Below are 121,896 nucleotides of genomic sequence, written 5' to 3'. Positions count from 1 at the left end.
TCTCACTCTGTGGCTTTTCTCCTTACTCCTTTCACTCGGGACTCAGTTTTTCTTCTGAATACATCCCGCCCTATTACCATTCTGTTTTTCCTACAACTACCAGCGCCCCAATATTCTCTGTAATTTTGTTGCCCCATTCTACCCAAAAGTGCAGTCTTGTTTCTAAACTCTTAAAACATTGTTATTTTCAATTATATTAACCCCTGCGAATTAATCTAAATCTGCACAAATATGATAGCCATTGGCCACATGTAGTTATTTAAAATAAAATAGAACTAAATATTCAGTTCCCCAGCCCACTAGTCACATTTCATGTGCTGGGTAGCTATATGTGGGTAGTGGTTACTATGTTGGACAGGGCAGAGAGAGTACATCTGCATCACGGCAGAAAATTCTATTGGATAGTAGCGCATGCTGTTTTAGACAATGATCAGTAAGGCCTACCAGACATCACAAAGAGGGACTCACATAACAAAGAAGGAGTACCAGACATTATGTGCTTCCTGATATGCTGCAATAAGAAGTGTATGAGGGGGGACACAAAAAACCTGGTATTTATAAAAAAACCTGTATTTATTTTTACATTTACATTTCAGTCACTTTCAAAGTACTCTCCATTTGATGAAATATTGAGACTTTTTTCCACTGCTCAAAAGATTTTGAACTGGTTGAATGTGATGCCTTTCAATGCTTCTGCTGTTTTTTGTCTCACGTCTTCCACATCTACACATGGGCAAAGCATTTCCCTTTGAGTTTTTTCATCCAGGGAAACAACAAAAATAGTTGCTCAGGGTGACATTGGGTGAACAGGAGGATGGGGCCCAGGGGTCATGCTGTTTTTGGTCAAAAATTCCTGATCACTGATCGTGGTGTGGTCAGTTGTGCTCATAAATCACCCATCATGAAATGCGAAAACGTGTTGTCTTAAAAAAAAAATCACTGAAGCCAAACACAGTCGCTCACACCACCAGCTGGTACACTGATACAGATGTGTTCCTAGAACATCCACCTAGAGGGGGAAGCCTACAGGGGGGCCTACAGAGGGGGGTACTACAAGGGGCCCGCCCTCCAGAAGATAATTCCGTGTTTTATGGGGTCTCCCCACTTACGACATAATTTTATAAAAAAAGAAAATTAAGCCTGAATCTGGTCAAGCCTCTAGACCTAACAACAAATTTTTAAGAAAAACAAGAGTAAGAGCAACTTGTTAACACCACAGTGATGCAAATGGCAAAACTAAAGCTGTAGGAAAGTCTACAGGACAAAGGAACTTGTGTTTCATAACAGATAAACTGCAAGGGAAAGAACAGATGGGAGAGGAACATACAGATGTAACAGATTCGAGACATCTAACAATAGTGTGTGGACCTGATTTGGATCTCAATTGAAATAAACTATATAAAAAGTTATGAGACAACCAGGAAAATTTGAGCAATGATTGGATGACATTAAGGAATTACCGTTATTTTTTAAGGTACATAAAATAGTATTTTGGTTGTTTTAAAAAAGTCCTTATTGAAGCTCTGGCTCGTGTAGCTCAGTGCATTGAGTGCCGGCCTGCGAAGCAAAGGGTTGCGGGTTCGATTCCCAGTCAGGGCACATGCCTGGGGTGCAGGCCAGGTCTCCAGTAGGGGTCAGGCGAGAGGCAACCAACCACACATCAATTTCTCTCCCTCTTTTTCTCCAAAATCCTTATTGAGATAGACATTGAAATAATAGATGTATGACTAGAATTTGCCTCAAAATATTCCAGATAGGGGAGAGGTAGTGTGAAGGTGGGAATTAAATGGGACTGGACTTAAGTTAATGGCTATTGGGGTTGGGCAACTGGTCTACAGAAGTTTGACTGTCCTATTCTACTTCTATGTTGTTTTCCATTGGAAACAAAAGTCCTGTTTTTTTCTTACTTGGCTTTTCAGTTTCTGGAGTTCTCTTACTTTTTGCATTTCCTACTATATCTTGGCACTAATCAATTTGGTAACTATTAGGTCAAAATGTGAGAAGGAGAAAAGAGCTCCATTCAGAATGATGACCGGTAGTTCTGGTGTGCCGGGAGACCCGAGGCTGGGCCAGGTTTGTAACCTTACCATCTTCCCCTTCACATTCTGCTAAGGAACTTCTGAGAAGTGCTGGGGTAGTGTCACAGAACAGGTGGAGAAATGCTGACAGTGAATAACCTGTTGATTGCCCTCAAGGCTGTGCTGGACCACAAGCCAAGTTCCGTTGTAGCAGTTGGCACATACCTGTCAGGACTGATGCTACCTGTCAGACAGGTCATACCCTAGGCAGGGTTGCGTTATGAGGCCAGGTCTCCAGCCTACACCTCTCATTTCTAATTATCGATGGCTGTTTGAAGACTTTCATCTTCAGTGTGACATTCCCAAGGATGCACAGGTGCTTCCCAGAGGCCACATCAGTGTGACTACTCCCCAACCATCCCCCTGACCCATGACCCAGACAAAGTCCAGAGCTCACAGTAATGTAAAACCATTTAATTCTAAATCAAATCACTTTCACAACAGTGAAAATTAGTGACTGGTCAAGGTGTGCCACTGTATATGGTGTAATTTTCTATCTATGGTTTGGACCTGGTCCTGATCCACAAAGGTGGCAGGAGTGGGGGTAGAGGCTAAGAACATAGAAAACACACACAAAATTAAGAAAAACTGCCTTGGCAGTGGGGCGAGATGGTGAGCCTGATGAGGGGTGGTGGAAAGGGGGCTACCTATCAGGGCTGGGCCAGAAGTCCCCAAGTCAGCTCTCTTGCCCCAGCTCCTGACGGAGGATGAGTGGGGACCTATAACGTTCCAAATCAAAGGGCTCTTGGCCAACGTGAGTTTGCTAACAGGTTCCTGGGATATCTTTGCTGGTAGAGCTCTCCTGGGATCACTCCATTTCATTAAGAGTCCAAGTGATTCATGTTCCCACACATACCCCTTCTCTAATCTTTCTTCTGGAATCCCGTTTCTATTGGGCCCATGTGATTGAAGTCCTCTCTCTCACCACTAGGTGGAACCACTGCACTGAGGGATCTCCCCCTGCTTCCCAAGTCCTCTCCAGCTGAGAAAATCCAGGGGCACCTTCCACTTTGGGGACTTCCAGGTGATAAAGAAAGCACTCCTGAGTGGGTGCCTCCAAGATGTTTAAAATCCATCAGGCACACTGTAAATCTGGTGGCTTATTTTTACCAAATGGATTCAGCAAATGAACCACCTATTCAATACTTGTATTTTGTCTTTTAACACTGAACTCTGGCATTGACAGGTCCGAGGGGAAGGAATAAGGGCTGTAGAGAAGGGTGGAGGGCTTCCTTCGTCTTGGATAAGGTCTTGGTTTCCACATGCTATGCAGAACCGTATCTGGGGGAAAAAAAAACACTAGGATGGGCCTTCTACAATTTGTTGGCTATTGCTGGAGGTGAGCCAGGAACATCGCCGACTGGTGATGAAGCAGAGGACCCAGAGGAAGACCATCTCCTCCCACCCTTGGGGTCTCCTGGAACAGACTGGATGTCTAGGAAGAGCAAGACAGGCAGAGCAAGAACCATTCCGCCTCGTGTCCTCCTGCCTGGCACCACACTCCCTCAATCAGGTTTGGAGGAAGCAGCTTGTGAAGTTGAAAAACAAATCAAGGGCTGGGGAAGCCTGATTCCCACAGAAAAACCACATCATGTCACCGTGCTCAGGCTCCCCAGGCCCACTGCCTGGTTTTAACAAATCACCAGGGGTTGCCTGCTCTGGAGTCACATGCTTCCCTGGTTTTAGCACATATACAAGGAGTTTTCTGGGGAGTCCTTCAAGCCATACCAAAATTAGGGTCTTCCCTCTTCCCTGCCTCTTCATTAAGGACAACTTTGCTTCTGAGGAGGGTGTTCTTCAACATGCAGCTGGACTGACTTGACAACGCCACAGGTTCTTTGGGGCAGGCAGGCATGGAAGATGCACGTGGAACTTCTGCAGCCTTGGGGACAGGGCTGCTTGTGCGGTTGTTCCTGCATCAGGGCTCTGAATCCCACTGGCGCCCCAACTGCAGGCCTTTCCTAACGCGCAGCAGTCAGTCCCAGCTTCAGCAGTAGCCTAGGTTATGTGCTCTCTGGCAGAGAGACACAAGTGTGTAGTTTTTCGGGAAAAGCTGATGGGAAATCTGTGGGTGAAGCCACATGTCTCCTTGGATAATCTATGCCAGGAGGTCATTCAAGCCACTCTCTGGTGCCAAAGACACTGAGCATGGCCCAGAGCCAATAAAAGATCATTGGGTCTCTGGTGAATTCATGATGTGACTCCAGCTTCAGCTGCTGCAATTATGATCTTTATAGGACAGTAATTTTTTGCATCTCTGCTGAGGAGGAGGAGGAGGAGGAAGAGAGGAGAGAGAGAGGAAGTAGGACAGAGCAGCATTGGGATCTGGAAGGGGAACCTCTTTGTGTAAGGACCCCCACTGACTTCAGAGGCCACTTACCAAGGGGTATTTAAAAGAGATGAAAGAAAGCTTCCATAAGTAACATTTGGTTCATCCCTTTGTTCTTATAATATTAAACTCAGGTGAAATCGTACTGACAGTCCTTCTCTTCTGCCTCTTCCCTGTGCAGATTCAGGAGCTGCTGAGCTGGCTGGAATAGGATTTCATGGTGTAACCCATGAGAGACAACTCAATGCCAAGGCCTGAGATTAGAGCAGAGTGTTTATGGTAGTGGCCATACTCCAGGGTTCTTGACAACTGGTGTTGAGTCCCAAAGCTCTGATGGAGAAGCAAAATTCCTTGATGTGTTACTGACCCCATCGATTCTAGGGATCAGGATTATCCAGGAAGTCAAACATCAAGAGTGGGGGTGGCGTGTCACCAGTCCAGAGGACTTGCCATGGATGTAGGCCAGGAACCTAGCATTAGGCGATTAGGAGCCAGAACATGATCACCAGGGCCACAAACAGGAAGAGGCGTGACAAGAACTGCTCATCCACGTACTGCGGCGTTCCGGGGACAGCTGGAGAGACAGGAGGGAGAAGAGAAGCTGTCAGAACACTGCAGCTGTGCCCACTACCCATATGGGACGGAGTCGAGAAGCACTGGCCTTCAACTCCTTACAACAAAATCCTGCACACTAAAGATTTCCAACCTCAAATAATATCATGCAAAACAAGATTGGTATTATGAAAACTGTGGAATAATATAACAATGAGGACAAGGTCTCCAAAGGGGTTTGACCTATTGGTGCAAATAAGACAGGGAACTCTTAGAGGAAATAAAGAAAAGCTACTGTTTGTTAAGCATCTTCTGCGTGCTAAGTGTTTTGCATACAAATTATTGCTTGGTGGGTACTAGTCCCATTTTCTGTAAGAAGAAATTGAAGATGGTGGTGAACACACAATACAGTATGATGCATTATAGAATTGTACACCTGAAACCTATGTATGTTTATTAAGCAATGTCACCCCAATAAAAAAAGGGAAGAAACTGAAGCACTGCCTCCTGAGTCACGGAGTCTCTAGGTTCTGGCACTGCTGAACCAGGAGGGGTCTCAGAGAGCCCCTCATGAAGTACCTTCCTGTTCCAGAGGGGAGAGCTGGAGCCCAGAAAGGCAAAATGACCCGTTTCCTTCATCTCATAGCAAACTAGGGGCAGAAGTGGGCTGAGAAATTCAGTCTCCCCTCCTCTCTGCTTTGAGAAAAGCTGCTACGTAGAGCTCACTGACCTGCCTATGGGGAAAGGAGAGTTAAGGGAACCTAAACCCTGATGGACAAACTGTACCAAACATGACAAGAAAAAACTGTCTGATTGTGGCAGAAGGATAAAGAGATCCAGAGTTCAGCCTGGCTGTGGGACTATGTTCACCTGGGGAACCCAAGGTGAACCTTGGACCTGGTAGGAAGGAAGCAAGCTACCAGGCCTTCCTGGGGCCCTGTCCTTTGGGTCTCCTTCCTCACAGAAAACATACAAACAGAGGAGAAACCTTTGAGGCAGATGGGGTAAGAAAGGGCAGTCTCAAGAACTCTTGGTGCTATACTATTCCCCAGTTAGGTACTCTGAGGGATTCATGCAGGCAAGTAGTCAACAAAGACTTACTGATTGCTTGTTATTTGATAAGCACCAGTGTGGGCACAGGGGACAACTGGGATGGCCCAGGAGCAGGTTACTGTTCCTAGAGCATACGTTCCTTGCCAGGAACTATGCACTGGTGGCTACAGTGCCCTGCACACGTGAGGTTCCAAGGACTGCAAGCAGAGCTCAGCTGACCTCAGCAGCTCTGCAGGTTCCATGGTAAGGATCCTGACCCGAGTGGCAGACTGTGATGGAGTATAGGACACCCACCTTGCTGCCCTGCTCTACACCGAATGCAGCTGGCATTCTCAAGCTCACTGGAGGGAGAAAGGTAGCAGCAGGTGGCAGAGTTCTCAAAAGGCTGGGGTTTGGGACCAGCCCCATGTGTGTGCCAAGAAAAACTGGACAGAGACGCCAGAGAAGAGAGAGGCCCTGATTCCTTGTGGGTCACCTTGCTCGTTCTGGCCCCTAAAGGTCAAAGTAAAGGGAAGGGGTACAGATGCAGAACTAGGCTTTTGCTCAGCTGTGAAAAGGTTTATGCTTTTCATTTTATGTGCATGGGGCATGTCTTGGAAGACATTACTGAGTATTTTCTAATTTGTAAAACAGAGCTAATCACATATCTGTTCCACAGGCTTATCATGAGGATCCTGAGTTTGTAAGAGAAAGCACTCTGAGCATGCCTAATACTTGGTAAGCATGCATTATCATTAGCATGACTACTAGTAATCTAGAAAGAGTTCAGCACATTTTGAAAAAGGTGAATATCCATGTAGTAACAATTATCTGTAACCTATATACTGCCGGACACTGAGAAACCTTCAAGCAGAATTACCAAGGAAATAAGGCCTTACCTGGAGGAGGCCGCCCATCATTTATGTTAAATGCCGTGGCAAATATCCCAAAGGGAAATGCCCCAATTCCAAAAGACATCTGAAAGCCACCATCTCCAAATCCAAATCCTTGAAATCCCTGTGTAGAAGAAATGCAATTCAGAAGCAGAACAAACAGGTTTCCCCTGCACCTGTTTAACATGTCAAGTTATATGTGGTACCCATCTTTCCTCCCTATTCTCTGCCTCCTGTTTCCAAGGGGGGACATCTTTTCCTCCCATCTAGACCCCAAGGCAGAGGAATCCTGGTGGCCCCTCTGCTCTTCTAGCCTACAAGGAGTCCCAGCTAAGGAGTTCTGAATACCAGAAAGAACTGGCTCTGATCCAAAGCAAAATACTTGGCTGAGGCAAGTCAGCGTACTTACAGCTCCAGGTTCTTTCCCAGAGTCCTATGTTAGCCACTAAAATTTTCTACATGCTTTACAACAGCAAAATTTGTGCTGACTCTTACACCCAATTACAAGGGAACATCAGTACAAGCTATGCATTATTGGTAATAGCAACACAATGGAGGTCATGATAAAAATCTTGATACGTGCTCTCAAAGAAGCATTACGCTATCTATGCAGCAACACAGGAAAACTGTGACTGAGTTATCAGATGAAAGTGGCTGGACACCACGGTCACAAGTACACGACAATAGGTAGGCATGTGGCCAAGATATGGATAAGTATTTCCCTTAAAAATTTCTATTAATATTGTTAGAAAAGTTCAAATATTCTGATATAAAAGGAATATATGCTTATCACGAGAAATTCACACATTACAGGAATAATCGACAGAAAGTCCAGGTCTCCTTGCTCATCTTCCATTTCACAGCCCCTCTGCTCTAACAGCCACTGTCGGCTGTGTGGCGTGTCAGCCCTACACGTTCTATGCTGCACCATCTTTCACATGAAAAGATTCAATAGGAATCATAATACTGTGAATAGTAACTCCCATTTTCTAAGTGCTAACTCTGTGTCAGGCACCATGTTAAGCACTAGAATACATAAATCACATTTAATTCTTACAATAGCATCACCCACATTTCACAAATGACCAAACTGAGGCTCGGAATGGTGAAATAACTTGACCAAGGTAGTAATGAGTTCAGATCTAAAATTAAGTCAGTATGATCAGAAAACCCGTGCTCTTAATTATTGTGCATATTCTACAAAAAATTTCTCTTCTTCCCTGCATCCCTGTGTAGATCTTTAGAACAAATGGTTACAAAAATAATAAAAAGGAGAAAAATGACTGGGCCAAATGCTCTCCACAAAGAACTTTCATTTGTGAGTATTTCACAAATCATGAAAGTGACTGCTCCCTATCCCATACTGAGTAGCCTCGCATTTCCAGTTCCAAACTTCTTGCTAGGTGGCATTATGTATAAAGCTTAACAGCCAATTTAATAGGAGGGCAAACAAGGAAAACAACCAGTTTCCATTTCAGTGCAAAAATGCCTCCTATTTAGACCTAGTATGGGTGAGAGCCCGAGGGTTCCTAGAACCAAGACTGCCTTACCAAGACAGGCACTGTTTCATCAGGAACCACCACTTCCTTCAGTGCAGTCCCCAGTATTAACTCCTGGACCCCTTCTAATAACATCGGTACAGTCCCACAAGTCCTTACATTTGGTGGGTTCATTTTTCTAGGGTAGCACAGGCAAAAAGTATCATTGGTGGCTGCAGGTGCTTGTAAATGCTGGAGGTGCACATTGCAGTCACCAGGGTCAGGACCTCTGATCCCTGGGTTAGGAGCTATACTCTACTGGGAACCAGAGCCTGCAAAGGTTAAAATGGCGTTTCCTGGTAGTCAAGAACACGGACTTCCATAGCAGCCACATCTGGATTTCAGCCCTTGTCTGTGAGATTTTGGACAACTCATTTCACCTACTGGACCTCACTTTGTTCTTCTGTTAAACAGGTTGATGTGAAGCTTAAATGAAATTGTGCACATAAAGCCCTTTACATAAAGTTGTTTGCATACTATAATCACTCAACAAGAGTTTGTTGCTGTTACTGTTGAGGGTAATCTGGAGAAGAGACTCTTAATTTCTATCAAGACCCCTGACTCAATAATCCACCCCTGGGAATCCTATGGAAATGTCATAATTCAAATAGGGGAAAAATAATGTGCCGAGATGGTCATTGTAACAAAATCTGGAAGAAAACTAAAGGATTCTTCAATGTGGAAACCTATATTATAACGCATCAATATTCAATGGAATAAATAGTACCTTTTAAAAATAATAAAGAGTGCCCTGGTGGGGTGGCTAAGTTGGTTGGAGTGTCATCCTGTACACCAAAAAGGTGCAGGTTCGATCGCTGTCAGAGCACACACCTGGGTTGTGCTCTGGGTTGTGGGCTGGTCCTCGGTTGGGGCACATGTGAGATGCAACCAATTGATGTTTCTCTCACACATCAATGCTTCTCTCCCTCTTTCCCTCTCTCTAAATAAATAAATAAAATCTTAAATAATAATAATAATAATAATAATAATAATAATAATAAAGAAGACGCTACAGATCATCATGGAAAATATTATCAAAATTAAAATTTAAATCAGCAAAGAGAATTATGACAACTACATAAGATACACACACAGCATACAGATGAAAAAAAATGGGTATATGAAAATATACTTGTGGGATCCTCAGAGTGTGGATATTTTGCTTTTAAAAATTTTTACATATTTTGACAAGAAATTTTTTAAAAAGACTAATACTTGACTTAAATGTGCAAGTTTTTGAGCCAATAATTCTACTTCTAAAAATTTATCCTAGTAAAATAATCATGAACCTGCTCAAATATCTATCTGTAAGTTCATCAAAATATTTTTAAAATAGAAAAAAGCAAACAGCTAAATGTCCAACAATAGATTAAATAAATTATGTAAAATCCAAACATGGGAACACTCTACATAAAATATTACTGACATGTAAAATCTGAAGATATATCTTCGAAAACCTCCCCCTTTCTAAGAATGTAAACTCTATAAGGGCAAGATCTTTGCTATGTTCACGGATATATTATGTATACCTAGAATGATGCTCAGCACACAGAAGGTACTTAATACAGAATAAATAAAATTTTAAAAGAGGATTACAAAACAGGAGCCAAATACTTCTAAAAAACATATGCATATATGCACATCTATAAATAAAATGTAGACATAAAAAGATCTATAAAACTTGTATATATACATAATTATAGAAAAGAAAATAGACCAAAATGTTTCCAGTGGTTATCTCTGGATAGTGTGATTATTAGTGATTTCCCTTCCTTTTCCTTTCTGTATTTTACAAACCTTCCTTTAGTTTTATAATCAAGAAGGACAAAGTACAAGGCCAAGAGAGAAACTTCTAAAGCCATGGTTTCAATACAAAAATCTTCTCCTAGAATTTTCCTTACCCCTCGGTTCTCCGGCTCTGGCCTCTGTCCTTGAGGACGGGGAGGGGTCTTCTCTCTGAAATGGAAACAGTGAAAATGTTTTGAGCTGCTCCTGAGTAAAGTCAGAGTTCTTCACCAGGACCACGCCCGTTTTCCTGCCCAGCACATGAACGGACCTATGCCAAAATAAACCAAATACTGAATGACTCTTTGTTCTACCTGGCAGTTGTTTTTCCCTACCTATGGAAAATCAAGGTAAAAATCATCTTGTTTATGAGATGCTCAGCTGATTGTACTCAGCCTACTCCTCCTCTCAGAGAGCCTGACCCAGAATGGTGAAGAATGCCAGCCAGACACCTGTCCCTGGACCTGTGTGATATAGAGGTCATGGAAATGAAAAATCCCAAACCTGAACTGAAACAGAGGGTACTCTGCCAGCAGAAAATGCTGAGATTCAGTGTCTCTCTGATCTGCCCCTATTTCCTTCAGCTTTACCTCCCACTACTCTTGGGCAAGTACTTTACACTATGCTTTTTACCTCTGGGTCCTAGCCTCTTCCATCACTCGTTCTACAAATACTAAACTGAGGACTTATTACCCATCAAGCTCAAAGTAGGTTACCAATACTAAAACTGATGACAAACTCTTCTCTTGAGGTGTTCATCGTTTAAAGGGGACTACAACTAATCACAATACAGCGTGGTAAGGGACTTCTTTAATATATGTATAAACTAAATGGGATGGGGAGCATGGGTAAAAGCAACTAATGTGGGGAAGAAAGGCCATTTCAAGGAGGAGGTAACTTTAGGGCTGCTCATTAAAGAGGGACAAAGTTGGAGGAGGAGGAGGAGGATTGAGCAGAACTGGGGAGGGCAGAAGGGGCAAAGGAAAAACAAATACAAAGGCTGCCTTGGCCGGTGTTGCTCAGTGGACTGAGCACTGGCCTGTGAAGCGTAAGGTCACCAGTTTGATTCCCAGTCAGGGCACACGCCTGGGTTGCACGCCACGTCCCCAGTTGGGGGCCTGTGAGAGGCAGCAGATTAGCAGCCGATCAATGTTTCTCTGACATATCCCTTTCTTTCTCCCTTCCTTCCTCTCTCTTTAAAAATAAATAAATAAATGTTGTTTTTTTTTTAAAAAAAAGATCCAAATACAAAGGCTCATGAATGTGAAACGGTAAGAACCTTTGAGAGAAGTCCAATGTGCCTGGGCACAGGGTGTGCTGGGGTGGGTGGGAGAAGGCAAGAGAACTGGAGAAGGGGAGTTCAGGGTGTGTGCCTCTACGCATGCACACCTGCACACACGCGCACCACATCACAGAGGGCTCTCAGTACTTGTGTCTAGAGAGTGCTAGACCTACCCATTCCTCCACATCCAGAAATTGCAACTCTCTAAGCCTCCCAGGCCACTGTACACTGCACCCCCCGCCTCCAATTTTATACATCACTGCTATGGCAGGCAACCTCCTTGTAGACTCCTGCTAGACACCCTGCCTCTCAGGCTGCTCCCTTACAATGCTCTACACACTTGCAACTGTGATGTCTTGTGCACTGAGCACATTACCAGCCCCTGGCAGACACCTGATGGTTATCTGTATTGTATATAGCTCAGTGAGCGGCAACCTGGCTCCCTTCCCCTCCTGGCTCACTCCCATCTGAATCACAACTGCCTCAGAACTGAGGGTCTGTCCACAAGCACTAAGAGTAAAGGGTGGGGTGAGCTGGTGCTGAATGGAAGTGAACTCATGTCCAAAGGGGAAGAGTGCGTGTGAGAGGTGCCCAAGGCCTCACCTGGGGTCCTGCTGCCCAGTGCTGCCCCTGCCATAGAGTGGGATGACTTTGTCTCGGCTGATCCCGGCTTTGCAAACTGGACACACCTGCCTGTTAGGTCTGGTCTCCAACCACTGCAAGCAGGAGAGAAAAATGCATTAATGATGCAAGTCCACCACACAGTGGTCATTCAGAGCCAGCAGGAGAACAACATGAATCAGAGGCCTCAAATCGGAAACACCAGCACCAACAGGGACACCAGGGACACCTCAAGGAACTTGACTCTGATTCCTACTCCTGTCACGTAATAAATATTTACTAGTGGTGAAATCAAAATTGCCTTTAAATACCATCATAATTAAACAAGCTTCTTCATGCTTTGTTCTCTCTAGGGGCTCCCAGCAATACAGCAGGAAGAAACTATAAGCCTGGAGCTATGTCAAGGTGTGTGACAGACACAGCCTCAGTTTAAGCTGTAGGTGTGGGTATAACAAATTTTCTATCTCGACTGCCCGTGAGGGATCCACTGTATTATCCTGGCAGTCAAATATTCCTTTCTGTGATTTCTCATTTTCACAGCATTTTCTAAACAACTCTGCATTCCACACATCAGCATCTGGATATAACTGATCATTTTCTGGAGATTTACTATGTGCTACAGGATAGATTTTGCTCATTATCTGAATTTGCTTAGTGGTTTTTATGATGTATTTTCACTGATTTTTGTATTCAACTATTTCTTTCAATATGAGGATCACCAGAATCCTGTTTTTGGATTTCCCAGGCCCTTTTGCTGATTACATTAAAGACATTCTGTTTATTTAACTTTTTTTTTCCAAATTATAACAGAAAGTTTATTTAGAAATTTACAAAGCTAGTAGAAGTGAGCCAGCTGGGCTGCGCAGACTCAGGAAATAAGTTGCAGAAACAGAAGGGCCCTTGGAGCTCAGGAGCAGGAAAGGCAAAGGTAACTTGCCTGGGGGTAGGGGGGGAAGAAAAGGGAGACAGGAAAGGCTCGGGAGTGGCCCATTTACCTTTCTTAAAAACAAAATAAAAAGATAAAGACATGTTACCTGTAGTGTTTTTGTAGACATTAAGTAATTTAATATATATTCCCAACATTTATCTTAGAATATACATTATAATATTAGACCTAATGATATAAAGTTCATTACAGAAATGTGAATCTAGGACTTCAGTGCCAAGGAGAGGGCAGTGTTCAATGACTTTGTATCTTATTTCCTTAATTTTATTGTCAAAAGCTCCAAAACTTATATATACTGTGCTCTTCATAAATTTACATCAGACATGTTTTACCAGGCTCCACTGGGATCAGAATGCACAGCCCTGAACTTAGAAGGAACCCCTCTCATTCCCCCCACTTTCTCCCATCCACATTCTGAGGCTCTAGTGGGTCACGAACTTCTGTCCTCCCTCTGCATTCCTAGGCCACCTACTAGTGCGGGGCTGTACTGCCAACAACCGTGGGGACAGCCAGCTCACAGTGTTTTCTCATAGCCAGCTGTGAGTGCCAGCCCTTATCTGTCTCACCAAGCAGGCACCTGGGTCTTCCTGGATACTTACCAACTGGTTTTCATAATCATCTAATGCTGGGAAGACAGATTTCTTTCCTCTCATAAAGGCTCTCTGTTCAGACCTAAAAAGTTTCCTCCTTCCTAACATTTTCAAGACCTTTAAGAGTAGAGGGGACTGTTGACATAACAGGAGGTACCTTCTAGAGGCACAATCTAAAAAATAAAAAACTAACACACTATTTGTAACCCGATTTACAAATGAGGAACTGAGACTCAGAGAGGTAGTGGCCTGAGAAGGCCACAAAGGCCACAGGTAGCAGAGTCAGGAGCATCCTGTGTACCCCAATGACCCCTTGTTTCATCAAGTGCCTGTTGGTGGGCAGGTATATAACAGGGGCTGGGGAAAAGACAAGCAAATGAGCCCCGCAGCAGGGGAGATTGCAGTTTCTGACAGTAGTCTCCTGAGACTAGGGGTATCTTGTGCAACCACAGCTGATGAAAGACAAAGTAAAATGAAATGCATCTTACCTGATGTAAACACGGCCAACTGTCAGAGTCCCCAGAGCAACCAGTCATCAAGGAGAAAGGGGGAAAGGGGGAAAAAAAAGCCTTCATTAGCAGAAACACTGAGACAGGAGCATAAAAGTGGGAAACATGGGAAAGCAGGATGGAACTGCAGAGCACTGCCACACTGAGGGGGTCACGGTGCCAAAGACTAGAAAAGACTGGGCTGAAGCCCTGACAGGTGTGGCTCGGTCGATTGGGTGCCCTCCTGCAAAATGAAGGGTCCCTGGATTCCCAGTCAGGGAACATGATGCAGGTTCAGTCCCCAGTTGAGGCAACCAATCGACGCTTCTCTCTCATATCGATGCTTCTCTTCCTCTCTTTCTCCTTCCCTTCCCCTCTCTCTAAAAAGAAATAATTAAAATCTTAAAAAAAAATAAATAAATAAAAGACTGGGCTAAAAACACTAGAAAAATGAAGGAATGGAGTCAGGACACTAATCCCTACCGCTGGGGTCGCACTATTTGTGAACACCCCCATGTACCAGGCCGTCCCAGATCTAACTTCTCTACAGGTCAAACTCTGAGGGGTCTTGGCCTCTAAAGGAATCCAATAAAAGCTAAGGACCCTCTGGCAGAAAAATTCATGGGGGCATTCTCACGCTCTCATCCATGCACGCACACACGTTAATATTTTGGACTCACTTTCAGTGGATTCAAAGCCTCCTCAGACTCAAAAGGAATGTGTAAATCTAGATCCAGTTTAACAAAATATTCAGGCTGTCCTCAGCCTTGACAACTTGGCTGGCAGTAAGTACCTTCAAAGTTCAGGCCTACTGTTAAAAACATCCTTAAAGTAAAAAAGAGGATGGGAGGCTGCCGCTCGGCAGAAGGGGCTACCTTCAGCTTAGTGAGGTGCTAAAACACTGCACAGGCTGCTACCCAATTCTCATTTTTCAAATGAGAAAACCAAGCTCAGAAACATGAAATGACTGCCTGTTGCACCAGGCCTAAAAAACAAGTTCCCTGACTTCCAGTTTACTGCCCTATCACCCAGCAGTGGGTACAAAAAAATGACATTTACAGAATTGAAGGAAAAGTCACTCTAACTCTGTATTTTTAACTTTCTCTCTCTCGATTCATTCATTCAAGTAGCAGATATCAACTGCAAGATGTACTGCATGCCAGTACAGTGGAAAATGTGGACATGGATTTTTGTCCCTCAAATATATTATTGTCACTGGATGGTCAAACTAACCTTTGAGAAAGTGCAATTATCTCTATTTTACAGATAAGAAAACTGAGGCACAGATAAGATTAGTAGATTTGCCCAGAGATGAACACTCCCATCAGAAGCATGTTTCATTTTAGAGTCTGTGTTCTTTCCATTGATACCCTAACTTAATTCTTAATTTTGTGACTCATTTCAAGTCTTGCTTTTATGTTACCCTAATCACAAAACTGGAGCATCACCAAATTCTAGGAGAGGGCTGATGACAACAGTTTCTGCACAGAACTTAATGATTAGGGAAAGAGACTCCAGAACAAAAGTCTCTGCCTCACCCTATTCACTCACCAATTAATTAATCATTTTCACTGCAGCCAATTTAACTCCCTTAAATATTGCTTAAATGGTCCTTTCTTCACACTACTTCCCTGCTCAAAAATATCCAATAGCTCTGTGTCCTACTCAGTCAAATCTGGGTTGGATAATCTGGCCAAACACTACCTTAACTCTTCTAACACTCCTCAGTCCATAGCACCCATCCAGGGTACTATTCGAGGTACAGAGTGGCCTCAGGGTCTCAGATGAATTCAATAGCACATATGTCTGTTCCTGTCTTGGGGTGACACTCTCTTTGCCTTACCTGACATTTTCACTCTTACTATAATCCAAATCACCCTTCAAGGTCCAGCTCAAAACCAAGAGGAAAAAAAATGAGATCTCCACATTCACCCAGATTCTCAGAGCCAAGGGAGGGGGGGTGTGCTGTAACCATCAAGGCTGGAATGGACACTGACTCTGCCACTTCATTTTGATATACTATATAAAATATGGCAACAATATTAGCATCATAACTAACATAATATTTTACTATGTGCTATGTGCCTTTTACATATTTCAAGTCATTTAATGCTTAGAGTCTTATAAAATGAGGCAGAATTTAAGTACCTTGCCTAAGGTCATCCCCTAGGAAAGTGGCAGTCAAGATTCACAGCAAGGCAGTCTGGCTACACAGTCCTTGCTCAGAACCACTATACTGCCTCTTGGCTAGCGCAACAAGTAGCACCTAGTAAGTGCTGACAAATCGTTAGTGTTATTACTTTAGAGATGGGGATACAAAGCCCAGGGTGGGGACAGGATTTGCCCTAAGTCACTCAGCTTATCAGCAGCAGAGCTGGAATGAGATCCCAAGTCACCTGCCTTTGGGCCTGAGTGTATCGGGACCAAAAGTGTGTAGGAAACTTTCTCCAAAGCTGCCCAGGGCTACAAGCTTTCCAACCTCAGCAGTCTGTCCTCTGGGGTGGTGGCAGGAGTACTGACCAGAAGAGGTGGCCGCATAGGCTGATGACGGCATCCTTGGCTGTGTCCAGGCAGATGTTGCACTCAAAGGTGCTGTCCTGCCCTCCACTTTCGCCAGCACCGTTGCTGCTGCCGCTGGGTCCCCCAGCACTGGAGTTCTCAGGGGATGCAGAGGCCGAGGGCCCCTTGCTTGCCATCCTTGGCTGTCAGCAAACTCTTGAGTGAAGATTCTCCTCAGGAAAATCCTAAAAGGCAGAGAGCCCTTGACTGCTCATCTCTGCAGCTCATTCCCCTGGCCTCCATGTCAATACCCCCATTTTCTCTCAGCTCCAGACGTTCAGATTATCACTGAAGCCCTGAGTAACTTCCCTGGAGCTGCAGAGGATAGCTGTGGAGCATTACCCAGAGAGCAATGACTCAGAAACTTCCAACAAACATGGCCCCGAATTTACCACACAGATACACAAACCGCACACATACAGAGCAGCCTTCAGATGATTCTCCATAGAAACTGGGTCTCATTGTCTTTACATGCTCCCTGGATAACCACCCCAAGTGATAAATACACTCAATCAAATTGAACATTCACAGGCTGTCCCCTAACTTTTGATAGCTTCTATGTTGGCAGGTGAATCTCTTCAGGACAGAATGTTTGTGACTGGTATACACCAGAATATAAAGAAAATCCTGTCACTCAGAAAGGTTAGAAAGCTGGGAAGGACCAGAAACGTCCTTCCTATATCTTCTAACCTTTATATCTGCCATCTGGTCCTATATCTTCTACAATGCAATCTTTGCATTCCCTTCTGCCAGGTCAGAATACCACCTACATTATGTTGTCTAAATTTATCAACTTTTTTAGTCTCAATACCTTTAAAAAGGAAGCTTATGACATTGCTGAAAATAGAAAACCAGCATTACTTAACCATAAGTGAAAAATAAATATAAATATAATGAAGGAACGCCCTGGCTGGTGTGGCTCAGTGGATTCAACACCGGCCTGCGAACAAAACGGCCGCCAGGGCACCTGATTGGGTTGCAGGCCAGGTCACCAGTTGAGAGTGTGCAAGAGGCAGCCACACATTGGTGTTTCTTTCCCTCCCTTCCCTACTGTCTAAAAATAAATAAATACAATCTTTAAAAATATATAATGAAGGAAAATCTTTTATCCTCATGCTACCTGAAACCATTTGGCATACTCATACTAAGCTTTGGGTAAAACTGGTCCAATCTCTTTAGGAAACTTAAGTCCTCTCAGCTAGGTGACTAATGTGGAGCTGAGGCTGGGACTCACTGCACCCAGTTCATATTCAAACCACTGTGCTACAACAGACAAGTGGCCACCAAATACCGGGAGAAAGAGACCGTTGTTCGCTGCCTCCTCCAAATCAAAGAACCTGCCAGTAGCCGAACAAGAGGGTAAGACCAGTACCAAAGGTCGCTCCAAAATTTTTGGTGCAGATTAAGAATCTGTGAAGAACCTGATCTGGGCACCCTCACCATCTCAGAAATTCCACGTAGGAAGTGCTAGCTGGCTAGCACAGAGCCGAAGGTTTGGATGCTGGTTCCAGTCAACAGGTAGTTTGGGGAACCTCCCTTCTCCTCCCTGGGCCACAGTTTTCTCTTCTGTAAACTGAGGCACTGGACTACATGGTCTCATAGGTGCCCCTTTCCAGCACTGAAACTGTGCCACTAAGGGTCATCTTACCCACTGTCTCCAAAGTAGATAGTCCCGCCGCAAGTTCGGAGCACTAGACGAGCACCCAGATTTCAGCTTCCAAAGGACGAGGAGAAAAGGACCAAAAATCCAGTCTTCTCAGACCAAGAAGCCTTCCTACGCACCACCAACTCAGAGTATCCCTCACCATGACAGCAGCTCAGTGACTTGAGCAGGGAGAGGAAACCGGCTCATGGCCACTTTTTCACTCAGTTACATCATTTTACATAATGTCCCAGAAGGGCAGCTAGTTGGCTGCTGGCAGCATCAGGGCCTTGCTGGCCTTGGCTCCAAGACCTTCTCCACAACCCAAGCTTCCTCCTTTCCATACACAGAATGAAGCCTGCTTGTGAGGACCACATTACTGCCTTTCTCTGTCATTCTAGCTCAAGTACCAGACACATATGTTTCTTTAAAAAAAAAAAAAAAATTAAAATGAAGGATTATGGGTGTACAGATGAGAAAGGCAACCATAAAGTCAGGTTCATGGATCAATCTTAATGACAGTCTTCTGATGTGATGCAACTGAAAGTACACAGCTCCAACAATGATGCATTCTTGTTTTAAAAATAAAACATAGACTCTAATCAAGTCTCTAAATGAATGCCCGTTTACAGAAAACACTTGGTGTAGATGCATGTGTCAAACAACTCCAGAAGGATACCCTTAGCAAATCCAGAATGGGGGATATTTTACAGGACAAATAACCTAAGTTCTCCAGAAAATAAATAGCATGGGAGGGATGTGAAGTTATAGACTGAAACTTAAGACATTCCAACCACTGGCAGTGTGAGGGTTTCACTAGAACCAAATCAAACAAACCAATTGTAAAATGACATCTGTGAGATGGCTGATAAAAATTAGATTTAACCTGAGTATTAGTTGATATTAGGAATTACTGCTAATTTTGAATATGATAATAATATTATGCAATGTTTTTGAAAAATTCTCAACTTCTAGAAATACATACTTAGGTATTAATGAAGGAATGATAAGATGTTTGGGAATTGCTTTAAAATACTCCAGGAGTGCCCTGCCTGGTGTGGCTCAGTGGATTGAGTGCTGGCCTACAAACCGAAGGGTCACTGGTTTGATTCCCAGTTCGGGTACATGCCTGATTTGCAGGCCAGGTCCCCAGTGAGGGGCATGAGAGGCAACCACACGTTGATATTTTTCTCTCTTTCTCCTTCCCTTCCTCCCTCTCTAAAAATAAATAAATAAAATCTTTAAAATACTCCAGGAGAAAAGTGAAAATACAGAAAAAAAAAATGAAGAACAGGAAAGGTGATGGTTGTTGGAGCGGGACAATGAATAGGAATTCACTGTATTAGTTTATTTTTGCATATGCATGTAAATTTCCATAATAAAAAGGATTTTTAAAAAGGTCAGGTTGCAAAAGTATTAATATGAATGGGTAAAAACAAAGTATATAAATGAGCATATACACACATATACACATAAAGAAAATGTCTGCAAGGCACACATTAAACTATCAACAATTACTTCTGAAATTATAAGAGCTCGGGAACTTTGAATTTTATATTCTTATCCCATTTTAATGTTTTATGACAAGTGGGTACTACTTTTACAATAACTTTTTTTTTGAAAACTTTATTTTCCGTCAATCTTATTTCCATTCTGTTAAGAGTTTGTGGAAGATCAGCTTAAGACCACTCAGTGGTTGTTGCTCCTATTCAGTGGCCTGAGCAGTGAGGGCTGCAGACCAGACTTCGGTGGGAAACTGTTGAATAGGCATAGAGGGCACCTGTACCTTCAGACCAGTCAGTGACCTCAGGCTGAGCAGCTGTGAACTTGGGAGCTGGAGAAGTCCATCCACCCTGAAATTCCTCCTTGGCCACACAGCCTTTTCAGCAGTGGCCTGCTCTTTCCTTTCAATCTCCTCAGGATCTCTGTAGAAGCAGAGATCAGGCATGACCTCCCACGAGTGTTCATAGGAGCTGGTGCCATGCATACGCTGGTGTCATGCATGCGCAGTACTTCCCAGGCCAGCATCCCCTACATCAGATCCACTGGATGAGCCCCCTTGTTGCTGCCAGGGGTGGCAATGTCCACATCATGCAGAGGAGTCTGTGCTACACAGAGCAATGGTGGGCAGACTACACAGAGCAGTGGTGAAAGGCTAGTGGTCAGCCCTGGGATCAGTAACCACCAGAAGTCTCAGGCCCACGGAAGGCTGCCTGGATCTGGCTAGTGAAGGTTCCAGGAGTGGAGCGGCCAGTAGCAACAGCAAACATCAGCATAGCTCGCTGGCCAGTGTTCCTGGATGATATGAGGTTGACACCAGTGGGATTTTCAATGGCAACAATGGCACAAGCTGTAAGCAGAAGCTTCTCTTAGGTTCTCTACACACTTATGATGCAGATGCCATCGCTTTTCTTTTCTTTCTTTTTTTTTAAGTTACTTATTTTTAGAGAGTGGGTATGGGAGGGGAGAAAAAGAGGGAGAGAAACACTGGTTGTCTTTCTCATGCCTCCACCCGAGGACCTGGCCCACAACCCAGGCATGTGCCCTGACCGGGAATTGAACCAGCGAGCTCTTGGTTCACAGGCTGGCACTCAATCCACTGAAGCACACCAGCCAGGGCTCACTTTTCCTTTTGCAGATGTACTGTTCCATTTGGAAGTCGAGGTTGGTGCCTGCTAAGTGGGTGTCTGCTCCAAGAAATTTGAGGACGTCCTCCTTCTTCATTTGTAGGACATCAAGGGCTCCAGACATTGTGCAAGTTTCCCTTTAAGTTACGTGGGAACCAAGCACAACACAGCATGGGCCCCTCTCTGGGTAGTGTGGAAAGTTACCCAACATTTAAAAAAAAGAAACTGACATATATGTATATTATATCTGTTACAATAATAATAAACATAAATATTAGTAATTGTCTTTAAAAATGTGGAAGAGCCCTGGCTGGTGTGGTTCAGTGGATTGAGTGTCAGACTGTAACCACAGGGTCGCTGGTTTGATTCCTGGTCAGAGCATGTTCCTGGGTTGTGGGCCAGGCCCCCAGTGGTGGGGGGTGGGGTGTGTGTGCGCATGAAAGACAACCAGACATTGAAGATTCTCTCCCTCTCTTTCTCCCTCCCTTCCTCTCTAATAAAAATAAATAAAAATTTTTAAAAAAATAAAAATGTGGAAGAACATACCAAACTGTTAATAGTGATTATCTTGGTAGTGGTGGGGGTTTAGAGGTAGCAACTTATACTTTATACATCCTCCCCATTTATAAAACTGACATTTTTATGTGTTTTAATTTTGAAATCAAACAAAAGAGTACGTTTTAAAAATTCCCCCAATGTGCTCTGGCTGGTGTGGCTTGGTCTCCCTCCCTCCTTTCTCTCTCTCTAAAAGCATTAAAAGAATGTCCTCAGGTGAGGATAAAAGGAAAGAAAAAAGGCCTGACTAGTGTGGTTGGATGTCATCCACCAAAGTGAAAACTCAGTTTTGATTCCCACTCAGGGCACACGCCTAGGTTGCGGGTTCAGTCCTGGTCAGAGTGTGTGTGAGAGACAACTGATCGCATCAATGTTTCCTTCCCTCCCTTCCCCTCTCTCTAAAAATAAATAAACTTAAAAAAAAAAGAAAAGAAAAGAAGAGAAAAAAATTTTCCCCAATGTTCCAGTTTTCCCCAATCATGAAAAGCTCTGACTTCAAGTTCTGGCTCCACCACTGACTGGCCATGTGGCTCAGGGTAGATACCTTGATGGCTTCAATAGTTTTTCTCACCTGAGAAGGGAGGGTGTCATGACTCATACGGGGCTGCTAAGGTAGCCCTCGGAGATAACACAGTAACTTGAAGAGCCCACCAAGGAGGGAGGGGGGTTGTTGCTGCTGGAGGGGGGTGCACATACACGCCACTTACCCTGATCCACTGCCCTCTCCACTCCCTGGACCCAACAAAGCTCTTCATGGTGTATACTCCTACAAATAGGCATAAGGGGACAGTCAGGGTTAAGGTAGGTATCAGGTGGGAATGGTAAGGGGACAGTAACAGGCCAGCTCAGAGTTTGCAGGAAGTAGCAGCACCACAGCAGGCCAGGCATTGGAACAGGCCTGCACATTCCAACTCTAGCCAGCTCACACACATCACTCTCATTCTCATTCTTAGTAGACTGACCACCTGGTCCCTACCTAGGTGGTAGATGTCATCCAGGTAGGCGCTCAAATATTTGGTGAGTGGGTGCAGGCATCCATGACTAGTCTTGGTCAACTCCCAGTCTACCTGCTCACCCATCCCTGGAGCTTCTCCTCAACTCCTCCCTACCCTCAAGCACAGGAACCTCACCACACCAGAGTGGCATGGGAGAAATAAGTAGCCTTCCCTGGAGAGTGTCCACTGAACACCTGTGCAACAAAATTTGGCTACAGCCTACTGGGCCCAGCAGGACTAGGACAGTGGCTCAGAGGACTGATGGCTCTGGTCTGCTTCGGAAGTAGACAAAGTAAAAGGGAAGCAGGCCCTGAGCACGCCTGAGCTGCTATCCTACTAAAATTTTTTCCTGGTCTCTGTAGAGATCCTACAGACTTGGACCTGAGCATGTAGAGACCTTGTTGTGGCTGGTTCTGTGCCCCTGTCCCAATCCTGACCATTCTTCACTCCTGATTTGAATCTATTCACATATATTACCACTTCTGACCTTCACTCAGTTTTACAGAGGAGGACATTAGCTCAGGGTGGTTAGAGGATTTGTCCAAGGCCGGGTCATCATACAGTGCCAAATTCAGACTTTTGAACACAGTATCAGCATCAGCACTCTTTTCATTCTAATATGTTACCTTTAATATGCAGCTTTACAAAATTAAATACCTGCTTTTTGTTTTCTCTCAAATTCATTGTGCAATGCTGTAATTTCTGTGTTCGTTGAAGTGAGTGCAAAGCAAATCACTCATCCATTTACACACTGTACCAACAGAACTCTACTACCAACTACGTTCAAGGCCAGGGTGGAGTGGCGGGGGGGTGGGTCACAAAGAAAAGCAAAGCCAAGTTGAAGCTCTGGAGTCCAGAACAGGAGCTAAGGAAGGAACGTGGATGATAACAAGAATTCTTAACAGGGGGCTCCATCAAATTTGCCTGATGTTCCTAAACAAGGCACCTTATCAGAGATCTGGTTCTTAGCTCCCCCCGAGGATTTAAACAGAATCTGGATCCACATAGGGGCAATAATCTGTATCTTTAAATAAGTGTCCCCCACTTTCCACTCCAGAGGATTCTCTGATGAAGAGTTTTGGAAATCCAGCTCTCAAACAGGATAACACTACCAAAAGCACAAAGCAATACAGTATAGAGTTTGAAAGACAGCAACCTCAGGGCCTGTCCTTCAGAATACATGACCCCTAACTACAGTCCTTAGGGACTACAAAGAGGTCAGATACACTTGGAACATGAGGGACAAGTCTGCTGAGGTCTCAGACCACCCAGCACCTTGGTCCATCAGGACAGATCTTACCGCCAAGTTCACACCTAGTTTTGAAAAACATTTCTAAATTTGAGATGTCCAGGGTGGCACATGTGGTGCCAGGACTAAGGCAGATTTGCAATGCTTAACGATCCTTTAGGAACGCAGAGCCTAGAAGCTAAAGCAGACCAGTGAACTGACATGACATTCTCATCTTATCACCTTCCCAGAGCTGACCAGGCCCACCTCACAGGAACTGGGCAGGGAGAGAATGTAAGAGATGTTCATCCCTGCAAGAACCACCAGGGGACTTGACCTCATGAAGAAATCTTCAGGTTTTAGTGTACTGCAGATGTTCATTCATAAGCTGCCTTCTCTGCCACTGTAAGAATTTCTGGGCCAGGATGTATAGAGGCATCTAGAAATGTTAATGTTAATGTTAAGAAAACTACAAATTTGGGTGATAAACAGCTGACATGATCTGAGAGGGGGCCCAGCAGAGGTCTTGTTCTGTTGGGCATAGGCTTGTTCATACATGCCAAGAACTGTGGTGTGCCTGAATGTGTCTCTGCTGCTCACTAGGCTGCTGCTGGACTGCATGCAGCAGAGATGGGACCTACTTTCTAAGAATGTCTACATCACACTCACAGAAGGTTAGGGTGGGAAAAAATCTGTGTAAGTTGATTGGAACTTGAAACACACAGAAATGAGGCGCTAAAGTTATTAAGACTAAATGGAGTTTAGGTCCCCAGGCTAGCTCAGAGAGGCTTGGCCCTCAAATATAAGACCAAGGGCATGAATGGCCTTTCAGGTCCAGAAGGACAGAGCAGGCTGAGAAGTCCGGCTTCTTTTCCTTGGGGCTACACTGGTCCTTTTCTCTGGTACTACCTAATCTCCCCTATCTGTTCGACCAAACTGTCCCTTACCTTCAGAGATTTATTAAAGACCCTATTAGCAAGGCATTCAAGATACAGAGATGAAGGATTCAGTCTAAAATGGGACGGGGGCGGGGGGGGGGGAGGAGCAATCAACAAAGCAGGCCGTGGGCTAGCCGCTGACGGAGGTGTACAGACAATGCGTGAAGGCTGGACATGCTGGGAGGATGGAGAGAGAGCAGAGGACAAGTGGACAATTCACTGTGCCAAGTTCAGTGTGGCTGGAGCCCAGGACACATAAGCGGGTGGGAGGACAGCAAGGGCTGGGACTGAGATGGGAAGAAAGGCCCTGTGCCCTTCATATTTGAATGGGGATTGCAGGGTCAGCTGTGCCTTCTTTTTCACATTTTCTTCCACCATTTCTGAATTGAAACGGTTTTTTGTTTGTTTTATTTTTAGTGTCAATGTTTTCTCTTAAAGCTTAACACGTTCCATAAGGTGAAGTAGGATTTGAATTGCCCTGGCACAAGCTTTATGGTCATTTGAGAGGCTGCTTTTCGTCAACCCTTGTATTGCTGTCTTACCATACTGTTCCTTAACTTTTTACTTTGTCCTTAAAAACTAGCACAGCACAGAAGAACTTGCCCTGGCTGGTGTGTCTCAGTGGACTGAGTGCCAGCCTATGAACCAAAGGGTTGCCGGTTTGATTCCCAGTCAGGGCACACGCCTGGGTCGCGGGCCAGGTCCCCAATGGGGAGTGCACAAGAAGCAACTGCACATTGATATTTCTCTCCCTCTTTCTCCCTCTCTTCCCCTCTGTCTAAAACTAAATAAATAAAATATTACCAAAAAAAAAAAAAAGAACTTGACGGCTTTGGTTTCAAATCAGTTCTGCCACTTTGTGGCTTCAGACATTATTTTCTCTCTGAGCCTTTGTTTTACTCACATCCCTTCTCCACTATAAGGTTTCTCACAGGGTACGCTGGAGTGTACTGTTTCTTTATATTCCCCACTGAGCCATGCAATCAGCAGGTACCTGGTTAATTTGCTGAGTGAATGAGTCACAACTTCCCTTTCTGAATGAGCACCGTTCCTTGAAGGCATAGTAGATGAGACATCAGAACTGTGTATGAGGAATCCAGAATGGGGCATACCTAATTTGAGCCAGGCCAACTCAGATTTTCCCCAATAAAATCAGGAGGCATCTGTTCTACTTATTATCACTATGAATAACATAAACTCACACTCTGCTCAACCCATTACATGAATTATTTCATTTAATCTTTACAGCATGCCTTTGAAGTAAACACAATACACCACTGTTAACATCCCCTGGCTCACATTAGGTAGGTCACTGGCCAGTCAGAGGCAAAGCTTCCCAACTCCCAAGCCAATGTGCTTAACAGACAGTACCTTAGTGATCTGTTCATGTGTCTGTCTCCTCAACTTGGACTCAGCTTCCAGGTGCTTTACTCAACACAGGGCCAGACACCTCAAGAGCGCCTCATAAATGCATGTGGGTTGACAGACCTGATGCCCAGGAGTACTTAGAACTATACAATTCAATATGATTAAATTTAGCCAATTAAATTGTGAAACATCAGTATCCTAAAAGAACAAGACATTCTTCAGTGATGTTTTTTCAGAATTGGAAATTCTGAATTTTAGGAAAATTTTTGGAAAAAAATTTTAGGAAAAAAAAATTTTAAGTAAGTATTGCCCCAAAGTTGAATAAAAAAAAAAGATCAGGGTTAAGGTTTTATTATCTGTCTATCTATTTATCTACTTATTTATTTTAGAGAGAGGGGAAGGGAGGGAGAAAGGAAGGGAGAGAGAAAAATTAATTGGTTGCCTCAAATGCGTCGTGACCTGGACATGTGCCCCAGCAGCAAGCTGAATTGGCAACCCTTTGCTTTGCAGGATGACATCTAACCAACTGAGCCTCACTGGTCACAGCATCACATAGAGTACTAATTATTCACTAAACTTTTTCTAGTTAGGTACCTCCTAGAGCCACAAGCACAGTGTCTGGCAAAGTAAATGTTCAATAATGTCTGTGAATGAATGATAGTGATTTGACAATTTCAACTCAAGCCAATATTACTGGGTAAAATATTGTATTAAAGAAAAGATCTTCAGACTGAAGAGATCCCAGTTAAGGGCTGTGGATTTCTAGTATAACACAGTTAAGGAACAATCTGGAACCAGAAGATCTAATCTGGTATTCCGCTTTGCTATTCACTAAACCAGGATCTTCACTTGGAAATGGGGTAATTTTGCCTGCCCTTCTTTTGTTATCAGAAAAATTGCAAAATGACTCATAGACAGCCGTATGGTGGTTACCAGAGGGAAGGGGGTGGGGAGGTAGGTAAGGGTAAAGGGGGCCAAATACATGGTGACTTTAGGTGGTGGGCACACAATGCAGTACACAGATCATTCATCACAGAAATGTACACTTCAAACTTATAAAACCCTATTAACCAATATCACCTCAATAAATTTTAAAAAGAAAAAAAAGTTTAAAAATGAGAGTTTTGCTTTTGTTTTCACAGTCAATAACTCCTTATTAATTCAGATTCTATAAAATCTCATTAATTCAGATTTTACCTGAGCCTGAACTAAAGGTCTCTAAAATACTCTGACAGTAGAGTATAAAAAGAAAATGAATAAGGTAGACAAGATTTAACCAATTCAGGAGAAAACTTTCTAAGAGTTTAATAATTTCCAGCATATACTTGACAAAACAATGACCTCACTTCTTCCAATACGAGGTCCTGAGGAGGATCGTGAGGAGAGCACATATAAGATAGACCAATCATGGTTAAAAATAGCAAAACTGCTCTGACTGGTGTCGCTCAGTTGGTTGGGTGTCATCCACAAAACAAAAGGTTGCAAGTTAGATTCACAGTCAGGACCCAGTCCCAGCTGAGGTGTGTGCGTGCAAGAGGCAACCAATCTGAATTTCTCTCACACATTGATGTTTTCCTCCCTCTGTCTCCTCCCTTCCCCTTTCTCTAAGAATAGATAAATAAAATCTCAAAATAGTAATAAAATCAAGCGCTGGCCAGGTGCTCAGCTGTCTGGAGCATCACCCTGTAGACCAAAAAGTTGAGGGTTCAATTTCTGGTCACGGCACATACGTAGGTTGCAGGTTTGATCCCCTGTTGGGGCACATATGGGAGGGAATTGATGTTTCTTTTTCACATGGATGTCTCTGTCTTCCTCTCTCTAAAATCAATTCTTAAAAAAATCCTCAGATAAGGATTAAAAAATAAAAATAAAACAACCAAAATGATACCATTTTAAATAATCTTTAGTGTTGACTTTTACAAATCAAAATCAGGCTTCTGTTCAGAGGCACCTGATATTGTTACTGCAGTTTGGAAAACATTTAAAGAATTCCAATGACAGAAATAAATCAGACAGGCTTCTCTGTCCTCAAGAAGTCTACTCAGAATTTAACTGCTATTTTTTAGGAAAGCGCCTCAAACAGTAATTTTCTTTGGCTTTTGCCCACAATCCACTCCCATACTCAGAGAGCTGTCCAACTTAAAACCCCCCTGCCATGCCTACATCACAAGGTGGTTCTGAGAAATAATTGGGAATGTGGATATTAAACAGTCAGAGACTACCACAGGGGTCCACATGGTGACTGATTCCAGGGTGGAATGGACAGCCCGTCCCCTAAGGCCATTTCCAAAGAAAGAGGGATGGCCTGCTGCTTCGGCTCTCTGCATGTCCTTAGGCCAGCTGGGGTAGAGGGCATCACCACCCTGGTGCTTTGCTCCCTCTGCTCAATGAAATGAAGAGATATACCAATGTCATCCCCACCTGATGTGAAGAGTACAGAGGTAGAGTCTATGACAGCCATATAGCAATTACAGCCACCTGAGAATTTTAAGCCTGTGAGTGGCTTCTTCCCTACTTTAAAAACTACACTTCTGGCAATGCTTTCTTAGATATGACACCAAAGGAACAGGCAACAAAAGAAAAAAAATAGACAAAGACTTCGTGAAAATTTAAAAATTTTGTGCACTAAGAGACTATCAACGAAGTAAAAAGGCAACTCACAGAATGGAAGAAAATATTTCCAAATCATATATCTCGTGGATCAATATCCAGAATATATAGAGAACTCCTAAAATTCAACAACAAAAAAATCTGATTCAAATCTGTTGAGCTGCTGCTCAACATTACTAATTATTAGGGAAATGGTAATCAAAACTACACCTCACATCCATTAGGATGGCTACTGAGAGGGTTCCCGGATCCAATTCCAATGTAGGGTGCCGGTCCCCCCACAGCAACAAAAAATTTTTGGACATCACCAGGGTGTCCACTAATTCAACTCAATCCTGACACTACCTGGAGACAAGCATCAGATTCCACAGGTTGAGGATTCAGCCCTACTGCTCTCCTGCCCTGACACTTCAGACACCTGCTGCAGGCCTAAGCTCTTAGCTGTGTTTCTGACTGACAACCTACAACTCAGAACGCCAATCACAAGTCCAGGTTGTTACCTGTACTTCTGACTGACTGGCTATAAACTAGAGGTCCCAATGACCACCTCCTTGGGTTCAATTAATCTGCTAGACAGACTGAAAGAACTCAGGAAAACCGTTTACTCACCAGATTACCACTTATTACAAAGGATATTAAAGGATACAAATCAACGGCCAGATGATGAAGAGATACATAGGGCAAGGTCCCAAACAAAGAAGTTCTGTCCCTGTGAACTGGGGCCTGGCTTGAAGCCCAGTACCATGGCACATGGAGGCATTATGGTTCCAAAATGTGGAAGCTTACAAAAAAGAAGGGCCAATAAGCTGTCCTCTGGGTTTTTATAGAGGCGTCATTAGCCATTGGCAATGACCTCAATCTTCAGCCCTTCTCCTGTCCCTGGAGGAGGCAGGTGTGTGGGACTGAAAGTTCCAATCCTGTAATCATTCGGTTGGCTCCGTTGGCAATCAGCTCACATCCTCAGCTTTCCGTAAGTCACCTCATTAATATAACAAAGACAATCCCTCTCCCGCTCATCCCCCTATTTAGGAAATCCCAAGGGTTTTTGGGAGTTGTGAGCCAGAAATTGTGTGAAGACCAAACACTGGGTTGGCAAAAAAAAGTTTGGTTTGTCCCATAAAATGGCTTTAGTAGCCCTTAATTGTCTTTAACTTTATTTGAAACAATTTTGTTAAGATTGTATTGTGACAGCTGTCGTATCGCTGTGCAATTAAAAAAAAGGTTATTAAAATTGGTGAATTTTTGTGTAGCCATTTTACTATTGAGGATAAAAGAAAATACGCAACATTTTCAGCATATTATGCCTTATTATTTCAAGAAAGGTAAAAACACAACTGAAATGCAAAAAAAGGATTTGTGCTGTGTACAGAGAAGGGGCTGTGACTGATCAAACCTGTCAAAAGTGATTTGCAAAGTTTCATGCTGGAGATTTCTCAATGAATGATGCTCTATGGTCAGGTAGACCAGTTGAAGTTCATAGCAATCAAATCGAGACATTAATTGAGAATAATCAACATTATACCACTCAGCAGATATACTCAACATATCCAAGTCAATAAAGTTATTGGTGAAAATGAAAAATGTCTTTTATTTTACAGAAAAAAACCCATATGGACTTTTTGGCCAACCCATATCTTCTAAATCACAGTATTGCAACTACTATTCATAAAAACAAAAAATACCAAGTGCTGGTACAGAGGTAGAGAAATGGGAACCCTTGTGCACTTTTGGTGGGAAGGTAAAATAGTACTGTTGCTGTGGGAAACAGTATGGTGCTTCCTCAAAAAATTAAAAATTGAATTACCATATGATTCAGCAATTTTGCTTCTGGATATATATCCAAAAGAACTGAAAGTGGGGTCTCAAAGAGATTATTTGTATACCCATGTTAATATGTGCCTTATTCACAGCAGCCAAAATGTGGAAGCAACCCAAGTATCCATCAATGAATCAATGGATAAGCAAAATGTGGTACATACATATACAATGGAGTATTATTCAGCCTTAAAAAGGTAATTCTGACATATGGTACAATATGAATAAACCTTGAGGACACTATGCTAAGTGAAATAAGCCACTCACAAAAAGGCAAATACTGTAGGATTCCACTTACGTGAGGTACTTAGAGCAGTCAAAATCATAGAGACAAAAGCAGAATTGGGGGGGAGGGTGTGTGAGAAGAGAATGAGGAGCTACTATTTAATGGGTATAGAGTTTCAGTTTTGCAAAATAATAAGAGTTCTGGAGATAGAAGGTGGTGATATACTAAGTATCACTGAACTGTACACTTAGAAATGGTTAAGATAGTAAATTTTGTTATATGTATTTTATCACAGTAAGAAAAAGTGGAAAAAATCCCTACATTTTCACAAAAGGGTATTTATTATTTGATTTCCTTATAGAAAATACCTACAATAGGCAAATTCATAGAGATGAAAGTGGATTGGATGTTACTGGGATTTAAGGTGAGGGGAGAAGAGGGAGTTATTTATTAACGAGTACGGAGCTTCTGTTTGGGGTGATGAAAAAGTTTTGGAGACAGATAATGGCGATGGTTGCACAACATTGTGATTGTACTTAGTGCCACTGAACTGAACACTTAAAAAATGGTTAAATGGTAAATTCTATAATGTATATTTTATCACGTTTTTTTTTAAACAAAATCTGTGCTCCTATTAAAAAAGAAAAACTAGACTCTACCCACTAAGAATATGCTAAATGCTAGTTATATACATTATATCTACACAATAAAACTTACTAAATAAGTGAATGGTTAAGTAAATGTTTAAGAAGTAATGCTTACAAAAGAGGCTGGCAAAAATATGGAGACATTAACATTAAAATGTTACCAGAAAAAAGCAAGCTACAGAACTATGTAAAGTGAATGATTCCAACCATTAAACAGGTACCCAGGAGGGGAGAAACAAGAATGAAATAAAGCAATAGTTAATAAAGGCTCTCTTTAGACACTGGAGCTAGAGATGACTGGGGTGTGTGAAGAAGGGAGCTTTCCTGTATTTCCCAAAATGTCTAAAAAGAGCATATATTGCTCTCACAGTTAAAATTACTTCTTTATTTTTTTAAGTACATGTTCAAGATGGTCTGGTTAGTCACTTGCTGAGGCCAGGAGAGGCATGGGTGCACTGGCAGCTCTGACCCCATAAGCTCTATGCAAGGCTGTCACAGTCCAGAAGTTCCAAACCACCAAGACCCCTCTACTCCCTGCTCTGACCAAACGCCTGAATAGCTCCCAAATGGCAGGATCGCCTACTGGTCTTATCACATCTTGGATGATGCTGCAGCACCTTTTTCACTTGACCATGGCCACCCCAGCACTGCACGGTCAGCAGGGGTTGGAGCTGAGCCAAGCTCTATATGGTCAGCATTTTCAAACAAACGCCTTACTCTGTGCTTCAGCAAGTCCAAATACAACTCCAATCAGATCAGGGCAATCTGCAACTCTTTGAATATTTACATGCAAAACTGTACATGATGACAACTAATTCAATTACGAAATGGGCAAAGGGTGTGAGTAGGCATATCCCAAAGGAAGATCTACAGATGGCCAGTATGAGCATGAAAAGATGGTTAATATCATCAGTCATTAGGAAAATGCAAATAAAAACTACAATGAGATGCTGCTTCTCATGCACTAAAGTTGATATAAAAATAATTTTTAAAAGGACCATAACAAGTGTTGAAGAGGATGTAGAGAAAATGAAAAGAAACTCTCATATACCACTAATGGAGATGTAAATTGGTGCACCTGCTGTGGAAAACAGTTTAGTGATTCCTCAAAAAGTTAGACGTGGAATTGTTGTACGACTCAGCAATTCCACTCCTAGGTATACATACCAAGAGAAGTGAAAATATGCTCAAAAACTTGTACATGAATTACCATAGCAGCACTAATCACAATTGCCAAAAGATGTAAATAACCCAAATGTCCATCAAGTGATTGAACAGATAAACAAAATGTGGTATATCCACACAATAGCATATTATTTAGCCATAAAACAAAATGAAGTACTGATACATGCTCCAACATGTTGGTTGTTAGGGAATGGGAAGAAGGGAGAATAGGCAATGACTGCTAACGTGTACAGGGTTTCTTTCAGGGGTGATGAAAATGTTTTGGAATTAAGATAGTGGTGATGGTTGCACAACTTCGTGAACACACTAAAAATACTGAACTGTATGCTTTAAAATGGTGAATTTTATGATATGTAAATTCTATCTAAAATATTAAGAGACATTCTACAAAATAATTAGCCACTCTTCTTCAAAAGTTTACAGTCATGAAGAACAAAAAGACCGAGGAACAGTCTCAGATTAAAAGAAACTAAGGAGACTGGACAACTAAGTGCAATGTGGGAAACTGGATTAGATCCTGGAACAGAAAAAAGGACATTACTGGGACAAGTGACAAAACATGAATAAAATCTACAGATTAGTTATTATTATTGTATTAATGTTAAATTTCTTGTTTAATTTTGATATGATTATGTAAAATGTTAACATTAGAGAAAGTTGGGTGAAGAGTATACAGCAAGTCTGTGAATTCTTTTTGCGAGTCTAAAATTATTTCAAAATAAAAAAGTTTTAAAAAGTGTATATGATGCAGTGACAAGTTTTTCTGTAAAGCACCATATAGTAAAAACTTTAGACTTTGTGGGCTACATGGTCTTTCAGGCAATGACTCAATTTTGCTGCCCAAGACAATATGTAAATTAATGAGTGTAGCTATGTTTCAATAAAAACCTTACTTATGGACACTGGAATGTGACTGTCCTATAACACAAAATATTATCCTTTTCTTGATTTATTTCCCACTATTTAAAAATGCAAAAAACACTCCAGCTCCCCCACCATTCAAAAACAGGCAGTGAGGCCAAATTTGGACCATAGTCTATAGACGGCAGACTCCCGCTCTTGGTCAGAATTTGCCCATGTGTGCTTCAATTTTTTTTTTAAAGTGCTTCCAATCAATGAAGTTTGGCAACACTAGATTGAACTAGGTTAGGGATTTTTTTTTTATTGCAGAATGTCTCGGTGCCTTTAATGTGGTACTATACACTGAGAATTTCCAAAAGGGATAATACTATAAAGTTTTTTCCAAACTTATTATTACCATAGAACACTTTTTTCAGAGGCACCTCTTCAGAATAGTGGCTTGAAAAACACACTATATAAATGTCAACTTGGTACTTTTTTTAAAAAAGAAATTTTCAGATTAAGAAGTTTTAAAAACACCACCACCACGTTAAAATTATTTTACACAGCACCTGGATGATAGATGAATAGGCATTTCACAAAATGTTTCTTCTTTAATTCTAGGAAACACACATAAGGCAGGAAGACAAACACAGACAGGAAGCTTTTTAGGGGTGGGGCAGGTCTGGAAGCATGGATCATAATATGGAATCTTTGCTCCACAGGACAACGTTAAGTGTTCTAACAGGTTTTGGAAAAGCAATCTGCTTGGCGTTTTATAAATCACAAAATAAGGAGCTTTGATGTTTGACTAGAAAACTATTAAGATGCTCTAGAAGCACTCTCTGAAGATTACCCATGAAGATGAACTGGCTAGTCAAGTTCAAACAAGGACTGGTTTTAAATGTTGGATGTAATGTTAGCTGTTAGACTGCAAAATTCTCTCGGTAAACACACCCTCTATACAACACAATGCTGGAAAGAGGATTAAGGATTTATGTCTAAGGTAGAAAGGCTGGTCTGAAAACCCTCCTGACTGAGACTCCTCAATTTTGTGATCCAGAGTTCACTGGCTTCTTCTGATCAAACACAAAGTCTTCAGAGGCATTTCCAAGCTGTTCTATGAAAAGAAGCTACAAACCAGTGGGCTGGGGACCCTGCTCGGTTATTCATTCAACACTTTAAGGAACTCTTGTATAGGCCGTTCCAAAGTCCTTGAAAAGGACAATCCGCAGAACAACCAGGAAGAGACTACATAAGATACATTCAGATCCACTGGCCCTACTTCCACAAGATGTAGGCTGAAGTGTCAAGGAGAGGACAGAAAAAGTCAGTACGCGCCAGAAAGATTCAAAGTAACTCCTCAGAATCAGACGCTTTCAAGTTGGAAAGGGCTGCCATCTAACACCTGAATTCCTCCTTCAACAAGGAGTTCACTACCTTTTGGGGCAACTTCATTGCTGGTCACCTCTGACCGGCATTAAATTCTTCTATGAAATCCTAATTTTGCCTTCCTGTAGAATCCACCTATTTGAAAGAGTGGAAGCCCTCTTCACCATATCAACTTTTTCAATTTTTAAAGAGAGTTCCCTTCATTTGCTCTTTTCTAGAATAAACATCCCAATTCTTTAGAAGATTCTGAATGGGCTCCAGCTTCCTCAAAGCAAATCTAGTACTCAAAGCAGGAAAGCACTTCAGATCAACTGGCTTCAAACATCAGCATGTATAGGCGTACGTTCAAAGCGCCGTTTCCCAGGTTCCAACCCAGATTCTAAAAAACGAGGTCTTATTTGCGTTCCTACGGTAAAGCATGCATTTCCATGGCATTTCAAAGCAGATGGTGCGAGAACGGTAACTTGAGAAACACTGCCGTTTTACAAATGAGGAAACTGAGGCCCAGCACAGGAATAGGATTTGGCCCAGAATGCACAAATGGTGGCGAAGTCTCGAACCCGCGTCACTTACTCCCCAAGCCCAACTCTGTTTATCAAGCTTCCCGGCCTTGGCTTCTCCATTCAGGGTAAACTCATTAAAAGCATATGAGAGGCCGCCTCGAGCCAGGGACAGAAAGAGTTAGAGTGAGTCCTTGCCTGAAAAGGAGAGCTCGTGGGGAGCCTTTTCCCTTCTCAGGGCCTCAGTTTCCCCAAACTGTAGTCACGGGACAGGAGACTATACACCACCAGCCCGACCTCTCTTCTTAAGGGCCCGGGGCAGAACCAGGCGTGTTGTTTCTGCGACCCTGGAATCAAGTGTCGCAGCCTGTGGGCCCCGTGAAGGAGGAACCCGGTCCCTCGCCACTCAACCTCGATTGACCTACCTGCTCCCCCCATCCCCACCAACCCCTCACGTACCTGCAGCTGCTCAGCTAAGAAGGCCGAGGCCGACCCACCCTCTCGGTACGTCGACCGCTCCTCCGCCAGTCCGTCCGCCCCGTCAGTCTCTTCGGCCGGACCTCTGATCCCTCCTACGCGGACTCCGATCGCCTGACGCAACCCGCCCTCTCTGAGGTACTTCCGATCTCAACCGGAAAAGGTTGGTCCGCTGCGCCGTCCTCCGGACCACATCCTTGGCTCTAAGGTTCCGCCTGCGAGTAGGAATCTCAGGAACGTCGGGGCTTAGCTGTCAGCTTTTCAAAGATCCTTGATTAGGGCAGGGAAAATATCAGGTAAGCGTGGAAGATCCTGTTGCACCAGAATGTAAGGATGGGGATCCGAATGATGGTAATATGTCAGAAGACTCAGGAGCTAACTTGAAGGAGATCCCACTGGCCAAATCAGGGCAACGTGAGCATCAAAATAGGTCGTGATAGCAACAGTTTGACTAATTGAACAAAATGGTAACCCATGAGTCTTTAATGATATAAATAAAGAAGTGGGTAAATAAATGGGGAGAGTGACAACTAACATGATGGAGTAAACATGAAAATCAATAATAAGTGGTAAAACTAGAGGAACAGGATGTTTTACATATTAAAATTGTCTCCCATAAGTTACTTATAATTACAAAGGCAAAATAGTATTTCTGCAGAGGTATAACTTCACAGAACAAGTGAATCAAAGTAATCAAAGTTAACATCACCAGTTATAGGTCAAGTGGAGATCATGTGCCTCCTAATAAGGTGCACTGAGGATACACCATATCTTCTGTGACATTTATATCCAAAATGCATAAACCAAATCTCACGAGGAAGCATGAAGTAAACCGAAATCGAGGGACACTCTACAAAATAACTATCAGTATCATGAAAGACGTGTAAAGGCTGAGGAACTGTTCTAGTGTGTGATTCCAAATTGGATCCTGGAGTGGGGGAGGGGAGAGAGAATAGGTATAATGGACAATATTGGGACTTGTGATGAAATTTGAATATGGATTGTGGATTAGCATATTATATCAATGGTAAATTTTCTAAGATTGATCATTGTATTGTGGTTATGTTACGAAAATGTCCTTGTTCTTAGGAAATATTCACTGAAGTATTTAGGGGTAAAAGGGCACAATGTCTCCAACTTAATTTCAAATGGCTCAGAAAAAGATGTGCGCACGTGTGTGGGTGTGTGTGTAGAGAGAGAGAGAGAGAGAGGGAAAGAGGGAGAGAATGAGAGAGTACTCAAGGGAGAATGATTAAACAATGAGGCAAAATGTAAACAAGTGGTGAGTCTAGGTTAAGGGTATATGGGAGTTCCTTACATAATTTTTGCAACTTTTCTTTAAGTTTGAAATGATATAAAAATTCAAATTTACTCCCCAAATAGAGGAAGTGCCTAGGTCCTAGCCAATTCACTTGTATTCATTTATGTGCTAGGCACTGATGATGCAATGAGACAAAATCTTTGCTTTCATGCCTAGAGGGAAAAATATTAGACATGCAATCACAAAACTAATGGACTACTTATCTTTTTAAAAAAACTTCTCTTCTCTTGAAAATAATAATAACTCACCTTTACTGAGCTTAACTGAGCACACTCCACACAATGGTTCATTTGATCCTCATAGCATCCTTATGAAGGGTTTCGGTGATTATCTCCATTTTACAAATAGGTAAAGGAAAACTTGTAAAAGTTTACTCACTTTTAACACTTAATTAAATTTTCAAATCACACATTGATAGATGGTGAAGCTACAATTTGCCCCAAGTAAGGTGTTCTCTGGAATCCTTGACACCCACCTTTATTGTTTCATTAACCCAACAAACATTTATTAGGTACCTACGATTATCTCAGGGGTTGTATTAAGGGTTGGTTCTGAAGCTACTACATGAAATATACTTGTAGATAAAACTCCTCACCTGCTAGCTCCTCCTCAGGTTCCTGTGGCCAGGGAGTAACACAAGGTGTGTTTCCAGTCACACAAACGTTGATTTGAGTCCAGGCTCTGAGAAAAAGAAAAGTCATCTCTGATGTCCAGTCCAGGAGCTGGTCTGGCACTAGCAGGTAGGTCTTAGTGTTCTGAAAAATGTCACAGAACATCATCAGACAAGGCAACTCTGTGACTATAATGAATCAAGACAATAACAAGACCTTTCCATAATCATGTCTGAACCAGACAAAATGTGAACATTGTGCAAACTGCAAAAATGACCAAATAGTTACCTATCCTGGCTTATGTGGAGATTGCTGCTTATTTACCAATGTAGCTTTAGTCTCAGCCTAATCTTCCCTCCTTCTAGATAAGATTTATCAAGATACCCAATCATAGACAGTTCCAGTCCAGATCAAAACTCTGCTTCCTAACCCTCCCCCAAATTAAATCATAAATGTTTTTTCTAACTCTCTGTTACTGAGATGCTTCATCATTCCTCGTGGTTTTCATCCTCTCCACCCGCCACTGTAACAAGTAACAAACCCAATTTGTTCAACCACGGGTGTGTTCCTGGAGGTCTTTAATTGGAGGGCCTTGTAAGTGGCCATGCTCACTAGCTATGCTACTTTAGACAGCAGCTTCTCTTACAAAAGTCTCTGTTACCCCATCTGGTAAAAGGAAGAGATTTATTCCTAACTGAGATGGTTGAGAAGGTTTAGCACTGAGTTAGCGCTCAGTATGCTTTAAAAAATTATTGCTTGATACTCCCCTGGCAGGGGAGATACCGTGATCACAGAGGTGGTTTTTGCAGGGCGAGGCTTACCCACTGCGCTCTAGATGTGCTGACCCCTGCGATTTCCCCAAATGTGGGAAACTCGACTGCAGAATTTGTGGTGGTGAGGTTGGGGGTGAACTGCGTTCGCGCTCTCCCTGGGGAAAATAAATTCACTCCTTGAGCTATTACCTCCTTCAAGTCAGAGAGTGCTATCATTATGAAAAGACACTGAAGCCATAAGCTTCAGTTAAGACAAACTTGCTGATTGTACTCCCCTTTGCTCCTTTTGTTGGGTTTATAAGGCAGACTAAAGGCAAGAGTTCAACTTTTCCTTCATCAGAAATAAGATCATTCTCATGCTCTCTTCTAGAAAGAGAGAACCATGTTCCTGAAGCTTTAACGTTAGGGAACTAGCACTGTTTATTTCTTCACGTTCTTGTTATTAAAAACGTTCCCAGGAAATAACAGAACTGGAACTAAGAAACTTGAAGAACTTCAGCTTCCAAAGTATATCAAGTAATATCTTCTCTGCCTTAGCACACTAAGGCACTTACAGATGTCAGGAGCCCTATTGGTGGTGTTCGCACATATCCTGCTAGAACCCAGCATGGATTTCATTTTATTTAATGTCTGCAACAAATTGTGCTGGGTTAAAAAATAAATTCCAGTGGGAAAGAATAAAATAACTAGACATGTTCTGATTTCTTTCTCTGATTACTCTGAGCATCTGAAGGATTTCCATTTAAACACCTTCCTCCTCCCTCACTCCCAATTACTCCTCTAATGCTAATACTAATAATGACAGCTAATATTTATTGAATGTTTATTAATGTGCCATGGAGCTTTATGCAATTTAACCCTCACCCCAAATTGTGAAGCAGATATTACATATGAGGAGTAAGAGGCCCAGAGAAGTTACGCAACATTCTCAGGGCCACACAGCTGGTAAGAATCAGTCTCAAGTTTCGAATCTGCCTGCAAAACCTGCTCCTGTTGAAATGCTGTTTGCCACCTGGCCCAGAGAGTGGGGTCTGTGAAGGGATGGAGGAAGGGATGGGGCTGGAAAGGAAGGAAAGGTCTGGGGAAGGAGGCTGTGAGAGTCCATGCAGAGGCATTCAGATCTTCTCCAGAGTGCAGAGAGTGGTAGAGATGAGAAGCACAAGACAGGTAGGAGGCCATTGCAGAGCGCCAGAGGGAACAGGGACCTGAGTCAAGGGTCTGGGGGGAGAGAAAGGTTAATAGCAGGAAAGGGCAAGTTACTGTGTGAGTGTGATTTAAAGACCTGACGCCTCAGGTGTATATCTGCCAAGTGAGGAGAGACAAGGAATCTGGGGGACCTTCTGGCCTATTTGCTCTGTTAAGACCCACAGGTTCCTGCCCTTCCCTGCACCTGTTTTCTCCCCTGTTCAATGAAGGGAGAAAAGATCCCAGGAACCAGCCCAGCTCTGGCAGGTGGTGAGGAGGTGGCATCAGTTTTTCCTCCAGTCTCCCCACCACACATGGGGTTGAAGCAGGTGTGGTGAGGTACCTCAGTAACAGAGTGTTAGAAAGGACATTTTGGATTTGGGCTCGTGTTAGGTAATTTGAGGGAATTTGATCTGGGCTCTTTCCACCTCCACCCCACCCCACGCTGGGGTAAGTTTGTCCTGTTGGGTAGAGGAAGCTAAGAGAAGAAGACCATGTTTGCAGACAGAGGGGAGAATAAGCCGGAGGAAGCACCCCCAGATCCTCCTCAATGCCAGCCCTTCCCTGGAAGAGGTGAGCCAGTGAGGGGCGTGGCCTCATTGGTTACCCAACCTGGGGCAAATGTGAAAATCCTTGCTGTGCACCTTCAGGCATGTTACCTAACCCCTGGACCTCAGGTTCCTCTCCTTCTTTGTGCGTGGGTCCTAAGGTTAGGCTGAAGCCCACTGCCATCAAGCTTCCCGCCCCAGGACAGCTCAGGGTCCATTGATTCTACTCTGACTGGGACCTAGCCCAGGGCACTGTTCACATGGTGGCCCTGCTGACCAAGGACAGGGTCTCACTTGAGTCAGGAGCAGAGTGAAGCCACCAATGAATGCATAAATAACTGGAACAAGTTATTTCCATGGTATGTGACTTCCTAGATTTGGGTCTGGATAGTATTATTTGTTTAGAGACATGGCCACTAGGTGATATCAGGGCCATATTCTGTAATTTTCTAAGAGCTGGGCCTGCTCTTAGGCTTTTCCCAGAGGATTCTCGGATATTCCCAACACAGATAGGGCATGGAGAAAAATCTGGGAAACCAGAGAAGGGGAAAACTAGTGAAGGAGAGGAAAATCTGGAAGGCGCTAAACATTTATGGGGCCCAACCCCTGGGTAATGTGAGGAGGGAGGCAGGGCGTTCCTTGAGGAGCCTGTCTCTGCCCTGCACCTATGGGGGCCCAGGAAGGAAGGAATGTTTGCTTAGGGCCTACCACGTGCCAGGAATTACGGGCAGATCTTTTTCTTATATTTTTCTCAGTGAGTCCTTTTAATAGGTCATTGAGGAAAGAATTATTGGCTACATTACAGAGGAGGAAGGTGAAGCTCAGAGAGGTGAAGATACATGGTCACCGTTACACACCAAGGAACTAGAGCTGGATTTCATGCTTCTGAGTACTGGAGGATGAGCTAGAAGTTGGGTGGCCAAATAAAATACAGGATGCCTGGTGAAATCTGAATTTCACAGAAACAACAAATGTGACATGCTTATACTAAAATAAAATATTGTTTATCTGAAATTCAAACATAACTCAGTGACTTATTTTTGCTCATCTAGATAGAGGGGATACCTGAGGCCCCCGCAGCCAGGATGGGCAGAACTTAGGACTGTGGGGTCCAGAAAAGAAGTTTGAATGACACAGCAATGCCCTCTAAGGTCTTGGAGAAAAGGCCTAGATACCAAGGCCAACTGATGCCTGCCACCTGCTGTCTGGCCACCAGAGGGCAGCCAAGGTCTGCACAGCTTCTGATCTGATGCCTGGAAACTTTCCCAGGGCCCTGTGACAACAAAGATCTAAGACCTAAGGGACAAAGGGACCCTCAGACTTTCCCCACTCTGCACCTCATCTATTCATCTTCAGCCTCCCTCATACCAGCAAATTCCCCCACCTATTGTGTATCCATGTTCAGGCCAGAAACCTGGGAATTACTCTTTTTCTCAAGACTTACAATTTGCATACAAAAAGGTCAGTCTTCCGTGTTCAGCTCCATGAATTTTTACATATGTACCCGTGTAACAACCACCACACAGATAAAGATACAGAACTGTACTGTCCAATACAGTGGACTTTATCCACAGGGGGATGCTGAGTGCTTGAAATGTGGAATACAAATTGAGATGTGCAGTTAAGTATGAAATACTCTTCAGATTTCAAAGACTTGATACAAACAGAATATAAAGTAGCTCATTAGTCATTTTAAAATATTTATTAAATGTTGAAATAATATTTTACACATGGATTATATATAATGTCATTAAAATATATTTTACCTGTTTCTTTTTTAGAGAGAAGAGGAGAAGCATCGATTTTTTTCTTGTTCCAGTTATTTATGCATTCATTGGTGGCTTCCTGTATGTGCCCTGGCCAGAGATCAAACCTGCAATCTTGGCATATTGGAATGATGCTCTAACTGACTGAGCGACCCAGCCAGGGTTCACCTGTTTCTTTTGCCTTTTTTTTTTTTTTTTAAGATTTTATTTATTTTTTAGAGAGAGAAGAAGGGAGGGAGAAAGAGAGGAAGAGAAACATTGATGTGCAAGAGAAACATTGATCAGTGGCCTCTTGCATGCCCACAGCTGGGGACCTGGCCCACAACCCAGGCACATGCCCTGACTGGGAATCAAACCAGTGACCTTTTGGTTTGCAGGCTGGCGCTCAATCCACTGAGCCACATCAGCCAGGATGGTTTCTTTTACTTTTTAATCTGTGGCTAGAAAATTTAAAATTACCTTCGTGGCCCACATTAAAGTAATATTTTGTTTAGCGCTGGGGCAGACAGATTCTGATAAATTCACCTATAAAATAGGGACTCTGAGAGCTGGAGTAATTGACTGATGTTTACATTGCCCAACTATGGTAGAGTTTGGTGGGAAATCAGGTCAGTTTAAACTCTGAGTCCATGGCTTCCCCACAATGTTCCCCCCACCCCCCAGCCCCCTGGCCTGAATGAACTGCTGTTTGACCTCTTCCAGGGTCATATCCCATTTGAGACTTCAGTCAATCCTGGGTGGGAACCTAAAGTACATCTGGCCATTCTGGATCGGGGGTATCAGGAAAGGGCTTCCTGTAAGAGGTGATTAAACTGACATTTGAAGAATGAGTAGAAACAAACCAGGTGAAGGAGAGGAAAAAGTTTTAGGTGAAGGGAGCAAAGTGTGCAAAGGCCTTAAGAGGACCTGGTGATTGAGGAACTAAGAGTAGCTTTGTGTGGCTGCAGCAGAGAAGTGGGGAGCTGGTGAGGTCTGCCAGGCTCAGATCTTGCAAGTCATGACGGGAGGGACGGGCAGACCTGGCTGGGCTTGGGATTTGGAAAGATCAGGACTGCTGCTATTTGGAGAACCCTTGTAAGACAGCAAACTGAGGGCCAGAGAGGAAAAGGGCTTGTCAGGATCATACAGTGAGTCAGAAGGTAGAGCCCAGACCAGAAAGACCAGGCAATAGCAAGGAGGAACCAGGAAGGGAGCAAAGAGTCTTCCTTCTTCAGGAGTTTCTCTAGAAGGCACTGGCTTTGGGTGCCCACTAGGTGGCAGCAGAGGCTAGACTCAATTCTGAGACCGCCCCCCACCCCGCCAGGGCCCACCCTGCTGTCCCACAGCCGTTTCTGCTTTCATCAGCCTGGTCTGGGCGTAAGGGGCAGCTCCCTGGACCTGAATAGACACTTCTCCAAACAGTTCATACGGGTGGCCAATAGATGTATGACAATATGCTCATCGTTACTAATCATCAGAGAAATGCAAATTAAAACCACAGTGGCCCTGATCAGGTGGCTTAGTTGATTGGAATGTTGTCCCCTTCACCAAAAGGTTGCAGATTCTATTATTGATCAGGGCATGTACCTAGGCTACAGGTTCAATCCATGATTGGAGCACTAATTGGAGGCAACCAATTGGTATTCCTCTCTCTCTCTCTCTCTCCACCCCCCTCCTTCCTCTCTCTCTAAAAGCAATAAGCATATCCTCAGTGCAGCCACTTCAAAAACAGTCTGGCAGTTCCTCAAATGGTTAAAGATAAAGGTTCCACATGCCCCAGGAATTCCACTCCTAGGTATGTGCTTAAGACAAATGAAAACATATGTTCACACAAAAACTTTTACATGAATGTTTATAGCCCTAAAGTAGAAACAACCCAAATGGATAAATGTGGTTTATCCATACAATGGAGTGTTATCCAGTCATAAAATGGAACGGCGTGCACTGATACCTGCTACAACACAGATGAACCACAAAAACATTATGCTAAGTGAAAGAAGCTAGGCCAAAAGATCATATATTGTATGATTCCATTTATATGAAATATACAGAATTGGTAACTCTGTAGACACATGTAGTAGATTAGTGGGTACTTGGGGCTAGGAGTTGCGGTGAAGGTGGAATGGCTGTTACCGGTCGCAGGATTTCTTTTTGAAATGACAAAAATATTCTGGAATTAATGGTGATGGTGATGGCTGCACGACTATGAACATACTGAAACCACTAAGCGGTACACTTCATGTTATTTTTGACCACTCTGACACATATTTAAGAGCTGTATAAATGGTACACTGTGAAAGTGTGAATTGTGTGTAAAGTACGTGAATTATATCTCAATAAAGCATTTTAGAAAAAAATGGTCAGGTGGTACTGTACTCATTTGAAGACTTGATTGAGATCTGTGTCTGTCTTCCAAGTGTCTGTCTCGCAAGGCTGTTGACAGGAGGCTTCAGTTCCTCATCACGTGGGCCTCTTCACAGGGCTGCTCGAGTATCCTCAGGATGTGCCAACTGGTTTCCCAGAGTGAGTGATCCCAGAGAGAGAGCAAAGAGCAAGGCACAGTGCTTTTTTGACTTAGTCTCATAAGTTAACTCATTTCTGCCACATTTTATTTGTAAGAAGCAAAGGACTAAGTCACACTGAAGGGGAGAGGGAACACTCTCCCAATGACCCCTTGGTTTGCAGGCCAGCACTTAATCCATTGAGCCACACCAACCGGAGCCAACCTCCTCCATTAAAAGGGTCAAGTATCAAAGAACCTGTGCCCACCTTTAAACTGCCACAGCTTCTAATGCTGCTCAGTTATGTAGAAGGAGTTCTGTAGTGCCTCTGATTTCCCATCTCTCTCTCTCTCTCTCCCCCCCATTCCTAATTTATTTAAAAAATCTTTTTAACGTTTAATTGTTTATTATATAAAAGTTATGCTTTATATATAACTTATCATGTCTTTAAGTGCAAACATAAAAACTAACACAAAGGGTAGTTAAGTAATTAAATATAAAGTATTTTATAATCAATATCATTAAACATGTAACCTTCTAGCGTTGGATTTTTCTTGTTCCAATTTATCTTTCCAAGATTCACATATATATGTAGCTGTTTTAGGTAGTAGGTGCAAGTTATTTTTTAAAAATTTTATTTATTTTTAGAGAGGGAAAGGGAGAAAGAAGGAAACATCAATGTGTAGTTGTCTCTTGCACGCCCCCTACTGGTGACCTGGCCGGCAACCCAGGCATGTGCCCTGGACTGGGAATCTACAGGCAAACTTTGCATCAGAATTCCCTTTTGGCACTGAGATTTTCTCGGAGAAGCACTGCAGTGTTACCCAGCCCTCCTTCTCTTCTCTCTCCTCATAGATGTCAGATCTGCAAGAGAGTTTGAAGGCTTTCCCTGCCCACTCCTGTCTTCTCCCTCTTTATCTTTCATAGACATTTCCCTCAATAAATCTCTTGCACTCTGAACTTAGCCTTGGTGGTGGCTTCCTGCAGGCCCCGGCTGACACCCAGCCCTGACTCCTCTGGGCTGCCAGATCCCAGGGAATGAGTTTTCCCTTTATCCAAATCTTGAGCATGCTCTGTCTCCCTTCCTCTCCTCTCTCTGTCCAGGGTCTTGCTCTGTGCCTGGCACATAGTAAACACTCAGTAACTATTTGTTTTTGAATGAGTACAGAATGTCCTGGAGCTGGGCACTGCCCGCACCATTCTCCTGGCACAGAGAGCTGCAGGCGGCCTTCTGGTGGGGCCGGGAGGGCCAGATCCAAGGGGCAGAGGGAGGGCACCGTTTAGGCAGTGGGGAGGAAAGCCCTTTGGTGGGGAGGCTGTGGGGGAGCCAAGAATCTTTTAGGACGGGGGGTGGGAGCCCTCCCCACACGCCAGGGCATGTTTGGCCTGGCTTCCCCCATCCACTCTGTGACTCCTGGCAAATCACTTTTCTTCTAGGGCCCATCCATACATCTCCACAGTGGGATGAGAGGGCCTGCCCTGTCCGTTTGCCCAGAGGGGCAGGGGTTGTGAGCACTAGATGAAGTCGGGGGTTGGGGGGGGAATGTGAATAGGAAAGGGCGGGGCATGCCCGGTCCTGGGCCTGGGGTCAGGGTAAGGAGGGGGAGAGCAGACAGAGAAAGAAGGAAGAGGGAAGGACTAGGAGAGGCAGGCACACACGGACACAGAAACAAAGAACAAAGAAACAAAGAGAAAAATATGAGAGAGAAGCAGAATGAATGAGAGAGAGAGAGCCAAAAGACACAAAGAAACAGGAAAACCGAGAGAGAGGGAGAGAAGACGAGAGAGGGCGGGAGAAAAATTAAGGAGGGAGAGAGGGAGAATAACATGGAGGGACAGTAGAAGAAGAGTGAAAGAAAGATAAGAAAGAAATGGTGAGAGAAAATAAGATGGAGAATTAAAGTCAGAGAGAGAAAGATGGAGAGAGGGAGGGATGAAGGAGATGGAAAATTATAAGAATCAGAATCAGAGAGGAAAAGATACTAAGGTCAGAGAGAGAGGAGAGAGAAGCCAAGAGGAGATAAAGAGTGATGGGGACTGATGGAGGGAGACAGGGATAAACAATCAGACAGGGAGGGAGGAGGGAACACCTTCTCCCAAGGACCCCTACCCATCCCTCCCTACTGGCACCCTGCCCCACCCCAGTTGGGGGGGACCCAGAGTCAAGCACTTCCCCCCCTGTGCCTGCAGGGCCCAGCCTGCTCGGTCCTGTCCTGCTGGTTTGGCTCCTAGCGTCCTCTGCTGCAAGGCCATTGAAGGGCGCCTGGTGGAAGGCAGGGCCCCAGAGCCTGTTCTGTAGGCTGACTGACATGGCCGCTGGGTGGGATCTGAAGGGAAAACCCAGTGACACCCTCCCGCCAGGTCTGGGACGGCCCCAGCCTGCCTCCTTTCGGAGCCCAGACAGGATGAAACCTCAAAGGTCAACCTCACTGTACCCCTCACTGTACAGGGGAGGAAACTGAGGTCCAGAGAGGTGCAGGGCCAAGCCTAAGTCACACAGCCAAGCAGGGGGCTAGCGGGGCTAGCTATCACGGAGGCAGTTGTGGCCCGAGAACTCTGGGACTTGCTTTCTCCTGGGTAAACTTCTTTCTGTGTAAGGGTGTCCTGAGGCTTTAATGACAGTGTTTTGGGTGATGGTCACTGTGCTGAGAGTCTTTCCCAACATCCATGAAGTGACTACTGCAATTGTGCCCATCATACATGTAAGGAAACTGAGGCTCAGGGAAGTGAAGACTTCTAACCTTAAGGTGCCATAAGCCAGGTTTGTCTGACCTTGAAAGTTGGGTTCCTGCCGTGGAACCTCCAAGCCTCCCTGTGTGATGTGCAGGGAAGGGCTCTGTAACATGGAAAAAAGGGACAGAGGTGGGTGGCACTTCCTACAACTGGGGAAAGTTACCAGAATGATAACTCTTCCTAGAGGTGCTCACCTTTGTTCTGTTCTGTCCCTGCCTTTGGGGACACCATGCCTCCCTACCCTTTCCAGTACCACTTGCTCTGTTCCAACCCCGTCTCTCAACGTCTGGAGATAAGGAGCTTGGCTCCTAGGCGACCCCCACCCTCTCTCACTTCTCCTTAAATCCAAGTAATGACCTCTTGGGCTACAGGTCCAGGCTGGCTCTGGAGCCACAGAGATGGGCCTGTTTGTCCTGCAGCCCCCTTCTCCCTCCTCTGTACAAGGAGCTCCCCTTCCCTAGCTCTGCCCCTGGCTCTGCCTCCCTGGGCTCATCGTTCTGGGAGGGATTTGGATGGAGATTGGTGGGGAGAATGTTGGGGGCACAGCAGACGGGGGGGCAAATGAACGGACAAGTCAGTGTCCCAGCCAACCCTGAAATCCCAGCAAAGCCCCTCAGGAGCTGCGCTCCCAGCCTCTCACCCTTCCCCAGCTGGGCCTGTCACCTGAGGTTTCTGTACCCTCCGTGAGCCCCAGTTTCTTCATCTGCACTAAGGGTGTACGCACCCCAGCTTCTCCGGATGGTTGGATGCTGAATGATACATTGGCTTTGGGACATAGAAACATGTGCAGGGTACAGCCCTTTCTTGACAGATGAACCACCCTTGTCTCTTGGGAGACACGATGCCTGCTGTGTCCCCGAAGTGGCCCCCAGGGATGGAAGTGGCTGCAGATTTAGCCTCCTGGGCCATCCTCTGTTCCTCGGGGGGCCATAGTCCCTTCAAGTCCAGAGCATCGGCCCTGCACCATGTTGCTCCCAAGGCCCGCTCTGGCCGTGTCTCCACCCGCTGTCTATCACGCCAGGAGCTAGGCCTGTGCTTGGACTCCCAGGAAGTGGGGAGCCCTGAGACACTGTCCCTTGGGGATGCCAAGAGCCTTTCTATGAACCAGCACTTGGAGTGAGCACTCTAGGTGGTCAGACCCAGCTGCCCTCTTTCCTAAAAGCCTCCCTTTCCCAGAAGTTGGGGATGGGGTGGCCACAGAGCTTCAGTAGTGCCCTCACCTGTTTCACCCAGTTGTGGCGAAGGACAATGGCCTCCTGCCAACTTCATGGAGGCAGGGTGCATGGCAGCCATTCCTGGAGAAGGGAGATAAGGATGATCTAGGAGCCTCCTTTTAGCCCCTGAACCATCTTCCTTCCCTGGGGAGATATAGAACTCTCCTGGCCCCGCCCCCGAGGCCCAGGGTTTTGGCTCCCACAGTCCCCATCCAGGCGGGGCTGGCAGCAGGTGACAGGATGGCAATGAGAAAGGCAGGGTGAGTGGGGGCGTGGGCCTCGGCAAGTGCGCTCCTCAGCCAATCAGCGTCCTGCCCAGCCGGTGGATTCAGTTACAAGCTTGTGATCACCCCATACTCCAGCCTCCTTCCTATTCCTCCCAAGGCTCCATTCATTGGCCCCGCTGCACCGGGTCTGCTGGGCATCGTTTCCGCTCAGCTCCTGAGCTGCTGCCTCGTGGGCTGTCAGAGATAGTCGTCCCATCTTGGGGGCTTTGTCTGACTGGGCCGGGCCACTGTGGAATGGGGGTTCTGGGAGTGCTGTTGGGGGTGCTGACCTGCCTGAGGTCTACTCTGGGGGACTCTCCTGCCTTCCGCTGGCACAGCACCTCCTGTCACTTGTCCAGGCCCATCCCTGGCAGCCCCATGGGGTCCCTAAGTTTCTTGGGCACGGATGCCCAGGGGCTGGCCCTGTTTCATGCCCTCTGGGATGGGCACGGGAGGCTGCAGACATGTAACTGGCAGGATGAGCCAGAGCTCACTGCAGCCTTCAGTGCTCTCTGTGCTGGCGAGATCACTCGGGGCTTCTTCATCCACGCTCCTGGACCTGAGCTGCAGAGAGCCCTGGCCACCCTCCAGAGTCAGTGGGAGGCCTGCCGGTCTGAGAAGAGTCAAGCAGGAGCCAGGGAGAAGCGAGCAACAGAGCAGAGTGAAGCACCTGGCGTAGCACACCAGCGGGGGAAGAGAGGCTGGACCATGCCTGGCACACTGTGGTGCGGAGTCGGGGACTCCGCCAGGAACTCCACGGAGCTGGGTGAGCCATGGGGGTGTGGGCTTGGGGCCTGGGGTAGGGGAAGTTCAGGCTTTTACCCGGGCCTCCACTTCCCCAGGCTGTGTGTCCTTGGGGGCGGTGGGGGGAAGTGACTTAAATATGTGAATGTCAATGTCCTTATCTGTAAAACAAGGGCCTCATCATGGGATGCTTAAATGAGGTCATAGGTGGAAAAGGTCCTAATCACACCAGGGAGTCCTCATTAATCACCATCTGAAGGTGGATCCGGTGTCAGCTGAGCTCAAAAGCCATTTCCTAAGAGCAGACTTTAGGAGCACAGAGTACCCAACGGAGTGGACAATGAGACCCAGAGGCCTGGGTTCAAATACCAGCTTAGCACATCCGAGAGCTCTGAGCCTCCGTTTCCTCACCTGGACAGTGGAAGTGGCACCTTTCTTGCAGGGCTACCGTGAGCTTGGGTGTGGGACGTGCCGGGCACTGGGGAAATGCTCAGGAAAAGGTGCTATCACTGCTCATATGGTGAAAAACACGAATGGCTTTTTCTGCAGCCTCAGCACAGCTGTCTGCGCGTGTGTGCGGAGGGCTGGGGGAGGACTTGGCACCTGAGCTGGAGCAGGTTGGCATCCTGACAATGCTTCACAAGCCAGCAAGCGAGGTTCCACCCTGCCTGTTTATCATTCCATTCCATACACATTCCTGGCCTCATAGTTGTATTTGGGTGTGAGCTTGGGTCTGCCTCCCGAGTCCTCTCGGGAAGATCTTCCTGTGGCTAAGGGCCCCTGGGTAGGCCCCTGGGAGAAGCTCTGCCTGGGTGCTCTCCTTCAGCTGTGAAACTGTGAGTCCCGCAGAAGGAGAGCGACTGGCCTGAGGCCACCCAGGGCTGGGCTGCGAACCAGGTCTCTGCTCTCGACATCAGATGGGCATAGCTGGTGTGGCACCCAAGACCCTGCTGAGCTGGTGCCCCCTCTGCTCCCCGCAGGGGTCTTCTGGGGCCCTGATCTCTGCTGCCGGGAACACGACCGCTGCCCACAGACCATCTCGCCTTTCCAGTACAACTACGGCATCCGAAACTACCGATTCCACACCATCTCTCACTGCGACTGTGATGCCAGGTTGGCAGGGGGCAGGGGACGCAGGGCTGAGGTGGAGTTACTCAGTTCCTGGGTTCAGAGACTCACGTTCATGTGAACCTTAAAGGATCAGACAGGCTGGAACCCACTGTGCAGGTGGGAAAGCTGAGGCCTGAGCGGAAACGGAATTCTTGGAACCCAAACCACGTGGTGGTAGTGGCTGCTTGGGCTTGGGGAGGAGCCAGGTGGCTCTGTGTGATCCAGGGACCTGAGTGCTGGCTCTGGGGCAGGTTCCAGCAATGCCTGCAGAAGCAGCGGGACTCCATCTCAGATATCGTGGGCGTGGCTTTCTTCAATGTGCTGGAGATCCCCTGCTTTGTGCTGGAGGAGCAGGAGGCCTGTGTGGCGTGGTACTGGTGGGGCGGGTACGTAGTTGCCTTCTTCAAGACCTTTCCCAGGGAGGGAGGCTGTATGTCTGTCCACTCGGGAATGATGCCTCATCCTCTCTTCCCCCTCCTCAGGGTGGGGCCAGGATACAAACCCTCCCTGGGTGCCCCACACCTCCCAGTGGGATGAGGGGTGGGGCTGACAGAGCCTTGGTCTCCATGGAGATGAACCCAGGAGGCTTCTTGAAGGGAGGATTCTAGGTTACCAATTGTCATCAATTGCTGCCTCCTAGGTGTAGAATGTATGGCTCCATACCCTTCGCCCGCCTCCAGCCTAAGACCATCTACAATGCCTCCTGGAGCTTCCCGGCCATCCCCGTGACTCCCGACCCCCAGAGTCCAGCCCCCAGCAAGTCACGACAGAACGAGTACCCTCAGCAGTGGCCATCACAGCAGGAAGGGCCCCAGCAGCCCAGCAAAGACAATGCCACCACCCTCCAGGCCACCATGGCCTCCCCTTGGCCTGATATGACCCCCACAGCCAGGCTGAAGATCACCCATCCAGGTCTTCAGGGGCCACAAGCTGCCCTAAAACCTGAGGGTGAGCTCAGAACATTTCATTGGGGGTCCCTGATGTGAGGGGGGTCCCTGATGTGAGGGGGGTCCCTGATGGGAGGAGTTGTCCCTGCCTCTGTACACGTGTGGGAGCCCTATGTTACTTCCTTCCCTGCTCCCAACTCTTCTTGGGGTCTCCGAACTTCTCCCATCAAATCATGCTGCAGCAGAGGGATTTTTGTAAGCTCCAAACTTGACGATGGCACTCTCCTCTGAGCCCCGACCGTGGCTCCTCTGACCTCAGTTGACAATGTCCCAACACCCTGGGGCCCCTGGGCACTGCTTCTGCAGACCCTACTCCCCTGTCTAAACTTTAGTTTCACAAACTTCATTTGTTTCCTCAAAAGCACCTTGCTCTCGCCCACCTGTGGGCCTTTGCACACACTGTTCCTTCTGCTGGAGCGCTCTCCCGCCTCTGCTTAGCAGCCCCTGCCTGCAGAAAACCTTTTCTGACCGCCTTCTGCACTTGGGACCCCCACCACTGCAGCACTGCTCTGTGTGTGTGTGTGTGTGTGTGTGTGTGTGTGTGTGTGTGTGTGTGTACGCGCACGGGCGCGCGTCCCCTATGTTTGGCACTATAAGGTCGGTAGGCATGAGATGGAAGGAGTCTGTGCGTGTGTGACTGAGTCCATGTGCTGGTGTTTCTTCTGGATGGCAGTGGGTATCATTGGGGCTTCCCTGGGGGACTGGGCCCTACCATCACCACCATGCCACCCCCAGCCACCCACCAGGCCTGCCGCGGCTTCCGCCACCTGGACCAGTGTGAACACCAGATCGGGCCCCAAGAAACCAAGTTCCAGTTGTTCAATAGTAACCAAGAGCCCCTCTTCCACTGCACCTGCACGCGCCGGTGAGGCTTCCTTGGACCCTTGGGGGTGGGCTGCCTGCTGCCAGGCACTGGGAAGGAGCACCTGGCAGGCAAGGCTTTGCCCCAGCCTAAGCCTGCCTCTGCCTTCAGACTAGCGCGGTTCCTGAGGCTCCACAGCCCACCCTCAGGTGCCTACATGCTTTTGGAGCCGCTGGGCACCACCTGCTTCAAGCTGGCCCTTCCACTGGACTGTGCTGAGAGCAAAGAGTAAGTGACAGCAGAGCCAAGAGGGATGGATGGTTTTCCCAAGGGGGTGGGTTGCCTCTACCCCTGCTTTGTTCACCTGGGCCAAGTTGATGGTGGCAGGGGGCAGGGACATCTGAACTCCATTGTCATGTCCCCTGGTGCCTGGGTTCAGCTCTGCAGTTGGTCCAGGTGGGTTGCATCTTGACTCCGTCATTTACTTCCTATGTGGCCTGGCAAGTTGAATCACCTCTATTTTCTTATTTGCAAAATGGTTGTGGAAGCGAAGGAAATGGTATGTGTGGTGCACACCGTCTAAGGCCTGCAGGCAGGTAGTAACATGCTTGTTCAACCCAGAATCTCATTTCAGTTCTGATTCTCAAAACCAGCCCCTTGTTACTTTTCTTATTTCACAGCTGAGGAAGCAGGCAGAGAGGGGCCCAGGTTTATGCAGCCAGGCAGTGGCAGAACCAGGCCTCCGGGCGCCAGCCCAGGTTGATCTGCCCCCTCCTAGTGGAACCATCCCTCCCTGGCTCTAGCCCTGCTCCTCTGCGCCTCCATTCCTGCATCTGCAGAGTAGGGTGGGATCCTTGGCAGCCATGATCGTCTGCCCCACCTTTCTCTCCCCACAGTTGTTCCAGGGGCCCGAGGGCCATCAAGGTGTCAGCTCGGCACTTGCAGCGACTTCAGCAGAGGAGACTCTGGGGTACAGGCAGAGATGATGGGCAGGCATGGCCTTCAAAGCACCCAAGGGTCCCAATGTCATTCTATGACCAGTGCCTGCAACTGACCCAGGCAGCCTGAGAACCCAAAGAGCGGCAGAAATCCTGGAACCAGTGACCTCAGCTCCAGCTTTCATGGGCACCAGACTGGACCTTGCCCCCGGCTTTGCTAGGCCCTCGGGGTCTCAGCCTTCTCTCCATGTGTTACGCCGAAGCATGGCACAGGCTCTTGGGACAGCCAGGAGGCTGGATTGGGAAGAGGGGCCCAGGGCCCAAATGCTGGACGACGTCTCCTGCTGTGCTGGTTGATCTTGAGCTGATGACACAACGCCTCTGTGCTTGGACTTTGCCAGGGAAGGAACTTCACTGCGGATGGGGAATGGGGAGAGGGTAACTAACTGCAGCAGCCTCAGTACACACTGGGAGGAGGTGCGCGCAATGTTGCAAAGTGAATACAGGTCTCAGAGTCCGGCCCGGGGGCGCCTGAGTGCCTGCCCCCTGAGGCCCGAGGCAGCACGTAGGGAATGAAGGACGCCACAGAGGTGCCCGTGTCAGAATCGAAGGTGGGGTGCACTAGAGAGGGACTTCCAACCCCTTCCCCCTGGGGGACCCCTTCTCTGAACAGCTGCTGTGCCCTCCCTGGCCTACTCTTTCTGCCCTAAACCTAAATTCAAATCTCCCCTGTGCCCTTGATCAAGGGATCTCCTTCCCCAATTCTGAGTCTTTTTGTTTCCTCCTTTAAAAAGACTAGTATAAACAGGACCTACTCATAGTGTTGCTAACACACAGCCAATGCTTAGGACCTAGTAAATATTTGCTCCCTCTGACATACACTGCCAGACCACGGTCATGTAACTTGCTGGAGGCCTGGGAAATGGGGCCAAGAACTGCTCTGAACTCAACACTACAACTCCGGGCTGAGGTGCAGATTAAAGGAGATGGCATGCGTAATGTAAACAGCTGGTGCCTGGTAATTGTCAGATCTGTCGTCCTCTATTTTGGTCCCTTTCTTCTACTACTTCCACCCCCAGACTGCTAACAAGAAGGAGTCAGAGGTGAGGCTACAGAATTTAATTCCTAATCAGTGACCTCTAGAATTGCCCCACCACCCCATCCCAGATGGGGGCCTAGAGAGGGCTTGGCTGATTGTCACAGTTGAGGCGCCAGGATTGATTTGAGGGAACCCCAGTTGGCCGCTCCTGGCCAGGACAGAGTGACAGGCGTGGATAAAGCTGGAGCAGCAGCAGGAGGGAGGCAGATGGGTTTGCAGAAGGTTGGGGCAGAGTGGGAGCCATCTGCACCCACCAGCCCACCCTGCCTTCAGGGCCCCAGGCCCCCTTCCTCCAACTTCTGCCGGCCCTGGGGGCTGGGAGACAGGCTGTCTGGGGTTGGGGACTCCTGATCAGGTCCCCAGGAGCCACCACCTCCAGGGTCTACAGTCTCCAGGCGCAAGGCAGGCAGCAAGCCTAGGCTTTGAGGCACAGATGGTGAGAAGGCCCAGGGGCCAGGCTGCCCAGAGGGCCCCTCCTCACTGCTGCCCTGGCTGCCTCCATCATTGCCCCTGTTGGGGGCCACACAGGGCAGGTGACGGCTCTGGGGTGAGGGGCTCCGGCTGGTGCCTCGGCGTTCACGGGAAGAGGGCCGTAAGGCCAGGCCAGGGAAGCGGGCCAAGCCTGGGCTGCGGCTACGGTGCCGCTTGGACTTGCCAGGGCTGGGGCTTCGGGACTTGGGTGCGAGCAGCTCCAGGGTGCTGTCGTCCTCATCCTCCGAGCTGGTACCTGAGCTGTCGGTGCTGCTACTGGCCACCTCCGAGGTAGGCAGCGAGATCTGTGCGAGAAGGTTGGTCGCTGGAGTGCTCCGATCCCCAGTTGGCCCCTGAGGCCTCTAGGAACCACTCCAAAGCTCCTTCTTGACAGACCCAGGGAGGTCAGCCTACTCGTCAAAGGCCACGGGGCAGAATGTAGAGGCTGTGGCATTCGAATGGGGTCTTTTGGCACCCCTGACCCTGCAGTCTGGCCTACTCACCTGGAAGGGCTCAGTGACTCCAATGAGGATGCTGTGGGTGTGGCTGTAATAGCCCAGGATGAAGTCTCCATGGCCCTTGGGCAGCGACTCCTCACTGAATGTCACCTGGTGGACCCAGGGAATAAGCCCAGGTTGGGGTCAGGGAGGCTGCCGCAGAACCCCCCACAGGCAGTGGGGACTTTCTCCCCTCCTCCTTTTCCCTTGAGTACCTGGTAGACATTCCTGTCCACATCCTCGTGTTTCGCCCAGACATAAGCCACGTAGTCCTTGCAGTGGCGGAAACCGACCTGGGGTGAGAAGAATCGGGGCTCTCACCCCTATGGCCTGACCCCAGCAGCCTCCCCGTGTGGCATCAAACTCTGAAGAAGCCATGATCCCACCTGGGTACCCAGCTGCTCCTCCAGGTCCTTCCTTCCCCAAGTCACTGACCACCCCGCCCTTCTCACCCGGTACAAGCCGATCCAGTCCCAGGAGCTACGGGCGAACACAGTTTCCATGCGGTACCTCACCACAGCCTGCTCTGGCCTCACCCACTCGTCTGCCACCTCCAGCCGCACCAGTGGTCTGTCGTCTCTGAAGGCAAACTGCCCAGGGACAGGAGGCAACAGTCAGCGGAGACCATCTAATATCCCACGTACCCTTGGGCCTGAGTCAGTACAAACAGACTGAGATAAGGGCCTCTGAAGCTATGGTAGAGATGGGGAAACTGAGGCAGAGCAGGTCTAGGATAAATGTCAGGTTTCCTGCCTCCTAAACTAGGGCTCTTTCTGTTCAGAGCCTCCTTAAGGATTGAATGAGAACACAGCTTTGAAGTTAGTGGACCATGGGTTTGGCCCTGGCTCTATCATTAACAGGCTGCATGACCCTTGGTTAATTTTTCAACCTCTTTGAATGCCAGAGCTTTTGTCTATAAACTTGGATGATCTTATTTAACTCTTAGGGTTGTTCAGCAGATCTAGTGAACTACTGTTTGTAAAGCATCCCATAAACTTCCCAGGACACAGTAGGTGTGCAGTTAATGATTTGCCTTTATGCTTATAAAGGAGACATGATGTACAGAATATTCCGGGGCAAACTGAATACCCCTGAGTGGGCAAGAAGAGCCCTGGGCGAAAGCCTGGAGACCTCAGTTCAGTTCTAGGTTCTGCTACTAACTTGCCCTGTGACCTCAGGTGAGCCCCTAGCCAACCCAACACTCAGCTTCCTCATCTGTTTAAAGAGGTAACTATGACTTTGTCATCAGTCCATAAAGACAGTTTATAACCATGAGTACTCCGCCCAGGGTCACTCACATGGGTGGGGTTGCTGGGAAGCAGGTGGCTGGGGGACTGGCTCCACCTCTGTCCCCCAGAGAAGGCTCAGGTGGTGCCAGCCTCAGGCTTTTGTCTGCTCCCTATTTATCCGGTGTCAGGTTTCCCTTCTCAGCTTCTGAACCAAACTGCTCCAGAAAAAAAATAGCCCAGCCTCTCACTGCCTCTAGGTTCTAGGTCCTTCCTTCCCCAAGTCACTGACCACCCCGCCCTTCTCACCCAGTACAAGCTGATCCAGTCCCAGGAGCTACGGGCGAACACAATTTCCATGCGGTACCTCACCACAGCCTGCTCTGGCCTCACCCACTCGTCTGCCACCTCCAGCCGCACCAGCGGTCTGTCATCTCTGAAGGCAAACTGCCCAGAGCCGGTTCCCAACAGCCGGCCTAGCCAGGGTGGCAGGTTCCCAACAGCTGGCCTAGCCAGGGTGGGCAATTTAAAATGCCCTCCAGGGCCTTGCAGGGTCAAAACTCCCACTAACTCCTCTTCAGATTTTGTTGCTTTGAGTAAGAGACTGAAGTTTTCTGAGCCTCAGTTTTCCTCACCAGTAAGACTGAGAGGAGAGTTTGGACATCTCAGAGCCTACGAAGGCATTCAAAGAGATAACGTGTGTAAAGTGCCCCACACAAGGCCTCACATAGGGCCTCACATGTAGTAGGTGCTCAACAGGTAATGTTTTACAAGGGACAGAGTCCTGGATGAGCAGGGAGGGTCAGGGAAGGGAATCCAAAAGGAGTGGTTCTCAAGGTGAGGGTTAAACCTCACATCCAAGCATTTTACCAAAGGTCACAAGAGGCCAGACATAGGAATATTTCCTTTCTCACGTGACAAAGTTACCAAGGAAAACATTCTCTGGCCTGCAGTGCTCCCTCTTATCAGATCAAGAGTCAGAGAGCCGAGCATTGGGTTTCAGGGCTGGAAAGATGGAATCTATCCTGCTCTGCCATTGAGCCTGTGTGCGACTTGGGTGCATGCCTACCACACTAGAGGCCTCGGTTTCTCTACAGAAAAACAGAGAGCTGGATTACATAGTCTCTCAGGTGCAGTTTTGACATTCTTGCATTTCCCCTTCTGTTGGGGCAAGTAGGGACCCCAATCCTAAACACAATGCTAAATAACTATGTAGAGTTTAGCTTTGTATTTTTTGTATCTCTCCTCCTTTTCCCCATCACTACCTTTTTCTTATAGTGACTGGCATATGGTATGATGGTAAAGAAATAATAAGTGAATATGAATGAATGCTGCATGGGATTTGAGTAAACATTTTGAGTTTTCTGGTCTTACAATAAATGTGAATTTTAACATAAGTTGCCCTAAACTTTTCTTGGAAGAAGAGAGTTAGAGATAGTGGAAAAGGCATGGGCTCTGGAATCAAATTAGCCTGGGTTCAATTCCTAACTTTCCCCTTTACCAGCTGTGTGACCCTGGGCAAGTGATGTTGTGTCTCTGAGCTTCAGTTTCTTCATCTGAAAACGGTGATCATAACCCATTCCCACTTTGCTACACAAATGGGTGCTGTTAAGGGCAGGTGAAAGGGGTGGGCTGCAGAATACTGAGCTGGGCTTGGGTGTGTCATGAGAAGAGGGTGAGGCCAGGACTCACGTGCAGGACAAACTGGGCAGCCACAGGCTTGTGGTCACTGACTGTGTATTCCATGTGGCTGCGGTAGCTGTGCTGGGTCACCTGGAGCCGGTAGCTCTCGTGCCCCGAGGGGCTGCGACCTCCACCTGGAGCCTTGACTTTCCAGAGGATGCGGTCTGTCCAGGCTGGCTTCCGCTTCTTGGCACTGCATTGGGCAGGCATAGCCTGAGTTTCAGGGGCAGTGGGTCAAGGCATAGCCCTCAGCCTCGCCTCCAGCCCCTCCCCCCTGTCTCCTTTATCTAGAAGACCTCAGCCCACATCCTCACCTCATCACAGTGCCAGGCTCACCTGGTATCGTATTTGTTAGTGCCCACATCAAACTTGAAGGTGGGTGCAAAGTTGAGGGGTCCCTCCTGGAAGCCCTTCAGGATGGGCCAGGTGTTCTTGGCCATGTTGAGCTGTGAGGGTCCAGAAAGGCAGAATTGGACAACAGCATGGGCAGGGCGGGTGAGGGCAAGGGGCAAGGGCCAGAGCCTAGAGGACAGGTGTGTCCTGAGGCACACTCTGTGTGCTTGGGGGTTTGGGGTGCAGCCTGGGGTTCCGCACCTGGTCCTTCTCCCAGAGCTGGTGGAGCTGGTTGTTGTCAATGGCAACCTTGACAAAATGCAGGTCGTAGCTCTCGATTCGGAAGTTTAGGTCCCCAAACCAGAACACAAGGCTGTTTGGGGGGGGAGATCAGTGGAGTCCATGGGGTGGAAGAACCCAACCCAGATTCTTCTCCAGCCTCCCCCCGGCCCCCGCCAACCCGACAACACTGAATGCCCCTAGTGGTGATGATGCAGTGGCTGGGTGGCCGCGGGGCATCCCGCACCCCAAGGAGCAGCAGTGGGGGGGCAGATCTAGAGGAGAGTTACCAAAGGTTCAGAACCTCAGTAAGGCCCTGCCCCTCAGCAAATCTCCACCCTCCAGGCTCTGCCCCCATCAAACTCACCCTACCTTCCCGTTCCTAGCTGTAGTTTGGGTGATGACCCACCTCCATAGGCCCCGCCTTTCCCCACAAGGCCCACCCGCAGGGTACTAGGTCTCTTCTTGCAAGGTAGCGGACGCTCGCGGCGGCAGCCCACCCCTCCTTCACTAGCCACGCCCAAGCTCCATTTGGCCCCGCCCCGGCCCGTACTCGTGATCCAGGATGCCTTGTGCCGCCGGCCCTTGGAACTGCTGCAGGCTGAGGATGGTCTGGAAGTTGTCCTTGCGCTGCTCCGCCTTGTCCATGTGTGCTGGCAGGTGGCAGTTGAGGAAGCAGAGCATGTGTCCGAAGGCTGCCAGTCTCACACTCACTCCACCTTTGTTGCCCTTGGGCGGCAAGATTGGGCGGGTCATGGGTAGGGTCCAGGCAAGGAGATGAGGCACTGGGCAGGGCACACAGCGGGGCGGGGACAGCCAGTCCTTGGAGGTGGCTTGGAGAGGAGAGGGATCTAGGGAAAGGGGCAGAGCACTGGGACCACCCCCTAAACCCCCGGCCCAGGCAGAGACTGGAAGGGGGCGGTGTCTAGCAAATAGAGGACGGCGGTGGGGAGAGACCCGCGTCAGAGTAACGGGCGGAGCGCGGGGAAGAGATCTTTCTCCAGTGCAAGGGGTCTGGGGACTAATACACAGGCCCCTTAGGACTGCAGCTGCTCCAACCTCTCCGTCGCTTACCCAGTAGCCACCCAGTCCAGTGCGCGTGCAATCGGTCTGCACGTCCCTCAGGAAGGGCAGGTGGTAGTACTTGGCGAACAGCAGCAGAATGACGCCCTGCATCCTCACAGTACTCACCTGCGGTGGGAGGCGACTTGGCTGAGGTACAGGGCACAACCTCAGCTTCTCCGCCCTTGCCCTTTCCCAGCAACAGAGGCCCAGCAGACCCCACAGTGAATCAAGGCAGATGTGAAGCCAGGAATCCAGGGGTCTCTGCCCATCCAGAGGGTGAGGGAGGCATTACCAGCACGAAGTTGAAAGGTGCCAGCGCATCCATGAAAAGCTCACTCCACTGATCTGTGAAGAGCGCATCCTTGAGCCTCTTGTTGATCATGGAGTTCACTTCCTGCAACCTGGGGTGTGGGGTGAGGTGGCTGTCGGGTTGGGGGACTCTCTAGAAGCCCCTCCCACAGGCGAGGGTCTGGAGACAGGAGAGGCTGGAGAGAGGGTCCACGCACCCTGCCCCCTCACCCTATGGCAATCATGTCTGCCTTGTCACCATCATCGCCGCCACTGCCCAGGTGGAGGAGGGATGTGACGTCGTCAGGGGGCATGGCAGTGCCCACATTCCACGTGACCACAGTGACCCTGGGGGTGCCAGTATAGGAGGGGTTACTGAAGGGCACCACTTCCTCATGCTTGAGCTCCCTCCCACAGGGCTCTTTCTAGGGAAGTAAACTGAGGCAGGTGTGGGTGTAAACCCTCAGAAGGACACACAGTGGGCCCACTATCCCCCCTTCCAGGCTCTCCCAGGGGAGATCAATCGAGTTAGGGGTGAGCAAGTCCCTCAGGAGGGGATGCTGTCTTCTGAGGGTCCCAGAGTGGGCCCTGCCCACCCAAGGACACTTCCTCAGGGAGGTAAACTAGGGCAGACTAGGGCAAGCCACCCTGGAAGGATGGCTAGTCTCAGACCGCAAGCCCCAACAATGTTTTTTGGGAGAGGGCGCCCTCACCAGAAGCCGGGGTCACTCTTGCAGGTAGGCTGAGCTGACCAAGAGGAGGGTGATGATGAGATGGATGTAGAAGGGGAAGTGGTGGCTGGGACTGGAATTTCTTGGGGCTGAAGGCTGGGGCTCAGGTGCCCACCAGACCCCACACCCTGGGTGCTAGGCCTGGGGATGGCCATCTCAGGGGCTGAGGGGACACAGGGGGAGCGGTTAGGGGAGCGGCTGGGGGAGCGGCTGGGAGACCGGGGTGGCTTGGGCAGAGGTGGGGGCACGGCTTGGGCTGAGGGGACCCCTGGCCGGAAGGTGGGAGACAGAAGTCCTGGGGAGCGGGTACCAGGCTCTGGAGGGCCCTGGCCTATATTTAGGGACAGCGTCTGGGGTGGCTGGGGCAGGACAGGATCCTCAGGGCTGCTGCGGGGGACCTCAGGCCTGGCTCGGAAGGAGGGAGAGATCCGGGGGTCTGGGGGAGCTTGGATCAAAGATGGGGAGCCCGCAGGACTGGAGGCCTGAGCCGGAGGCTGGAGATGCCCTTCAGAAGCGGGGAGAGGCCTAGGGGCTGGGGCACCCCTCTGTTTAGCTGGTGTCCGTCCCACAGAAGCCGGGGCTGATGCCATGGATGCTGGAGCCAGGGTCTGTTCCTGGGAGGGCGATAGAATCGGACTGGGCACTGGGGAAGAGTTGGAGGGGGGCTGTGGGCGCTGTTCCTCAGACGCCAGGGCCAGGCTGAGGCCCGAAGTGGCCAGTGCTGGCTTGGATCCCACGGAGACAGGTGGTACCTGCTTCTGGTCCCTAGACATTGGAGCCAGCCTGGGCTCTGGAGTGGCTGGAGGCAGCCTCGGCGCAGCTGAGACAGGCATCACCAGCTGCCCCAGGGATGTTGGAGCCAGGACCGAGCCTGAAGTTGCTGGAGGAGGCGTGGGCCCAGCAGAGGCAGGCATCACCAACTGGCCCACAGATGCTGAAGCCAGGCTGGAGCTGTGGCGGGCAGGAGCTGTTTTCTGCCCTCCAGGGTTAGTCAGTGGAGCCAGGAAGGGTGGAGGAGATGACAAAGCCAGCCTTGTCCCCTCTGAGGAAAGTGGCACAGTAGCATGTGGCCCCATAGGTGCCAGAGCCAGCCTTGGTTCCAAGGGTACTGGGGCTGCATTCTCCTTGGCTGGGAGCTGAAAACTTGAGTCCACCTTGTAGAGGACAAGTTAAAGACACAGGGTAACCCTAACCAGCGGCTTAGGCTCCAACTTCCATATAGACCCTAGAAGACTCCATCTAGCTAAAAAAAAAAAAAAAAGTACATCTTTCCAAGAAAGTTCTTCCTAATGTCTTACTTCAATCCATCCTGCTTCAAAACAGCTTCTCTTTGGGGAAACAGGACACAGAACCTTACCCACTCTCTCAGGTCTGACACCTCTTTCAGAGATGGGGAAACTAGGACCCATGACTCAAATGAGGCAGAGGGTGAGTCTGAAACTCCCTGGATGGCACCCACTCCCTGGCCACCCTGGAGTGTTGAGTGGCTGGAGCCAGCTTTCCTGGACAAACTTCCTGCAGTCCCATCTCAAGGGCTACTGGCTTGACACCCCAGATCTGCTCACTCTACACCCTAGGTCCAGCTTGTTGAGTATCCCCTCTTTCTGCCCCAGTTCCCAGGAACCCTCAGGTTCTCCCCACCAAACATTTCAAACCTTGGCCATAGCCCTCTCTGTCCTCTTCACCCATTCCCAGAACTCCATGCAGGAGCAAGAGCCTGGGGCTGAGGATGGCCATGTCAGTCCCCAGCCCGGCTTTGTGTGACCTTAGGCAAGCACCTCTCTGCCCAGGGCCTCAGTTTTCCTGTCTGTAAAACAAAGGAAGCTGGTGAAGTGTCCCTGGCCACACCTGGCTCCAGGAAACCTTAGCCTCATATTCTCTGCATTTATGAGCCTCACATTTGTTAGGATGCCACCTGAGCCCTGCGGAATCGTCCGTCTTCACCGGCTGTGAGTCTAACGTTCAGAGCAAGTCCAGGATTCTGTTCAGTGTGGTGTCACACCTCTCCGTGCCCAGCTTGTCCCCTCTTACCCTCTTCTCCCTCTCCCCCACCTGAGGACAGGTAAGCAGGTAGCCTCCTTTCGTCCAGCAGGCGGAGGAGGAGTCACCCAGCCCTGTAGGGACCTCCTTTTCCTTCCCCATCCATCTCCTGTTTCTGACGCCCCTGTCTCCAGACGACAGGATATTGTCCTTTGCAAGGGAGGGCAGAAGATTCACACTTGCCCTGGGGTGGCTGCATCCCTGCCTCCAGAGATGCAGTCTGTCCGCATCCCATGCCCTTCTCGGTTCAGAGAACCTGAAACTCTGCTTCCCCCTCCATCCCCAAACTCCCCTCTTTAAGGATGCATTGTGGGCATCCTCCTTGGCTCCAGGTATCCCACTGTGCACCCCCACCACCAACCACCACACCGCCTCCAGCACTAACAACTTAGACATCCCAGATGTCACAGTTTTAGTCTTCAGGGACAAGCCTCCTCATTTTGCATTGGCTCAGAGAGGACAAGCAACTTGCCCAAGGTCACACAGCAAAGCTGGAGCACAGCTGGTTCCCTTAACACTCAGTCCAGTGTGCTCCTGCAGGCTCCTGGAGATAGCTCACTCCATTTCTGTCTGGGTGTCCCATCACTGCCCCCTCAGGCCCCAAGGTGCCCTGTTCGCCCATGCCTGCTCAATGGACAGAGGAGAGTGCCAGTCCCTCAGCCAGGGTCACCAGGGTGCCTGCAGTGTGTGAGTGGGGGGGTGTGGGACTAAGGATCAGGAATGGAGAGGCTAGGTTTTAGGGGTCTTACCTTGGAGGGTGCTCCAGTTTGGAAAATCCCATGGGGCATGGGCAGGGGGCCCAGGCCAGCCAGTGTCCCTGGTCTCCTGCTGCCACTGCTGCTGTGGCCCTCCATGTCTGCAGCCCCTGGCAGCCTGGGCTCCCTCAGGCTCTAGCTCCAGCTCCTCCGCTTGCTCCCGGGAACCAGTGATGTCATCAGCCGTTTCAACCTGCTGAGAATTTAAAGGCACAGGCATCCACTTCCCAACCTAGAGGTGGCCAGGGCAAGGTGGCCTGTCCCCTGACGGCTGAAGTAGAATGAAGGGGAACTTGGCCTGAGTTCCAGCTGGCTGCATGGAGTAAGCTGTCTGTCTGTCCCTCTCCGCCTCTCCGCCACTCCACCAGCAGGCCTGGTTGGCCCTTGCTCAAGGGAGGGGCATTGACACACCTGAGGGAAAAGTCGAAACAAGTAGCTGAGAGGTCAGTACCCTCTTCAGAGCCCCAGGGACACCTGAGTCCCTACCCTGATCCTGTGGCCTTCCTGGTGCTCTGCCAGCTCAGGACTTGCCTTGGCCCCCACCCTTGCCCCATTTCCAGGCCTTGGTGCCTGCCGCCTGCCGGGCTCTGTCCTTCCCATCCCAGAGCCAGACTCCCGGGCTCCGGCTACTGGAGTCCTTTCCCATCTCAGCCTCAGCACAGGCCCCTTCTCCTCCGCAGACACCTCCCTGCCTGCCCTGGGACTCTCACAGCCAGGCCCAGCCCAGCCCATTTCCTCTCAGCTTTCCTCTCTCCTGTACTCAGCGGGCGTGGCTTTGGAGAGGCTACACATTCAAGGTCACCTAGTAGGCTGGGGAGGTTCCCTGCATTTCAATGAGGAAAGGCTGTATCCTCAGTGACCCAAGACCAATATGAACCCATTGGGGTATCTGGAGGAAGGGAATGGGGGTGGAGAAGGGCCAGCAGTGCAGGAATGAACTGGCCAGAGAGTCCTGGGAGCCCCTTTGGCCGGGACCTAGCACAGGGTTTGGTCTCCAACAGGTCCTTGGAAATGATTGTTGAACAAATGAACAAATGAATGAATGAGTGAATGAATGACGAGGTTCAGGGATGGCCATGGGCCTTCTGCTTCTTCCTTCTCCCTATTCTCATTCTTATCTGCTAAGAAGTCCCTGGAATTGCTCAGAGTGATCCTACTCAGTTTAAGCAGATAATGTTCAGTTTTTTGACGAGAGCTCCCTGGTGGGCAAGAGCCACCTCTGCATCCTCATAGGCCTGTGTGGTGCCCTACATGAAAGTCATGTGGACATATGACTTTCTGTCGCTGGATGGGCTTTTCACCTGTGCTTGACTGTCTCTGGGTCTAGCCTGTGTTTCTGGGCCAGCAACTCTGTGAAGCTGGAATTGCAGAGAGGGAGACCCAGAGCATATCAGGGCCCTGGGGCAGAAAAGTTTTTGGACCGTGACGGTGGAGGCGATGATGGTGGTGATGGGGGAGGTGACTGTGGCAGCGGAGACGATGAAGTGTGTCGTCATGATGATGATGGATGTAGTTACGATGATGGGAGTGCAGGGCTGTGAGGGAGCGAGGGAGGAGGTAGTGGAGCTGATGATGGTGGTAATAGAAGAGGCGTGATAACAAAGGTGCAGATGGTGGCGGTGGTGGAGGCAGTAGAATGAAGGGGCCGTAGCAATGGTGATAAGGGTGATAGTAAAAGCGGAGGAGGGGTGTTATATTGATGGAAGAAGGATTAGAGATGAAGGTGGAGGTGGTGGTGAGGAAGGAAGTGAGAGCAGGCATGGTAGAGGCATGCAGGCCACCAGAGAGGGAAGGAAAATTTGAACTTACCCTGCCCAGCCCTCTGACTCCTATTTTACAAATGAGATAACTGAGACACTCCTAACAGTACTGGGCTTCTGATGCAATCCAGGCCCCCTGGGACAAGCCCTCAGGCTTAGTCATGGAGGACTGGGACAAGGACATCAATGTCCTTTGGAAGCCAGGCAAATGTCATGCAAATGAGTGTGCAGAGCGCTACTTTGCCCTAGCTGGGCAGCCCAGGGTTTTCTGTCATCTCCTCCCTGAGCTCAGACCCTGCAGCAAACTTTGTTTCTGGCACTGCTACTGACTTACCTGGGAAGGTCATTCAGATTCCTGATTTGTGTAAGAGATAAAAACAGTTGATATCTCCAAAGGTTGCTGTGAAGATTCAACAAGATAGTCCATATGGAGTGTTTAGCACAGAACCTGGCACAAGTAAGTCCCCAGTAAGGGTAGCTGCTCTGGAGCTCTCGTCAACACCGTCACCGTTATCATCTCTAACATTCCCATTTGGTGGATGCTGAAACTGAGGCCCAGGGTCGTTGGATCCTTGCAGGGAAGGGTAGGGGACTCTGAGACCCAGACATGGCCTTACCAGGGGAAGGCGGTGGGGGGTGGACCGTGGTTGAGAAGGGAGCAGGGTGAGATCTATATTTGAGCTCCTGGTGTGATGACTAAGTTGGTTGATAACAGGCTCTGGGGCTCAGGGCGGCAGGCCGGGGGCAGCTGTCAGGGAGAACCGCCCCCTGCTGCACATAGCTGGCTCCCTCCCTTCCCTCACTGGAGGGGGTGGGGTGTGTACTGAGGCACAGGGTACAGCTTGTCCAGCCCCCTTCTGGAAACTCTTAGTGCTAACCTTCAGGCTGTTTGGGTTGGGAATAGGAAAGGACAGAGTTGGTGGTTGGCAGATTATCTTGGTTACTCTCCATAGTAACCCTGAAAGGTTGGTAATAAGATCCCCATTTGACAGAGGAAGAAACTGAGGCCAGTAGGGGAGAGAGAATGGGGCTCCTGGGGAGATAGTGGGTAATTCCTTCCCACATAGGTGACCATTGAACCCCTTTTTTGAAGGTGAGTCCACATTGCCTAATTGAAAAGAAGAGTAAGTTCCTGGGAAGCAGAGGAAGCAGCAGGTGCAAAGGGGTGGAGTGTGGAAGGTTCTGCCTATGAAAGGATGCAAAATTGGACATATGCCCTCATGGCCCTTTGGCTCAAAGGAAATACACCGTGGGCAGGTGTATTTCCTCCTGCTTCTCTCTTTTTCCTCTTCCTCTTCCTCTATCTGCATCCCAGGGACTCCTGTGAGTGGTAGTGGTACAGAAGGGTCTGTTCTTCCTTCTACACCCTGGTCACCCTGGCCCAGGGCCACCGTGAAGGAGGTCACACTGTGGTCACTGAGAAATGGCTGGAGATATAGAGGGTTCTCCATATGAGTATACTGGGGAAGGTGGGAAAAGCATTAGGGAGAGCTTCCTGGAGGAGAAGAATGTACAGGGCATGGGGGACCATTTCTCTGCCCAAGATTTCACTCCAGGCTTCCTTGTTGATACCAAGTGCCACATGTTATGTCGCTGTCCCCTTGTTCTCATCCTCTGGGGTAGGCGTCATCTTCACACCCCACTTAGCCCCCGGGAAATGGGCTCAAGGAGGAGGACTGACTTTTCCAAGGTCACACAGCTGGGGCTGAGCTCAGGCGTCCTGCCTCCCTCTCCTCCACTCCCCCTCCTCCTAGGCAGCCTGGCACCCGCTGTCAGCTGCTCTGAAGTGAGTGGCTATTTTTATTCTGGTGCGAGGGGATCTCGGGCAGCAGAGCCATGTAGGTTAGAAGGCTCTAGGACACCCAGCTTTAGCAGGCAAGGAGAACCTTATTGCAGGGACATAAGCTTGCCCGGGGGCTCTTATTTCATGCTTGCTGACCTGCCCCGGGCTCCCATGTCTTCAGAAACTTTTTTTACCAGAGCTTAGAACAGAGCATAGAGCCAGATTAAACCCTGACCCTGATTCCAGATCCAACCCGAGCCCCAACCTTGGTGTTCTCTGAGCCCTGATCTCGTGCCAAGACTGAGCCGCTACCTCAGCTCTAGACTGAGCTCTGACCATGGCCTTAGATAGAGCCCTGAATCTGGTCATATACATAGCCGGATCCAAGCCTGATTAAGGCTGATCCTGACTTAAACCTCTATTCTGGACCCAGATTGAGCCATGATCCTAGCCTTAGACTGAGTCACAGTCACAGACTGAACACTAACCCTAAGCCTAACCCTAACTCTAGTCTAGATTAACCCTTGATTTATAGTGAGCCCTCACCCCAAGCTTAGACTGAGCTCTGAGTCCAGTCATTACCTAAACCCTGAGCCTGGTGGAAGATTGAATCCTGATCCTGTTTACAGACTAAGCCCTGAGCCTAATCAACTGACTGAATCCTGAGCTCAAACTGAACTCTGACTCTGGGTCACACAACTCTGGTCACAGACTGGTCCCTAAACTCACTCTGTGCATTGAACTTGGTCAAAGGCTGAGCCCTGAGTAAGGTCGCAGACTAAGCCTTGATCCTGGCCACAGAGTGAGGTCCAAGCCTCATCATTGGCTGAGCAGGGACACCAGCCCCAGACTCAGTTCTAACCCTGGCCTTAGGCTAAGGGCTCACCGTGATCCTGTCTCAGCCTGACCCCATCACAGACTAAACCCCAAACCCAGCCCCACCTGAGGAAGGCTGCTGACCTAGATTACGAGGTGCTACATAAGGGAATGGATTACAATCAGAGATCATTCTGGGAGATTCTGGGCCTCCCGTGGCTGCTGGTGCAGAAAGTTCCCGGTACTGCTGTGGCCAGTGTCTCTACCTCTGGTTCCACTGGCTGGCTATTCAACCCTCAGCAGCCCAGGTTGTGGGCCCTCCAGGCCACAGCATCCAGATTAATGCAATGAGAGTGGTTTGGTGGCATCTATCCAGTGAACAACATGGGCCCATGGGGCATTGAGGCTTGGTTCTGTCTGCAGAAAAGCCACAGGCTCCATGTCCATGGGGCCTCAGTCTTTAGCCACTCTGAGGCCCTTGCTGAGGTATGGGGTTGTTAGGGGGAGCCCATGACGTGAGTCCCAGTGTATGGTTTGTTTTTTTTTTAATTCTTACCCAAGGATATTTTTAAAATTGATTTTAGAGAGGGAGGAAGAGAGAGAGAGAGAGAGAGAAACATCTATTGGCTGCCTCGCATATGTGCCCCAACCAGGGATCAAACTCGAAATCTAGGTATGTTCCCTGACTGGGAATCTAACCAGCAGCATTTTGATGTACAGGGTGATGCTCCCACCAACTGGGCAACCCGTAAAGGCCCATTGTTTTTTTTAAAGAAAATTTACTCTTTGTGTTTAGGTAATAGATATTTATTATAGAAAATACAGGAAAAGTGTAAGGAGAAAATTTTCACCTATAATTTCATCTACCAAGAAATGACCATTTTGACTTCTTGGGTTGTTTCCTTCTAGGTTTGGTTTTTGGTCTAGGCATACATAGGGTGAGGCAAAAGTAGGTTTACAGTGTGAGTACGTGAAACAATTCATTCTTGTATTATCATTTTAAAATGATTGGATAAGTTTCCATATGAACAATCGTAACTCTCTTATTGCCACATCCTGTATATTTACATATACACATTTTATAAAATTGGTTGGTTGCCCTGTTGCTGTCACAATGTCCATTACAGTCCATATCCTTGACAGGCTTCAGGAATGGGTCCCAATTTGTTAAGCCATTGAGTAATTCCCATTTTTCCAGCCACATGACTGGATCATGAATGGACTAGTGGATTATAAGGAGGACTTTTGGGAAAGAAAGTTTGCTTACTCTCCTGAGGAGATTACAAAAAAAAAAAAGCACCCCCCAAAAAAAAACAAAAAAGAGAAAACAACTTACCCCTCGATTGGATGTGAATGAAGAAGTCTACAGTCCTGGTTAGCCATCTTGAGGCCATGCAGGTAACTGGCCTAATGATCAGCTGAAAGAAGAATGGAGAGAGATCAAGCTTCGACAACTTTATCAAATGGATTAAACTTTGCCTAAAGCCCTCCATGCCATTCAACTATTTTGTTATTTGAGGCAAAATGTTTGTTTTTTAAGTCAGTTGGGGCTTCTGTGACTTGAAGCCCAGAGCATCACAATTCCGCAGTGATATTGCTGTTTGGTGGCAGGATTTTTTTAACAATGACCATTTTTCATGTCAATCAACACTATGCTACATCATTTGAAACAATTGCCTGGTTTTCAGTCATATGGAGGTATCATCATTTATTTAATTCATTCCCTGCTGTGACATACTTAGGTTGTATCTTCAGTTTTTTACCATGATAAACTGTTTTCTTTTTAAAGATTTTATTTATTTATTTTTAGAGAGAGGGAAAGGGAGGGAGAAAGGGAGGGAGAGAAACATTGATATGTGAGAGAAACATCAATGGGTTGCCTCTCACACACCCCTAACCTGGAACTCAGGCCACAACCCAGGCGTGTGCCCTGACTGAGACTCAAATGTACAACGCTTTGGTTTGCAGGACTGCGGTCAACCCACTGAGCCACACCAGTCAGGGCTAAACTGTGTTTTGATAAATAAGCTCTATCTAATGATTCGTCCTCTCTCTGATGATTACTTTGGGTCAAATTCTGAGAAGAAACGACTGGGTCAAGGAAATATATGTATGTTTCCATATATATTTCTACATATTTTAAAAAATATATATATTTATGTTTTTTAATATGTATAAATCCTCGACTGAGGACATGCTTATTGATTTTAGAGAGAAGGTAAGAAGGGAGAGAGGGAGAGAAACACTGATGTGAGGGAGAAACATTGATCGGTTGCCTCTCTCATGTGCCTCAACCTGAACAGAACTGCATCCTAGGTATGTGCCCTCACCAGGGAACAAACTTGTGACCTTTTGGTTTATAGGACAACATTCCAACCAACTCAGCCACACCGGCCAGGGCCGAAGAAATATTTTTAGGGTTTTGATTATTGAGTCAAATTGCCCTTCAGAAGCTTGGATGAATTCACACTTACACAGCAGTCAATGGAGCGTTAGACTTAGTCTATCATGTTAAAAGTCTGGACAGAGCCCTGGCTGGTGTGGCTCAGTGGATTAAGCGCTGGCCTTTCACCCATACTTTTCCCAATATAGGACCCATGCCTGGGTTGCTGACTGGGTCCCCAGTAGGGGGCGCATGAGATGCAACCACACATTGATGTTTCTCTTTCTCCCTTCCTTCCCTTCTTTAAAAATAAATAAATAATGTCTTTAAAAAAAAAAGTCTGGACAGAATCAATTATATTTATAGTGTCCTCATGTATTTATAAAGAATAGATATTAATTAATAGGTCTAAGGCTATCAGTATTACACCTTTATAATCAAGTCCATAAATGGGAGGTAACAGGGTGAGCAAAGGGCTTAGTGCAGACCTGACATCCATTAGACTCAGTGTCTAGGGTCCATGACACTTTTAGGGGTCCAGAAAATGTTTTTGTTCTAATTTCTTTTAAAATCAGAAGAAAAATGAATATATAATAATGAATCCAGCCTGGATTTTTTTTTATCAAAGCAGTTGTAAAATCCAATTTTTAATATATTTTCTTAATGGAGGAAGGGGTTCAGAGAGGCAAAAACGCCTAGAGTCCATGAAAATCATAATGCTGTTGATGTTGAGAATAATTTTGAGTCCCAGTCTAGATTCAGTGGAAAGAGCACTGTGTTCAATTTGCTGTATCTGCCTTGAGCTTGAAGAGGACAGGTAGCATCCCGGTCCACTTATCTTTGGTGAGATAAGCCCAGAGGCATTTCGGGTTCAAATCCCAGATCCACAATTTAATTACATTTTACCTATCTTTGCCTGTTTCCTAACCTGCAAAACGGAGTTCATAGGGCTTTTATGAGGTAAAGAATGAATAATGAAAACTAATACTGTGGCAGGTACTGTTCTAAAAGGCTTTATGGGTATTAATCTTTTTATCATCCCAGCTCCTATAGAGTACGTAATGTACCTATCATCTCAATACGTGCTCCGGGGAATTGAAACCGTAATCGAAATTTCGTCCAGAGAGATTAAAAGAAAAAAAAACATAAACAGGAATTCCCCAGGCCTCAGTCTCCCCATCTGGAAGTCCCGTGTATGGCCTAGAAACCCCTATCCGTCCGCATCCCACCCGCGCCCCCTACAGGCGTGAGACGGCGCTGTCTGTCCGCATCCTGCCGGAGCGTCCACTCTCTCTGTCGGCAGGGGGAGCGTGGACACCCTTGGAACCAAGAAAGTAAAGGCCTGAGGGCCGGAGGGGCCGGTCAGAACCCCACTGGAAGCAAGCTGGGGGACCCCCTGCAGGCCCTGGGACGAACACCCGGAGCTGGGGGCGTGATCTCTGGTGGGTGGGGCGGGGCCTCGAGCGGGGGCGGGGCCAGTTCGCAGGCCCAGACGTGGCGCAGCGGCCGAGCATTTTACCTCGTGCTTGCGGATTTTCTTCGTCCCGGTTCCGATGCGTCTCCCGCTGTCTACGCCGCCCCTGCTGCTGCTTCTCGCGGCACTCGCTGCCGCTGCCACCACCTTCCGACCCGACTGGAACCGTCTGCATGGCCTTGCCCGAGCCCGGGTAGAGGTGAGTGTGCCGGCCTCCAGCCCAGGGGCCACGGCTCCCATGCCTTGCGGTCCCTTAGCCTGGGAACCACCGCCCGCTCTGGCCCCAGGATCCTCCCGACCTCCGAGTCCCCGTCGGCTCTGGGAACATCCCTCCTACTTCCCAGCCTCTGGACGGACTCCCTAGCACCCACCGTGGAAGCCCGAGACATTGGATCTTGCGGCCTGGAAATCCGAACTCTTCCCTAGCTCCCCATCAGATCAGACAGCGGGGTCCCAGACACATTGACCCCGTCCCCTAACTCTTCTCCTGGCCTATGGCTCTTCGAAACCTGTCCCCTGGAGCCCAACTCCCTCCTCCTCTCTCCCCCCCTCCATCGCTCCACTTTTTCCTGGAATTCCTCCCCCACCCCAGTTCCAGATTGTCTCTTCTTTTGCCTGGGGGAGGGAAGATTTCTGGGTGCCTTCCCCCACCGTTCAGAAGCTAGGAAAGGGGGCTAGGAACTGCATTATCAATACTCTACAGTAACCCCCCAACTCCTACACGCTTCCGGGAGGAAATTCTCCACCAGAGTCCCTGTCTTGCTGTGTGACTTGGTTCATCACAGTCCCTCTCTGGGCCTTAGTTGTCTGACCAAAGTGGCTAGAGGAGGCTCTGACAGGCATGGCTCAGTGGGGTGAGCGTAGTCCTGCAAACGATAAGGTCCCCTGTTCAACTACTGGTTGCCAGGGCACATGCCTGCATTGCAGGCCAGGTCCCCCATTGGGGCATGTGAGAGGCAACCGATGGATGTTTCTCTCACACATCAATGTTTCTCTCCTTCCCTTTCTCCCTCCCTTTCTCTCTCTCTAAAAATAAATACATAAAACCCTTTTAAAAGGAGGGGAGGCAGGAGGAGGGAGGAATAGAATGAGTGGTCCTGGGGTCTGGAGTCCTGCTGGGAGGTGCTCCTCTTCCCTCAGGAAGTGCAGGAGCCCTCCCATCTTCCCATGTTGGGAAAGCAACCAGATGGTCTATGGGGCTGCATCTCAGGTGGCAGGGAGGGCCAGCTCTCCTTGGGGTGGGGTAGGGACAGATGGCAGGTGTCTCTAATGGGGGTGCCCAGGGCAGTTCTGAGCTGTTTCCTTCTGGTGTGCTCCACCCTCAGGCTCTAGGGGCCAAAGGTGAGGCCCAGGTCTCTACCCCCTGAGAGAAGTAGGATGACCATTTTTCTCGGGCATTTAGAGTCAGTTAACAGTCAGCAAGATGTACAGGCAAGAGTCCCAGGGCCTGTAAATGCCCTTAATGTCTCTGGCCTTGCCCTCTTTTCCGTTAGTATTCCTAGATCTTTTTCTCTGTCTGTACAGAGTCTCCCTTTCTGCCTACAAGAGGCCTCCATCTTCACACCTTGGGAGCTGCTGGAGTAATCCACAGCCTGACCCAAGTGGGAAATGACAGCGAAATGGCTTTGGGGGTGGTTGGGGCAGGTGTGAGGTTACCCTGACCTATCCCATTTTATTCCTCTCTAGACCTGTGGGGGATGACAGCTGAATCGCCTGAAGGAGGTGAGTTTGAAGGAAGGGGTCCCAGCTCTGTTCCCTGAGCCTCTTGAGGAGTGGGCCACATGGTCCCAAGGATTGGGTGGGGGAGGACCTCTGGGCTGGTATCTGGAGTTTGCACCTGATTGGCTGCACCTCGCTGGGCTTCGGCTTCCCATTGGCACCTTAAGGGGGTTAGGGTCTGATACTCTGGTTTCTCCCCAGGTGAAGGCCTTTGTCACCCAGGACATCCCACTCTAGTATCCTTCTTCCGTTCTGGGGGAGGGAGAAAGGGAGGGAATCTGGGAGAATGTCCTTCTACTTCATTTCAGATAGGATGACAAATGGTTTTCATCTGACAAGTAGGATTGATTGGTAGTGTCTGCTCAGAGGTCTCCAAGTTGGGTAGGCAAATAAAATTGACTAATGAGAACTGTCAGACACAGGAATGGAGAGGAGGGCACTTCTCTGGATCCTAATTTCTTCACGTGTAAATGGGGATCCCTGCCCTCCCTCGGCAAACAAGCCTGTGCTGTTCACATCAGCAAGGCCCTGGGAGCCCCTGCCTGGGCCCACCACTCCCCACCACTCCCCACCTTAACTCTCCAGCCACAACCTAGTAATGAAACACCTCCCGGGGGCCGACCCAGAGCTGGTGCTGCTGGGCCACCGCTACGAGGAGCTGGAGGTGAGGCCTTGGGAGGTGGAGGGGGCGGGGCGAAAAGCAGGCTAGCAGACTGACCCAGTCCCTCCACTTCAGCGAATCCCACTCAGCGAAATGACCCGCGAGGAGATCAATGCTCTGGTGCAGGAACTCGGCTTCTACCGCAAGGCAGCGCCCGACGACCCTGTGCCCCCTGAGTACGTGCGGGCGCCTGCTAGGCCCGCTGAAGACCCTTCGGACCGTGCTGACCTGTAGGTCCGGAGTGCGGCACCCCCCTGACTGAGCCCTGGGGACAGAATGAAGCGCTCAGCGTCCCGGGAGAACCTCCCTCGCTGAGAGCAGAAACCTCGTCCTGGAGGGAACCGGGAGGGATGGAGTTGGGGGTTCCTCTCAATTCTCCTTTATTTCCACCCACTATTCCCCTGTTTAGCTTCACTAAATTCTCTTGCATCTTAAAAGAGACTGGACTCCTCCTTTGCTGTGGGCAGGTGGGGAATAGGATTCCCCCTTCCCTCCATTCAACATTCCGAAGAGAGGCAGAGACAAGTCAGGGTCCTTGAAAACCAATAATTTATCAAAACGCTGCTTGTGTATGCAAGGGGGAGGGTGTCGCGACAGACAGGGCAGCTGTGGGCTGGCTCACAGGGAGGGGAGGGTGCCTGGATGGTGGGGGCAGCTCGCTGCTGCCGCTGCCGGCAGGCCGTGCAGGCTGGGAGGCTAGACATTCTTGCCACGCAGGCGCAGCTCGTGGCGCCGCAGGTGGTTGTAGAGCGACTGCACATAGGTGAAGACGCACTTGGGGTCGGGCTTCTTGCCCATGATCATCATGTCCTCCACATCCACCAGGGGCACGCAGTCCACCAGCATCCTGCGGGGAGCGGGCACAGGGGTGGTTGTCAGCCCCGGTCCCAGCTCTCGTGGTGACCCTCTACATGAAGGTCTTTTCACTGCCAAAGCCTGCTTGTTTCCCATAAACTCCATACTCTCGGTCGACTGAAGAGATGGGAGCCTTCCAGGAAGGTAGGAAGCCCCAAGCTCCACCCATCCAAGCCTGGAGGCACTTTTGCTGGGAACGAGGCCAGGCAGGTGGAGGTGAAGATGCAGGAAGAGGAGAGCTGTGTCTCATCCCAGACAGGGCAGGGCATTAGTCTCTACACCTACCCCTGGGGAGGCTCTGACTACAGACCCCAGCTGCTTCTCTCTGGAGGGCCACCATCTGCTCACCCTCAATGGCACACTCTAGCTAGCACAAGCCTCTCAGCTGGGCCATTGCACCTGAGGGGCCTTACCCCTGGCAAGTCTTTCCATGAGCCAGGACCTTCCCAGGGACACTCTGCGCCCAGTTATCTGCCAACTGCCTGACCTGGTACTCCTGCAGAGAGCCCCCAACCCTGAAGCCCTCCAATCCCTTTTGTTGCCCCAGACGACAACCCTTCTGTGTGAGATGGCCTCAGAGATGTGTGGGTGTGGGGGGAGGGGCAGTTATTTAACCCTTATTACCCTCCCTGGATAGAGCAGGGGAGGCAGATGAGGGTCCCAATCAATACAGATAGGACTATCTAAATCATGCTCAGGGGCGGGACCACCCTTCTGTCCATCCTCCAGAGTGCTAGATGTACTTTCCTGATAGGGAAACTGAGTCACAGAGCAGAGGAGTCATTTGTTTCAAGCCTCACAGCTTATTATGTGCAGGGCTGGGCCTGATGTGGTCCAGGCCCCCAGCCCAAAGTGTTGGCACCTGCCTGGAGCTCCCTTTCCTACTGCAAGAACCCTCTCCCCACTCTGGGGTGAATGGGCTACAGCTACTAAGCAACTGACAGCCCCAAACCTGTAAAGCTGGAGTTTGCTCCCTGTTTCCATTTCTCGTCTTCTTTCAGAGCAAGACCTCTTCTGCTTTTCTCCCTCCCACCTGCCATGACTGACATATAGTAAGCACTTAGTCAGTGCTGTTAAGTGAGTTTCCTTTGGCAGGGAAAGCAAAAGCGCAGGAATTGCTCTCCTGTTCCCAAGACACCCAAAGGCTCAGGACTACTTCCAATTTTGTGCCTTCAAGGTCAAACCTGGGACCATGGTAGGGCTGCGGCCTGCTCCCAGGCTCGCTGAACTCCTTCAGAGAAGAAACCTGGGAGGAGGGAGACCGCTTTCATTCCAGGCTCTATCCCTGACGAGCTGTGGCTGCTAGATAAAGCCCTGCTCTGTGACTCAATTTCCCCATCTTTGCAGGAACAGTATAGTCATTTTCTGGCTCATTTGAGACCTTAGAAGCACTTAGGAGGAGTGAGGGGTTCCCAGCTCTGTTGCTGATATGTTATGTGCCCTGGGGTCAGCCCTGCCTCAGAGTGGGCTTGTTTTCCCAGCTGTACTATGATGGAGAAGGAGCCTCTTTCTGCATCTTCTTCCAGCTGTGGCTATCTTCCCAGGGATCCCAGCTTCCCTCCCCCAACGTGGAACTCCCTCCCACCCCTGGTGTCTTCCCTGGAGACCTTATAAAGCCATTGTTTACACTGGGGCTCACGACTCAGGGCTCCAGCTGCCCCAGTGACAGGCCAAACACCAGGCAATTTGAGCAACAGCACGGCTGAGTCACACTTTCCAACTGGATCAGGGCCGGGTTGGGCATCCTTCCCTCCAGGCCAGCCTTCTGGGCAGCAGCTCCTAAGTCCATATATGACCTGGAGACAGCACCAAGCCCATCCTCCCTCACCTGCACAGCTTCTCTGAGTATATGTGTGTATATGTGGGCTGCCCCCAACAATGGCTCCAGGCCCCGAGGGGCATCTGAGTGCACCTCTAGCTCTGTCCCTGACTCACATTACTTTGGTCCATGCCTTTGCTTCCTCTGGGTCTCTGTCTTTTCTTCTCTTTACAAAAGGGGTAGGAAAAGTGATGGAGCAAGGTAAAGAGGCACCGTGGGGGGCGGGGGCGGTCAGAGGTTCTAGTTTCTGGCCCAGCTCTGACCTGAACCCCCTGGGACACTCTGAGCCCATCCCTCTCCTTCTCTGAGCTTGTCTGGAATGGACATTTAGCTCAGGGTCTGAATTCTCTACTGTGGCCCTGAGGTGACTAGAGAGGAAATGCCACAGCTGACTTGGGGGATCCAGGATCCCAACCAAAAATACCTCCCTGCTAAACTGGCCCTGCTCCTGAGCTCCCCAGTATGGAGCATGGCTCCACCAACTCCCCAGTGCCCAAACTTCAGGCCTGGGAGGCTCCCTTGACCCTCCTTCTGCCTGCCCATCTGGATGCATCAGAAAGCCTGTCCTTCTACTTCTTATTAAGCTTCTCCAGCTATCTAGTCTACCCCCTTGCTCCACATCCCTCATCCACGGATTGTTCTAGAATGCTAACAAGGCCACATACATCCCTTCTTTTTTTGGAAACGTTTTATGACTCTTCTCCTCAAGAGGAAGTTCAAACATCTGACCATGGCCCCCACCTCCATCTTACCCCCAAACTAAACTTCCTTCCCTCCCGAGGGGTGAAATGCTCTGCATCTCTTGTGCCCAGCCTTGGACAAAGGCGCATCCCTCTCTCTGGGACTCCCTTGCCCTCCTTCAGCCTGAATTTTGTCCTTCAGACCCCAGCCTAGTTTGCACTTTTTTCAGATAGCTGTCCTGGACATGCAGTCTGGGTCAGGCACCTCCCCTGGGGCCCCTCCTGGGCTCCCTCCATCTCAGTTCTGTTCGCCTGGCTCATTTAGGGGAGTGGCGTTGCCAGAAGACAGGCAAGGGCACGTCTGGCTCCTTCTGGCTCTTGTCAGGGTCCCCCTGCTTTCACCACCCACCTCCCAGGCCTCTCTCTGTGCCCCGCTGAGCGTGTCGGGCAGGCGGGCGAGGAGGCGTTTCTCACCGTGGGGCCCCGAGCAGGGGTTAGGACTTTTTGGTTTTTACCAGCCCCTTCTGGACCAGACAGCGGTAGAACTCCTGGATGTACGTGTACACGCACTTCCAGTCAGGCTCTCGAAGCCGCACCATGTCCTCTGTGTCCAGGAGCTGCGGGCAGTCCGCATGGGTCCTGGGGAGGGTAGGGGGCCGGGAAGGGGCAAGGAGGCGGGGCCCAGGTGGGGAAGAGGGGGAAGAGGCAGAGGAGAGAGAGGGAAGAAGAACGGAGAGACACACACATACACACACAGAGACATGAGTTCAGTTACATTCTCAGTGCTGCAGTCTGCCAGCCCCCCGCATGCCCCCTCCCCATCGTGGACGTGCCGCTCACTACCCATTACTAATGGTGTGCGATGCAGACAGGGGTGGGGGGCCAGACCAGTCACAGGTGCAGAGAACTCTTGGGGCAAGCGGGAACAAGGGGTGGGGGGCGAAGGCGTTGGCGCCCAGGTTGGAGAGGAGGGCTGTGCCCCAGGGAGGGGGGTGAGGGAGGCGTGAGAGGAGGTGGAGGGAGGAGGAAGAAGAAGATATCTGGGGGGAACCAGAAAGAGAAAGGCAGAGAAGAAGAACAGATGGAAAAGGGTGCTGAGGGTGAGGTGAGCAGATGGGGTAACGATTCCAAAGTGGAGGGCTTGCTGATGTCCTATATAAGCCTCTCGCAACACCTATATAGGCTGGGCGGGCAGGGTGCCCGGGCCAGGAGCCTCCTTTTGGAATCTCCAGCCGGGATCCCGTGGGAGCAGGAAGCTCTGGTGATAGTAGGAGGAGAGTAGGACAGAGAGAGGGAGAGAGGGAGAAGGGGGCAGAGGGAGGATGGAGGGGATATGGACAGGGCCACCTGGTGGGCCTTGGCCTGGGCTGGCAGGCGAGCCTGTGGCTCCTTCGTTCCGGCGGGCACCTGGCACACTCAGCGTCGGGTAGGCGGGATGGAGGAGGACGGGGCTTACTGGGGCGGGGAATCTCAGCCACTGTCTGACAGGGCAGCTGGCCAGCTTCAGGGGGCCTCGGGGCAGCTGGGCCTGGCCCAGGTGCCCAGCCCCAGATGCCCAGCCGACACCAGCAGGGCTGGGGCCCACACTTACTCAGCGGATGAGAAGGCCACCTCAAAGTTCTGGCGCCGGTTCTGCGGGCTGAGCTGCCCGTAGTCAAAGGCCTCAGGGAAGAAGTTGTGCACCAGGGCACAGAAGGCCATCCCGTCACTCCAACTCGAGGAGAAGTTCTGGATGTCCACGTGCTATGGGTGGTAGTAGGACTGGTCAACTCCCCCATGCCTCTACCCCCGAGTATTTTGGCAGTGCAGACCTAAGGTTACTGGGCTCAGAGAGGCCCTGTAGCTTGTCTAAGCCTGCAGAGCAGGTGAACAGTGGGAACATGAGCCTCCTCCAACTTAGTCTGTCAACTCCCATGTTTGCAACTTATAGGAACAGTGTGACCAAGAGGCCCAGCACCACCCAGCTAAGGCCACATCCCCATCACTCCTTCCCTTACTTATAGAAACTTATCCAGGGCCCCCCAGAGCAATGAGGAGGGGACTCCAAGGGTAGGGTCTGGCCCTGAACTGTGCCTACCATCCAAGGGGCCCTCATTAGGCCCTGCCATTTAATTACTTATTCTGGAACTTAGGGCATGTTATGTATCCTCTTTGAGCCTGCTTCCCATTACAGGGTTTCCCATTTTCCCAGCCAATCATGGTGGCTCTGAAGGGTACAGGTTGATGAGAAAGCGTTCTGCCAAGAGGGAGGTGTCGAGTGCTAGGGGACTGCCTACTGCCCGGTCCCACAGAGCTCACCTCGTAGCCACGCGTCTTAGCCCGGCACCAGTCTAGCAACATCTGCTTGATGCTGTTGGCGTTGGGGACCCCAAAGCTGGTGGAGCGCTGCACAGGTGCACGGGGTCCGCCAGGGCTGCTGTAGGGGTATCATCAGGAGCTGGGTCACGAGACTAGAGGGGCTTCTGTCAGCCCACCGAGTGGGCCTCAGCTCCGCATCCTTTGATCTTCAGGCTCCTCCATCCCAGCCCTTTCTGTTTATGGCCCCACTCACCACTTCCCATGCACCGCCCCAGCCTCCTCGCCCGCCCGCTGCAGCTCACCCCGCTGCGCCCTCCTTCTCCAGCTTCTCGATCATGGCCTTGCGTGCCTGGGAAGCTGAGGTCTTGGGGAGGCTCTGTGCCTTCATCAGCTCTTTCTTTTTCTCTGCCTGGCGTTTCTCCAGTGCTGCCACGCTGCCAGCTCGCGAGCTGGTCTCATCCTCGCGGTCGAAGATACTGAGGGACCGGGAATTGACAATTAGGGCGCTCCCAAGTCTCCAACGAGGGAGGGGTCTTGTTGCACTCCACACCCCACACTCTTTCAGAATCCCCTCTGGCAACGCCAGCCAGCAAGGGAGGCGTCCTCATCACACCATTTTACAGCGAGGCACACCGAGGCTCAAACAAAAAGGAGATGGGAGTTAAGCTCTTTTCAACAGATTTGGCCTCTGGGTAGTTCTCTGAGAAGGCTCATTGTATTGTCAAGTTACAGACAAGTTCAGATTTTGGACATTATCAATGAATAATGATTGGCATAATAATAGTAATGGTGGTAATAATAATAATATTTCATGTCTTTTGAGCCTTTGCTACATGCCATTTAAAACTTCACAGGAGGAGAGAGGGATTCTTATCATTCACACTAAAGATGAGGAAACTGAGAACCGTGTCCTCAGATTTCCGAGGGCATGGGGAGCAGCGCAGGAACTTGGGAACGCAGGTCTCTGTGCGTCAGAGTCCCTGGACCCCTCTGGTTCCTAGGCTGATTTCTCATCCTGTTCCTGCTTTCTATCAGCCCCGACATCTCTAACATAGATAGAGGGATACACCCCTCCCTCATGGGTGTAAGGTATAAAGGAGCTCTGTGACAGGGGATGGTGCCCACAGACACCGGGAAGTGACAGTGTCACCAGGCAGCTCAGTGTGGTAGACAGAGCTCTCCAAGGGTTCAATGCTATTGTTGCCATTCAGAGCCGTGTGACCCGGAGCAAAATCTCTGGCCTCCCCTGTGGTGTAGTTGAGGACTAGGTGAGATTACAAGGGCAGCAGAAGCGGTTTGACCCTTACTCCGCCCCTCCCTGGCTGTATGCCTATCACTTCTCAGCACCTCGGTCTACCCCTCTGCAGAATGGGTGTGCGGTGAGGTCCCCTGTGATGCCGAGTTTTCTGTGGCCTGGGGGTGGGTACCCGTGCTCACCTGCCCATCTTCTTGGATGATGAGGAGGAGAAGGTCTTGGTTTGCACCACGGTGCTGCCACCACCATCTGCAAGAAAACGGAAGAGGAGCATGGTGAGGCCGGGGTTGGGTATCAGCAGACGGGGTGAGGGTATGGGGAGGGATGCTGGTAGCCACAGGCAGAGTAGAGGAAGTGACAACTGGACAGAGAAACACACAGACAAAACTACGAAAAGAGAGTTCGAGGAAGAGCCTGAGGAGGCAGGCAGGCAGGTAGGCACAGGGCGTCGCCTGGTGGCCTTACTCTCCGAGCGCCTCACAAAACTCGATTCCACTGTGGTGGTACGGGCCGTCCGTGTGCCATCATCTGGAAGGGCAGGGGATGAGAGGACGGGTGTGAGAGGCACAAGGCCCAGTGGGGTAGATGTGTCCCCACCCTGAGCCCAGAGCCCTGTTCGGCCCCTTACTGGAGTGGACGAGCCGCTCAGTCTTGGTGACAGTGCTGACAGCTGAGCCATCGGCTGCCCGCTGGGTGTGCCTCGTGGTGGTCTCAGTGGCCATGTTGCCACGGCCCTCCCCTGGCCGGGCTCGTGCCTCTTGTAGCCTTCGTTCCCGTTCCTTGTCCCGCTGGTCTGGGCGGGGGATGCCCCATGCATGCCCAGGAGGGTCACCCATCACCCACACGGCACATATGCACGGGCACAGGGGCACACAAGATGGGGTGGAGGGCAACTTGTTAGAAATATGAAGATGCAGGGTACAAGGAGTGGCTGGGGGTGAGGGAATAGCCACAGCCTGGCAGGGAGTGGGGGGGTGTGGTGTGTGGTGATGGACTTGAGAAGAAACACAGGAACATGGGATAGCTGAACTCAAAAGGGGGAGTATTTGAATCAAAAAAGGGAGCTTCTATGGGACTGGGTAGCTGAATCTGGAGGGAGTGTCTAGATCTAGGGAGGATGTAGCAAAGTCCAGCGAAGGAGAAACTGGGTGACAGCAATAGTTGAGTGGGCCTTCAACTGGGCCTCAGCCAGGAGGAGAGTGCTAGAGGAAGAAAGAGCTAGATCTAGGGAAGGAGAACTTGGAGGTACCTGAGAAGCAATTTGACCCAGGGAAATAGTAGTTGGGAGAGAAGGTGGCGAAGTGGGTAACTGGGCCTAAAGAAGAAGTAGGTAGGTGGAAACAGAGGCTGGGTGGTCATCAGTGGGCCCCGAAGGAAGCAGCTAGATTCAGAGAGGGAGTAATTAGAGTGCCTGGAGAAGCGATGGACTCTAGACTCTGAGGGAAAGAATAGCTGGGTTCATGGAGGAAGCAGCTCTGCCCAGGGAAGGGGAAGTTAGGTGGGGGTAGAGACTAAGGTGGTCATCAATGGACCTCAAAGAGAAAGAAGCAGCTGGGAGAAGGAGTATCTGGATTCAGGGACCGAGTAGTTGACAGGACTTGGAGAAGCAATTGGATCCAAGGAGGAGTAGCTGGGTGAGAGAGTAACTGGGTCTAGGAAGGAGAAGAGAAGCTGGTTGGGGATAGTAACTGCGGTGGCTGGGGGAGAGAAGCAGCTAGGGAAGGGGGGAAGGAGGCAAGGGAATGGCTGGGTCTACAGAAGAAGCTGAGTAGGGCAGTTACCAGCTGGTGTGTCCAAGAACCGGACCCCAGCGTGAGGGGAGCAGCTGGGGAATGGAGCAGCTGGATCTAGGTGGGGCAACTGGCTATCTACCTCTCTTCCTTTGTCGGAGCTCACGTAGTGCAGCCCGAATAAGCTTCCGCTCCTGGAAGTCCGTAGTCTGATCCAGCTGCAAATAGAGTCCCTGTCATTGCCCACCTGGTCCCTGGTGGTCCCTGCCCCTGCCAACCCCCAGCCCACCAGATCCGGCGGTACCATCTTGTCCAGAATGCCCTCATCCTCGATGGCCATTAGCTCCTCAGTGCTCAGTGGGCTCCGCCTCTCTGGTGCTTTGTCCACCCGAGTCTGCTCAGCACCGTTGGCCACTTCCACTGCAGCAGAGGGGGGTTCTGCTGGCTCTGGTTCCATCTGCAGAGTGGGGAGAGGGCATGGACTTTAAGCAGAGGCCTAGATGCCATGCCAGGGTGCCAGACCAGCTGCTCGTGCAGCCTTGGAAATAATCACTAGCCAGACAGTCTGCCTGCCCAAGGATGGGCTTGGAGGTGTGAGGCGCTGAGAGCCTTGTTGTAGGGTTTCCCATGTACCCAGGATTGTGTTAATACAATTAGTAGTGGCAATATTGGTGATTGTCATTCAATAGTAAGCACTGTACAAGCACTAGGGATTTTACTGTCCCTCTATAACAGAAGGGAAAACTGAGGCTCACAGCAGCTCAATGACCTGCCCACAGTCCTCCTGTAAGTGCAATGCAACCTAGGATCTGAGCTAAAGGTAGCCTAGCTCCTGAACCTGAGTTCTTTCTACTATTTCATTCCCAGCCCCCTCTGAGGCAGGCTGTGCTATCCTGCCAGTTTCCAAGGCTTGGGTCCTCCTGGGCCGGTGCCCAGACACCACATTCCCCTCCACCTTCCCCCCGATACACACCAAGGAGGCTGGACCAGGGCCCAAAGGCTCCTGACCAGGTGTCTGACTGGGGCCGCTCAGAGCCAAGTCCTCACTGAAGTTCACCCCTACTCCCCGCCACCCACTGAAAACCACCCTCTAAGGGGCCTCTAGCCCCAGCCTAGGGCATCTCCCTAGCCCCTTGCAGACAAGTCCCCAGCCCAACTATCAGAGCTCCTCCCCTCCTGGCAGGGCCTCTCTGCTGTAAGGGTAAGAAGAGCTGAGGTGGCAGCTGCTTCAGGGAGGCTCAGCCTGGCTGGGGCAGGGGGTTGGGGTGGGGGTGGGGCTGGGGGCTGGGCCCTGGCCAGGGGCTGCCAGTGTAGCCACCACGCGTGCCTCAGGGCCAAGAGCCTGATACCCTCTCACCTCAGTCTTGGAGTATTAGTGCCTCAGTCCCTTGTACAGATAGGTAGACTGAGGCTCGGGAATGGTGGTGGTACACCTAAGGTCACTCAGCAGAGGCAAATCCTGGCTCAGAACCACCCCCACCCCCAGCCCATAGGGACTTACAAGACTGCTGCTGTGGGCAGGGCCGGCAGAGGAGCGGCGGCGGGTGCTGAAGGCAGGCGGGTGGGCCACGGGGGTCCCAGCATCCTCAGCGGCCTGGAAGAGGGCCTCGGGGTCGGCGGCGGCCAGGAGCAGCTCACTGGGCTCCAGCTCAGGCTCAAGGTCGGGCACGAGTGGGACCCCCAGCCGCAGGCTCAGCACTTCCACCTGCCTGCCCAGTGCATCCAGCCGCCGGCTCAGTGCTGCTGTCTCCGCCCGCAGCTCTTCAGTGGCCCGGGCCACTGGCTCCACGGTCGAGACAGCTGCCTCGGCTGCCTGGGTCACTGCCACCCGGCCTGCCTCAGCCACTGCCCGCAACTCCTCCAATGCCTGGCCCAGTCGTTCCTCAAGAGCTGCGGCTAGCTCAGACCCAGGCCCTGGTACCCCCGGCATGGTGCTGGTGGGGGCTCTGTGGTGGGGTGGTGATGGGGACAGTGGTAGGGACTGCTGCCTCTGGCTGGTAGTGTCAGAGTCTTTGCAGCTGGTCTGAGGGCGAAGGCAAGGGCAGTGGGCCCGCCCCGCCCCCGCTGGCCTCCCAGCCCGCTACCGCCAACTGGGGCTGCAGCCCAAATAGAAACCTATTCTGAGCTCCCTGTGAAGGGGGCTGTGGGGGAGGGGTGGCCTGCCCAAGCAGCCTGACCGACAGGCCTGGCTCTGGCCCTACAGAGATCAGATATGAGGCGCAGCAAGGCTGCATGGGTTCGGAAGGATTACTGAGGCCAGGGCCCCATGATCCACGGGTGGGGAAACTGAAGCAGGGAGCAAGGAGTGGGTCTGCCTGGGCCACCCTGTGCCTCAGCTGTGAGGGTCCAGCCTGCTAGACTCCGGAGCTTGCACTCCTTTGTCTTCAGGCCACACTGTTTTAGAAAGCCTTGAACAGATGAGAGAAATGAAGGCAAGGGGAGGCAGGATGTTGAGCAACCTACTGTAAAAAGTCTCTTGTCCTTGAGATAAATGTCCTCAGATCCAACCACAGACTTTTAGCAAGTACACTATAGGCACATTATCTGCTTCCCCTTGTTTCCCCTTGGGAAACTGAGGTGAGTTGGTGGCATCAGACCCAGGGCTCACGGTGGCACTTCCTACAGACCCAAGGGCCTCAGCCACGCCATCCTTGCTCCCTTGGCAGATAGCAGTTAGGTCCTGCCCTGTGGGGGGAAGGGTGTTTTCTTGCCCCTACCCTTTCCTCGTCACCCGTGAGAAGGTCCAAAGCTGGCTCTAGCCATCACACCTCAGCCAAAGTCCTATTCAGTTCCTGGTGCAGCACAGAGGGCATTACCTGGGCAGCCGGTGGCCTGCTGGGGATTTCTTCCCCGGCTGAGCTTCCAGCCAGCTGATCCCAGGCTTGGGAATGAATAATGGAAGGGTGCAATGTATTCAGTTCCCGTGGCACCTGCTAGGTTTCTGCTTCACCTGACTGGCGCCCCCCTGCCCCATCTGTCCCCTATCAATGCTTCTTCCCAGACCCCCCCCCCCCACCCCCCGCCCAATGTTGACGCAGATGCTAATCGCTAATCTCCAATCTTCTGAGGGCCCAGGCTGATCTTGGATGAGCGGATGATCAGTTCTGCACCTCGATGGCTAAGGTCCAGTGTGGGGTAGGAGCAGGGGCACTGGCACTGCCCCAGGAAGAAGGGGGCAAGCACTTAGTAAGTGCCCTTCTTGAGCCTCAGTTTTCCCATCTGTTCATTAGGAATGAATCAACCAATTTTGGAGGAAGGATCAGAAATCAGCATGTGGGCAGCTTAAGACCAATACAGAGTAAGCTTCTGACACGTCTAGTGGACGATAGGCTAGTGCCTGGCCTTAGCTGTGCTACCAACTGGCTGTGGACTGTGGGCAGCCACCTTCTCTCTCTGGGCCTCAGTTTCCCCATGTGTGCAGTGGAGAGATGCAGAATAGAGGAACCCTGCCAGCCCTGTACCACGACGCAGTCTCTATGAGGTAGATGGTGACGTTGGTGGGGTGAGGAAGGGCTCACCTTAATGCTGCAGCCTCCTCGGCCACCAGGGGAGGCATGGCTGAAGCTGGTGATATGGGTGACACTGCCCACCCGGGCTGGCATCCCAGGGCCGCTGATATGGCTGATGGTACTTTTGCCCCCACTGCTGGTGCTGAGAAGGGTGGGGGGTGCCCGCAACCCCAGTGTGAGTTCTGGAAGGGGAGAGAGACTACTGTCAGGATCAGGTGGGGTGAGGACAGTGCCAGCCGAGGTTGATGATATCCCCTTGATCCCAGAACACCCTTTGGAGACTCCCTGAGCCCTGGTCGCAGCACCTGTCCTATGTGCAGAGCTGCAGAGCTGCAGAAACTCATCTCCAGCAATGGGGAGACCTACCTGCCCTCTGGTTGCCTGTGGGCAGCAGCACCCGGCCTGTGGGGGTCTGGCCCCGGCTATCCTTGATCTCGATGGTGAATGTCGTCTTCATATTGGCCCCTGGCTCAGCAGTGCCGACAGCCACGGGCAGCAGGGCACTGGGCTCCTCTGAGCAGACCACGGCCCCCCCTGCTCTGTTTTCAAGGGGCCTGGCAGCCAAGCCCCGCCCCCTGGGGCCCTCCTCCTGGGGGCAGCTCTGAAGCTGCCGAGCTGCTCCTTGCTGCTCCTTGCTGAACCCGGAGGAGGTGTCACTAGGGCCCTGTGAGGAGGAGCCGCTGGAGGAGGAGGCAGGGGTGGTACTGATGTGGGAGGGGCCCAGGAGCTTCACAGGGTTTGAGGGACCTAGAGCCGCCCGAGGTGGGCCATCCTGGAGCCCAGCAGCCATAGGGGAATCAGATGTGAACTTGCGCACGCGGTCCCGGACGGAGCCAGCCCGCTGGAATGGGGACGGTCCACTGACACGAGGGGCGGGCTCTAGAAGAGACGGGAAAGCTGTCGGTGGTTGGGTGTGACAGGGACTGCTTCGAGCCTGGGATAGTGGAACAGGCAGTACCTCGGTTCTGGGCTGGCTGGCGGGGGCTGAGCACGGACAGGGAGCGTTGGCAGGGATGGGGTCCAGCTAGGTCTGGCAGTAGCAGGGCGCAGTAGCAGCCATGTGGGGGAAGAGAAAGGAGAGTGTATGAGGGTCCTGACCCCTTCCTGCAACTCAACCTCTGTAGTCCATCCTGCACCTCCCATAGCTCCTGGCCTCCCCACTCAGTTGCGTTTCTCTTACAGGCCCCTACTCCCCCTCCTGCACTGACCCCAGGATGATTGGACACTCCTGGGGGCTGGGGTTAGGCTTGGGCTGGAGGAAGGGTGCCCAGATCCTTCCTGCAGATAGGGATGGAGGACACCCCCCCACCCTGGCCAGCACTGCCCACAGCTCCAGCTGGGAGATGGGCGCACTCCCTTATTGGGGAAAAGAATGTGCCTGAGGCCTGTTGCCTTTCATGGCTGCGGGAAGCCTCTGGCCATCACTGGGAGGGGGTGGGAACACCTCAGGGGCAGTGGGAGGAGTGTCAGGGACTGCCTGGACCTGAGGAGGCTAGAGCTGTCTAGGCACAAGAGCCCATTTCTCAGGCAGGGAAAGAGGCCAGGGGAAAGGAAGGCAGGTGCCCGTAGCTACCCTTGCTGGGACCCTCACCTGCTCTCTTTGTGTTGGAGGGGCCTTTGGCGGGGCCTTGGACAGTAGGGGGCTCTGTGGGGCCAGGCAGGAGCTGCAGGGGAGAGAAGGCAAGGGTAGGGCCTGACTTCCAGACCAAGGAGCTAACCTGCCTAGCATCCCTCCCACTCATCCAGGCTCACCTCGTTGACCTCCTGTCTCTCAGTGCTGTGGGGGGCGGGAGTGTCCTGGGGCTCCGGGCTGGCAGCCCTGGGCGGGCTGGCGAGTGGCTTGGGGCTGCTCAGAGCCTCGGCAGCAGGGCACTGGGCCTTGGCAGGCTCTGGTGGAGGCTCAGGAGAGGCAGAGGTGGGAGAATTGTCGGGTGAGGCAGGTGAGCTGGATGTGCTCCCAGGTGGGACTTGCAGCAGGAGTGTCACTGTGGTCACATCACAACTGGTGACTTCGGGGGTTGGGGTTGCCTCCGGGACCTCTGCCTCTTGCTCCTGTTTCTCTGGTTCTGGCACCTGCGGAGGACCCACAGAATGCGGCCAAGCCTCCCCAGGCTGGCAGGTGCGCAGGGCAGGGCATGCAAAGCAGAGGAGCTGGACACGGCTTCCTGCAGGCGCACCTGCACAAGCACGCGCCCTGGTCGGCCACAGGCCGTGTCTGATCCTCACTTCCCAATGGCTCGGCACTGCCTGGTCACAGGAAGTTCAGAGAAGATAAGATCCTAATGCCAGGGGTTGAGGAGGGCAGGACACCTGCTGGGGAGTCCCAGACTTAGCAGATCCCTAGACCCGAGGCATTGGAACCTCGGCCTCAGCCTGGTTAATCAGGGGAGAGGGTTGGTGTTCTACCAGGGACCCAGCGGCCTCTGCTGGCCACTTAGGGGACCAGCATGGCCTGACTTCTCACCCACACTCCCTGGAGAACAGAGTCCCCTCTGTGAACAGTGTTCCACGAGTCAGCTCACGCCCAAAATTCAGGCCCCATACGCCAAGGTAAGCATGTGGGCTGTTTGGAGGGGGAGGGGCAGCTGCAGAGTAGCTTTTAGCTAGGGAGGTACCGGGGTCATATACGCATTTCAGGGAGATGCTCGTCTGCTGAGTGGAGGCTGGATGGTGGCACGGAGGTGGAAGGTAGTTGTGAAGGTGGGGAGGCCAAGCAGGGAGGTCAACAGAGTGGTAATGGGAGATGGACAGGAGCCTGGGAGCAGTGTAGACAGGTTAGCTTTGAGGGGAAGGCTTGGGTATAGACAACAGTGGAATGGAAGACATATGACTAGAGGGTGTCTGGGAGAGGGGGCAGAGGCCTGAGATAGACCCCTAGTGTCCCCCAAACATAGCTGGGGGCCCTTCTCAGTCAAGGACAGTCTTGCAAAGACACAGGGGGTCTTGGCTGCTAGCATCTGTGGGCACAGGACACTGGGCCATCCTCCCATGTTGGCCACCTCTTACCTTACACCGTTCTAGCCTGTGCGCTGCCCGCCCCTTGCTGTCCTCTCTTGAGCCATTGTTGGGACGCCCACTGCACAACCTCCCAGCCAAGGTGGCAGCTGAAAGAGATGGGAAAAGCGTCAGGTGAGTGGCTGGGTGGTGCTAAGGGCAGCACAGGCAGGGGTGGGGCCAGGGCAGGGCATGTACCCTCAATCTCCTGGGCCCGTACTCGGCGGATGGCAGCCCGGATCAGCTTGCGTTCCTCGTACTCACCGGCACCTCGCAGCTGTGGGTGAGAGGCAGGCCACGCGTATTGGGCTATGGAGTTCAGGTCTTCACCTGCCCTGCCCCCATCCCCTGCCCTGGCCTGGGCCTCACCAGCGCAGTCAGTTCCTCCACATCACTCATGGACTCCAGCTGCCCCGCCAGCTGCACCAGAGCAGCCCGCTGCTCGGCCTCCCGATGCTGAGAGCTGCAGGGACATCATGCCTATAACCCCCACTGCCGTGGCCAGGTCATGGAGGATGAGGGCTCAGAGCAGGGGCCAGGACAGGGTACCCAGAACCTTGGCCGTATAGCTGTGAACATCCTTTGGCCACATGCTGGTGCATGCATGCCTGTGGACATGAGCTCTAATAGCACACACTCAGACATGCTATCCACCTGGATATGGCCGGGACACCATGGCTGGTATGTTGTCCTTGCCCACAAACAGCCCTGTGTATTCCAAATGAGTGTCTGTACTGCCATTTGCACACCTAGGTGGGCAGCAGACACACCTCAGCTGTGCCTGCCTGCACAGCATGGGCTGAGCCCTGGCCCCTGCATGTCCTCGCCCCACAGGCCCAACTCACTGCAGCCAGTTCTCCTTGTTGTCCTGCCGCTCAGCACGGAAACGTTTGGATGCCAGGGCCTCTTCCTCTCGCTCTAGCTCCTGCCGCTGCAACTCCCGGATGGCCGAGCGGATGCGCCGCCGCTCTGCCAGATCCACTGTGACCTCCAACTGCAGGGCAGGCGGGGGCGAGGGGCAGGTCATTTTGGCTGCCAGGGGCAGAGGGTGGGCACCAGCTGCCCACGGCTTGGCCTATCGTACAATGAGTGATCTATTTCCACGCCCTCTGCCCAAGCCTGTCACGTGAATGCCCGCCCACCCACCCACCCACTCAGGATCTCAAAGGGAGACCCAGCTCACGCAGCCTGGGCGTCTGGACAGCCCACCACGGTTCGCAGAGTAGGCAGCCAGCACCTGCCGTCCTGTGCCAGGTGCTAAGGCAGGCACTCCTTCCTTTGACTCCCTCCTCTCAGAGCTCTTCATCAAATCCCTAAGAGCCCGGGAATCATGGAAGGAAGAGGAAGAGGGAGGCCAACTTATGGGCCCCTAACAGCATCCCGGGGAACAGAAGGGTGATTCAGGCAGCTGGAGTCTACGTTGTGAGCAAGAGAGACTCCCATGGTTTAGATTCAAAGTACCACAGCTCTGCTGGGGGGTTGCAGCCTCACCCACATTGGACTGATTGGGAAACCGAGGCAGGAGCCAGCGCTCAGGAGTCCTAGTTCTCCTCATGGCTATTTCCCCTGCAGTGGCCCAGGCCTAGCCACCACTGAACGGGGGGAGGGGCTAGGGCCCGGAGTGGGAGGGCCAACCCCACAGACAGATATGCAGCTGCACTAGGGTTCACCCAGTGTGTCCATGGGGGACAAGTGCTCAGGCTTCTTAGCCCCTCAGTCCCTGGGAAATTGGGAGTAGCTGGTCTAACCAGGTCTAGGAAAGGGCACCTTCTCTGGGTGAAGTCAGCCAATCTTGTTACCTCTCCCACACCTCGACCCTGCACTGTGCCTCTGTGGCTCAAGGGAGGACTGCCTACGGCCCCCAGGAAAACAATGGCAGACATTAGCCTCCAGTACGGGTCTGAGCCAGATGGGAGCAAGTGTAGTCAATGTGATTTCCTCTGCCCCTACCCCCTAGATCACTTACAGGCAGGGCCCAGGAACCCTCTACCCCCCCTTCCTCTTTAGCCTCTTCTGTGATCATTCCTTCCTGCTCCTTGGGGGAGCTGGGTGGAGGTTGGGGGTATAGGTTTCAGCAGGAAGTGTGGGCTGGCCCAACTGAGCCACTTGTAGCAATCTGAGGAGCATAGGGAGAGCCCTGGGGACAGAGTCACTTTAGGTCCCTTCAGGCTCCACATTCCTGAAGATCTATGGAGGGTCAGGCCAGAACCTCCGGCTGGCTCCAGCCCCAGTTTAGTCTGGTCCTGGCTGGGTGGTCAGGAGCATGTCTTTAACCTCTGTGTCTTGGTTTTCTCATTCACCAGATGGGACAATGGCTTCCCCTTCAGGCTAGTGGGTGGGGATTGGGCAGTGACTTGGATCCCCCTGCCTTACCTGCCACATAGCTTTTGCTGCAGTATTACCTCCCTGCTTGGTTCCAGCCACTTAGGAGAAGGGAAAGGTGAGGGCAAATGAGTACAACGTAACAGAGGTATTGGTAACATTTATTGAGAATCTGTACGGGACATTCTGTGCTGAGCCCTCACTTGTCCTAACCTCACAGAAACCCTGGGACCTTATTACTCCCATTTGACAGATGAGAAAACTGAGGCTCAGGGAAGAGAAGTGATTTGTTTATGGTCAGGTGACCTGAGCCAGGATTTGAATCTAGGTCTCTCTGACTCCAGGGTCTGCGCTAGGATGAGGACAGCTCTGTTGCTGGAGTCTGTCTGCTATAATGAGTACCTTGAGGTCCTTGGCACTGTGTCGGGGGTTCCCTTCTAGCCTGGTCTAGAGATACCTATAAAAGGACTAAGGCATGGGAGGGGGGACTGTTTTAGCAGAGGGAGGAAGAGTGAGGCTCACCTTCCCACCTCCTAGCCTTGGCCTTGCCTCAGGCTCAGAGCCCTCTACGGTACTGTTTGAAGATTGAAGGCTGGAGAGGAAAACTGGTCCAGTCCTCCTTATGCAAGGGGTAGAGAGGCTTAGATGCAATGACTAGCCCTTTGTCTTCTGGGCCACCCTTTCCAATGCCCATCCAGAGATGGGGTCCTTGTCCATTAAAAAAAAAAAAAAAAAAGGCCTGATGTGGGAACTTGGCCACCTTTGCAACACCTGGGGGCCTCAGTGTCTCCATCTGGAAAATGGAAGCCTATTTGATTCCCTGCCAAGTGGATAGGGCAGGGCCTGGGAGATGGACAACCTCATTCCATTGGTCGGTCTCCAACATGACCCTGCCCTTGGGCTTGGGGGCAAGGATCCACCCACAGTGTCCCTGTTGTGTGTCCTGCATTCAGGACCTTCTCAGGCCCCACCGCTGTGTGTGGAGGGGGCTGTGGGAGGGAGGGAAGTACAAAGCGCCATTGTCCACTGGGGGAAGGGGAAAAGGATGGGGCGGTTTCCGAAACTGCCCAGCGAAATTCTCCTGGGAGGAAAGAGAGCGCTTCCTCCGGGGGAGGGGGGCGCCTCTGGGTACTTTCTGCCCTCTCTGCTGGGGGCATCTGACAGGCCCTGGCATCTCCTTGGGCCTCAGTCTCCCCACCAGCTCAAGGGAGGAGACTTACTAGGCCTTGGCTCAGGCCCAGCCCCTCCAGTTACGGTGGGGGAGTGGCTGGCAATGTAGTGAGGCCTCGCCAGGGGGCGCTGACGGCCCGCAAGCTTCGGAACCCCGCCCGCGTTTCGCCCGCCTGCTTGTCCCCCAGTCCCCAACATGTCCCGCACTAGACGCCCAGGAGGGAGCCAGACAGGAATCGCCCCGTTACTGCCTGTTTTAATAGCCCCGGCTACGTAGAGGAAACCGAGGTTCACAGAACTGAAGTAGCTTCCCCAGGTCACCCAGCTAGTTACTCCGATCTGTAACTCCGGACTCAGGTGGAGGGGCACGCGGCGTACGTGTCCCTAGGCTCCCCCACTCCCATGTTGCCCACCCCCGCCCCAGGTCTTCAGGAATGTGCGGGAGCTGCGCCGGAAGCGGCTACTAGAGTCCCCAGATCAGCCAGATGTCGGGGCGGGGGCAGGTTTTTCCTTATAAGGCCCGGCCCCAGGGGAGGAGCCCGGCTCGGGACACCCCCGTTCCTGCCACGAGGCCAGCCGAAGCCGGGCCAGGGCGCGGGGGCTGGACCCTCGGAGGCGTCGGAGCGAAGTAACGGCGGGTGCCCTGCGGTGGAGAAACCGGCCTGGGGTAGTAAAGACCTCGGGCAGCTTTTTGGTCCGGAGACAAGGGGCGGGGTCTCGTTAGTCCTTTCCCTGGGACAGGCACTGGGCTGGGCACGATACAGCCACTGCTGCGGCTCGTCTGAAACTCTTCCACTGCCCAAATCCCGCAGAGGTCTAGGGGTGGTGTTTGGAGAACCATAAGCCTCAGAGGGAACCCCTACAGATGGGGATGCGCGGAGAGGGCTTTCTCTCTGGACCGCTCAGCGTTTACTACCTCTTTTAGAATTCCTACTTCCTGAATGGAGGTCGAATTGACCTTTGGAAACCCAACCCATCCCCTCCGGGCTGCACACCTCAGGCTGTGGCGGTGGCAAACACCCAAAGGTGCTTGTCTGAGGACACACAGACCTAGTGCCTTGGTGGATCATGGCAGCGGCTGGGCATAGCCCAGTGGCTGGTCTGGACTGGCTGACTCCAGCCCCTGCTTCCAGAGGAATGGTAAGGGGGTGGGGTAGGTCACTTGCCTTCTAGGGAAGGTAAATCTTTAATTCCCGCCCCGGACAAGGGTCAGGGGCTGGGGAGGTGGGGCACTGGTCCTTCAACCAGTTCAGCTGCTCCATGCCCTTGCTGGTGGGCATGTGCCTGTCCTGTTGTGTTGCCGCACAACTTATTTGTGTATGGTGGGGGGAAGGGGGAGTGCTTTAGGGCACTCAAGAAGAAGCTCGGGAAGGGATAGATTGGGCCCATGCTGAATTTCCATCGCCATACCAACTCTAATACCTAGATATTAGGTTCACACACACATTGCCCCTCCCATTTTATAGGTAAAGAAACCGAGGCTCAGAGTGGAAAAATGACAGACTATAAGTCACAGAGCTCATAAGACTCTTCTGGCCTTGACTTAGTCAGGACTCTTGGTTTTCCGTGCCCCTCTTTGGGGTTTGTTTGGATCCTGGCACACCCTCTTCCTAGCTGGGTGCCTTTGGGCAGGTGAATTCACTTAATCTGAGGCAGTGTCCTCCTGGCTCGCAGAGTTGCTGTGACCATTTTGTGAAATAGTGTGCCTAGCACCCAGCCTACCCCTGCTGTGCCCCCGCATTATTAATCATTGCCGCCTGTATTATCATTGGGCCAGCCTCCAGGGGTGGACGCTGCCCAGGCTGTTGCCTGGGAGAGGAATATCCAGCCTCCCTACACTTGTGGCCGCATATGGGTGAGTCCTTAGCAGTTACTATTTAAAAGAGTGGTAGCAGGGGGGGGCTGGTAGGGATCAGGCCTCAGCACCTGGCATGGACCGGCAAATGCCACTGGGGCCTTTGCCTCAACCATGTGGAACAGACTTAGTCCTGTTCCCCTGAGCCCCCTCTCCTTTCCCCTCCCCCATCACCTCCTCTTGTCAACTGAGAAGTAGCCTGGAAGGTCCTGTCTCTCTGGCCTGGCCTGCCTTCCTGACATTGGGGGTGATGGGGCCACTTACCAGCTTCCGAAGGGCTCCTTCATCCAGACCAGCCAAGGCCTCGTCCGCCATCTTGCTGGCCCCTATCTCTGTTTGTCCCCTCCTGGTGAGATCCTCAGTGCCTGTGGCACTTAACACCAGCTCAGGGAATTCTGCAGGGGACAGACATAAGTCAGGCCTGCTGGAGCCTCTTCTAGTGCCTCAGTTTCCCCTCTTACCCATAATCATTCATTGCTGTCCCATCCTTGCTACCTGTGATGCGGCTCCTGGCTGGGAGTTGCCCTCTGCCCTATGGTAGTGTGCTGGAAAACTCAACAAATTAGGAGTCCCTGGTTCCAGTCCACCCACTCAACTGCCAGCTTGCTGTATGGCCTAAGCTGGGCCCTCACCCTGTCTGAGCAAATAGGGAGAGTATGGACCTAGATTGAGAAGCTAGGTGCCACCAAAGCCCACCCAAGCTGTGATCACCACCAGGGGGTGCCCACCAGACTCCACAGTTTCCTGTTCCACCCACCCATCCCCAAGGCCTGCCCAGTCCCACCTATCCCCAAAAGCTCAGCTTCTGGCTATGGGCTGAGGCCTTCTGTAAGTCCTTCCTGCTACTGCCATTTTCATTCCCCTAGGTGACTTAAGGCTTCCAGGTAACGCCCTGTCTTCCAATTCTTGAGGACAGCCCTCTGTGCACACCCCTCTCTACTCCTCCCACTTCTGCCCTCCCCGTAATGCCAGCTGCCCTGACCTCTAGAAGCAAGGTGTCAGGGACCTAGCTCCTTTCACCAGTTCACACACTTAGAATTCAATTCCTCAGCTGAAAGCTGACCCATCCAACCTCTGGATTTAGGCAAATTGAGGATTGGAGAGGACTGGGGATTTGTCACAAGGGGAAGGAGGATCCCAAAACCAGAGGGCAGGGATGAATTTTATAAAAGTCTTGGCCACCTCTGCCTTCTGAAGCCCCCTTCTGAAGTGCCCTCAGGGGCTCAGGACTGTCCCTTTTACCCCCTCATTATCCATCAAAATGGCCCCCTAAATCCTGATCCAGCCTCCCAAGTGCAGCTCTTTCCTTCCTCCTACAGCCCTACCAGTCTTTCTGGAATTTGAGGGTCTACAGCCTGAAAACCATAGGTGTTTAGTTAATGTATGGGGACTGAAGTGCCCCCAGGATTCCCCCCTTTTGTTTACTCATCACTCAGTCACCCCTTCCCTCTCCCCAGAACAGTCACTTGTTGAGTCACCCAATCCAGTGAATGGGTCTGGGGGAGGGGGTTTTCTAGTCCACAGAGATGGTTTCGTTGGACCCTGCCTGTTTAAGTTGCTGCTTGCTTTTTCCATCCCTGTAGCCTCAATAGATGTCAATTTCCTAGCCTCCCTCTGTTGGAGTCCTTGCTTCTTACCAACCTACTTTGGGGTACCCCCCCCCCCCGCAGCCAAGACTGTCACTCGCCAATTATCAGACTTAAGTTCTGAGTTCCCCCAAGTCTTCTGAGGGGCAGAGGTCCCTAAATCTGTAATCTAGGACCTCCAGGGTACTCTAGGAAGTCTCTTTTCTCCTCGGGTATTCCCGCTGCCCCACTCGAGTCGCATGGCTCTCTGTCACAGTCTTGGGTCCCCTGCGATTGTGGGAGACCTCAGTGGAATGTGGGAACTTCTCCGCGGTGTCTGCCCCCACTGGCCAGCGCCCGAGGAGGTTGTGAAGCTTCCTGGTCTCAGAGCATTATCCCATGGTTTAGAACCCCCGCGGGTGGGTGGGGGCTCCCAGGTCTGGGAGTCCCAGAACCCCGCCCAGATACCCGGCTTCCACTCCGGGACCAGGAGGCCCCCACGCCCACCTCTCAGTCTGGCTCACCAGTCGCACGCGGGCTCAGGTTAGGTCGCTCGGGATCCGACAGATGGCTAGGAACAGTCAGGCGGAAGGCGCCGCGACCGGGATCCTAGGGCCGCACAGCAACCGTCCTCAAGATTCTGGAAGCGCCGCCTGTCCAGCCGCGCCAGCAGCCCGGTCGGCCCCGCCTCGCCCAGCCGCGCCAGCCAACCCTCGAGAGGGTCCCGCCCACCCTCGTGCTCCATTGGGGCAATTTAATTTGACGGCCACGCCCCTCGCGGGCCTGGTGTGTAGGAAATTGTAGTCGTGGGACTACTGCCGTGGTGGCCTTGGCCGGTCGGGTGAGTGTCGGCAGGAGGACGCAGTTTTGAGCCAAAGTTCAGGAGGCCCCCCACTCCCCTCAGGCCGGGGTAAGTGGCCTGAGATCGCCTTCGGTCTGGGAGCCTTCCGGACAGCCCTCCTCTTTGTTCGTGAGACCATGTCCCCTCCCTGGACTCCGCCTCCTCCTCGCGTGGGTCGCTGCGTTTGGCCGCTGCCCCCAGGCTGCTTTCGGGACACCTGGTCGGGGCCACCTTACAGTAGAGACTGTTACTGGCAGCATTTTGACCCTATGCTGGAGCATCTCAGGGACCACCTCAGATGGAGCAGGATCAGTCACAAAAGCACCGCTTTCTCAGCCGACACACCTTTGCCTAGATATTGCCCCCATCTGCCTTGCTTCTCCCTTCCAAGCCCTTCCGGGTCTGCTTCTTGGAGCACTGCAGTCCTGAACTGGGAATGCGGAAGAAACTGAGGCCCAGAGAGCCAACATGCTCAAGACAACACGAGGAGTCAGCCAGGGGACGCAAAAAGCTCAGACCCCCTGGGGAAAGCCACTCTGCCTCCCTTACTGGAGGCCCCAGAGTCTCCCACAGGCCTCCCTGGAGAGCAAAGGGAGCTGGAGCCTGGGAGGTGGGGTCTGGGGTCCTGTCGGTCAAATAAAAATAATAGTATCAACTCATTTTGCATTTGTCAGATACCAGACATATATCCCCTATAGCTACCATTTGAGTCCAGGATTACCGTTCCATTTTACAACTGAGGACAACAGCTGATAGGTAGTCGAACTGTGATTTATACCAGCACCTTTTGAGTCCAGAATCTCTGGGGAAGTGGGTCTGTTGCCTCCAGCAGTCTCTTAGCCCCACCATTTAGATCCTCTGTGCCTATCCACCCACCCCACCTCACCCCCATCTAGAGAGAGGTTCAGTATCCACTGCGAGGCCCTTTTAAAAGAATACAATTTCATTCCATATCCTTGACAGGTGGTCCCATTTTACTCATGGAAAAACCAAGGCTGAGAGGGAAGAGACTTGTTCAGGTCACACGGGACGAGAAGCAAACAGAGCCCAATTTGGAGGCTGTACTCCGAGCTTCCCTTCTCCTGGGCAGGCTCCCTGTAGGCCCTCACTCCTTTACCTACATGCCGTCTTATTCTGCAGAACGAAGAGTCAGCGCCTTCCAAGACCAACTCTGTCCAAGACCAACTACTTCAAACCTCGCGCGCGCCCGTAGGTACAGCCCCTTGGGGTGGGGCACACCAGGTCCCCTGGCACTCTCAGGGCCTGCCTGAGTGACAGCTCCCGGCTCCAATGATGGCCTGCTTCATGCTAGCTCCGCCCCCTACAAGTTGGGAGGAACCGCACAGGTGAGCCTTTGTCCAGACTTGCCAGGTCGCACAAAAGCTCTACAGTTCTTGGTACCGCGAGCCCTCAGGGCTGGGGTCTTCCTAACTGCCGGCCTATTTCCCTTCCTCCCTGCAAGGGGCGGGGCGGGATGGAATGAGGTGGTGAAACAAAGATCAAAGGACAGTTCCGTGCGCTGCTCGAGAAGCTTTAGCCACATCCCAGGAACGTGTAAACACCCCAAGAGGAGGGTTTTGGCATTTACTGAGCACCTGCTGCATGTCAGATATAGGGTTTGCTCTATGGCAACTTGGCCATTGTGCAAGAGAAGTACTACCCAGATTCTACAGAGAAGGAAGTTGAAGCTCGGAGATGAAGGCACCTTGAGCTGGTAATGGCATTCAGACTTGAGTGATCTGCCCATATCAAAGTCCCTTTCTTTCACCTTGCTGTCTTTAGGATGGGGGAAATCCTGGAAAATTCCTCAGAGGAGGTGATGTGCAAACTGATCCTTGAGGAAGGGTGAAAAGACATCCACCTCACAGAATAGAGAGGGAAAGGCATGGAAAGGCATTTGTGGCACAGGAACAATGTGAGTAGAGGCTGGGAGGTTTATAAAGGGGAAGAGGAGGAGAAATGGATTTGGATGGAGCAGGAAATGGAAATGGGGGTGGTCCTTCCAACCTGTGAAGCTCCCTGAATACCAAGTGAGCAGGGTGAACATATCTTTTGGGCATTGGGGAGGCCTGGGTCTCAGTCTGTCCATCTGTAAAATGAGGGAGTTGGACTGGCCCACTTCAGGCCCTCCCAGGGCAAGGGGGTGTAACAGGAAGGGTCCACATTCCTCCAGGTCCAACCTTGAACTTGGCAGAGTGGGGAGTAGCTGGAGCAGCTCAGGGGCCAAGGGTAATATTTTGCTCCAGTGCCTGAGCCTGATAATATCGTACTAGGCTGGCAGTGGCAGATCCTTGAATCACGCAGCTAGCTGCCCCCTACCCATGCCCTCCCAGGCAAGATTCTGCAGAGAAATCCCAGGCCTGGTGTCGGGATTCAGAAGGGGTGATGGATCTTAGCCCTGGGTCTACCCTAGGCAAAATTTCAGTCCTCTTGACACTTTGGTTTCCTCATCTTCACAGTGGGGGAATTGTGGCCTGAGCTCACCAAGCCCTCTCCCTCCAGACTAAACAACTTAAAATTGCAAAACTGTATGGGAGACCCCACCTTGACAGGTGCTCACAAGTGACCATGAGTCTTGGGCCTATGAGGGAGTCCAGGGGCTGCTGTGCTCTGGGAGGGTTGGAGGGGTTGGGGATGGATCCGAGTTGGGCCTGCTGTTGGGGTCACATAGCCTAGTGATAGTAGCAGGGGAGACATGGTGTGTGGAGTCTAAAAGCTGTCGAGAACATAGCTCTCGCTTGCTGTTTGGCATGCTGAGGGAATGGGGAAAGGCAGAATGAGAAAGGAACAGCATGAGCAAAGGAAGGGAGGTAGGAACTTAAGGACTTGTGGGGAAAGGTCAGGTGGGCGAGGCCGGAGCATGGGGTCTCTAGAGGAGAATGGGCTCTTGTTGGGACTGGCTGGATCCATGGACTGTGACCCTCCTTGTCATAGGCGGAATTGGAGGCCCACAGAGTCATGGCCAGCAGCCCCAGGAGTGGGGTTGGAGACCTGTTTGGAAAGCCAGTTTGGCAAGGCTGTCTCCTCCATGATGTCATCCAGCTGCTGTGCTCGCTGAGTGACAGTGCCAGATAAACTTCCGGCCTTAGAGGAAAAGAAGGGGGTCTGGCTGCAAGGGCTGAGGGATGGGACAGGCTTCACTCTTTAATATAGGAAACTTGGAGGCATGTGGGCCCTGAGAAGAAGACCTTAGGCGACTTGAGATGCCCACTAAGCTGCTGTGATGAACCCCAGGAGACCAGCCTCCTAGACATAGGAGAGGGTTCTACATGGGCTGGCCTGGATTCCTTGTGACTTCTGTGGGTTCCCTGATGCCTGACTCAATTTAGGCTCATGGCAGGGGCCCCATATAATTGCTGCCCAGTGAGTTGGAACTTGGCTCCAGATCACCCTTTAATATATGGGTGGCAATTTTGTTATTACCATCACCCTCACAGCTTGAGCCCTGTGAGGAAGAACCATCATTATACAGATGAGAGGGCAGGCTCAGTGAGGCCAAGCCACACCAACAGCTCACACCTTGGTCTTAGCCCTTGGTCTTAACCATAGTACCCTGCCCTCTGCCCTTTGGGATCTCTTCCTAAATGGGGCCTTGTCATGTTTCTTTTTTTTTAATCCTCACCTGAGGACATACTTACTGATCTTAGAGAGAAGGGAAGGGAGAGAGAAAGAAAGGGACAGAAACATCAATGTGAGAAACATCAATTGATTACCTTTTGCATGACCAGGGACTAATCTTGTAATTTAGGCATATGCCCTGATCAGGAATCAAACTCTCGACTTTTTGGTTTGCGGGATGATGCCCAACCAACTGAGCCACACCAGCCAGGGCCATATTCCTTAACTCCCTGGGAGCACAGGAGTTGAATCTTGGCATCATAAAGTCCTAGATGCCCACTTCGTGGTCCAAATAAGTAATCTGAAGCTCTGTATTCTCAGGGACAGGCCTCAGATCACACAGAAGGTCGGGTGGAGCCACTCTGCATCCCAGATTCCCAGTTTGCCAAATCCCTTGTTTTTCCCTCAGGGCCTGGCACACCCAAACATAAAACGACAATAACTGACACATACTGAGTACCTACTATTTGCCGTTCACTCCTTTAATCATCACCACAGCCCTATGAGGTAGGTGTGAAGATTACATTCATTTTATAGGTAAAGAAACAGGATGGGGGGTGGGGAGGAGTGGTCATTTGTCCAAGTTGACACAACATGTCAGTGGTAGGTAGGTCTGGGACTTGAATCCAGTTGTGTGTGCCCTTTCCCCAGCAGTCCTCATTGGAGTCATGAAGACCTCTAGGCAAGAGGGTACATGGTCCCTCTGCCGGCTCTAGAGGCGAGCATTGTCCAGTTCATAGTTTCCATGCAGGCCTGGCCTCCCTGAGGCGGGAAAAAAAGTGCTGAGGCTGTGGAAACACTGTTAACCTTCCCAGAGGAGGCGGCCACGGTGGGAGGGAGTGCTCGGTGCAGACCTCAGAGCCAAGTGTAGACGTGGCAGCTTGGACCCGCTGCAGGCGAGGGAGGGCAGGCAAGGTGGGGCCAAACCCAAACCGGCCTACCAGCAGTGTTCCCAGCCCTCTGCCTGCCAGGCCTAGCCCGGCCTGCCCCTCTGGCTCCCCATCTGGATTTAAGATGAGGATTCTGGGCCTAATAATAACTGAATGGCAGCAAGGGCAATGCCTGAGGCTGCAGCCAGTGGCAGGATTGGGGTCCCCCATAGTCTCAATGCTGGCCTGCAACAGTTTTCAGAACTTTAAAAATAATGGCAAGTGCTTATGAAGTACATACACGTGTGAGTGCAAACATTGTGCTAAGGTTTAGTCCACAGTAACTCATCTATTCCTTATGACCACCCCGGTGAGATAAAACTGCTATTAGCCCTATTTAATGGATAGAGAAACTGACGCACAGAGGGTTAAGCAACTTGTCCCTGAAGATTATGGCAACCTCCAATTGCTGAGCACACACATGTCCATCCTGGGCACTGTGCTAAGCACTTCCTGTGTATTTTCCCATTTGAGAAAAATACATAAGACATTATGGGCAGATTGCCACATACTTAGATGAGGAAAAAAATGAGACCCAGAGAAAAAAGGGACTAGCTCAGGCTCACATGACTGGATGGGGCAGAGTTGAGACTCAAACCCAGAACTCTAACTCTAGAGTGGTTCAGACTTGGGCTTCTGGAATCAGACAAACCTGAGTATGCTAGTGACATCACTGTGTCTGTGGGGCCTTGGCAAGTCCCATCACCTATCTGAGTCTCTTTTTTTCTCTTCTGTAAAATGAGGGTTTGTTTGAGATGGTGCAAATGCCACCTGTCAGATATTAAGCCTGCATGGGGTTGTTTACAGCATGCATTTACCTCATGCGTGTTCACTCATTCAGTTATCGCAACAGCGCCCAAGGTGGGGACTGCTCTTCTCTTATGCCTGCTTTGTAGAAGAGAAATGTGAGGCCCAGAGAAGGGAAGGGACTAGCCTAAGACCAACAGCAAGTGAGTCAGGATTTGGGCACAGTGCTTTGATTCCAGAGGCTGAGCTCTTGTCTCTTTATACTTTGCATCCTGATGCTGAGGCACAAAGAGGGTGTGAGCTATGCCTAGGTCACACAGCATGGTAGGTCCCTAGAGTCATCTGAGGTGAGAAGGCCAGGAGAGGAAGGCCTATCTGCCAGCCCCAGGTCACTGCAGTCACGGCTTCTCCAGGCTTGGAACGCAAGATGTTCCCTAGCCTCAGATTTCTGAAAAGATGCCCTGGTTTTCCAAACGTTAGAGCAAGGCCCAGATTTTTGTGCCCCTTCCCTGGGAGGCTAGGATCCCAGATCCAGCTAGCAGAGGTGGGGAAGTCCCTTCTGGCCAAAGAGCACCGGTCCTCGGAGTCACAGGGAAGCTTGGGACATGAAGAGGGTTTCAGGTTTTGCTTAAATTCTGATTCTTCCATTCACCAGCCACTTCATCTGCCTGAGCCTCCCTCCTGTAGCGGATTGCTTGCAAAAATGACTTCAAGCTTTGCCTTCTCGAATGCAAGTCCCTTTGCAATGTGACTTTGGAGTTCCTCCCATCAGGAATTAGAGTCTATTTCTTCACTCCATAAATCTGGGCTTAGCCATGTGACCTATTTGGGCTAATAGAATGCAGTGGAGGTGACATTGCCAGTTATTTTTTTTTTTTTTAAGATTTTATTTGTTTATTTTTTGAAAAAGGGGAAGGGAGGGAGAAAGAAAGGGAGAGAAACATCAACATGTGGTTGCCTCTCACGTACCCCCTACTGGGGGTCTGGCCCACAACCCAGGAGCATGCTCTGACTGGGAATCGAACCAGTGACCCTTTGGTTTGCAGGCTGTCACTCCATCCACTGAGCCACACTGCCCAGGGTTGTTGCCAGATCTGAATCAGGACCTTAAGAAGTCTTCTAGCTTCTGCTTATCTCTTGGGACCCTCCTAGCTGTCATGTGAACAGGGATGGGAGACCACTGGAACACGAACAAGTTGTCCTAGATGAGGCTGTGCTCGTCAGTCACCAGATGATCCAACTGCTGACCACAGACAAATGAGTAAGCCCAACTGAGACCAGAAGAACCTTTAGCTGAACGCAGCCCAAATTGCTAGTTCCTGAAATCAAGAGCTAAATAAATGGATTCTTTTTTAAGGTACTGTTTCGGGGTCATTTGTTATGCAGCATTGTTGTGGCAATGAATAACTAATACAATTTAAAGCATTTATTTTATTCAGTGTAAGTAACTGCTATAACAAACCAAAAATCTCAGTGGCTTAAGCCAGTCAGAGTTTATTTCTCACTTATGCAAAGTCTGATATAGGCCAGTGCTCCCCTGACCCATCTCCCTTGGAAGGCAGCTCTCTTCCAAGCAGTGACTCCCTCCAGCCCTCCCTGGAATTCATTCCTGAGTCCAATGCATATTGAAAGGGATCCTAAAAAATCTAGAAGTTCACTCAGTCTTCATAGCCATGGCCCAGGGGTGACATATGTAATTTCGTTTGCTAGAAGTAGTCACATGACTCAACTAATTGCAGGGGAGGATAACATATGCCCTTCCTGTATATTCAGGAAGAAGAGTCAGGTTGGAGAACACAAAACATTCCTTCTGCCACATTCCTTCCCTTACCAGGCTCCCGTGAGGGATCAAGCAGAGTGTTAACACCTATAAAGAATTCACTCCATTACCCAGCACAGGGTGGTTTGAAATAGGGGCAATTTATAGGTGAGGAATCTGAGGTTCAGAGAGGTTGAGGAATCTGCCCAAAAATCACACAGCAAGCCAATCAAATAGCTGTTTTGTGGTAGTGAAGGGATCAGGACAGATCTGGATTTGGATAGGCCTGGGTGCAAATATCAGCTCTCTCCCTTCTTTACTGTGTGACATCAGGCAAGTTACTCAGTTTCTTTGACCTTCAGTTTTCTTATTCACAAAATGCAAAGAGAAATAGTTCCAACCTCGTAGGGTTGGGGTGAGCATTCATGAGCTTGTGTGTGTCAAGACCTTAGTTGATCCTTGTACATGGGACTTGCTTAATAAATGTGAGCCACCTGGGTAGATGGGCTGTTATTTTGGATCTTACCTTGCCAGGGTTAACAAATTTATTATGTTTTATTAAAGTGAGGCTGTTCCTTCCCCCTACCTCTTGTGGTAGGAATGATTTTATTTACTGGTTAAGAAAAGGAAAAATTTCCCGTTGGATATCAGTCTCTCAACAAGCCTTTATGAGCACAAAGCCCCTAACCACCCATGGCTGTTCTGCTCACAGAGGTCCGAAATGCCTACGTTATTGCTTACTTTAGACTAAAGCTTGGCTCTGTGAAATGTATCCCTTTCCCAACATACCTCTAGTATTGTCCCATCACTGAGATGGGAGCATGGCGAGAGGGTCTGGAGTTTATGTGGGCTCCAGGTTGGGAAAGGCCAGGGCCAGAGCAGACCCTGCTAAGTGTGTGGGCTGAGCATGCTGAAAATTTCTGCCCACCCTGAAATGAAGGTCCAAGGTGGATAACAGGTGGCTCCCCCTCCTTTCTCCTCCATTTAACCCATCTCTCAGCCTCCCTTTGGAGCCAGACAGACAGAGTTGTTAGCATCCGTTGACATTTGTAGGCCCCATGGAGCTCAGTCTGAAGGGGAGACAGACCCAGCAAACAGAGCCTCATATAAAGTGAGCATTACAGACTGGGATGAGCTCTATGAAGGAGGAGCCACAGGACACTATGAGAACATGTGCTGGGGACCTACTTTAAATTATTTTTGAAGTTTTGTTTTGAGTAGATAATCCTGGGAGGTCAGAGAAGGTACTTATGCTCAGATAAGAAGAAACTTATGCTGGAGGATAAGAAGAAATTTGCTAAACAAGGAACTGAGTTGGTCTTGGGGTGAGAGGTGATGTTCCAGGCAGGAGAACAGGTTGTGCAAATGCCCTGAGGCAGAAACAACCTCTAGGAACTGATGGAGGACCAGTGTAACTAAAGTTTGAAGGGTATGGGAGGAAAGGGGTGCAAATGAGAAGGAAGGGGGAAGCAGGGGCCAGACCAAGGGGTCCTTGTGGGCAGGACTAGCTACACAATTTGTGGGGCCTGTTGAAAAGTGAAAACATGAAGCCCCTTGTTCAAAAATTATTAAGAATTTCAAGATAGTGACAGTAGAACCAACCCATAGGACCCTGTGCAACTATACAGGTCGTATACCCATGAAGTTGGTCCTGCTCATGGGAAGTGTGTAGGGAGCTATTGAAGGCTTTCGAGCTAGAGGGTGACATATTTGCACAAGCCTTAGTTGCTATCTTACTATACCACATCCGGATGGTGTGTGACCCTCTCCTCTCTGCAGAAGTGTCCTGATTCATTCTCCTAAAATATTTAACTCAGAATGTCAAGAACCTGCAGTGGCTCCCACCCCTTAATAAGATCCAAGGAATACTCTCTACCCAGACCCTCAAGTCCCTTCGTAATCTGCCCTCACCTGATTTAGGTAACCGGATATCCACATAGGCTATTTCCTGAATCTCAGAGATGATGAATTAACCCAGGGACACAACAGTCACAGGAGGACAAGTAATGACTGGAACCTAGGTGCCACCCTGCCCTGGAGGAGGGTACAGCCTCACAGTGTCCTTTATACCAACCAACCTAGCCCAGAAACTTGCACACAATGTGCCTGTGGTGGTGAGTTCCTCCTGGGAAACTTCTTTGCCAGGGCAAGGGTATTCCAGAATCCAGGATGTAATCAGCATCCTTCTTGACTTCTTTCTATCACGCCTATGTCTAGGCATTCCCCAAGCCCCACTGCGCCCTGGGATGCCCAGTGGGCCAGGTCTTGCCCATAGACATGTTGTGTCTGGCCTGTACAGGTTTTGAAAAGCTTTTGAAAAACTTTTTTAAATTTTTCATTGGCATTTAAAAATCAGGAAATTTCACATGACCATCCAAATTTTTGTTTCTTTGCAGAGTCTCATACCTGGGTCTGGATTGGCGCTGCTTCCTCTGAATTGGAACCTCCAAGGGGTTCCTCTCTAAACCCCCAGTGGGACTTGCAGTTTGAGACCTTGAAGAAGGAGTACCCTAACTACCACCAAGGACCAATCAGGATCCTGAAATCTGATAATCAGGTGAACAATTCTCATTCTGAGGGCGGGACCAGGAGGAGTAAACCTCAGCCCTAGTCTCTGCCAACGGGAAGAATGTGCGATGTCTTGCTCCAGTTCTTAAAACCAGCTCCAATCTTAGGCTGACGACTCGTGAGTCCCTGGGGGCTGAATGGATGCAAGGGGTTCAATGAGTGCCATGCTGATCCCTTCCACCAGGCCTTTGCTGTTGTCTTGCTCTCTGCTTGGACCACCCTTCCTTCTCATCTCCACTCTTGCTAGCTCCCGATTACCAGTCATGTCTCGGCTCAAATGTCACCCCCATAGAAAGGCCTTCCCAGTGCATCTCTCTGAGGCACCAGGCAGTACTTGATACTGTATTATCTTTTTAAATTTTTTTCATACCAATTATTATCTGAAGTTATTTATTTGTTGTCATTTGGCTAATGCTAGACGTGAGCTCTGTGAGGGCAAGGACTGAGCATGTCTTGCTCACCACCAAACCCCTAGGGCCTAGAACAAGACCTGGCTCCAAAGAAGAGGTTGAACACATGGTTGTGGAACAAGTAAACCTCGGGACTCACAAAAGACCTTTCCCTGGAGGATGCACATGACAGCCTGTGTGGGTGGGAGCTGGTAATGGGCCAACCAGTTTACAATTAAGGAGCAATTAGTAACCAGCTAATTGACACACAAGGCAGCTGAGGGGCTGGGAGGAGAGCAAGGGACTAACACTAAAAACAGGAGCCTCAGGTCTCTCTGAGAAATATTGAGAGAGGGCAATGAGGAATCTCCAGGGTAATGTCTGAAAGCCTCTTCCATGTTGTTGAAGGAGATGTAAATGATCAGAAGTCCCCCAGGAGGGATCTGGTCCCTTTAAGAAGCAGGTGGGTCAAACCAGGCTGTGGTGGCTGCAACTGGAAGAACTGTCTTGGAAGGTAAACAGTGGGACTGAGGAAGGGTTACCATCTCCTACTTTTAGGGGCAAGATACTTTCGGGTATTAGGAAGGATTCTTTTGTTTGTAAATCCTAGAAACTGCCCTGGATTATCCTGAGTAAAGGGGGACTTTGTTGGAAGGCCATCAGAAGTGGTGTCAAGATGACAAAAATTTCAAGGTAGAAAGCGGGTGCCATCAAACTCATTGTTGTTTGAATTCACTCAAAATTGTTTTCTGGTTTCCATACTTCTTGCTGATCAGCCTGTTGGTGAGAGTTTTGCATTTGAAATGTGTTCTGCGGGTCAGCATCGTTGGCCTCTCCTAGGAGCTTGTTGGAAATGCAGAGTCTCGGGCCTCACTCCAGACCTACTGAATCAGGATCTGTATTCTCACAAGATACTCAGGGGATTTAAGTGCACATTATAGTTTGTGGCCACAAGAATCAACTGGTGATGGGAGGAGGTTGTCTCCTAAATGTGAAGGTTCCCAGGCCCTCCAGGAGAGCTGCTCTTTTGGTGGTCTCTGGGGCATGGGTATTTCCCAGGGTCCATGGGGAAGAGGGCAATAAATTCAGCAAATAGTCTTGAGCTGCTGCTGCTAATTCTTGCTCATGTGCTAGTGGGATGGAAGTCCAACCTACGGCCGCCCCCTCTTCAGGTAGGAGATGGGCCTGAGAAACCCAGGTCTGTAACTTCCCAAGGAGGAAACTGCTTGGGACCCTGGAGAGAACATCCTGTACACTGCTAGGTCTCAACTTAGGGGGCTCTATTTTGAGGGGCTCATCTGCTTGACCGAAGGAAGGCAGAGGGTGGCCTGGGCTGACGTCCTTAACCTGCTGGGGACCTTAACCTGCCTGCTGTGCTACGGACAAGCAGCTCTTAAGCTGTCTTTGGCCAAAGGAAGGGAACAGCGATATTGACTTGGCCCTATAGGAATTCCAAAGTGCCTTTGCTCTTCATCATATTTGATGTTCTTAACAATCTCGTACAAAGGACCAAAAAGAAACAGACAAGTATGGAAGGCTTCTGCCTCTGAAAATGGTTGACTTCAACCTCAGAGGTGACTGTAACAGTTAAGTTTAGTGAGGGCTACTACTTAACTTATACTTCCCTCTTGGTCCACTAAAATCTGGTCCTCAAATTAGCCCTGGCTGGTGTGGCTCAGTGGATTGAATGACAGCCTGCAAACCAAAGGGTCGGTGGTTCGATTCCCAGTCAGGGCACGTGCCTGGGTCGTGGGCCAGGTCCCCAGCTGGGGGTGCACAAGAGGCAACCACACATTGATGTTTCTCTCCCTTTCTTTCTCCCTCACTTTCTCTCTGTCTAAATAAATAAAATATTTAAAATATATGTATTAAAAAAATAAAATCTGGTTCTCAAATTAAAAATCCTGTTGAGGCCCTGGATCGTGTGGCTCAGTGGGCTGAGTGCCAGCCTGCGAACGGAAAGTCGCCAGTTTGATTCCCAGTCAGGGTACATGCCTGGATTGAGGGCCAGGTCCCCTGGGGGTGTGCAAGAGGCAACTGATTAATGTTTCCTCTTTCTCCCTCCTTTCCCGTCTGTCTACAAAAAAAAAAAAAAAAAAAAAAAAATACTATCTTGTAAAAAAGAAAAAATAATAAAAGTGCTATTGAGTTAGGAGGTTGGGTCAGGGATGAGCTCATCTTTTCCCATTCTGAAGTTGTTAATTTAAAGTGTGATCATGTTAGATCACTCAGTAAGACACAAGTATCTACCTAGGCTTGCTCAGCACTCTCTGGGGTTCAGGAGTTTCATTTTCAGGGCCAAAACAATATTGGAGGAAAACAATTCCTACTTCTCCCACTTATTTCTGCCACCCACAGGTCCCAGGTATCATTTGGCACTTCGAGGCAGCTCCCAAAATTGCATACGGAGGCTCCAGAAGAAATTGTCAGCCTCTACAAGGCTTGCCTGGTGTTTCCAAAACTTACTAATGACATCACAAGTCAGACTTGGCAAAGAGGATAAGGGAGTCTGGCCAGTGAAGACAGACAGAAGCCAGTAGGCATGGGTTCAGGCAGGGCAGAAATGGAGACTGCCAATAGGTGGAGGTGAGGACAGAGCTGAGCACCTTGGAAGGAGAATGAACAACCAGTTGGCCTTACAGAACATGTTCACAAGCATGGTCCTCTTCTATCCTCAGCAGCCCTGCGTGGCAAGATATAATTATACCACTTTTACAGATAGGGGTCCTAAGATTCAGCAAGACCATAGGGCTACGCATAGCCAAGCAATGCACGCATTAAACCAGTATTTGGCACATAGTGGGTGAACAGTTGATTTTGTGGAATGAAAGTAGAATGTGTATATTTGACAGCACTTTTAAAAAGAAATTTGTATTTTTGCATAGTATTGTCCCACGAGGTAACTACTAATTAAAAAGGGACCCTTTAAAGCAGAGAAACCCAGCAGACACCTTAACTGAGTAATCAATGTTAATATTACCAGCAATAAATCATATCGACAGAATGTAGCTCCTGTATGATGCAACCAGAAGACACAACGTCACCTGCTGTGGTGTTCTTGCCCAAAATGCATAACCTTGATCTGATGATGACAAAACATCCAGACATCCAAACCAAGGGGTGGCCTCTAAAACGGCTGACTGACCCTCTTCAGTGTGAAGGCCAGAGAGAAAAGAGAGACTGAGCAACTGTCAGAAATTGGAGGAGACTAAGAAGACACAACTAAAGGCAATGTGGTACCCTGGACTGGGTTACAAGAAAAACTAGCAAAATTCAAATGAGGTCAGTAGGTTAGTTAATAATAGTATTAGTGTTAATTTCCTGGTTCTGATCATTGTACTTTGGTTAGGTAAGATGTTAATATTAGGGGAAGCTAAGTAAGGGGTATAGGAGGTTAAGAGTTTAGAAGAACCCAGTGAACTATTTTTGCAACTTTTCTGTAAGCATAAAATGATTTCATAATAAAAAATTTTAAAACTATAAAATAAATTTTATGACATGTGAATTATATTTCAGTTAATAAACTATAAAAATCTCAGCAAGTAAAGCATGAAAATATAGCTTCTTCATATGATACTTTCTCCCCTAACCTTGCTCATTTTTCTCTTATAATTTGAATCTCTGTATGTTTCAGACACACTGAGCTCAAACGCCACGTGTTCCAAGAAGCTCTACTCGATCTACACAGCTAGAAATGTGTCTTCCTCCCCTGAGCCCTTATGACACTTTTGTTGGTGCAGACACCATCCCAAGCCACAGTTGATATCTGATGCCTGGACATTGGAACTGAGAAATTAATTGGTCTGTCTCTGATTGTTAGAGCTATGAGATGTGAACAATGAAAGCTATTAGCCACCATTCTCTCTGCTACAACAAGGAACTGTTTCTGCCACTAGAGAGAGAAAATAGTTCATACAGAGAGAAAGGGAGAGACAGACAGAGAGACAGAGAGACAAAGACCCGTTTACTTTGGAAATTTTCTTCCCCTCTCAGGAGTGGCTGGTTGGTTAACTGCACTGTCCACTATATAACCCCAAATAAAATCTTCTCCCAATAAATCTTTCTTTGTTAAGGTAGCCAGAATAGTTTTATGTCTTTCAGCACAAAGGCACTTTGATGAATATAGCTACTCTGTCAGGGGTGTCCAATCTTTTGGCGTCCCTGGGCCACATTGGAAGAAGAAGAGTTGTTTTGGGCTGCACATTAAATACACAAACACTAACGAAAACTGATGAGCAAAAAAATGTTTTAAGCAAATTTATGATTTTGTTTTGGGCCACATACATAGCCATCCTGGATTGCATGCAGCCCATGGGCTGTGGTTTGGACACTGCTGGTAAATGTTTCTCTCTCTTGTTCATCTGAAGATTGTCAGATGCCCATTTTTGATATAGTTCTCACTGGCCTGGGCCTAGCGGGAAAACCAGAACAATGCGGTGAGTTACTTACCAAGGTAATTTTTGAAAAATTGGGCCCCGGCTGGTGTGGCTCAGTGGATTGAGTGCCAGCCTGTGAACTGAAGGGTCACCAGTTCAATTCCCAGTCAGGGCACATGACTGGGTTGCAGGCCAGGTCCCTAGTAGGGGGTCATGCAAGGGGCAACCACACATTGATGTTCCTCTCCCTCTCTTTCTCCCTCCCCCTCTATCTAAAATAAATATATAAAATATTTAAAAAAATAAAAAAATTGGTTAATTGTGAGATTAGTCCTTATTGAATTTTACGATGACAGTAGAAAGAAGTCCTCTATTTTTTCTTTTCTTTGATGTACTTTGTCAAGTAAGAAAATGTTGGCAATTGTGCATGTCCCATTTGGAAAGAACATTTTACTGGGATGTGAAATCCCAGAGCCTGGGAAGCTCTGGCCAGGTAATGATTCCTCCAGGCAAGGGCCCTAGTGTGGCTCCCTGCACAGCTCCTGGCTCGTGGCAGGGCTGGGGGTGCTTCCTGAAATGAGATAAGCTAATGGGTTTAGAAAGCTGTTCTGGTCTCCTGCCTGTCATGCGGAGAAGATCTGATTTAGAACTGTTACTTCTTATTCAATCACTTTGTCTTTTATGGTTTTCCAAGGAAGCCTAATTTCTTTACTTGCAGAATGCCCTGCTAGACCTTCCTAAGTCCACTTTAAGTGGATCTTATTAATTTTCTCTTATCTTCATATCTATCTAGGGATGCCTTGGTTGGGAGGAGAGGTGAAGTCTACCTTCTCAGAACCTGAGAGTCAGCTCCTTGAGGTGGGGAGAGAGGCCTGGAATGGGAGTCAGACAGCACCGAAGCCCAACTTTGGCTTCGTTTCTGACTGGTTGTAAGATCATAGGTAACTTGCTTCATTTTTCTGAGCCTCAGTTTCCCAACCTATGAAATAAGGATGATATCTAGCCTACTTTCTTCACAGGGTTGTTGGGAGAAGCCAGATAAAGCTTGGCAGCGATTTGGAAACTGGAAGAGGGGAGGTACAGATGCCAGGTGTTATTTTACAGGGGCTGTTGGGGACATTTGAAGAGAAAATAATTAAATTACAGAAACAGGAAAGTAGGAAGTGTAGGGAAGTTGCTAAGTACTTCCTTGCTATCCCTAGCTCTGTTTCTTAGTTGTATGTGACCTCACTTCTCTGTGCCTCAAGTTCTCAATCTGAAAATCCAAGTCCCACAGTCAGGAAAGTGACTCTTTTTGCTATGTCACACTGGGCACCGAAGGGTGCAGGGAACCGGTTAGAAAGAGCCACTCCAGGTGGAGGAGACGGCATGAGCAAAGGCTTGAGGTGGGAATTACTGCAGCATGGATGAGAACCGCTGGTCTCACATGTTTTGTTTAATGGGAACAATGGTAATCTTTCTCTGTCTTGAGAATTAAACGAGATAATGCAGGTAGAGTGCTTAGCACAGACTGGCACATAGCACACTCAGTAATGATGCTTATCTAGACTGCTATTGTTTTATTTTACAGATAAAGAAAAAGGAGCCGCAGAGAGGTGATACGGCTGGCCCAGTCACAGAGTTTTCAGTAGCTGAGGAGGATCCGAACCCACTTCTTCCTGACTGTAGAGGCCATGCTCTGAACAATTGTGTTACAGTCACCCCATTGTGGGGCCTCTGTTCCGACCCCAGCTGCCTGCCTGACTCAGGAACTGCGGGTGGCCTCGCTCCCGTGCGTGGGCAGCAGGGCCAGCAAAAACCCTCCAAGTTCCTTGAAAACCAAATATGGACAGACCAGGCCCTCTGAGGCCCGACCCCAAGTCTGGGCTTGCTCCTGCCTGCTCATCTGGGCTTGGGCCCTTTTCCCTGCAACCTCCTGGCTCTGCCCCAAAGGACTCTGGGAGAGCCTCCGTTCAGATCCCCTCCTTATAGAGTCTTGTTGAGCAAGTTACTGAAAGAGTTATGAGGCTGGTGTCTCAGACATGCTGCAAAAATTCCTAACCCCAGGCCTTTGTTCATGCATCCCTTGCACTTGAAGTGTCTCTTACACATCCTTCAGTGCCCACTGTGAGGTAGCAGGAAAAGTTACTTCCTAGCTATGTGACCTGGAGTAAGTCATTCATTCCATCCATCCATCCATCCATCCATCCATCCATCCATCCATCCATCCATCCATCCATCCTTTCTTCCATCCAGTGGGCACCTACTTGTACCAGGCACTTTACATACGGTTTCTCCTTCCAGACTAGACATCCATTTAGGATCCCACGCCAGGTGCCAGAAGATACTTGTTCAATCAATATCCATGGGCCTAGGTTTGTCCTTACTATGGTCCTGTTGAGGCTCTTATCTTTATCATCCTATTTTACAGTTGGGAAGACTGACAGAAGGGGAAGTCCAAAGGACACACAGCAGAGATGAGTGGAACTGAGACTTGAATGCTGATCTGTTGACTCTGGAGGCCTAGTTCTTAACCACTAGGCATGTTGCCTAACTCCTAATGGAGGGAGGAACCGTGGTGAGGGTCAGGTCCTGGGGGAGGGCTGGACCACTTCTCTTTCAGTTCCTGCCTTCTGAGGAGACCCCTCCACACTGAGCCCCTCCAGTTCTGAGGCAGCCGTCCTTTACTTACCTTCCCCACTCTGGCCTCTCTGTGACCAGGGCTGGTCTGACACTTGACTCCTCCTGATTGAGACTTTGAGAGTTCCTGTCCCATCTCATAACTCACAAAGTCCTGTTCAAGGTCACCAGAGTGCTCGTCTCGGCCTCATGGGGGAAGCAGAGCTGGAAGGATCTTCTTCATGGTTGAGATGGGGAAACTGAGGCCACTGCACTGGCCATATGCCACATCAGGGTGTGGGGCAGCTGGGCCTGGAATCTCTTGTTTTGAAGAATTGAGCATGGAATTGATGACTAGATCTTCCTTGAAGCCATGGTATGAGGTGCTTAAAGTCTGACATACCCCAGCTCTGCCACTTACCAGCTGTGCAGCCTTGGGGAAATCACTTCACCTTTCTGAACCTCAGATTTCTCCTTCAAAAAGCATGGATAGTGCCACTAATTGTTTGAGAAATGTTGAGAGGATGAAGTAAAAAAAAATTTGTGAAGCACTTAGCACAGTCTTGGGACATAGTGGGTATTCGGATAATGAGGTTGTTGTACTAAGTGCCCGCCATAGCACATCAGAACAGGAGGGTTATCCAGGCCAGGGGCAATGGTATCTAACATTTCTTTATCACCATTATGTGCCAGGCACGTTCATCAGGACAACATCCCTATAACTCAGAGCCATTTTGCAGATGAGGTAACTGAGGCTCAGAGAGGAAAAAAAAATGACTTGTCCTAACTCCCTACCCAGCTAGAGGAAATCTGGGCTTGGACTCAAGTCTGTGTCTGTAACCTCAGCTCTGCTCCGCTGTGTTGGATTCTCCAATCATGCTAAGACCCAGAGAGGAAAAAAGAATTACCTGGGGTCCCACAGCAGCTGGGGGTAGGTCAGACCACACTGAGGAGCCCTCTTCCATCCTGGGAGCTCCGCATGGGTCTGGATAATTCTCCAGCCCTAGGTTTAAGGCAGGGCCTGAACGACACATTCACAGTCCTAGGAAGGGTCTTGGAATCTGGTCCAGTCTCAGGCCGGCCAACAGATCCCATCTTCCCCTCACACCCCTCAGCCTCCACTCTATCCGGGGACCACCCCTTCTGCACCCTTAGCTTTCTGCATGCCCCCTCCTTTTTAATCAGCTGAACCTTTTGCCAAAGAAAACTCGGTGGTGCCCGCAAACCAGCCAGCTGGGGAGGAAGCTGCCCTGGAATGTTGGAGGGGGGTCACCAAGCTGTTTGTGACGGGCCAGCAGGGAAATGTAAGCAGCTACCTTTTTTGGGGAAAGTCAGAACTCCCTCTGTGGGAAAGGATACAGGGGAGCTCAGTTCAGAGGCTCAGGCCTCAGTTTCCCTATAATCACCACCATAGCACTTATGGGGTATGAATAACTTTAGCTGGTAATTTAGCAACTATTGGTGGGGTGCCTGCTGTGTGCCAGGCCCTGAGCTGGCCGCTTGGGACACAGCAGGGTCAGAGCTAAGCTCTGTCCTGGAGACTCACTTTCCAATGGGAGGCAGTTTCTCAGTAATTCTCCCAATGAGCTAGATAGAGGCAACCTTGGTCAACTCTCTGGGCTTGGATGGGTTTCAGAATCCAGAATTTTGGAGTGTTTTAAAAGGTGATCCAATGGGATCTAGGCCCACCCATCTCCAATTACACATATAAATATTGCTGTAGTGAGAAGTGAGAGTATTGCCTCTAAGTGGAATAAAAGTTCTACACATTCTCAGTCCTTTCAGGTCAGGTTTTGCCTTCAAATGTGTTTTCTTTGAGTATATAGGAAGGCCCCCAGTTGTCTAGGTTTTCTGGACTGTGGAGCTTAAGATAAAGGATTGAGGATCTAATTCCCCCCTTCTCAGGGCAGAGGAGTCACATATCCAAGGCCCTAGAGCAAGCAAAAGGTGCAGGTGTGTGGGAATCCAGGTCTTGGTGATTCCAAATTCAGGAGGCCCAGGGAGGGCAGGGCCTTGCCTGGGGTTATGCAGAGAGGCTCAGAATTCCCACACTCCTCACAATCAACCCAACCACCCTGGCTGGGAGAGGAGCAGGGGCTGAGTAGAGAAGGCTCCTTGGCCAAACCTTGGCGGCCCACCAACCAGTTCTGCCAGGAAGGAGTTAAGCGCAAGCTGAGCCCCCGCCAGGCCTTGCAGGGCCTGCCTGTCTGGAGCCTGTTTACCAGGCCCTGCGCTTGCATCATGGGCTTCAGCGTGCAATGCAAACACACTCACATTCTTGGGTCATGAGAAATGCACGACTGTGGTGACATCATGCCCAGAGAGGAGGTTTTCTCCAGCCTCCCTGCTGCCCACAGTCAAAGCTGTTTAATTAGCACCCTTAACTGGAGCTCTTGTCTTCTTGTAAAAACCAACTGGAGAAACTATTATGGGTGGGGGCGAAGGGGGTTAGAGTGTGTATGTGTCTTAAGGGATAAAAATAGCCCATCTGGGACTCCTTTTGGGGTATTTGTGAGTATTAGCGCACCACTGTTTATATTAAATCTATGTCACACTGGACATTTTCGTGGAGTTTGGCTTGGAGACGGGACAAGAGAAACCACCCATGTCTTTTTGTTCCCTCTAGTTTTTCTTTTTGGGAGGGAGGCACGTAGGCCAAGTAAAAGGGTCCTAGGAGATGACTTAGACCAACCTCTGATTATATAGCCAAGGAAAGGGAGGCCCAGAGCGGGGAGGGCGAGGCCTGTGGTCACACAGCTAGGCTCCAAGTTCCCACACCCCTCACACGCATTTCGCAGTATTGTCCTCAGCCTCACTTAGGCTTTGTGAGTGGGTTTTTCCTCTTTTGCCAAGAGAGGTGCTTCTGGCCATAGCTTCCTGGCTGGGTTTTGACATCAGAGGAGAGGTGACGGTGGCAGTGGTGATGGTGGTAGTGGTGATGGTGGTGGCGGTGGCTGTGGAGCCAGAATGAGAGCAGAGAAGAGCAACTGGGATTAGAAGAGGCCTCAACCTCACCGACACCACCGCCCAAAAAGCCTGTCCTAAGGCTTTGGAACGTCTGTTCCTCCCCTTGACCACCTCAGGCCTCCTTTTGCTCCCCCTTCCCAAGAAATCCCACCCCCTCACTGACCTCCTTCCATGATTATTGAAGATTATTTCCCACCGAGGGGTAATAGATTTCTTAGCAAATGAAAATAGAAGACACCCTGTTAAAGTTGACTTTTAGAGAAACAACCGATAATGTTTTAGCATAAATATGTTCCCCTGCAATATTGGGACATAGAGTGATCTGGAAGCCCCGTTCCCCTTCATCTTTATCATCCTCATTGTGGCAGATACTCTTGACTGCTTCTCCACCCTTCCCTCTCCTCTCCATTAAGTGAACCCTGATTTTGTCTGAGGCGGCATTGTGTCCCAGGTGATGAATCATGATTAGTCTAAGCCAGTCGTGACAATCCTGTTCTCTTTGGTTTTCCCAGATTCCCTTTCAGTCAGGAATGCTCCAGTGGTTTTAAAATATGTCTGTAAATTTTTTGATATCCTCCTTTTCAAAAGGTGGAAATTCATCCCCTCTCCTTGAATATAGGCTGGACTTACTGACTCATTTCAAAGAGTGACTTCCAGGGCTAAGTAAAAAAAAAACACAACATTCGTTTCTGCCTTACTCTCTTAGATGACTCACACTGGAAGAAGTTAGGTGCCATGTTGTGGGGACATTCAACAGCCCCGTGAGGAGGCCCGTGTGGGAGGAAGCCAGTCTTCCCTCCAAGAGCGGCATCAACATGCCAGGCACGTGGGCGAGCCACCTTGGAAGTGGCTTCAACTCCAGTCAAGCCTTGGGATGAAAGCAGTAAGCCAGCAAGATCCTTATATTAATTATATTTTAAAATTTTTCTATAATTTATGATGTTTTAACAACTTGGGGAGCCTTTGTGGCTAGGAAGAGACTGCCTTCCCAGGGCTAGCTAATTCCTAGAGACAGAAAACAACTTGTTGGTGAGCCTGCCTTTCATATACAAACCAATCAGTCCTGAGTCCGTACCCTCAACCACCTCATTATCTAACTCTCAATGAGCCACTATGTCCTCTGCCATAAACCCACCCAGGGCCAGGTATTGGACAACTAGAGACACCCCGAAAGCCCCAAAGCCCACTGAAATTCAAACTAGCCAATCCTAAACCAGTTACCCTCTGAACTACCTGCCTTTCCCATAGAAACCCTAATAAAGGCTGTGACTTTGGTCTTCTCTACCTTCATTCTGCCGCCTCACCAACATTGGTGTTTCCCTCTGTGCCCCTGAGTCTCACCCCATGGCTCTTGTTTCTAGGAGAACCCTGAATAACATTAAACATTTCTTTCAATGGCATTGTCCTCTGTATGTGGTCACACAGTCGCCTTTATAAGGTGACTCAGGCACAGACCACACCTGAGAAATTTTGATCTAGAACCACCTAAATAAGCCATTCCTGGATATTTGGCTCGCATAAATTTTGAGATGCAGTAAATGTTCATTGCAACAACTAGGTTTTGGGTAATTTGTTTTACAGCAATGAATAACTAATACAGATGTTCACGTGACCTAGTTCTGGCTAATGAGAAATTATGCCGGGGTGATTCTAGGAAGATTTCCTGATAAAAGGATCAAAAGAGACAGGGGAACTTTGAACAAGGATGATGCTTACAAAAGCGATAACCATCCTGAGACCATTAGGCCTTGAAATATAAGAATAAAAGAATGAGCTCTGGCTGGTGTGGCTCAGTTGGTTGGAACATCTTCCCATAATCAAAGGGCCACAGGTTCGACTCCTGGTCAGGGCACATACCTAGGTTGTGGGTTTGATCCCTGGTCCCCCGTCTGTGTCCAGGCCCCCACGATCCTCTCTCCAGGTGTGCGCACAAGGCAACCAATTATATTTCTCACTCCCATTGATGTCTTCTTTCTCTCTTCCTTCCTCTCTCTCTAACAGCAATGGAAAAAAAAAAGGCCTCGGGTGAGAATTAAAAAATAAAAAAGAATGGAGAAGTGAAAAACTAGGAAGAACCTGTGTCTTTTAAAACATCATTAAGCTGGTGGACCAACTCAGTGGCCACCTGCATCCAGATTTGAAGGCAAGTGAACAAGAAATGTCTTTATGGTGTAAGCCACAGTATCCTACAACATGCAGCTTAATGAGTTCCTAATTGTTATATTCAACATACACAATAGCATCTCACTTAACTGGGGTAACTAGCATCTCACTTAACTGGAATAACTTATGCAATAACTTCATTTATCTAGAATCTGAGATGAAGCTAAAAGGGCAACTGAGCACCAAAACCACATTGTCCATACCAAGCACCTTACTTTTAGGTACACATTCCTGGCTTTCATTCATAGCCTTTTTTCTATGATCTCCTTTTGGGCCACAGTAGCTTGGAAATCAAATTCAATTCAATATGCATTCATCTTCTATGTGCAAAAGTGTAGGAGACCCCTGACCACGGGGTATCCATAGGTGAGTTTTAAGCAGGAGAGCAAAATGATCTGATTGACCAAGGTAACTTGGGCTGCAATGCAGGGATTGGAGCAAGCCTGGAAAAAGGAAAAGAGAAAAGTTGCGAGTGAGTGCCAATTTATTAAGAAAATATTTAAAATGATTTTCCATGGAAAATTCCATCTACAGGACAAACCACTCTCTTTTTAATAGTCGCTAATACTGGTTTCCAAAATACCCCAAATACTTGTCTGCTTTGACTTCTCAAATCCTGTAAAAGTTTTCACAAGTGAAACACTGTGCCAGGCCTGGATCTGAGTTCTGAGGAGATGCAGGGTGCAGCAGTTCTAGATATTCCGGGGCACAGTTATTCCACCTCTGCCCTTCATAGACGGGACCAAAGGCCCCGGGGAGGGAAGGGAACAGCCTAATTGACACAGTAGCCTAGTGACAGAGTGAGGACTCAACCAAGAACTCTGAACTTTCCCTTTCTCCAGGCAGTGAAGAAGGCAAGCCAATTCCCTCAAATAACCCAAAATTTCCTCTCATGAGGAGGAGAGCTTGGACCTAGTGCTGTGAGCACCACCGCCCCTGCCCCCCACCTACTCCTTGGTCAGGAAGCTCTGCCTGTCCAGGATTTCCTGTGTGTGGGAAAGAAACAGGATGAGCAAATAACTCTTCCAAGTCTTATTTTCAAGTGCGTCAGGTCATCTCTTTGGTAAGTCTGTAGTAGCCCCGGCTAAGATGACCAACCCCTTGAAATATGTTTTGTGTATTTCTAAAAGTAATCAAAGGGATGACTGTGCACCCCTGAAGCACAAGGCTGGGCATGGTGGGGAGAAGAGTCCGCGTCATTGTCCCTGTCCTCGGGGAGCTGCCTTGGTTTGGGTCCTCCCAGAAGCAGACCCTAAGATAGTATTTAACACAAATAATCTATCTGGGAGGCAATCCCAGGGAATCTGTGCAGAGGAGTGGGGAAGTGAGACAGGGAAGAGAAGGCAGCCAGTCAAAAAAGCATTATCAAGGCAGTTGCCATAGTGGGAAACCAGAGCTCAGCCCTGCTAGGGAACTTTCTGAGACAGTGCGGAGCACACCCCGGTCATCCCAAAGAAGGGGCGAGGGAGCTGGGCTGCCTATCCATCAATTCTCCATCCTTTGTGATGCTTCCAGCTTCTGTGCATGTAGGCACAATTGTGTGCATGAGGCCAGGGCGATGCCATCAGGCAAGGAATTACAGGCATTTGCAGTAAACAGCCTTTGGAGGGTGATTGTCAGGGAGATATGGGCAGTGTCTGCTCCAGAGGCTGACCATTAATTGGTTTTACAGTCACAGGAAAAGGTGAACACAGGCCCAGGAGACATGTCTTCCCCTTCAATGGGTGGGGATGCTGAGGTCATGTGCAGTGCCATGGTGGGGGCTTTTGCCTGTCCAGGTCCACATCACCCTTTTCCTTCATATTGGGAAGCCATGTTGCCGCACTGTGGCAGGGTCAGCTAGTGTGCACTGTTATCCAAGTGTCCACCTCCGTACTCAGCCTGACTACATTTCCCAGTCCCTCTTGCAATGAGGAGGGGGCATGTGACTGATTCCAGCCAATGAAATGCGAGAAGAAGGGATGGGTGCCTCCTCCAGGCTAGGGGCACAAAAACCTCCCTCCCTCACTCTTTTTTCTTTCTTTCCCTTCCTGTGGTGACTTTGGAGGCCCTACTGCAGATCATGGAATGGCTTCAAGAGTGTGGAGGAAGACATCATGAAAATTGTTACCAAATCACTATCATTAGTTGGGGTTAGCTCTAAGAAGGAAGAGGTTCTGGTGACATGAGCACTTTGGTGATCCAGGCAGAGGGAATAGCATGGGCAAAGGTCCGGAGGCAGGAAGGCAGAGCCCAAAAAGCAAGCCAGTGTGACTGGAGGTAATGAGCAAGGGAGACTGGCATGAGAGGACGGTGTGTGAACCTGACGGAAGACTCATGGGTTTGGGGGAGGAACTGGATGCATATGGGCTAGACACTGCCCTCGCACCCTCCCTCCTCTGCCTGGAGGCAGAGCACCAGTTTAAGAAAGCAGATTGAAACCAGGAGGGGCTGAGCCTAGAAACTCAGAATTTGGGAGTGTGTGTGGCTTGCATAGTTGCGGAGTTCAGCAGCCCCCATGCCTGGAGTCCCCTGTCTCGGCTCCCTGCCCTGGTCTCCAGTAGGGGAGGGGCTTTTCTGTCTTCTAGTCACAGCCCAGCCTCACCTCAGAGGATCATTCCCACGCCACCTGGACTGAATTTGGTGAATCATGAAATCAGGTGACTCAGAC

At 49.7% G+C, this 121,896-nt stretch overlaps 5 protein-coding genes and 1 pseudogene across 17 annotated transcripts; 3 read left to right on the top strand and 3 right to left on the bottom strand.

Moving 5' to 3' along the window:
* Positions 1 to 568: 568 nt before the first annotated feature.
* On the bottom strand, positions 569 to 35,847 carry RNF185 (ring finger protein 185). Of its 2 annotated transcripts, none has more exons than XM_054594254.1 (7): positions 35,721 to 35,847; positions 16,655 to 16,878; positions 14,135 to 14,153; positions 12,093 to 12,205; positions 10,324 to 10,378; positions 6,891 to 7,008; positions 569 to 4,981 (listed from the first exon to the last, which is right to left on the bottom strand). In XM_054594254.1, exons 2-7 carry the CDS (start codon positions 16,828 to 16,830, stop codon positions 4,884 to 4,886), a joined length of 579 nt encoding a protein of 192 aa, XP_054450229.1. In that variant the 5' UTR covers positions 16,831 to 16,878; positions 35,721 to 35,847; the 3' UTR covers positions 569 to 4,883. The 2 variants fall into 2 exon arrangements, with proteins under 2 accessions (XP_054450229.1, XP_054450230.1); XM_054594255.1 differs by lacking the exon at positions 35,721 to 35,847 and adding an exon at positions 22,225 to 22,288.
* Positions 35,848 to 38,429: 2,582 nt separating this feature from the next.
* Positions 38,430 to 38,602, top strand: LOC129087534 (uncharacterized; annotated as a pseudogene).
* A 10,172-nt stretch (positions 38,603 to 48,774) lies between these two features.
* PLA2G3 (phospholipase A2 group III) lies at positions 48,775 to 53,437 on the top strand. Its single transcript, XM_054594386.1, has 7 exons — positions 48,775 to 49,401; positions 50,360 to 50,492; positions 50,741 to 50,875; positions 51,130 to 51,437; positions 52,172 to 52,301; positions 52,410 to 52,526; positions 53,135 to 53,437. Exons 1-7 carry the CDS (start codon positions 48,891 to 48,893, stop codon positions 53,304 to 53,306), a joined length of 1,506 nt encoding a protein of 501 aa, XP_054450361.1. The 5' UTR covers positions 48,775 to 48,890; the 3' UTR covers positions 53,307 to 53,437.
* Positions 53,438 to 54,279: 842 nt separating this feature from the next.
* INPP5J (inositol polyphosphate-5-phosphatase J) lies at positions 54,280 to 64,142 on the bottom strand. Of its 6 annotated transcripts, none has more exons than XM_054593931.1 (13): positions 63,638 to 64,142; positions 60,831 to 61,890; positions 60,349 to 60,465; positions 60,122 to 60,230; positions 59,839 to 59,955; positions 59,318 to 59,493; positions 58,747 to 58,858; positions 58,489 to 58,598; positions 58,162 to 58,345; positions 55,696 to 55,833; positions 55,459 to 55,536; positions 55,250 to 55,354; positions 54,280 to 55,051 (listed from the first exon to the last, which is right to left on the bottom strand). In XM_054593931.1, exons 1-13 carry the CDS (start codon positions 63,861 to 63,863, stop codon positions 54,545 to 54,547), a joined length of 3,039 nt encoding a protein of 1,012 aa, XP_054449906.1. In that variant the 5' UTR covers positions 63,864 to 64,142; the 3' UTR covers positions 54,280 to 54,544. The 6 variants fall into 6 exon arrangements, with proteins under 6 accessions (XP_054449906.1, XP_054449908.1, XP_054449907.1 ...); XM_054593933.1 differs by having other exon boundaries at positions 55,780 to 55,833; XM_054593932.1 differs by having other exon boundaries at positions 60,831 to 62,002; positions 63,638 to 63,806.
* A 7,723-nt stretch (positions 64,143 to 71,865) lies between these two features.
* SELENOM (selenoprotein M) lies at positions 71,866 to 74,676 on the top strand. Its single transcript, XM_054594283.1, has 5 exons — positions 71,866 to 72,058; positions 73,546 to 73,581; positions 73,780 to 73,814; positions 74,164 to 74,242; positions 74,315 to 74,676. Exons 1-5 carry the CDS (start codon positions 71,939 to 71,941, stop codon positions 74,471 to 74,473), a joined length of 429 nt encoding a protein of 142 aa, XP_054450258.1. The 5' UTR covers positions 71,866 to 71,938; the 3' UTR covers positions 74,474 to 74,676.
* A 63-nt stretch (positions 74,677 to 74,739) lies between these two features.
* On the bottom strand, positions 74,740 to 96,900 carry SMTN (smoothelin). 7 transcript variants are annotated; one of them, XM_054594281.1, is made up of 21 exons: positions 96,816 to 96,900; positions 94,991 to 95,121; positions 90,225 to 90,373; positions 89,749 to 89,842; positions 89,578 to 89,656; positions 89,392 to 89,489; positions 88,138 to 88,458; positions 87,977 to 88,049; positions 87,344 to 87,415; positions 86,752 to 87,264; positions 86,395 to 86,567; positions 84,378 to 84,470; positions 83,181 to 83,333; positions 83,019 to 83,094; positions 81,775 to 81,939; positions 81,612 to 81,674; positions 81,329 to 81,395; positions 80,194 to 80,367; positions 79,892 to 80,009; positions 79,185 to 79,336; positions 74,740 to 75,086 (listed from the first exon to the last, which is right to left on the bottom strand). In XM_054594281.1, the coding sequence occupies exons 2-21, from the start codon at positions 95,039 to 95,041 to the stop codon at positions 74,936 to 74,938; spliced, it is 2,835 nt and encodes a 944-aa protein (XP_054450256.1). In that variant the 5' UTR covers positions 95,042 to 95,121; positions 96,816 to 96,900; the 3' UTR covers positions 74,740 to 74,935. The 7 variants fall into 7 exon arrangements, with proteins under 7 accessions (XP_054450256.1, XP_054450252.1, XP_054450251.1 ...); XM_054594280.1 differs by lacking the exon at positions 84,378 to 84,470 and adding an exon at positions 78,068 to 78,232 and having other exon boundaries at positions 75,019 to 75,086; XM_054594282.1 differs by lacking the exons at positions 74,740 to 75,086; positions 96,816 to 96,900 and adding an exon at positions 76,682 to 78,232 and having other exon boundaries at positions 94,991 to 95,102.
* Between the last annotated feature and the right edge of the window lie 24,996 nt (positions 96,901 to 121,896).

Source organism: Pteronotus mesoamericanus, unplaced genomic scaffold, assembly GCF_021234165.1.
Source record: "Pteronotus mesoamericanus isolate MK-2021 breed Mesoamerican mustached bat unplaced genomic scaffold, CSHL_Meso_final scaffold_507, whole genome shotgun sequence".
NCBI classification, from domain to species: Eukaryota; Metazoa; Chordata; class Mammalia; order Chiroptera; family Mormoopidae; genus Pteronotus; species Pteronotus mesoamericanus.
The sequence above is the reverse complement of the archived record's forward strand: the minus strand, read 5'-3'. Positions and strand labels throughout refer to the sequence as shown.

Bases quoted from the DNA above. Each gene is read 5' to 3' on its own strand.
- INPP5J (XM_054593931.1), bottom strand. From the start codon at position 63,863: ATGCCTGTGCCTTTAAATTCTCAGCAGGTTGAAACGGCTGATGACATC. The intron at 58,859-59,317 runs GTACGGGCCGGG...CCCCCCAAACAG, and splicing joins CAAGGCATCCTGGATCACGA to CCTTGTGTTCTGGTTTGGGG. The intron at 58,599-58,746 runs GTGCGGAACCCC...GGACCCTCACAG, and splicing joins AGCTCTGGGAGAAGGACCAG to CTCAACATGGCCAAGAACAC.
- RNF185 (XM_054594254.1), bottom strand. From the start codon at position 16,830: ATGGCAAGCAAGGGGCCCTCGGCCTCTGCATCCCCTGAGAACTCCAGT. The intron at 10,379-12,092 runs GTGAGGCCTTGG...TTTCCATTTCAG, and splicing joins ACTGGGCAGCAGGACCCCAG to AGAGAAGACCCCTCCCCGTC. The intron at 4,982-6,890 runs GTAAGGCCTTAT...CTGTCTCTCCAG, and splicing joins TGATGGGCGGCCTCCTCCAG to CTGTCCCCGGAACGCCGCAG.
- SMTN (XM_054594277.1), bottom strand. From the start codon at position 95,041: ATGGCGGACGAGGCCTTGGCTGGTCTGGATGAAGGAGCCCTTCGGAAG. The intron at 89,843-90,224 runs GTGAGTTGGGCC...ATGTCCCTGCAG, and splicing joins AACAAGGAGAACTGGCTGCA to CTCTCAGCATCGGGAGGCCG. The intron at 87,416-87,976 runs GTGAGGGTCCCA...TGCTACTGCCAG, and splicing joins CTCCAACACAAAGAGAGCAG to ACCTAGCTGGACCCCATCCC.
- PLA2G3 (XM_054594386.1), top strand. From the start codon at position 48,891: ATGGGGGTTCTGGGAGTGCTGTTGGGGGTGCTGACCTGCCTGAGGTCT. The intron at 50,493-50,740 runs GTTGGCAGGGGG...GCTCTGGGGCAG, and splicing joins CACTGCGACTGTGATGCCAG to GTTCCAGCAATGCCTGCAGA. The intron at 50,876-51,129 runs GTACGTAGTTGC...GCTGCCTCCTAG, and splicing joins GCGTGGTACTGGTGGGGCGG to GTGTAGAATGTATGGCTCCA.